The sequence below is a fragment of the Trachemys scripta genome, chromosome 10 (genome assembly GCF_013100865.1).
Source record: "Trachemys scripta elegans isolate TJP31775 chromosome 10, CAS_Tse_1.0, whole genome shotgun sequence".
NCBI classification, from domain to species: Eukaryota; Metazoa; Chordata; order Testudines; family Emydidae; genus Trachemys; species Trachemys scripta.
In genome coordinates this window covers 70,451,296-70,589,037 of record NC_048307.1, presented here as the reverse complement: position 1 = coordinate 70,589,037, position 137,742 = coordinate 70,451,296, and the positions used below count along the sequence as shown (strand labels likewise).

Here is a 137,742-nt window from a genome sequence, read left to right as displayed (position 1 = left end):
ATGAGCAGAGATCAGCAGTTCCAGAACAACAGACCCATTGGCAATGCTCAGATCTGGATCCAAACTTCCCAGCTGGCCCTTATCTCTCTAAGGGGCTGACTCAGAACTCCAGGTGTAAACACCCCAGAACTTCGGGGGAAGGGAGTAATGAGGATCTGGCCACCGTGAACAATGAAGCCCAGTCATCTCTGTCCTTAGCTCTTACTTGGGCTTTCCTCCTTTCCTCCCCTCTTCCCTTCACTACTGCTGCCTCCCAGCCTTGTGCTTGTTGTTTTCCCTCCTCTTCTTTGGCCTCAACACAAACACACAGCTGCTGAGATGAACTCTCCTGGAAGGGAGCTTTCCAAAGGCATTCTCCTGAGCTAAGTTCACCTAGAGCATTGGTGTCAGGAGGAACGACTATGCCGATGGAAATAATGGGCAGTTCCCCAAAATGAAAAGGATTGAACATTCATCCCCACGCCCAAGCTCCAGTCTGACCCCACCTGCACTTAGGATCGAGGTGAATGGGTTCCCCTTTCAGAACAAAGCTCTTTTCCTCCACCAGAGCAAAAAATCTCTCGTATGCTGTCAGAGGCCCTGTGCTCCTTTACCAGACAGCTCTTCACTTTATGGCGTGCTCTGATTTTCTTCAACCAAAGGAATATTACAGCAGGGGAAGGAGCCAAGAGGGAAATACTGTGCAGCCGTAAAGGGTCTGGCTACCCCGCGGCAGCGAGTCTCAGAGTCCAGGTCAACGGACCCGGGCTTGCACTACAGGGCTCAAAATAACAATGTAGATGTTCCCGATGTGGCAGGAGCCCGGGCTCTGAGACGCTCCCAGCTTTGTTGGGTTTCGGAGCCCAGGTTCCAGCCTGAATGGGAATGTCTACACTGTTACTTTTAGTCAGTTGGCCCAGGCTCCGAGTCCTGCTGCTGCTGGGGTTTTCTGTGGGGTAGACGTACCCAAAGAGAGCGTCAGGCCCTTTGTGTGGAGATGCCCTGGCTGTCTGAGTCTTAGTGCTCTCAAGTCACTGCCGCTGCTTGTGGAACCCGGGGAGATTTCCCGTTCCCAGACTAAGGTAGGAGAGAAGCCAAAGGGCGGGGGAAGTAGCCCCAGCTGTTTGCTCATTGATGCGTATGGAATCTTTTTACATTTCTGCTTAAATTGTTGTGGCTGGAATTAACCCCTTGTGTTAAGGGAGCCTGGAGCCAGGCACTGTACGATAGCCTACAGACAGCTCTGCTGCTGCACCTCACTCCTGACCTGCATCCCCCTCCGCACCCGGCAGTGACACCCCGTTTGCACTGCCAGAGAGGAAGGGCAAGAGGCTGCCGATTTTGCTGACTCAAGGGGAGCCTTACGTGGAGCAGGCTGATGAGGATGTACTCATTCACAGCAAAGAGCGTGACTTGAAACAACGTCAGGATGAGCAGCTGCACGGGGCTGGTTTTGCCCAGGATGGCCCCAAAGGCGATGCAGACAGAACCCACGCAGAAATCTGCATTGATCAGGCTGGGGAGCGGGGGATGGGAGAGAAAACAACCTGCAAGTTAGTAATGGAGATTCTCCCTCTCCACCACTCCCAAATCTAGAGAGCCTCACCCTTGCCCGGACACGAACCTCATCCTGGCTTCCTCACCAGCACCCCACTTGCTGGCTGTGACTAGAATACTGTCCCTTTAAGAGACAGTACCACTTTTGCATCCCCCTCCTGGTGGGCTAGATTCATAGATGGAAGGCCAGAAGCGACCATTGTGATCATCTGGTCTGATCTTCTGTCTAACACAGGCCACAGAACTTCCTCACAATAACTCCTAGAGCAGATCTGTTAGGAAAACATCCAGTCTTGATTTAAAAATGGCCAGTGATGGAGAATCCCCCACAACCCTGGGTAAACTGTTCCTCTGGTTAATTGCCATCATTGTACTCGGTATATGCATGGCTAAGGGTGAGATGAGTTATGGGTCTCTCTTCACTGGGCTCCCCAGAGGAGCTCCCAGTGGGAAGTTAGGAGCCCCTTTGTAAGGATAAAGTCTTTTTTCTGTAGCCATATTGTAAGGTCTGAGGCCTTTGTCTGCAGCCATATTAGAAGAGCAGCAGCCAGGAGCTAAGCAGCAGAAAGTCACATCTTCACATTCTATCTAAATTACATTAAAAGAACGTAATATCGGGCTGTTAAGAAGGCGCTCCTGTCCTAATAGTAACCATCATCACCAGATAAAGAACCAGGTCTTAAGATGGTTAAAGAAAACTTTGTTTGGTAGCATTCTGTCTGGCAACGTATCAACAAGTTGTGGTTGTGAAATCTCTACTTCTTTATTGTTTTATCTTTATGGTCCCCGCTTCTCTATTGTTTATCTGTATGATCTCTGTCCGGTTCTTGGATGGTTTGTCTGTTGCATAACAAATTTTACTAGGTGTAAATCAATGAAGGTGGTGGGGTACGATTGGTTAAAGGATTGTTTTACAATATGTTAGGATTGGCTAGAAAATTGTTTTGTAACATTTTAGTTAAATGATTGGTTAAGGTATAGCTAAGCAGGACTCAAGTTTCACTATTTAAACTGGATCCAAAAGGAAGTTCTTGGGAACCAACTCCAGGACACAGCCCCAAGATCAGAGCTGCCAGACCAAAACACCCTGCCAATTACACCGTGCAGAAACTGGAGTCCCCTAGATAACCTGATCCTGACTGGCCAGCTGGAAAAGTTTGTCTGCCTTATTGGGAGTGGTATGCCTAGCGTGTGCATTCTGTTTTGGTGATTGTTAATAAATAGAGGTTAAGTAGGATATTACTGTGTAAGGCTCTTTCCCTGGTGGAAGACCCTATAAACCCTCAAAAGATTAAGCCCTGAGTCCACAGGGAATGGGTGTTTGCTCTCAGTCCACAGGGAATGGGTGTTTACCCAGAGCCCACGAAGGAGTAGAGCCTGGAGCCCATGGGGGGTAAAGTTAGGTGCCTTTCGCCTGGAGCCCTAGGAACTGGGAAAGGGTGGGGGTGCCTAAATCAACTGGGTTATGCCTTGAGCCCTAGGAACTAGATAGAGGTGGGATGTCCCAGAATGTGCAGGCAACAAATTTAGGGTAAAGTTGGGTGCCTTATATCCGGAGCCCTAAGAACTGGGAAAGGGTGGAGGTGCCTAAGTTAACAGGGTTACACCTTGAGCCCATAGAAGGGTAAAGGTGGGTGCCCTAGAGTGTGTGTAACAGAGAATTTTGTGCGGGTAACACCCTAGCCCTCAGCATGTGAAGAATGGCATAATGAAGTTTCATCAGATATGAGGCTGTTTGTCCAAAAGGACCTGAGCAATGAAAGTCCCAAGACTGAGGGCAAACAATGGACCGGACACTTGGAGCTTGGCCTGGGGTCTGTGAGAATTCGTCTCATGTGGCTGGTTTCACCTGGCTCCTTCCTCACCATCCACCAGAGCCAGCCACCCCTGGAGTGGAGGGTGGAACCCAGCCAGAAGTACACAGCACCTTGCGCAGCTGAGGAGGGGAGGGGGAATTGAGACCAAAGACCTTTTCTTATGAAACAGGCTCCATGGGGTCTTTAACAGCAGGCAGGGCAGAAGATGTAATATGATCTGGAGCGCCCTTTCTCCACATAGAGCAGGGGCAGAAGCTCCAGGCTGCTTGGTCCCCTCCCTGCATCTCCACTGTCCAGCAGGAGATGGCTTCCATCAGTCCAAAACCCTCTTACTTTTCCACTCCAATGAGTATCTTTCCATTCTCGAAAGAATGGAACCAGCCCTGCATCAGGAGAGCCCACTGGATCCCGAAGGCGGCAAGGAGGAAGTTGAAGCCAACAGCTCCAAAGCCATAGCGCTGGAGGAATGTCATCAGGAAGCCAAAACCCACGAAGATCATCACGTGGACATCCTGGAAAGCTGTGTCGGGGAGGAGAATTCACCATTAGCGTTGGGGGTGGGGGGGGAATCCTCCAGCCTAGGAACTCGGCACTAGCTCTAGTTCAGAAATACCAATGATTTTTCAGGAGAAATGTTGAAAAAAAAATTCATTTTAAATTTTGCACAAACATTTTAAAAACAAACTGAAAAATGAAAAAACGTCAGTTTTTGGAAATGCTTTTTGGTAAAATATTTTGGCTTTGAGGGAAAACCATCAGTCTTTGGAAAGCCCTTTCAGTAAACATCGTTGGTTTTCATTTCACTAAAAATATTCAGTTTTGAAAACAAAACACTTATCAAAATAACCTAAGCTGTAAAGCACAGACATCTACCAACACATTTTTTTTCTTTTCAATCTCCATTTTTTTAACCAAAAAAGAGACTTTGAATCAGAATTAACATTTTCCGTGCACACTTTTGCTTTACTAACAAACCCTTTTTCATTTAAAAAAACATATGTTTTGATAATTTTTTACCTAACAACCTGTCTATGCTGGGTCAGAACTCAGTGTCACTGATTGCTCTCTGCCTTCCTGCTCTGGGAACTATTATTATTAGCAGCCATTATTTGTATTATCAGAGCACATACAAATGAGCCCCAGTCATGGACCCAGGTCCCCATTGTGCTAGGCGCTGTACAAACACAGAACAAAAAGACAGTCCCTGCCCCCAGGGGCTTACAATCTAAGTACAGGACAAGAGAGAACAGATGGACAGAGGCACACACTCTGCTCACTTCAATGGAGGGTGAAATCCGATCCCAATGAAGTCAATAGCAAAACTCCCATTTACTTCAGCGGAGTCAGGATTTCACCCAGAGACTTTCATTCTTTGTTTCATTGTTTTCTTAATCTAAAGTGAACCTTCGTCTGACTGGAGGTGCACAGCCGCTTTACTGGACACGTGTACTAAGTAAGCCTGGCACTCAGGGCATGGCAGCTCAGACACCGCTCCATACGATCTGGCACTGATGAGCCTCTAGAGAGGAATTCTTGATGTGATAAACCTGGAGTGGATGTCAGCGCTGCTGGTTTCTTTCCGATAACGATCAGCCTCAACAATGTAAAGTGAAACTTGGCACAGTTATAAATTAAACTATAAAAACCATGTGTGCAAAAGCCTCCTGAGCCCCGGAGTAAGAGGAGGACGACGAGGGCCGGTTCCCTCCGCCAGTTCCCAGGGGGATCCCACAAGCAAACCAGCATACGCTGCACTCTGCCACTGTGGAATGGAATGGGTAAACATGCCATATTGCTCAGGTACGTCAATGTCTGTACTACACAGTGTGCAGAATATTGCACAACAGCACAGCATATTTGTTGTTTAAGTGCTTGGGCACTGTCAGCTTGGCTTAGAGAATGGCTAGCTCAGAGAAAGGAAAACACCGTACAGCTAAATCATGTGGAGTCCGGTCTAGACTCTGACACTTACAATGGATTTTCCAGCCCTTTTCCCAGCATTCAGAGGGAAGGCTGGCTGCGTTTTTGAGGCTAGTTTGCCATCTAGTGAAAGCGCACGTCTTGAGAGGTGTGCGACGAGAGTCTGATCCAGCTCCCACAGAGGCCAATGGGATTCTTTCCATTGACTTCAGTGGGAGTCGGATCAGGCCTTGAATGAAGCATGGGTCTGCAGGAGTCCTGGTTTCAGTTACTGTGCACTTTACAAGCTCTCCCAAGGTGTGGGGGGAAGCACATGTGGATGGGATCCAGTCACACTGTGCCAGACTCTGGCTTTTATTTGTTCTTTCGGCAAAACCTAGGAAAATCCATACAGACGAGCTACAGGGCCAGATCCGCAGCTGGGGTAAGTCAGCATAGTTCCACTCACTCTAATGCAGCCGTGCTGATTGATCCCAGCCGAGGATCCAGCCCATATAGGTCTCAAATGCCAATCTGCATCCGAAGAAGTGGGCTGTAGTCCACGAAAGCTTATGCTCTAATAAATTTGTTAGTCTCTAAGGTGCCACAAGTACTCCTGTTCTTTTTGCACTCTCCCCTATTAGACTACCTATCCAACACCATTCTCAAAAAAAAAAGGAAGCAATAAATACGCCTATTGCCAATTAAATAATATTAACTGACATTTCTCACTTTAACGAAAATATTTAGGCAAAAATCAAGATTATGAGAAATAACACAAAAATAAGGCCCAAAAGTCATAGTTCAGGTGTTGAGATGTTAATTATATTATTTTATTATTATTTATCTGTATTGTGGTAGCACGAAGGAGCCCTACTCATAGGCCAGGACCCTATCGTGCTAGGAGCTGTACAATCTCAGAACAAAAAGACCATCCCCATCCCAAAGAGTTTACAATCTAAGAACTTGGTACTTTGTTTGCCCTTGAGAAGAGTAATGTGTCTGCGTCTCACATGGGCAGAGTAGATGTCACGATGCCCTTAAGTTTTTATTACATAACTTGGGTTTTAGCTTGTTGCCATTTAGTAACCTTCACGGTTTACTGACAGGAAGAGTATGGCCCCTGGAATACTGTCTACACTGAAGAATCTTTCAGCCCTTCTCCCCCACACTCAGAACAGATGATTCATCCTCCAGGGAATTTCACCAGCTGATTTTAAATTCAAGTGAATTTTAGTGCTGCTGCTGAACGTGGCTGAATTGACAGCCCTGGAAATGGGCACCCCAAAACAGTTATACACCCCTTCCTCCCTGCCCACATTTTTCAACCATACCCAGGAGGAACCATGTCTAGGGCCAGAAGAGAGAGTTTCCCAGGCCTGTTCACTCTTTATCTGCTGCTATTTTGTGAGCACCTTCTACCGCTGCACAAACCAGGTCAGTTCCACTGTGGTACCAAGGATGGAAACTCTAATGAAAACCATCCCTCAGGCTTTCAACCACCTAGACTTGTTCTAAGCAGAGGTGACACAGAAAAAATGCCAGTGCCCTATCTACACTAGTGTGGCCCTCATTGCCACTACCCACAGAGCCACACTGGGGCTAATGCCACCATGGGAGATTTTAACAAATAGCTCAGTGTAGACACAGTGGCTACCCCTACACAATGAGCTGGGGTGTCATTCCCAGCTCAGGTGCATATATTTGAACTAGCACCATGAGAGTTAGTGTGCATGACTTGTAGCGTAAACATGGTCAACCTTGGACTAACACTGTTTGGACACATGGTTTTCATAAGTAAATCCTTTTCTGAAAGACATAATCCTTAGAGGCAACTGGGCTGGTCTCTCGTTTCTAGCCTCCTTTGTTTTAACTAGAACACTGTATTTGTAATGGAAATGTTCTAAACCAGGGGTTCTCAACCCTTTTCTTTCTGCGGCCCTCCCAACATGCTATAAAAACTCCATAGCCCAACTGTGTCACAATAATGGGGTTTTTGCATATAAAGAGCCAGGGCCAGCATTAGTGGTAGCAACCAGGGCAATTGCCTGGGGCCTCATGCCACAGGAACCCCTGCAAAGCTACATTGCTCAGGCTTCGGCTTCAGCCTCGGGTGGCAGGGCTCAGGGCCCGGGCTTCAACCCCATGTGGCAGGGCTTCAGCTTTCTACCCTGGGCTCCAGTGAGTCTAATGCTGGCCCTGCTCGCAGTCCCCCAGGGGACCTCGGACCCCTGGTTGAGAACTACTGTTCTAAACAGCTCCATGGCTCAGTCCCTCATTCATCCTTGGAAACAATCTCCCATCTGGGCAGACTCTTCTGAGCTGCCACCCACCAGGGTGACTCCAGCCGGATGGCTTGCACCGGGGCTCAGGCCAGTCGTAAAGGGGTTAGCCAGCTGAGTGATCCCTGTGGCAACATGAGACAATGGCCCGAGTGCACAGGGAAGCTGCTGTGAGCCAGGGAGAACTCAGACACCAGAATGGGATCAGCAATCCAGGACAGTTTCTCTAGGAAGCTAGACCTCCCCATCTGAGAATGGCAGGTATTTTGTGTCCCATTTGCCCTAGCTTTGGACAAGACAAACCTAGAAGGGGTTAATCAGTGGCCTAGCCTTTGGCCTTCAGGGCACATCCAGTTTATTAAACAAGACAAAACGCGTTTGGCGTTTCAGCCTGGTCGTCACTCCCTCCCTGGCAGACATCTGCACGCCTCCCAGCTTGCCTGTGGCATGTCTGCTCCCGTCTCCCTGGGCCTTGTGTCGGTGGCCCTCATAAACTTAACACAAATCTTGCATGCGCTTGGTGATGATAAGGACATGACCTAATGAGGAAGCTGCCAGCCTGAGATGCTTCCTTGGGTTGGGACCTGCAAGCCTCTTTGAGGGATTTGTATCTGAAATCCTCAAGGTCAGCTGCAGTTTGTCACATTTACTGCAGCTGTAATGACAATATTGCAAGGAAGGGGGTGTGTACTACTGCCATCTCCTGGACAGAATCAGAACAGGGCCATGTGGCATAGGTCCCCTAGAGCCAACAGACACGCTTTGTTAGTCCAAGTGGTGGGGCTGGAATTTTAGAGAATGCAGATCTGACTCCTAAAGCAACTATCACTTCGTAGTTCCAAGTGGTCAGCATGTGCAATGCAGGGACCCTCGCAAGCATCTAGGTGCCCACATATTCTGACACACTCCCACCAAGGGGTCCTTTTGTCTCACTGAAATACCCGAGTTGCCCAGGCAGTATGCCTGAAGGCCTTGGATGATCTTACCCTATCCCCTGTGACTTGCTCAAACACCAAAGTAATTTTCATTTGCCTTTCATGTCTCCCTGATCTTATGTCAAACAGTCCTGGCCCTGTATTGTACTCCCCTACCGTGTCCTCTCAGGTGGAATTTCCTGTCAACAGAGCTTGGTGGAGTCGGTTTTTTCTGGTTGCAGATGCTGCTGCTGCCCCCTGTCCTCATGCACCCAGTTCACCCTCCACATACCTGCCTCTGTCCCTTCCCCCACTATACACCACAGCTGGTTTGTTCCAGAGAAATGGCTCATCCCCCAGCTGCCTTGCCTATGGGAGGTGCATGCTCTCCCCTCCTCAAGTGATCCAAAGGTTGGTGTCTGTCACACTGTGTTCAAGGGCATAGTCCCTCCCCCTATCTCTGAAATAGCTGAGTGTCCCACTCCTGGGAGTGCTGCCCGCAGAAGCAGTGCTGGATGGTGGCACTTGGCCCTGCTCCCAGTGCTATACTCAGGTGGGACAGCACAGGAAACTGGCTTTGGTTACCTATTGCTGGGGAGAGGGGGCATCTCACCCGCCCCCACTAATCTTCTGATGCCAGCTAAACCCAGAGCAATTGAAACCCTCCCATCTAAGGAAAAGGGGCCCCCTAGGACACCGCTTGTATTGCCATGTCCACCCCCCACAGGAGTTCAAAATAATACCAACGCCTGAATCTGCTCAAAGGTTTCCACAGAGATCATTTGCACCAGGAACCACCTCACACACGCCCTGAGGTACTGGGGTTCCTTAGGGGACATGCAGAGGAACGGTCTCGGCTCTGCCAGCGGAACAGCCCTCACCTGGTGCTGGTGTGTCAGCTGAGAGTTTGCCCAAAGCGCTCGGGGCTGGATGTGAACGTGACAGTAATGAATGCTCCTTGCCCAGGGAAGACCTTGCCACCTGCCTACGCTGCACCTTTTCCATTGCAGTCCTAATGCAGCTGTGTCTATCCCAGCTGACAGCCCCCTGCTGCAAGTGCCAGGGCGTCTCCTCCAAGCCGTGAGGTGCTGTGCACACAGCACCCATCATCTAGCCATTTTACACACACAATGTTTTAAATCCTCCCTGTGTTGGCTCCAACTTCCATCCCCATCAGTCCCTGCCACCCTCTCTGCTGCCTGCCTCACTCTCTGGCTTTCCACCCCCCATAGCTGGTCAGCCTCCCACCCACCCTCACCTTGCACCTCGGTGCTACCACTGCGTATTTTAAACCGGCTAGTAAGGGGCTAAGGAGTCCCAACCTAGGTGTGCATGAGGGAAATGGAGCTAGTTCCTATTCGCTAGCTGTAAAAGAGGATACATTGTTGCAGCATATGCTAGGCTGCAGCAATTTAATTAGCGGGAGCGAGGCTTTGTCAGAGAGCAGAGCGCTGGTGCTTCGGAGCACGCCGAGCTGTCTGGGAGCTGGTGGGACTGGCCCACTCTCACTGTTAGCTCCTGGTTTAGCAAAGTGAAGCAAGGGTGTTAAGGCAAAGACCCGAGCTCCTCAGATGTCTCTGCCAGCCCTGAGCGACTGGAAAGGGCCCTGATGCAAGGGAAGGGAATGCCACGAAGATACCGGAGGCAGATCAAACTTCTTTGTTACACCCATGAGTCATTATTGGGGCCCCCGTCAGTCATCTCCCAGAATGTGTGCCTCAGTCCTCAGCTGAGCCCAGGGCAAAGCAGCCAGCGTTAAGGACATCAGAGCCCTTCATTCAGCACCTGTTTACTTATTCTGGGTGGCACAGCACTTCCTCATTCTACCCAGCCCAGTGATCTTGGAGCAGCAAAGGTGTTTTTTGCTACTGCTTGCCCAGAATGCTAGCCTCTGCCTTGAGTCAACTTTCCACAGCACTGAACTCCAGGGAAAACAGCCTTCCCTCCTCCACCGCAAGTGACAAGGGCAGGGGCTGCTCCTGGGAGAGGGGAATCTCAGGGCAGCTAGAGGGCAGTGACAGCTAGAGGAAAATGGAGGCAGGGTTCACTGTGCAGCCCGCGGGGGTTGAGTAGGTGGGCTCACTGTGTGGCCCGCGGGGAGGGGAGGGGGTGAGTAGGCAAGCGGCGGGTGAGGGAGCGGGGCTGAGTAGGTGAGCGGTCAGGCAGTGGCGGGGAGTGAGTAGGCTTGCTGCGCATGAAACCGCTGTTTCGCGCAGCAAGGCTGGGAGGGAGGAGAAGCCTAGCGGCGGGGTGCTCAGGGGAGGTGGCAAAGGTGAGCTGGAGCGGGGAGTCGTTCATCTACCCCCCCGTTACTTCCTGTGCAACCCCACCCTAGCTCACCTCCGCTCCACCTGCTCCCCTGAATGCGCTGCCGCTCCGCTTCTCCCCCCTCCCTCCCAGGCTTGCCGCGCGCGCAACCGCAATTTCACGCAGCAAGGCTGGGAGGGAGGAGAAGTCGAGCGGCAGGCGCTCGGGGGAGGGGGAGGCGGCAGTGGTGGAGCAGAGGTGAGCTGGAGTGGGGAGCGGATCCTCTACCCCCCGTTACTTCTTGCACCCTGCCACCCTAGCTCACCTCTGCTCCGCCTGCTCCCCTGAATGCGCTGCTGCTCCGCTTCCTCACCCTCCCTCGCCTGAGAGGGAAGGGGGAGAAGCGGAGTGGCGGCACGCCTGGGTGAGCAGGCAGAGCAGAGGTGAGCTAGGGCGGGAGGTCGCGGGGGGCCCGCAGGAAGCAATGGGGCGGGGGGAAATGCAGCACACCGGGGGAGGAGGCGGGGTTGGGGATTTGGGGAAGGGGTTCGGAAGGGGTGGAGTTGGGGCGGGGCTGGGGGCAGAGGGGCACGAAAAAAATGGGGGGTGGCCAACATTTTTTTTTGCTTGGGGCGGCAAAAATCCTAGAGCCAGCCCTGCCCGCTCCAAGGGTTGCAGCTGTCTGGAGGTGCCTGCCTTCCACGCCTTCCTCATTCACACCTCATTCATTCAACAGGGCAATTGATTACAAAGTGGGGGGAAGATCTTATTCTACTTCTAGCAAAAAGACATTTTTCTTTTACCTTAATTATATTACTTTAAGGGCCTGCTATAACAAATTACTGAGGTTCAATACTGCTGTTTCGGTGGGGCGGCGCTGGGGAAGGAGGGTTTGTTTCCGCAGGGCAGGTAGCGCTGGGGGGGTTGTTTCAGTGGGGCGGGCGGGCGGCGCTGGGGGGGAGGTTGTGTTTTGGGGGAGCTGGGTGGCGCTGGGGGGGGTTGGCGGCACTTGGGGGGTTTCAGCCCTCAGCTGTTTTCTTTGGAGTAATATGGCCCTTGCCACTTTATGAGTTGTGCAGGCCTGCTCTAGGGTCTGGCCTGCTGATCAGTGAGGTGCTGCCACACCCATCCCCACTCAGCTCCATGGGGCAGGGTGGGAACATGACACTGGCATGGCAAAGTGCTCCAGTCATAGGGCCTGAAGAGTTTGTGGGAGGCCACACACCTTTGGTGTAACCAGCCCAGTTTCTGGGCAAAAGCGCTGCCCCTTAGGAAGATGCGATAAGTCCTCTCTGGCAGGAACGATGGGGCTGAGGTCAGAAGGGGTGACTCACCAGAGGCAGGGAATCACCCCAGCCATCCTTTCAATCTGGTGGCAGGATTGTATGAAGCAAGGACTGACGGGCAGCCATGTGCGCTGTCCTGGCCTGGATGTGCTGGGGGGAGGGGAGACGCCACAAGCACCTGTGCTGCTTGGCCAGGTAACAGCCACCAGCACCTTTCCTCCCAAAGGATCTCCAGGCACGTCTGAAACTATATACGTAGAACAGAAGGTGAATGCAGACACCTCTGGGTATGTGCATCTCTGCCTACATGCGTCCTCACAGAGCTGGAACCCAGCAGGGACAGGCTACAGAATATAAACCCTGCTTCCCACATACCACATCCCAACTGCTATGGACTCATACACAGTTTCCTCCTCTTCTCCTTAGTGCAGGAGTCTCAAACTCGCGGCCCGCGGGCCTCCCCACTGTGCCCCGCAGGGCTCCAGCAGTTTTGGGGCCGGGTCTCTCCCTTGGCCCCACCTGCCGCCCCCAGGCGCTCCCCCACCCCCGCAGCACAGCAGAGCTGAGTGGTGTCTGCCTGCGTACTCCCCGTGTCTGCCGGCCCTTCCCTGAGGCCCAGGGGCAGGGCTGTGCCTCCGTTCGCTGCCCCCGCCCCAAGCACCCCTATGGCCAATGGAGCCCAGGTAAGATCCCCACCCTCTCCCACCCCCAAACTGCCTCCCAGAGCCTCCACCCCTCCCCCCACACCCCCAAACTCCCTCCCACAGCCTGCACCTCCTCCCCGTACCCCCCAACCCCCGAACTCCCTCCCAGAGCCTGCACCCCCAGGCCCCCTCCCCCACCCAAACTCCCTCCCAGAGCCCAACCTCTTGCCCCTTCTGCACCCAAACTCCCTCCCAGAGCCTGCACCCCAATCCCTTACCCCAGACCTCCTCCCCCACCCAAGCTCCTTCCCAGAGCCTTAGGCAGGTGGGGGGCAGAGTTTTGGGGGGGCAGGTTCTGGGCAGCATGAGTGACATTGTTGGCCCGCTGGAAGGATTTGAGGACTGGCACTGACCTAAGATAAATTGAGTTTAAGACCCCTGCCTTAGTGTATTTCACTGGACAAGCAGAGAGCTCTTCTGATGTCCTACAGCCTGCTAAGCGGGGGGGCCTAGGCTTAAGCTCAAGGATCCCAGCAGTACATAAAACATTCCCACATTCCTTTAGCCCTGCAGTTGCTCCCCTCCGCCTCCGTGGTTGCAGGTAATGCAGATTCATGTGACTGTGAAATGAGCTCAGTCCTACTTGCGCTCTAGCAGGCATATATCTAAATCCCTAAACCAGCCAGTCTAAGGCCTTGGCTACACTTACCAGCTAGTTCGACGGCTGGAAATCGAAGTTCTGGGTTCGACTTATCGCGTCTAGTCTGGACGCGATAAGTCGAACCCGGAAGTGCTTGCCGTCGACTGCGGTACTCCAGCTCGGCGAGAGGAGTACCGCGGAGTCGACGGGGGAGCCTGCCTGCCGCGTGTGGACCAAGGTAAGTTCGAACTAAGGTACTTCGACTTCAGCTACGTTATTCACGTAGCTGAAGTTGCGTACCTTAGTTCGAATTGGGGGGGGGGTAGTGTAGACCAAGCCTGAGAGTCTCTCCCCACAAGAGGTTCGGTGTTTGCTGCTGGTGAGGGATGGAGTGCATCTGCACAGCTGGAGGAAGGAGGTAGGACTGGGGTGGGGGAGGAGGTGCAGGTCAGGACTGAGGTGCCCTGGCAGAGCTGGGTGAGCAGCACAGGACTGGGATGGGGGGGGAGCTGCAGGTCAGGACTGAGGTGCACTGGCAGAGCTGGGTGAGCAGCACAGGACTGGGATGGGGTGAGGGGGAGCTGCAGTTCAGGACTGAGGTGCTCTGGGAGGGCTTTGCTGGGGAGCCTAATACTGGGATAGAACAGGGAGATGTGGAGCAAGATTGGGCAGAACTGGGGGGGGCAGGGGCAGTGCGGGGGGACTCAGAGCTGCAATAGCCAGGGGTACTGCAGGCTGGGATGGAGGTGCATGAGCAGAGCTGCTGGGGGAAGTTCCCGCAGTGCCTGCCTTCACAATCCTGGGGCTGTTTGTCTTGGACTTTCACGAGCCCTTTCAGAACTTCAGTGACATCGGTCTCATTCGCCTCCCTCCTGGCTAGCCTGTGCGGGGTGTGGCATTTACCAGTGCAGAGGCTGGTGCTTGCCAGCAGTACTCACATGGATACCTGAAGTAGAAATCGTTCTCTATGTCACTGGTGAGATTCTTCTGGCGCTGCTCCTCCTTCCAGTGCGCATCGGCTTCGGGGTCAAAGCGCACAAAGACCCCAAAGAGGACGATCATAGCGACCTCCCAGAGGAGGCAGACGAGCGGCAGCCGCCAGCGCATGTATGTGTTCTTCACCATCCCAGACCAGCTCGCCTGCTCGGGCAGAGGGGGTTCAGGCACCTAGACAGCATGAGCTCCAGTCCTGATGCCTGGGGAGACTCAGTCCATTTATAGAAGTCTGGTGATGTGGGGTGTGGTGCTGGGAGCTGTCAGTCCTCACAGCTGCCTGGGGCAGGCTCACATTTCAGTTCATGGCAAGTTTAATAGATTTGAACTCTCTGCTTCCAGCCAAAAGAAGGGGGGTTGGGAGCACGGAGGCATATCTCCAGCACCTTCTCTCTGAGGAGCTCAAATCCACCTAGGAGAGTTATACTTATACCTGCTTTACAGATGGGGAAACTGAGGCACAAAAAGGGGCAACAGTCACACAGTGAGTCGGCTGCAGAGCTAGGAACAGAACCCAGGACTCTTGACTCCACCCCCTTGCTCTAGCTACTAGACCGCACTGTCCCACAGGAATACAGCCAGGGAGTCCTGAGCCTCATGTCCCTTGCTCTAACCACTAGATCACTCTTCCTTCCTGGAGTCTGGAATAGAACCCAGGAGTCCTGAACCCCTCCCTGCTCTAACCACTAGGCTAGGGGTTCTCACAACAAATTTTTTGGTGGCCTCGCTGACACTTGCTGGTAGCCGCACTGACACTTTTTCCTAAAATTATCTATTTTTCCTAAATTAATAAAGTAATATGCACATATATATACAAATCATTATAATTTATTTATGTAAGGTTTTGGGTTGGGTTTTTTTGCAGACTCAATAATAAAAATAATGCCCAGTTATCTCTATTCTTTACTGGATCTAACAGATTAGAAACACAAATAAGGTGCTTCGCATGTTCTTGTGGTTTTTTTTTATTGTTTCTTTTGCTTTTTTGGTAAAAGTGGATGTACAACAATTCTGAAGTACATTTAAAAATGTTTTGACATAATAGAAGTCCAAATAATAATGAAAAACATATCTGGGTGTCTTGGGTCTGGGGATGGGAGAGGCACGGCTGTGGCTGCAGCTGGCCCCGGGGCTCCTCCGGGCATGTGGTGGGGTGCGGGGTTTTGGCCAGCCCTGAGCATCTCTGGCTGTGGGCGAGGAGCATGCTCCAGGCTTCAGTCAGTTCAGGGCTCCTCCAGGCAGGTGTGTGTGTGTGGGGGGGGGAAGATGCTCGGGGCTTCAGCCAGCCTGGGCTCCTCCAGCCAAAGGGGGGGGGGGGCGTGCACTCGGGGGGCTTGTGGCTCCAGCCGTAAGGAGGGGAAGGGGATCTTGGCACTCTGGCTGCTGGGGGTGGTGGTGGTGGTCAGAAGGGGTGGAGTCAGGAGGCTAGCCTTCCCAAAGACGGGCTCCACCCACTGCCCATGTGCCCGCCGCTCACCTCCTCACCCCCCACCTGCCTCCTGCATCCCTCCTCAGTCTCCCACCCACCACTCACCTCCTCACTCCCCTGCCTGTTGTGAGAATCCCCGCTCACTGGTGGCTCACTGCTCACCTCCTCACTCTCCCGCTCGCTCGCAGCCAGACACCCCTGCCCAGCTCCTTACCCTGCTGCTGGTTTGCCGCTTGCCTCCTTACTCCCCCACCAGGCCCTGCCCCTGCCACTCGCTTTGCTGCTTGCCTCCTCACCCCCCTGCCACTTGCCTCCTGCATTCCTCCTCTCATCCCCACACCCGCCGCTCTCCTCCTCTCACCCCTCCCACCCACCGCTTGCCTCCTCACTTGTCTGCCATAGACATTCCCCTGCCTGCCACGAGAACCCTCACTCACTGGTGGCTCACGATGCTCTCAATGAACTCACACAGGAAAATGACAAAAGACAAAAACACCACATCAGCTGTGTGTGAACACTTTTCACAAAGCAATCACTCTGTGTCTGAACTATCAGTCCCCATCCTGCACAACACTTTCAAAAGACGAACCTGAGACCTTAAATTCATAACTTTGCTAGACACTAAAAATCATGGACTGAATAGAGACACTGGATTTAAGGCTTATCACACCAATCTAAAACCCACTAACAAACCCCTAAACTGCTTCCCCCTTCCTTTCCACCTTATGATTGGAGTGCTGTTAACAGGCCCCTTCACCTTGAATGGTCCCTTAAAATATGAGTTAACTACTTATGCCAAACAATCTGTTCCACCTTGTATTGAGCTTTGACATTTAAAATTTCCCAGACCTGAAGAAGAACTCTGTGTAACTCAAAAGAGTATCTCTCTCACCAAGAGACACTGATACAATAAATTATATTACCTCACCCAGCTTGTCTCGCTAAAAGAACCCTTTACACTCCCGAGATTGAGCTAATTAGACACAGCTGGACTGGCTGCCAAGTGAGTCAGCATAGAATCATAGAATATCAGGGTTGGAAGGGACCTCAGGAGGTCATCTAGTCCAACCCCCTGCTCAAAGCAGGACCAATTCCCAACTAAATCATCCCAACTAGGGCTTTCTCAAGCCGGGTGGTTTTTAAGGCCAAGGAAGGAGATTCCACCACCTCCCTAGGTAATGCATTCCAGTGCTTCACCACCCTCCTACCGGTAGTGAAATAATGTTTCCTAATATCCAACCTAGATCTCCCCCACTGCAACTTGAGACCATTGCTCCTTGTTCGGTCATCTGCCACCACTGAGAACAGCCGAGCTCCATCCTCTTTGGAACCCCTCTTCAGGTAGTTGAAGGCTGCTATCAAATCCCCCCTCATTCTTCTCTTCTGGAGACTAAACAATCCCAGTTCCCTCAGCCTCTCCTCATAAGTCATGTGCTCCAGCCCCCTAATCATTTTTGTTGCCCTCCGCTGGACTCTTTCCAATTTTTCCACATCCTTCTTGTAGTGTGGGGCCCAAAATTGGACATAGTACTCCAGATGAAAGTGAAGTGACATTTTCTCACAGTCCACCTGTCCTAACCCACCTCTTCAGCCCCATCAGGGTGCTGGGAACAGGGCAGGGATGGGAGGCTCCCGGTGAGGAATGAACAGGCTCTGCAGACTTCTCTAGGGCCTGGCACTTGCCCAGAAAGCCCCAATGCCTCACTTATTCTTCTGGGCAGGGGGTTGAGTGGAGCTTTTATGGAGAGCATTTATTATTGTGTGTATTGCAGTAGTGCCCAGTCACAGACCAGGATCCATTGTGCTAGGCGCTGTACAAAGGGAACAAAAAGGCAGTCCCTGCCTCCAAGAGTGTACAATAAAACTTCAGCTAATTATAGGCAGCTGGGAAGAAAGCATTCAACAGGGCTTGCATGGCAGATCATTTCCATATAAAGGCCCCAAAGGGAGCTGGGTTTCATGGGAGGAAATGGTTCATTCCATTCACTGCCCTTTTCATTTCTGCTTCATTTTGCAGAGCTGGGCTTACATAATTAGAAGCGGCAACAGCTTTTCACACTGATGAAGGTGTGTCACAGGGGCCCATGCCATGATATGCATCAGTCCTATGAGTCTGCAGCGCAGTGTGTGATGGGAGCTAGGGTGCAGGAAGCATAGCCATTTGGACAATTATGGTTGGATTTATCAGAGATCAACGACGTCCTACAGAACTTCCTGACATTTCAGTCTTGGGTTTCCCCCACATACAGCTGGGCTGCTGCTCCTCTGTCCTAACCCCAACACCCCCTTATTCTAGTCCTGGGCTCCCCATGCTGCCATCCCACCTCCTGCACTAAGACCCAACACATTCATTTCAAATGTGCCCAAGTCCACATTTGAACCCAGCTACCCTGAAGCAGAAGGCATGACTCACTACGTCATCTCAGTTCATCTCCAGGGCTTTGAACCAAACATCTTTGGCCAGACACTTTACAGAGGTTTTCAGTTCAGAGCCTGATTGAATAGCAGCATCCTCTGAAAACCACCCCGAGATGCTCTCTATCCCTACTGAGATCATTAGATCCGTGCAAACAGCCAGAGAGACACAGGCATTAGCTCCTTCCCTAGACCCTACAAATACCACACTCTGGAATTCATGGATCATAACAGCTTCGTTTACTGACCCCCTCTCTTTTCACCCTGCCTCCCCCCTTCCTCACCAGCCATTTGAGCACGGAGCTCCCATTATGGGAGAGTGGGGCAAAAGGTAATGGCTTTTCCACTGGCCTGATAGTCTCACCTTGCTGCGCTGCCCAGCATTCCCACCTTATCAGCCTGCAGATCAGTGCTTTGCCACCAGAGTCCAGTCAGGGCCTGCATGCTCCAATGGCTTCTCTGCACACGTGCTCCCGCTCTCACCTGAAAAGCCCCTATGAATGACTGCTAAAGGGACAGTCTCCCTTCAGGCTTCTAGCCATGGGAACAGTGCTGCTGGAGTGGCTGAAACAGGAGCAGCATTGTTAACTGCTTAAGTGCCGCAGAGCTTGAACAGTCCTGAAAGGGAGAGGTTGTGCAGTGTCACATCTGGGAGGGGGTTCACCAGACAGCCTCTTGGAATCCATGGGCCTGATCAGATTCACCCTCTCAGGGTAGAGATTCTGTCCCTGGCTAGGAGTTCACTGTTATTATCCTCTGCTGTCGGTCAGCAGCATGGAAGCTCCTAAATCAGTGGTCCCAAACCTTTTTGTGGCCAGCAGCACATTCATGTTTTCAGAAGAGTGTGGCGGGCGCCAACAATTTTTCAAGGCTTATTTTGTATTTGTACATTAAATAATTCAAAAAATATCATATTTAATATTACATAATATATGAATCCAGAGAGAAGAGAGAAGCCGCGAGGACAGAGAACACCGGCGCCCGCAGCCCTGGAGTTCTCTGTCCCTAGCAGGTGCGGGGCCCCAGCTTCTCCCCCCTGCTGGACACTAGGTAGGCCCCGCGCCTGCCGGGGACACAGAACACCGGCACCCGCAACCTGCGGCCCCAGAGTTCTCTGTCCCCGGCAGGCGCAGGGCTGCGGCTTCTCTCCGGCTTAAGCTGGGGCCCCGTGCCTGCCTGGGACCGAGAACAGTGGAGCCTGCAGCCTGAGTTCTCTGTCCCCGGCAGGCGCAGGGCTGCGGCTTCTCTCCCCCGCTGTGCACTAGGTGGGCCCTGCACCTGCCGGGAACCGAGAACACTGCGCAGCCTGCGTTCTCGGTCCCCGTCAGGCGTGGGGCCGCGGCTTCTCTCCCCTGCTGGGCATTAGGTGGGTGCACATAAATGGCCCGGCGGGCGCCATGGCACCTGTGGGCACCGCCTTGGGGACCACTGTCCTAAACGGCCTCTTTCCCCACAGCAGCCTCCCACCTCTCCAAGACCTAGTTGGCCACATCTGTTGGGACAGCTCCATCTCTGGAGGGGACACTTGTCATGGGCCAGATTCTGGCCCTCACTAGATCCCCTTTTTGCTGCTCCAGGAGCAGGGAAGAGTGAAAGCTCTGGTGATTGTGTGCTGCAGAGCAGCCTGTCGGTCAGGACACAAGGCTGTCATAGGTTAGAGTGTGCCCTGGAGCATCTCTTATTTACACTGGGAGCTGCACCAGCCCCCAAATCAGCCAAGATTAGGAAGGTGCAAAGATGGCATTAAGGTGCCTTTGCCCCATTCCCTGAGTGACATCTCCTGGGAGAAGCAGCCTGGAATCTTGTCCCTGCTGTCCCACTGCTTCTCAACATGGTCTGTGAATTTGTCTTGGAATAAGCTGGCCCAAAGGCCTCACTGACATGAGAGCTGGAGGATCTCTCTGACCATGGATGAATGCAGGACTCGAAACGGCAGAGGAACAGGGGATTCACTAGCGTGGACTAGACCAACAGTCCCCCTTTTCTGAACTCCTGTCTCTAACTGTGGCTTGATCCCATAATGCACCTATGCTGTACCATCCTATGGGATTCAATCTTAAGCCTTAGGTCACTTTGGGTATGTCTACTCTACAATTAGACACCTGCAGCTGGCCCGTGCCAGCAGCTCACATTGGCCTGGAGCAGCGAACTGCGGCCAGTGGGAGCCGCGATCGGCCGGACCTGCAGACACGGCAGGTAAACAAACCGGCCCCGGCCCACCAGGGGCTTTCCCTACACAAGCGGCGTCCCAAGTTTGGGAAACACTGCCTTACAATATGGGATACAGAGGCTATAAATTAGATTAATGCAGGCAGCAAACTCACAAGCATTCAATAAAGTCTAAACACTACACACATTCTTATACTTCTAATTCCTATTTTTACAATACTAACACTCAGGTGAGCCAGACTGATTCCAGCCGTGTATTTGTCAGGGTTCCCTTGAGGCATGGGGACCTTGGAATGAGCTGGCACCTGGTGTGCCGGTGTCACAATACGGTATTAGGCTTTTTATGGCAGCATAGCAGCTAGGATTGGGGAGGTTACTGAGGTGGTAATAAGGCGCTAAAAGGTGTGGGTTCCTGCTGCAGGCTATCACCATGCTCTCTGCTCAGGCCTGAGCCAGTGCCCTAGCATCTTAGCACACATTCCTCTGTGACAGCCTAGGGATAAATCAATCCACCAGGAGGCAGTTTGCTGACTCCAGGGAGTACAGTAATCCCTTGAGGGGAAAGATCTGGTATTTATTTATGGTTCCAGGGCAGGACGGAAGGGCTGAGACAGTTGGAGGACTCTTCAGGTCAGAATTTGCCATAGATCTCATGGGGAAATCAGCTGGGTGACTGTGACGTTGTGCAGTCTATATGGTTTTATAAAAACTTGCTAATAAGTCAATATAATGTAACTGAGATAGTTTTAGAGAAAATACGGTAATAAGTGAATGTAACGAAGTGATGCATCCGAAGAAGTGAGGTTTTTACTCACGAAAGCTTATGCCCAAATAAATCTGTTAGTCTTTAAGGTGCCACCAGACTCTTTGTTGTTTAAGTGAATGTAACGTAACTGGGATATGCTTCATGCAAAAGGTCTCTTGTAAGGTATCATTACAAAGCTTATAAGCTACTGAGTATGATCATCTGATTTGTATAAATGTACCACTCTTGTATCTAAAACTAGAAATATAAAATGTAACTCTGAGGGCCTATTGTAATTGTGTAAAGTGTGGACCATTAATGATGGTTTGGAATCTTGATGACTCCCATTGTCTGCAGATGGCTGTATTTACCTGTGAGTCTTCCTGTATATGTGTGTGCTGGCAAGTGAGTAATGAAGTCTTGCAGTGACGTGATCATGTCACCTGAACTGGAATCCATCTTTAACCTGGTGCTTTTCCAGTGAGGGGGGGTGGAAACCCAGAGAGACAAAGAGTTCCCGCCTTATGCAAAAGATATATAAAGGGGGGAAGAGAACAGAGAGGGAGAGGAGCCATCATGAAGAATCCCCTAGCTACCACCTGAGCTGCAACAAGAGCTGTACCAGGGGAAAGAATTGTGCCCAGGCCTGGAAGGTGTCCAGTCTGAGAAAAACTTACTGACGCATCTCTGAGGGTGAGATTATCTGTATTCAGTTTAATTAGGCATAGATTTGTGCATTTTATTTTATTTTGCTTGGTGACTTACTTTGTTCTGTCTGTTACTACTTTGAACCACTTAAATCCTACTGTCTGTATTTAATAAAATCACTTTCTATTTAGTAATTCACTCAGAGTATGTATTAATACCTGGGGGAGCAAACAAATGTGCATATCTCTCTATCAGTGTTATAGAGGGCGAACAATTTATGAGTTTGCCCTGCATAAGCTTTATGCAGGGTAAAACAGATTTATCTGGGTTTAGACCCCATTGGGAGTTGGGCAGCTGAGTGCTAAAGACAAGCACACTACTGTGAGCTGTTTTCAGGTAAACTTGCAGCTTTGGGACAAGTGATTCAGACCCTGGGTCTGTGTCTGGAGCCAGACAGGAGTGTCTGGCTCAGCAAGACAGGGTGCTGGAGTCCTGAGCTGGCAGGGAAAACAGAAGCAGGGGTAGTCTTTGCACATCTGGTGGCAGCTCCCAAGGCGGTTTCTGTGATCCAACCCGTCACAGTGACTCTGGCAGACATTGGTCCAAAGTATGGCCCTACCACACAGTTTAGAAATATTGGTCATTTCTGCTCAGGAGAAACAGGACAGGAACCGCAGAGGGGACTGCAGGTCAGGCCTGAGGTTCACTGGCAGAGCTGAGTAGGGGGGTGTCTGCACCGTGCCTGGCCACAGCTGGATCTCTCAGTCCCTCACTTTTACAAGCATTAAAGTTATTTTAAAAAGAAGATAGAACCCCTCCCCGTTTGCCTGGGGCCAGTGGGTAGAATCCCCATGGAGGCGGGGGAGGAAAGAGGCTCTTCGGTTGGCTGTGAGCTGTCTCAGCACATCTCCTTGCAGTGAATTCCAGGAGACAGAGACTGATAGAGAGAGTGGACCCCAGAAGGTTCATGTGGCAGCAGGCTGCTCTTATTCCAAGGGGACGTGGTGAGCCATGTCCTGATGCAGCTTGCAGGCAGGTGTCAGTTAGGGTTACCACATTTGAACATTCAAAAAAGAGGACACTCCACGCGGGTGTCGGCCCTGCCGACAGCTCACCCCCGCTCCTCCCACGCTCCGCCCCCCCTCTACCCCAGGTCCCACTCCCTCCCCGCTCGGCCCCGCCACCGCACCCCTCCACACCCCCTGGCCCACCGCTGGCTTGCTCCCCTACCCACCGCTCGCCTCCTCCCACCTGCCACTGACCTCCTCACTTCCCTGCCAGAAACCCCCATGCCTGCCCTGAGAACCCCCGCCTGCCGCTGGCTCACCACTTCTTGCCTCCTCACCCCCGACTGCCTGCTGGTGGCTCCCTCGCCACTTGCCTCTTCCACTCCCGCTGCCCGCCACTGGCCTTTTCACACCACCACCCCCCGCCTGCCGCTGGCTCGCCACCCGCACAAGACAGTTTATTTAAGAATGAGGATTTAACTAGAAACAAGAGTGATGGAAACAAATGATTACACTATAAAACAAAATCATAAAACGTGAACCTGGGCCTACACTTATCAAGAGTTCTCTTTCTTACCTCAAAGTAGGTTCCTCCTCTCCCCACAAAGTTCAGTCTGTTTGCAGAGTTGGCTGGTTTCCCAAACACCAGGATCCAAACATTCATGAAAGCAGCCTTGTTTCACAAGGGGTTTCCTCAGTGAAAGCATACTCCCTCCTCTGTGTTGTACTGAAAACAGCCTTTGTTTCTATTTGCACACAGTGTGAACCCCAGTCCTGTTGTAATGTTTCTTTATTACCTTTAAGGCGTTTCAATTGTTTGCCATTGCCTCTGATGGTGTCCCATTCAAAGTCTTACTACTGTGCAAAGCTAAACAATTGAGCCTTGCATTGCATCACCAGCCAGGTTAGGCAGGGTGACAAATTCCCTCGCCCCAAAGGGCCATTATCCCCTGGTGACTAATTTCTACTCCAAGTCTATAAAGCAGACTTTTAAGATAAATACATTATTTCTTCAATATTACCCATGCACACATCTCACAAAGATTCTCACTCTTGACAAGTTACCAGCCTTGTGTAGATCCCTTCCACGTTCCTCTTTGTGGGTAAGTGCCCTGTAAGACACGTGTGGGGTGCAGTGAGTTTGTCAGGCCTGCGGTGACAGCTGTTTGTGAAAATCAGGGGCCCTTTGCCAAGGGGTGCTGGTGTCACAGTGAGATTGGGGTGGCTGACAGTATGGGGCAGGGCATTGAGGCTGGTGGGGCAGGTAACACTCACTGGGCTGGGGGGCAGGTGGTGCCGGGATGGGGCAGGGGCAGGTACCTGTCAATCTCCAGCACTCGGGCCGTGCCAGGGCCAGCAGCCTCTTCACCTCGGAGTCTCCCCCGCTTGTCCAGGGGCCGCTCCTCCTCTCGGGCTCCCCGGCTGCTGCCACCGCAGACGCCGCGGAGGACGCAGAGCAGGGGCGCCGCCGCGGAGGAGACGCAAGGGGCTGGACTCGGCTGGGGCCCTGCACCTGCCAGCCGAGAGCAGCAGGAACCGGGCGCTGCTCGGGGGGAGCAGGGTGGCCCGAGCCCAGGGCGGCAGCAGCTTCCACAGCAGCAGGGGCAGGCGGGGTCGTAACCCGCCATGGGGCAGGACAGGCCACGTTGCTGCTGCTGTTTCCTGGCCCTGCCGGGAGGCGCCTACAACCACTGCCCCCCGCCACCCATGTAGCCGGAGCACAGGGCCCGTGGCCCAGCCCCACCTGCCGCCCGCTGATAAGGGCTGGGCTGTGGCTTCCTGCTCATCGCCGCAACGCCAGGCCAGGAGTGAACCCAGCCCCCGGCCAGCACCCCCTGCTGTCCCTGCCCGGCTCACCCCAGCAGCCTCCGCTCCCCTGCTCAGCCTAGGGTTACCATACGTCCGGATTTTCCCGGATATGTCCGGCTTTTTGGGCCTCAAATCCCTGTCCGGGGGGAAATCCCAAAAAGCCGAACATGTCCGGGAAAATAGGGACATGTGGGGCCGGGGGTGCTGGGCCGGGGGCCGGGCCGGGGGTGCTGGGCCAGGGGCCAGCGGGGCCGGGCTGGGGGACGGCGGGGCCAGGCCGGGAGACAGCACCCCAGGGCCCGAGCCGAGCCAGGCTGGATATGCTGGGGCCGGGGCCGGCTGCCGGAGGGAGCCACTCGGTTTGGGGGGTAGACTGGGCCGCGCCTCCCCCCCCCAGCTTACCTGCTGCCTGCTTCAGGCTTCCCGTGAATCAAATGTTCGCAGGAAGCAGGGGAGGGGGCAGAGTTGGGGCAGGGACTTTGGGGAAGGGGTGGAGTTGGGGCGGGGGCATGGGCGGGGCTGGGGCGGGGGCATGGGCGGGGCTGGGGCGGGGCCAGGGCCCCGTGGAGTGTCCTCTTTTTGGACACTCAAAATATGGTAACCCTAGCTCAGCCCCACATCACTTCCACAGTAGGGTTACCATAGGTCCCTATTTTCCCGGACATTTTTACTTATTTAAAAATTCCTCCCGGACGACAATTTAACAACTAAAAAGCCAGACATGTCCTAGAAAATACGGACCTATGGTAACCCTATGCCAGTGATCTGGGAGGACACAGCCCTGCAGGGCTGCAGGCTCCTGAGAATGAGGCCTGTCTTTTGTTTACCATGTTCGGGTGAATTTGCTTCTCATGCAAGTGGCTGGAACTTCCTGCAGCCGCCAGCAATGCAGACCAGGCTGGGGCCTTGCAAAGCACTTTGGAGAGTGAGAACTGGAAGCACGGTGTCCTAGCGGATGCCTGATGCACCTGGGGGATCCCTGCCTGGGCAGCTGCAGCCTTGGCCGCAAGGCAGCCGGGGCATCTCTGCCTGGGCAGCCACATCCATGGCCCCAAAGCACATCCCTTCCCTGGCAGTCCTGTCTTTCAGGCAGCTGGGGGCATCCCTGTGCAGGCATCCCCGGCCCTGGCAGCACTGGCCTGGCGTCAGCCGGGGGCAGCCCTGGCTCAGGGAGCTGGTGGCATTCCTGCCTGTGCAGCCCTTGCCCTGTTTAGCTCTCACTTCTACTTTCATTAACTTCTGATAGCTCCCTGGGATCTGCTGGAATGAGGAGAATGAGGTAAATGCAGCCAAGATCTGAATCTTCTCTGAGCAAGAACACAAGGGCAGATGAGGAAGAAGATAGGGTCAGCATGGGCAGCGGGGCAGATCCTTCCTAGGCATAACTCCAGGGACATCATTGGATTTACACCAGGGATTAATTTGGCCCAGTGTGTTTTAGTAAGACTTGAGTGTAGGCTGCTCAAATCCCTTCACAGGAAGATGGTGCTGAATGACCCCCTGTGGGAATTCCCCTTCCCAGAACCTGATTGTTGCATCTGCCTGGATCTGGGGGCCAGGGTGTGGACAGGGTGTCAGTGAACCAGGGATGTGGTAACTGAATCTTCACCCGGTCAGGAGAGAGCAATTGCTGGAATCTTAGTGCCAAGGCAGTTTAGTCAATCCCCCCCACTTGCCCAATGCCCCAGTTCTTTTCCTGGAGCTCAGTCACACTCACAAGGGACAGGGTTGATTACTTATTTCCTGCCTCTGAAAACATCGAAGAACCTGTCTATTCTGACCCCACATCCCAAAGCCTGACAAAACCCAGCAGCACCCACTAGAACTGGCCTTTGGGCATCAAGATATGGGATCAGATGTGGCCATGGTATAGGTGGGCACAGCTCCATTCAGTCCAGAACAGCAGGGGTGAATGCTGAATGCTCTCCGTGAGCAGGAGTCAGTATCCCTTCATGCACTCATCTGGGGTCAGGAGCCACCTATGATTATTATTTACTACCAAAAGCGTCACGAGGTGCCTCCTACTATGGATCAAAGGAATGATCCTTACAGATGAATTTGATGACATGATGCCAGCAGGAGGAGATGGGGAGGGGTGATGAAAGCATGGAGTGGTGGGGGAAGAAGCAGGAGGTGACCCCAAGGATGTTATTCAATTGCTCGGTGAGTGATGATTTGATCTTTGCCCTGCCTTCAAAGGTGGCTCATTTCCTGCTGGTTCTGCACAACACAAGGTCAGTGCTTAATTGTAATGAAAGAGGTGCCGGGGCGCAAGCAATTTTTTTACATTCATAACTGATGCAGCAGGTGCTGGGGCTATAACCCGCCAAGCCTAGAGGTGGCGGGGCTCAGCCCTGGCACAAATTAAGCACTGCACCTGGGTCTTGAGGAGCATCTGTAAAGAGGAAAGGGCAGCGTCCTTGCAGACTAGCATGGAAAGGCTGAGCGTCTCCTAGGGGCAGCATGAGAGAGGCATAGACACAGTTGTGGGAGACGCAGACAAGCAGGCAGTCCAGTCTGGCATCACTGGCAGAGCAGGTGCCTCGCCAAGGGCCAGCTCCAACTCCTCTTGAAGTCAATGGGAGTCTTTCAATTGACTTCTTTGGGAGTTGGCTCAGGCTGTAAAATTCAGGCACAGTTAAGCTGGGAGGGCCAGGTGAGGACAAAGAGCTTGAACGTGGAGAGGGAGGATTCAAAGGTGAGTGGCCAATGGAGAGGATCTTGATGGCTGTGCTTTGTGCGGACCAAAGGAGGGGCAATGTCAGTGAGGGAAGCTAGACAGGAGAAGTTAATGTGATCAACATGAGAGGAGTAAAGAGACTTCAGTGACGCGCTCCAGCGGGATAACTGCTCTGCTGGAGCAGCCCCGGCTCTGGAGGCCACATTAGCCGCTGTGGAGGCCACATTAGCCGCTGTGGACTCTGGTAATCAATCCAGGGAGTTTGCAAACAGCATCTTTCAAGGAGACATCCATGAGAAACTCTGTGCTGGGCTCAGCTTGTTTTTCGTCCTCAAGCAATCCCCGATAAGGCAGGTCTTGGTCACACCTCGCTAAGTGCCCTTCTTGAGCTGTTGGGACAGGATTGGCCTGGAGGGAAGCCTGCTAAATGCACACAGGGCACCTTTGCTGGACAGAAGCCATCTGGTGTTCCCATGGGCGAGTGGCGGTTGGTGCAGGGATTCTGCTACCTGCTGTGGGGTCCTAACCCCACCGTGGGTGTGAGGCTTTATTAACAGAAAGTAAGTGCTGGCTTTTGAGAGGCCAAACACAACTTTCCACGGTAGACCAAGCAGGGAAAGGAGGGGTAGTGGAGCCCATAGCTGCTGAGAGTACAAGGAGCTATAGTATGGCCAGTCAATGACACTCAATCTTGGCTCAGCTGAGAGCCCGGGGAGATTCACTGAAAGCTCAGGTTCGAACACAAGTCACTCTAGCCGGGCTGGGTTTATTGCAGAGATTCTGCTTTAGCCCAAACTGATACCCATGCAGCAGAAAACACAAGACACTTAAGCGCCCCCCCCGAAGTACAAATCAGACAGGGCAGCTCCTAGGTTCCCCAGGGCTCACTGGCCCAGTTTCTGGCTAGCTTAAACCCCCCGTCTGCACTAGGAAAACAAGCCATTGCTGACAACAGGGGCCAACAAGTGGCACAGTTGATCTGGTGCTAAACACGGTTCAGCTGCAACTCTAGCCATGGACAAAGCGTTTCAGCTGTACCTGTTAGTGGCCTCTCTGCAGCTAGCAATGGGTCACATTTCTGAGTGAAACACCCCCTTCTTTTAAAGTGCTCAACTGCATCTAACTAGCTCCCAGCTGAGGGCCTGGTTCATCCCCGGGACAACACTCCATGGTGGACAGTCAGTCGTGGGCAGCCTACCGTGCACACCCATTCCACCAAAAAGATGTCATGGGGCTGGGGGCCCTCCTGTGGCCTCCAGCCCATCAAAATGACTGAATATGGGTGGAGTGAAGGGCCCAACAGCCAATAGCCTCTGATAACTTCAAGGGTCTGGTGGGGGGTGAGGAAGCGAACATTTCCAGTGGGGTCTCTCCAGAACTACACATGACATTCATTCTGCCATATCACTTAATTATCTGACCGTTCGATGGAAGGGGGACTGTGAATCAAAGTATCAGCACATTGAGCAAGTTCCAAATCCGGGAATCATCTCACCCCTCATTATTACTGCCGCATTTTTCAGAGCAGGACACTGAGGCACAGAAAGGTTTTGCCCACATACAGACAGTGGGCCTGGCTCTCCATTGCCCTCCACCTTGTACAGTCTTTTCTGCCAGTGCAAAGCAGACGCCAGACAGCAGCCATTTGGACCTGATCGCATTTGATTCCTGCTTTGCATGGATCAGATCACTCCTCTCTGGCTGAACTCAGAAAGCCATGAATACCCAGTTCCATGCCATGTAATATCTGATATATTCCATGGTCTAATACCAGATGTCATATCTCAGGAGGGATTAGCTTCTCTAGGGAGCCACTTTGCTACATACAAAAGGCTAACAGAGACCTGGTATCCTTGAGTTACTTCTGGCTGGTAGTTTCTTCTTAGCCCCTGACTGGACCAGCTCCTGGTTCTGGGCCATTAAAAGCACCTGCTTCCATAGACAATAATAAATCTGATTGGGCAGTTTACTGCACACTTATCTCTGTTGCTCTATAAATACAACTGGTTGCTGGTGACACCGGTTTAAACTGGAGTGTGCAGGCTCTGGAGAGAAGCATGGCATAGACATGCAGGTGGCTCCAGTCTGCACCGTTACCTCCTCTCCGATACACCTCCCAGCCCCTCTGTGTTTCTCTACTGAGAAGAACCATCAGTATCTGGACTGAACCTAAATCTTACTCTCCAGACTGAGGCAGACAGGGTCTGACCTGGGACGCTGAGGAGAGGAGCAATGGAGCTAGAGGACACAGCATACAGTTGGGAGTGGAGTCAGGGGAGGGAGGGTGGACTACAGTGGAAAAAGGGGGAGGGCAGCTGTGATCAGGACACAGTGTATAGATATTACACCGGACTATTCTATTCTACCCTCTCTGGCTCCAACTCACCCATTATCCATTCACCCTTATTTCCTATCCATAAGAACATAAGAATGGCCATACTGGGTCAGACCAAAGGTCCATCCAGCCCAGTATCTTGTCCACCAACAGTGACCAATGCCAGGTGTCCCAGAGGGAGTGAACCTAACAAGTAATGATCAAGTGATCTCTCTCCTGCCATCCATCTCCATGCTCTGACAAACAGAGGCTAGGGACACCATTCCTTACCCATCCTGGCTAATAGCCATTAATGGACTTAACCCCCCAGGAATGTATCTAGCTCTCTTTTAAACCCTGTGATAGTTCTAGCCTTCACAACCTCCTCAGGCAAGGAGTTCCACAGGTTGACTGTGGGAAGAACTTCCTGTTATTTGTTTTAAACCTGCTGCCCATTAATTTCATTTGGTGGCCCCTAGTTCTTATATTATAGGAACAAGTAAATAACTTTTTCCTTATTCACTTTCTCCACACCACTCATGATTTTATATACCTCTATCATATCCCCCCTTAGTCTCCTCTTTTCCAAGATGAAAAGTCCTAGCCTCTTTAATCTCTCCTCACATGGGACCTGTTCCAAACCCCTAATCATTTTAGTTGCCCTTCTCTGAACCTTTTCTAATGCCAGTATATCTTTTTTGAGATGAGGAGACCACATCTGTACGCAGTATTCAAGATGTGGGCGTACCGTAGATTTATATAAGGGCAATAAGATATTCTCCGTCTTATTCTCTATCCCAGTGTTTCCCAAACTTGGAACGCCGATTGTGTAGGGAAAGCCCCTGGCCGGCTGGGCCGGTTTGTTTACCTGCCGCGTCCGCAGGTCCGGCCGATCGTGGCTCCCACTGGCCGTGGTTTGCCACTCCAGGCCAATGGAAGCTGCGGGAAGCGGCGCGGGCCGAGGGACGTACTGGCCGCCGCTTCCAGCAGCTCCCATTGGCCTGGAGCAGCAAACCGCGGCCAGTGGGAGCTGCGATCGGCCGGACCTGTGGACGCAGCAGATAAACAAACTGGCCCGCCAGGGGCTTTCCCTACACAAGCGGCGTCCCAAGTTTGGGAAACACTGCCCTATCCCTGTTTTAATGATTCCTAACATCCTGTTGCCTTTTTTGACTGCCGTTGCACACTGCATGGACATCTTCAGAGAACTATCCATGATGACTCCAAGATCTCTTTCCTGATTAGCTGTAGCTAAATTAGCCTCCCATCATATTGTATGTATAGTTGGGGATATTTTTTCCAATGTGTGTTACTTTACATTTATCCACATTAAATTTCATTTGCCATTTTGTTGCCCAACCACTTAGTTTTGTGAGATCTTTCTGAAGTTCTTCAGTTTGCTTTGGTCTTAACTATCTTGAGCAATTTAGTATCGTCGGCAAACTTTGCCACCTCACTGTTTACTCTTTTCTCCAGATCATTTAGGAATAAGTTGAATAGGATTGGTTCTAGGACTGACCCTTGGGGAACACCACTAGTTACCCCTCTCCATTCTGAGAATTTACCATTTATTCCTACCCTTTGTTCCCTGTCTCTTAACCAGTTCTCAGTCCATGAAAGGATCTTCCTTCTTATCCCGTGACAACTTAATTTACGTAAGAGCCTTTGGTGAGGGACCTTGCCAAAGGCTTTCTGGAAATCTAAGTACACTATGTCCACTGGATCCTCCTTGTCCACATGTTTGTTGACCCCTTCAAAGAACTCTAATAGATTAGTAAGACATGAAACCATGTTGACTTTTGCCCAACAATTTATGTTCTTCTGAGTGTCTGACAATTTTATTCTTTACTATTGTTTCATCTAATTTGCCTGGTACTGACATTAGACTTACCGGTCTGTAATTGCCGGGATCACCTCTAGAGCCCTTTTTAAATATTGGCGTTACATTAGCTATTGTCCAGTCATTGGGTACAGAAGCTGATTTAAAGGGCAGGTTACAAACCATAGTAAATAGTTCCACAATTTCACATTTGAGTTCTTTCAGAACTCTTGGGTGAATGCCATCTGGTCCCAGTGACTTGTCACTGTTCAGTTTATCAATTAATTCCAAAACCTCCTCTAGTGACACTTCAATCTGTGACAATTCCTCAGATTTGTCACCCACAAAGGATGACTCAGGTTTGGGAATCTCCCTAACATCCTCAGCCGTGAAGACTGAAGCAAAGAATTCATTTAGCTTCTCCGCAATGACTTTATCGTCTTTAAGTGCTCCTTTTGTATCTCGATCATTCAGGGGTCCCACTGGTTGTTTAGCAGGCTTCCTGCTTCTGATGTACTTAAAAAACATTTTGTTATTACCTTTGGAGTTTTTGGCTAGCTGTTCTTTTTTCTTATTACATTTTTATACTTAATTTGGCAGTGTATGCTCCTTTCTATTTACCTCACTAGGATTTGACTTCCACATTTTAAAAGATGCCTTTTTATCTCTCACTGCTTCTTGTACATGGTTGTTAAGCCACGGTGGCTCTTTTTTAGTTCTTTTACTGTGTTTTTTAATTTGGGGTATACATTTAAGTTGGGCCTCTATTATGGTGTCTTTGAAAAGTGTCCATGCAGCTTGCAGGGATTTCACTCTAGTCACTGTACCTTTTAATTTCTGTTTAACTAACCTCCTCATTTTTGCATAGTTCCCCTTTCTGAAATTAAATGCCACAGTGTTGGGCTGTTGAGGTGTTCTTCCCACCACAGGGATGTTAAATGTTATTATATTATGGTTACTATTTCCAAGCGGTCCTGTTATAGTTACCTCTTGGGCCAGATTCTGCGCTCCCCACTCAGGACTAAATCGAGAATTGCCTCTCCCCTTGTGGGTTCCTGTACCAAGAAGCAGTCATTTAAAATATCGAGAAATTTTGACTCTGTATTTTGTCCTGAGGTGACATGTACCCAGTTGATAGGGGATAATTGAAATCCCCCACTATTATTGAGTTCTTTATTTTGATAGCCTCTCTAATCTCCCTTAGCATTTCATAGTCACTATCACTGTCCTGGTCATGTGGTCGATAATATAGCTCTACTATTATATTCTTATTAGAGCATGGAATTACTATCCATAGAGATTCTATGGAACATGTGGCCATTCTTGGCCTCATTCCTCCCACCCCCATATCTCAGCCCTTCCAGCTCCTTCCCCCTGCGTCCTGTGAGTCCATTAATTTGCCCCCCTCCCCCTAAACCCACCCCCTCAATTTCTCCAGTATACCGTTTCCTCTGGCTGCATTCGTCCTCCTCACTAACCATCTCACTTACCCTGGAATATTCAGCTAATACTGTATTATGCCTCCTCAAGCTCCGTTCCTCCTTATTCCACAGTAGTCCACGCTCCATCCCCTGACTCCTCTTCCCACTGTACATTGTCCCCTCCAGCTCCATCCCCCTCCCTACTAGCATCCCATGCACTTGGACTCTGCACCCCCACTTGGGTCCCATTTCCTCAGAGCTGCCTGGGGTCAGCACTGTCAGACACTATCCCAGGAGACATGGCCATCCATCAGATATATGAGGGTGAGCTCTAGGGAGTGGCCGCTCTCCCCACCATGCTACCCCCAACAGGTGCCCCCCACTGGACTTGATTCCTCCCCGCTCTGCAGGATCTTTAGAGTAGCTGAGCAGGGCTCCTTTATTCCCAGCCCTTTTCCATCCTCAACGTGTGTCAGTGGAGATGGAGTAGTAGATTATTTCCCAGCTTTGTTCATTAATAACACATGAGCCAGGCCTCCATATGAAACTGTGAGGATTGGAGCGATGGAGAAGGCCACCTCCATGCATAGGACCTGAGCTCTGATTTTTGAGTGTGTAGTGACCTCTAGTGGGGAACACGTGTATGTTTAAAGTAGCCACATATGGTGAAAGGCAAAGGGAGTAGTATAAGGAAAGAAAATGCCAAAGCAGCAAAAAGGGTGCAAGAGTGGGTAGAAAACAGCGTAATGAGAAAAGCAGTAAAATCACATGCCCAGCACAGAGCAATCCAGAATTTTCTGGTGCCTCGCTCTAGAATGTTATAAAAGTCAAATATCTAGCAACTGGAAGAGGGGACTGTGGCTCTTGGGTTCTCATGTCTGTATAGGCTGTTATGATCCCCAAATCTTAGCAGCAAACTGCAAGACGAAAATAAATTCTGCTACTGAGCCCATAAGAATCATGGGAGAGCGAGGGAACATGACTGGACCAGCAGGTGGTTCTACAGATCTAGAGGAAGTACACTGGGAGAAGAGTAGAGGGCCTGGAACTGGATTAGCAGAGGGTTCTGCAGGTCAGGACTGGATTAGTAGAAAAGTCAGTACAAATACCAAAGAATGTGATTCAAACAGCCCAGCGGTTTCAAGGAATACACACTTAGCATTGCTAGAATAGCTCAGCACACCTCAAAATGCTTGATCGTTTAAACAGTCGTGGGCAGAATGACAACATCTAAGAAGCTTCCTGAGCCAAAGACAATTAACCCTGAAGTAGTTACAAAAAAAGCTATATGCCAAGAAACTAGAGTAGAAGAAACACCATGACAAGAATGCCAAGCCTCCATCCCTGCTAGGGGAGAACGTTAGATTCTAAATAGAAGGCTGCTGGCAATCTTCTGCCAAAGTAACAGCTACACCATCCAAACCAAGGTCATTCATCATAGTTACCCTGAGAGTCATGCCTATAGGAACACTGAAGCATCTAAACAAAATCAAGGAGAACACTAGTTCTCTGTTGAGGAAATCCAGAATCCTGCTGACAGAAATAACATACACCCACCGCAGCCACTGACCAGGAATAACATACGGCGCAGCAAACACACATTGCAGGTGGTGGATCCACCTCAGCAGCCAAACAGAGCCCTGCTGAAGGAACTGTTCTGAGAACAAATGACCGTGAGATCACAAAGCCATTGAGAGTAAGAATTGGTGGCTACTGACAGATGTCCACTAAGAGGCAGCATAATCCTCATGCCTCCCCACCCCCACCCCAGTGGGAGTTCAGGTTATCTCAATTTTTCATCTCATTGTACTAGTCTGTGATTATTGTTTCTGGCTGTTATGTTTTGTTTGCCTTTGATTTTTTTTAAAATGGAAAGATCTCCCTCCACCATGACACCAGAGTGTTAGTCTTTGTAACCCTAACCCATGTCACATGAACTGCATCACTGCTGATCCCAAGTGTTCAAAAATCAGGAGTCAGGCTCCCAAATCATGAAATTATTTTAAAAATCACAAGATTTCAAAAATATTAAATGCAGGATTCTTTTAATTTGCCTCCTGGAGTCAGTGCTTCTAGGGGTCACATTTTCAAGCTTTTCTCCACCAAATATGACAAGATTTGAGATAAAAATCATGAAGGTTGGCAACACTTCCAGGTCGCCAATTTTGGCTGGACGTATTGCTGGGGGGGTTTCATCACACGACATAATATTTAAATAAAGATTAATCTTTAATTCCTGGAGACTCCAGGACAATCCTGGAGGGTTGGCAACCGTACAACCAGCTCAGGGGACTCATTCCCAAATGTGACTAGGGTTGCCAACTCTCCTGGTTTTGCCGGGAGTCTCCCAGAATCGGACTCTATTTCCCAGAGGCTACTGAAGCCAAATTTCAGGCACTAAAAGTGTGGTGGCACAGCAGGGCTAAGGCAGGCTCCCTGACTCTGCGTCATTCCCGGAAGCGGCTGGCATATCTCTGTGGCCCCTGGGGGGGGGGGGGGGGGCTAGGAGGTCTCTGCACGCTGCCCCCGCCCCGAGCGCTGACTCCGCAGCTCCTATTGGCTGGGAACTGTGGCCAATGGGAGCTGAGGGGCGGTGCCTGCAGGCAGGGCAGCGTGTAGAACTCCCTGACCCACCCCCACCCCCAGGTGTCGCAGGGACGTGCCAGCTGCTTCCGGGAGCAAGGCGGGGCCAGGGCAGGCAGGGAGCCTGCCTTAGCCCCGCTGCACCACTGACTGGGAGCTGCCCAAGGTAAGCACCGCTCGGCTGGAGTCTGCACCCCTCACCTCCTCCCGCACCCTAACCCCCTGCCCCAGTCCAGAGCCTGCACCCCACACCCAAACTCCCTCCCAGAGCCTGCAGCCCGCACTCCCTCCTGCACGCCAACCCCTGCCGCAGCCCAGAGCTAGGACCCAACACCCAAATTCCCTCCCAGAGCTAGCACCCCATCCTGCACCCAATCTCCCTCCCAGAGCCCGCACCCCCTCCTACCTCTACCCAGAGCCCACCCCACACCCAAACTCCCTCCCAGAGCCCACAACCCAGCCTAGGGTTGCCAGGTGTCCAGTTTTCAACTGAACACCCGGGGCCTCAGAGAAGAGGCGTGGCAGGGGGTGGGGCAAGGGTGTTTGGGTTTGTGCAATTAGACAATTGGCAACCCTAAATGTGAGGTCACTGAGGGCGCTGTAAACGTTCCCCGGGGGCTGGGCAGCAAGAGGGCTGGCCCGAGGGGCAGTGTCACTGGAGACCCAGGAAGGCTCTGACACGCCAGTGATGGAGACCATCATAGTGACATCACAATGACATCAGAGTTTAAGAGACCAATGAGCGCATGGCAGCATTCCTGCTGTCCCGGCAGCTAGGGTGGGAAGGGCGAGGGCAGACACCACGTGGTCGCCGAGCCCGGCCAGGGCGGCAGACGGCATAGAAGACCCTAGCAATTACCTCACCTTTGCCCAGCGATGACGTCATCACACCAGTCTCCGTATTTACCATCCTCGCGCTTCCTCCAATTCCAGCCTTTAAATTTTAAACTCAGGGCAGCAGCCAATCAGTGGTTCTCTCCCGCAGGCTGACCCTGTACGTCGCGGATGACGGCCAATCGCAGCCAGAATCCCTTGCGGTCGGACCTATCAACGTGGAGTGGAATAGGGACTCCTGAGGAGACTGCGCCGCCCGGGTACTTCCGCCCGGAGCCTATTCAGCAGGAGCCAATCAGAAGCCCGAGAGGTGAGGACGGGGTCACACAAACATCGCGAGAGGGCGGGGCTTGAGGGGATTCGGCCCAATGCAGAAGCGGGGTGGGAGTAGCCGGGAGCCAATGGGAGCACGGGGAAGCTGAGCGCGCGAGCAGTTGGAGTGGGGCAGAAAAGGATTGCAATGGCGGTGGTGGCCCCTTGAGAGGGGCCCGGGGCAGCCGCGTGGGGGCGGCGGGAGAGGCAGGGGGGCAGCGAGTACGCGGGGCGGCAAGGGGCCCATGGGGTGGAGTCGAGGAGGCCCCTGGGGGAGTCGTTGGCTCTGGGGCTAGGGAGCCCCTCTAGCCATACGGGGGGGGGGGGGGGGGGGCGGGGGGGGGGGGGGGGAGAGTGCGGGTGGGGGGGGGAGGGGGGGGGGGGGGGGGGGGGGAAGAGCTGGGTGTAAGCGGGGTTGGGGGGTTGCCGCCGGAGGTGCTTTGTGACCGGACAGCTCTTTCAGTGGCAACATGACCTGTTCCCACAATGTGGTTTTTCTACTGGATGTGGCCAGCTCCCTGCAGAAGAACCAGCTCCAGCTGGGCTGCCTGAGGATTCTGAACTACTTGGGCTGCAGGTTTGGCCTGGCCAAGGTCCGATGGGGTTTCAAGTTCTTTGACTCGCTGGGCGCCCGAGGCAGAGCCTCACGGGTGGGTGATTTCCGTGAGCTTGGGCCCCGCAGCTGGGAAGACTTTGAGGAAGAACTGGAGTCCAGGTTTGGGGTGCAAAGCCACAAATCTCACTTACCTGGGCCAGCACCCAGAGCCGCCCTCACCCAGAACGTGCTGAAGGAAACACTACTGGATTACCAATGGGATCGACCTGAGATTACCTCACCAGCCAAACCATTCTTGAGGAGCCAGAAGAGCAGGTTGATTGTGGCCCCCGATGAGCCACTTGAGAGCCACATGCCCTCTGAGGGCTTTGTGAATGCCATCTTTCTTTTCTCTCCTTGCCCTCATTCTCAGAGGGAGCTACTGCAGTTTGTATCTGGAAGTGATGTCCATTCCTGCTGTGATTTGCCCTCTTCTCAAGAGGTGGCAGAGAAACTCTTACCCAAGAGAGTCCAGGAGATGATTGCAGGCCAGAAAATTACCCTGTATTGGGTGGACACTGCTGAATGGTCCAAGGTAATGCGAGAGACTGCAGCAGAGGATTTAAGCCCAGTGATAGCGTACCACCCTCTAGCAAAAAGTAACAGAGGGTCCTGTGGCACCTTTAAGACTAACAGAAGTATAGGGATGATGACTTGCATCTGAAGAAGTGAGGTTCTTACCCACGAAAGCTTATGCTCCCAGTACTTCTGTTAGTCTTAAAGGTGCCACAGGACCCTCTGTTACTTTTTATAGATTCAGACTAACATGGCTACCCCTCTGATACTTGACACCCTCTAGCAGTTATCCAACTGCGCAGGCTGATGTCAGGTGGCTTTATAGTTTAACCTTTTGGTGGGAGGTGACTTTCATTACAAATGAAATGAGTAGAATTAGCTGCTTAATAGTTAATGGGCATCCCTGCTCAGCTGAGGCCCATGACTGGAATGGCAATTACCTTTGTTCAGATTTAGGTACACTGGAAGATGGCGAACCATGTCAAAGTGCTTATCTATTAAAGCACCTGCACTCCCACTTAAGGCAATGGATGAGACATTGACTTAAGTGGGAGTGCAGGTGCTTTAATAAACAGCCTGCAGGTGCTTAAATACGTGGGTGCCTAAATTCAGGCATCCAAGCTTGAAAACTGGCCTTACCTTCTTAAATAGGGATGATAATACCTTCCTTGCAGGGTGGTTGTGTGGATTTGCTAGATAGTGATTGTAAAGCACTTGAAAAACCCTGCTGTACTGAAGTGCCAAGTATAATTAAGCATAAAAGTTAAGGAGGCAGGAAGCTATATTTAAGAAGGAAAAAGACAAATAGGCCATCCCTCGCCCCAGTACCTTCTTAGACATTCTCTTGCAACATTTTCTCTAAAAACATGACGAATATTTCAATTTCCTCATAGTGATCGTCTTATTGACAGTACTAATTTGTTTCCTTGTTTCATTTCAGGTGCTAGACTCTCCAGATCATTCTGGGTACTGGACCATCTTTGAACTGATCCGCCTGGTGGGAGGCACCGTTTTGCCATCTGAGACCTTAATTCAGGGTTTGAGTCACCACAGAACAGAAGCAGCCCCTCTCTTTTGTAGAGAGTCCAGCTCCTCTAAGCCACAATTTGTGCCATGGACCGCAATCCTGCCCTTTGCTTCAACCTTGAACTGCCTGCTCTCTAAGCCTTCTGTATTCCAAGCATCGTTCCCGCAGCAGGAAGGAGCATTATTCCTCAGCAAGCATGGTAATGGAAGGGGTGGCCAGGCTATAATTAATAATGGATTCTGTGTTAAGAGACCAGAGCCATGATGCTTTCCTCTTGCTAAGAGCACATGTAGAGGACTCCAGTTATTTAAGGAGATTTCAAATGATAAAATAGCAAGACAGCACCCTGAATAAACTCCAAAGGGGTCACTCATATGTAAGCCAACAAAACTAGGCTTGGAAGGATTAAGTTTTTACGGGTAAATGTTGGTGAATGTCAGTTTCACCATATACACACAAACCAAAGAAACAATATTTCCATCTATAATAATCAAAATTTACCGATGGATGAAGTATGAAAAATGCTTCTTGAGAACTTCTTAGAGTTTGATTCAAGGGTATTTACGGTGTATATTTTGACATGTGATGTTGATGAATTGTATTATCAGTTATAAAGCTTTAACTTTTTGAATCTGTGTCTGCCATTAAATAATTAGGGTCTGACTTCCTCTATTGCAGGGGTCAGCAACATTCGGCACACAGCTCGCCAGGGTAAGCACCCTGGCGGGCCTGGCCAGTTTTATTTACCTGCTGACGTGGCAAGTTCGGCCGATCATGGCCCCCACTGGCTGCGGTTCGCCGTCCCGGGCCAATGGGGGTGGCGAGAAGCCGCGGCCAGCACATCGCTCGCCCGCGCTGCTTCTCGCTGCTCACATTGGCCCGGGACGGCGAACCGCGGCGAGTGGGGGTCGCGATCGGCCGAACCTGCCACATCAGCAGGTAAATAAACTGGCCCGGCCCGCCAGGGTGCTTACCCTGGTGAGCCGCGTGCCGAACATTGCCGACCCCTGCTCTATTGTTTGACACCCCCCATTGTGAAAATTTAAATAAAAAATTAAAAATGCTTTAAAATAAACGAATATCTGTTGACATTATAAAAAATACAAATTGAATTCTGCCCAGCCTAAATATAACTGTCGGCCTCTGTTGCACTGTTTCTGAATGAATATAGATAAGTAATGGACAGGAGCCTAATTTGGGACCTTCTGAAGTACTTGTACCTATTGCAGAGCCTTGTGCACATGCATGTGTGTGGGTTCCTGTGTGGAGGTCCCCTCTCTTTAATCTGCACCACTTTCCCTTTGCTTTCCTCTGGACAAAGAGAGCTGAATGGGAGACCTCCTTCAAAGCTGATCAGATCAGCTTGCAGGGTGTAGCTTTCCAAGAGATATGCAGTGCTTGTTTTTCCCCAACATGAGCTGAGCTTGCTGTTTCCACAGTGCTCTCAGCCCTTGTGCTCAGGACCACAAAAGCTCAGATCTTCCCTGTGGTCCCATAGCATACTTACCACAGAGCCACTGCCTACCTAATCCATGAGCTTTTTGTACACTTGCTGCTGAGTCTTCTGTTCCTTCGCCCATTGTTTGTTTTTTCACCTTGAATAGGAGTAGAGAAGCAGTGGAGATGTGCAGTGATTTTGGAGCCCATAGCCATGAACCAGAGACACTTCCAGAGTCCAGTCAGCATCTTCCTGAAAGGCACCTTGACAGACTGGAATTTGGTGAAGGCTGACAGCTTCCTCACTGAGAGCTGGATACTGCAGAGCTCCCAGGAAGGACAATCCGAACAAGACACATTGTTTCAACAGCTTGTAAGAAGGCTAATTACTGAAGAACTACACATGGTAAATGTTCCTTCCTGTACTTGGCTGTCTAGAATTTGCCAAAAAATAGCAGACACTTGTATTACAGTGATGAGGGCTATCTTAGTAGTTTGATAAATATTATGATAGTCTGCTCCACAAACTCATTTTTTGTTCTAAATTTAGAAGCTTTTTAAAAAAATTCAGTCTCTAACCTAGTTGTGAGCTGCCCCTTCTGCCTTCCGAAGGCTCGGCTCCCTAGAGCTAAGATCAAAGTGTAGTGTCTGTTCTTATCAGTTTAATGTCTGTGTATTTCTAGATAACCTAGATGTCTTTTCCCTTCATATAGATTGCTGAAGTGTCTCCATCTGAAGTTTGGTGCCCCTGCACTGGAATTTTATCCCCTGTCTCTGACACCGTTGCAGTCCTTACCCTATTCTGCACTGAAAAGGCTGCTGAAGTTCAGAGATGTCTCCTCCAAGGAGCTGTGACCAAGAGTTCTTCCCAGGACTATGCCTTTCATCTTCCAGAAGTTGTGAGCAGTGTGTTGAGTCAAGTTGATACTTCAATCAGAGATGATCTAGCTAGTTCTGGTAAGTGTGTAGAATGCAAAATGAATCTCCTTTTGATAGTCCCTAGTTCTGAATTCTTAGAGATTGAAAATTGGTGTTCCTAGTGGAGTGTCTCTGGGCGGTGGGGCTTGCTCCTGCTGATTATCTGCCACGGTTCAAGTTTGCTGGACCTAGGCTACCGTGGTGGTGGTGGTGAGTGGTGTTGTTGACTGAGCATTTGCTTTATTACGCTTATTGGTAAGGCTCGGTGACATGTGCCAGGTAGTAGAAGGCTTTGGGAGTGCTGAGGCCACTTGAAATTTTCTTAATTTCATTCTAACGTTTGCCTTTCTGTCCAGACGAGACTTCAGTTCCAGAATGGGTCCAGCAAGAACTGTCCTGCACAGATGGCTGGAATCCTGCAGTAGTTGAAGGGTGGTACTCTCTATCGAACATCTGCGGAGCAAGTTCAGATTTAATGGAGTCATTCAGGTAATTCTCTTTCACCTATCCCTGAATATCATTTGGACATTGTTACTTTAGTCCAGGAAATGTCACTTACATTTCTCTAACTAGTCTCTAAAACTCTGCATAATTATCTAATACTTGCAATGCTTGTTAAATAGATGTTACTGTACCGGCTTTACAGAGGGGTAAGAACCAGGGCTAGAATCCAGGAATCCTGACTAGACCAGCAGTTCTCAAACTGGATTGGGAACCCATTTTAATGGGGTCATCAGGGCTGGTTTAGACTTGCTGGGGCCTGAAGCTGAAACTGAATGAAGCCTGAGTGCCACCGCCCAAGGCCAAGGCTGAAGCCTGAGGCCTTCAGCGCTAGGCGGTGGGACTCAGATTACAGGACCCCTGCTTGGGACTGAAGCGCTTTGGCTTTGCCCTGCCCATGCCCAAGATAGCAGGGCTCTGGCAGGCTCAGACTTCAGTTCCCCCTCCTGGGGTGATGTCGTAATTTTTGTTGTCAGAGAGGAGTCACGGTTTAATGAAGTTTGAAAACCCCTGAACTAGACCTATGTCCTTTGATGCTGTGGTGATCGGTATTTCTAGGACACCAAAATGAGACAGAGATACCGCAGACTTCACCCCTTAAGATTTAGTAAAATCCAGGGCAATACAGTGAAGTCAATTGGCTCATTAAGAAGGAACTTTGTTCCTATTTATGCTTACTGGTGCCCTGTGAATGCTGACTGACTATAATGAAATCATCCTAAAGGGCTTGCTGTGTGAAATATGCAAAAATACTTACTGAGGGTCGGGATATGATTAGATTATCTGAAACTGTGTTCTTGGCATTGGTCAGTGACATGTCTGCTTTATGAGAGGAATTCTTATTTTTTTCTGAGCATCACCTCTTTAGCATAAACTAAAAATGTTTTCCTTTTTCTCTGTGCCAGCACACACACTCTAGGTTTTGAGAGCAAGGGGTTTGGAGAAAGTGGGGGTTCTCTAGTAGGTACTGTGCAGGGGATCAGGCTGAACTTTCCTGAGATGAGGGTGGGTGGGCAACCTGCAGTGGGAGTAAGGAATTCCTCTCGTTCCCTGCTTCTGCTGACATCTGTTTTTAATTGCTTTGACTTCTGTACAGGTTGCTGCAGGCTGTTTCTGCTACTGAGAAGGAAGAGGCCTCCCAGCCTGAAATGGAGCTGACACACTGTCTGTCTGAGTTCTACCAGAGAAAATCTAGTGAAGCATCTGCCACAGCTGAGCCAAGGGACCACAAAAAAAGACGTATGTCTAGACTAGGATTGCGTGAGTGCTGAGCATTCCCGTCATCCTATGGTCTTCTGCATTTTGCAGCAACGTTCTTGGTAACATGAAATTTGAACACCTGACCTTCCCTGAGCAAAGGCACAGTTCTGAGCTGCCTCAGATGGTGGCAGTGTAGCGTGTTTATTAAAGGGCAATATTATTTATGCATAAAATGAACCCTGCGCCCCAGTTGGAGCCAAGCGAAGCTGTATGGATATTGGCAAAACCATTTTCAATAACCATGCAATATGCAAATCTTTGCACTTTAGTTGCCTATTGCCTTCTGGACTTCTCATCTATATGCCCACAACTAACATGACCTCACATCTTCTCCATTTTGTTCTAATGTTAAAAAATTAAGAAAACATTTTAACCAACTTTCTTCTCACAATATTTAAGCATTAGACATTTCAGTATAATAATTCAGGGATACTTTATGAATCTCTTGGGCTGCTAATCCCCTACCTTTTCAGGGGAAGTTTACCTAGCTGGGATATAGTGGTGGAGTTATATAAATAAGAAACAGCCTCATATTACAGAAATTGAATTCTTTCTGACATAGGGAAGGATGCTTTAGTCTCTAATGCAGAACTACGGTTTTTACCCAGTTAAGCAGCTCCACTCTGGGAGCATCTGAATCATATAATCCCTGTATAGCTATTTCTCAGTGACATTTCAGTTAATATGCAGATTTCCATACTCTGTATTATAAACCCTCTGCTCTAATTAGACTCTGTACTCAGGATTTTCAAGCTGCTTGCCTGCAACAAATATACCACTTAATCATCATTCTCTCTTCACTGAAGCAGAAAATCCCTAAAATGTACATTAAAAATTAAGAGAAAATGCCCAAAAAGCACTGAAAAATGGGGTTTGCTTTTTAAAATTAAAAAACTGTATCTCACTGTTTACAAGTCAGCTGGGCGCTTGTCCCCACTATAACTCCTATACACCACTACCTCGGTATAACGCGATCCGATATAACACGAATTCGGATACAACGCGGTAAAGCAGTGCTCCGGGCGGGGCTGGGCTGTGCACTCTGGTGGATCAAAGCAAGTTCAATATAACGCGGTTTTACCTACACGGTAAGATTTTTTTGGCTCCTGAGGACAGCGTTATATCAAGGTAGAGGTGTATATGGATTTATATTGTCCATCCGTCACTGTTGGTAAACAAAAATGTATTGAAATTATTCAGAAGACATGAGCCTGACTCTTAAGGAGAGGGAGGCAGGAATGACAGAACCTTTAAAGAATTTTTAATTTTTTAAGCCATTTTCCCCTCTCAATTTGAGAGCCCATTTTGAAACAAGACTGGAGAAGCCTTTTGTTAAGCTGGTAAAAATTATGTTCTGAGCTAGAAACAGTTTAGCTTACAGCCTGGTTTTTAGTCCAGGATACAACTGTTGTCTTGAAAACAGGAAGTTGAGCTTGCTCTAACGTCCCCCCCCCCACACCTTGTGTAACATGATACTCTCATCCTTACTCTAAGATGAAGCTACTTACCCTTGGCTCCTTTTTGAATCACTAGTGGGGTTGCCCCTCTAGTACCATTTCTCTTGTAGAAAGCACTGAGCACAGTCCAAAGGCCAGGTGCCCGGAATAATTGTTTGAGAGCAGTGTACCTATACGTTACGATTACGTTGGGTATGTGTATTGCATACGTTTCAAGATCATAATGTGGCAAGCTAACTGAAAACAGTTAGCAGTCTCTGTTCCTTCCTAGGTGAACTGGAGATCCACTCTTCAAAAAGGAGGCTGAGCCTAGTGAAACAGGCAGAACCACCTGCCTGAGTCTTTCCCTCACGTTCTGAATTCTTATTGCCCCATCACTGTGCTGAAGGAAGCTAACGTTGCTGTACTGAAATTTACATTTTAAACAGCCAAAAATGTATTTTAACAATGCAGCATCTGGCCTGTCTTGTGGTGCCAGTGTTCTGCTGGATGGTGTCTTGTCTGAATTCCAACTCCTCTGTGCCCGATGAGAATTTAACCTTTTGTGATCCTGCAGGGGGGGTTCCCCGGACTCCCGTCAGGCAGAAGATGAAGACCATGTCCCGCTCCCTGCAGATGTTGAATGTAGCAAGGCTGAATGTAAAGGCTCAAAAGTTTCAGCCAGATGGAGTGCCACCAGCAGCTGGTGAGAAGGTACCCCAGAAGCTGTTAAGGAGATCAGATGATAAGCTGGAAGAAAATCGAAGAGTGCTGAAAATCTCCATAGGTACATGTCAGACAGGTTTATCAGCTCTGGTGTTTGTGACGGAGCAGAGCAATTCGGTAAAGTGCACAGCTAGGCAACAGATTCAGGTTTGGGGCACTCTCTTGAGATTCCATCTCTTCACACCAGTGGGGGTGAAGCTCTTTCCCTCTTGAGGTTTGCTTTGTAGACCTTTATACTGACCTATTGGACTGCATAGTTGTAGCATAGGATGTGGTTAGTTACTCCTCCAATTGCAAAATAATTGAAAACAATGTGAGACTGCATATGGGAGGAAATAAAGATGTCCAAGCATCTAGGTGTAGGTGGAAATATACCCATATTCCTTAGTTATGCCCATGATATGTGAGGCTTTCTTGTCTTAAGCTTTATTCTAAGGCAAAGAAAGGCCCTGTGACGCTACCTCTAGTGTTGATCTATTCCTGTCCTCCCTCTTGGGATTTTGAGGAGGGATGTGACTGGGTGGCACTGAGGCTAAAGCCCCAGGAGCCCAGGCAGGATTTCATTTGAATCTGATGTGTTGGCTTTTGTTTTCATAATTTGGAAGTGAAGGCTGTGCCAGCTGTAGTACTATAGCTTTTTACTGCTATTATGTATAGCAGAGGTGGGCAAACTACGGCCCGCGGGATGCTCCTGGCCCAGGAGGCTAGCCCCCGGCCCCTCCCCCACTGTTCCAGTGCAGTAAGGGGGCGGGGAGCGGGGGGGGTTGGATAGACGGCAGGGGAGTTCAGGGTGGTGGTCAGGGGGCGGGGTGGTCAGAGGGCGGGGAACGGGTTGAATGGGGGCAGGGGTCCAGGGGGGCCGTCAGGAAGGAGGGGGGAGTTGGATTGGAGGGCGGGGGGGCAGTCGGGCAGGGGTTCTGGGGGCTGTTGGGACAGGGTGTGTGTGGATGGGGCAGGAGTCTGGGGGGGGGCTGTCAGAGGGTGAGAAGCAGGGGAGCTTGAATAGGGGGCAGGGCCGCGCCATGCCTCGCTGTTTGGGGAGGCACAGTCTACCCTAACCGGCCCTCCATACAATTTCCGAAACTCGATGTGGCTCTCAGGCCAAAAAGTTTGCCCGCCCTGATGTATAGTAATAGTCCTGTGCACATGTGGGGAGGCTAGCAAAGCGCCTGCCACTCCAGACAGTAGGTCTTTCAGGGCCTTGCTGCCCCCAGGGCTTGTTGTCTGTCACTGGCATATTAGAGGTAGTCTGGAAGCCTGTTTTGGTCTGAGAAGGACTAAGAGCTTTATCAGTTCACCTGCCTTGGGCCTGAGTTGAGGATTCCTGAGGGACTTCTTTTGTAAATCTTCTGTTGGCCTGGCCATCATGTTGCAAGAGAACTGCTGTTACAACCCCACTCTGTTACATGGGCCTGGTTACTGGAGAGGACAGCTATATCTGCCCATTCGTTACCTCTTGCTTACAGTTAGTTTGCTCTGCTTAACTTGCAGATTTCAAAACTGAGGAGGAGATGCTTTCCAATTTAACTGCCAATTACCAAGAGGCTGTGGTTAATGGAGAATTTCTGATGTTTGTGTGTGCACGGAATATGGTCACAGCCATTAAAAGCTTTCTGAAACTAAAAGATGCCAAAGAAAGAGAGGTAGGCGAATCTGTCGACAAATGCATATGCTGAGGCTGTGCTTTCAGTGAACAGGGCTCTCCAGTTATTTCCACATGTGGGGATAAAGATCTATGTCTCCAGGCTCTTAAACTCTAGAAATGTGAGTGTTTGGTTAAAATTACATGCCGGGATCACTGCTGAAGTACGAGATTAAAGAAAAACTCACTAAATTCTAGAACAGGGGTCGGCAACCTTTCAGAAGTGGTGTGCCGAGTCTTCATTTATTCATTCTCATTTAAGGTTTTGCGTGCCAGTAATACATTTTAACGTTTTTAGGTCTCTTTCTATAAGTCTATAATATATAACTAAACTATTGTTGTATGTAAAGTAAATAAGGTTTTAAAAATGTTTAAGAAGCTTAATTTAAAATTAAATTAAAATGCAGAAGCCCCTGGACCAGTGGCCAGGACCCAGGCAGTGTGAGTGCCGCCTTTGGCATGGCTGCCATAGGTTGTCTATCCCTGTTCTAGAAGTGTGTGTGTGTGTGTGTGTGTGTGTGTGTGTGTGTGTGTGTGTGTGTAAATGAGCCAGTGCGCACACAAAAACCTGAGCTCTTCTGCCTGAACTGGCTCATTTATACAAGAATCAGACAGTTATAAGAAATGTACAGGGGAGTCGCATCTTACGCGGGGGTTAGGTTCTAAAGGCAGCACGTAAGGCGAAAATCGCGTATAGTCAAACGCTCATTGAGTGGAATGGCGGGCGGAATCGCTCGCACTACAGGTACAGTATTTAAATTGTTATTTTTCTCTTTTTTGTTTTGCCGAGCTCGTGTAGTTAAAATCGCGTAAGTTAAATGCGCCTATGATGCAACTCCACTGTACTGCCATGGAGTTCTCTGGAAAATTGTTTGTAAACTAAAAACTGATTTGGTACTGGTTCAAAGGAAAATGTATTTAAGTTCATATTTGAAGCAACAACTAGAGAGTTGTGGATTCATAAGGTTATTTAGAAACAAAAAATTGGTCAGTTCACAAATAATTGAAGGGGGGGAATACTGTGTGGCAGATACAAAATTCCAAAGTTCTTTTGAGGGTCCTCCAGTCAAAACCAGATCTATGTCTGCATACTTTCCTGCCTCCTAATGCTTACATTAGCTACATTTTAGTACAGATAAGCCCACATGTGTGGATGAACTGCAATAATATTGAATTGGTTTCCTTTCAGACACACCAGATTATTCATAGACATTAGAGATGGAAAAGGCCTATCGTGTCACATTTAGTTCTTCCTCTGCCAGAGGCCAGTGCAGGATTGTTTGCCACAAGTGGTTTGGGTTTTTTTAATCTCTTCCCACTAAAATGTCTGCCACTTCTGTTGGGAATTATTCTGTCTGCTGTTCTCAGCCCGTGGCCCAATCAGCACATAGCCGTGGCCCATGTGACTTCCTCAGGGCTATACAGGTTGTGTATATATTTTGCGGCTGAGGCCCACATAACACAGAGAGAGCTGCATATGTGGCCCACAATGGTAAATAGGATGAGAACCACTGGTCTAACTGATCTGAGTCTCAGGCAGGTTTTCCTGGTAGTCTAAATTTTCCTTGCTTATTTTCATCCCATTACTCCTTATTGTACATTCTTGTACTACTTTACTAGCTTCAAGACCTGGATTTTTTTTATTGAGTTGTTTTCCATAATACTGAACAAGTTAGAATGAGAACTTGCTGCATGATGAGAGAAAAAGTACCTTGGAGCCCCTGTGCTATGTTTCTGTGTATTTGCAGGTGGCCTGTCTGGACGGAGTCCGAAGTCATCTCCTGAAGACCAGCAAAACCCTCCGACAACAGTATGATGTCAATCCTGACAAGGAAACCAAAGTCAGAGAGTAAGAGGCACAATATTCTATTTACTGCAACTTAAACCACTGCCGTTTTGATTAGCTATTTTAGAGGTCATTTTGCAGTACAACTAGAGATGTGTTTCTATGGGCAGATCTTCTGGGATAATTTCTGTATCAAAGTGCGTGAATATCCACTGCAGTGAAAGCTTTACTACAGCAAGATACTACAGTGTTTGAGAGCATGTCACTCCTTTCAAGGAAAACTAACCAAATGAATTTTGTATTAATAATCCCCCTCCTCCCCCCGCAACCTTTGAAAGGTCTAGTCAGTGAGCAGTAACTTGAATGTGACTGTTTGACTAGAAAGAGGGGTAATAATTACTTACTTTTTCTGTGTAGGTGTCAGCTTCAGGTATTTCTGCGCCTTGAGATGTGTCTGCAGTGTCCCTCGCTACAGAGCAGCACAGATGAAATGGAGCAACTGGTGGAGGAGGCAAGTAAATAGGGCTGGGCTGGGCTTCTAGATGGGAATGGAAATGTTGACCTGGATCACGTAGCTTTCCCAGCCCAATTTTCTTTGCTCACACCATAAGGCTGGTCTTGGAGTGTTTGATCTGTGACACTTCTCCCCATCTGATCTTCTCTTACAGATGACCGATATGCTGCGCATTTTGTCTCTCACTGAAGACCCAGGGTATCTTACAAAGTTTCTTGAGGAAGTCTTAGTATCGTAAGTGCTTTATGGTGATGATTAAATATTAAATGTTATCCCTGAAATATAGGCTTGGTTAGGTACCTGTCATAGGTAAATGGCAAACTTTTGAGCACGGATTTCAGGTAGCTTTGTAAAGCTGTCATGAAAATGTACTAGCTCAGATGCAATCCACTTGCCATACTTTATCCTGATTGTTAAAGAATAGACGTGATATTTTACTTGCCCATCAAAAACGGCTACTTGCCTAGGGCGAGTAGAATTTTAAGTCATGGTAAAGGCACAGGTACAAAAGTTGGAAGTGAAATCTCACAGGGATGGATTTTGTGGCTTTTGCTACCTATTGTGTGTTTGACATGTATTTAGGCTTGGAAGGGTTAGATTATTTTTTTTCCCCAGTAAATGCTGATTTCACCATAGGCACACAAATAGATGAGAAATATTTACATGGATGCTAACTGAAATTTACAGATAGACAAAGCAATAAACAGGCTGCTTGAGAATTTATTAAAATTTGATTTAAGACTATTTTGACAAGCTGCAGTCCAGCAGTTATAAAGCTTTAACATTTTGAATCATAGTATTGGTTGTTAAATAATTGTCTGACCCATCCCATAACTTCCCCCATTGTGAAAATTTAAATAGATTAAAATAAAATGCTTAAAAATAAACATTGATATCTGTCAAAAGTAAAAGTAAAAATTGAATTCTGCCAAGCTTACCTATATTGTATATCTGGTGGTACCTTCTAGATATATGGACTCCATACCGAAGACCCTTGGGGGTCTTTACTACAGTCTGGGTACGCAGATTCCTCCGAAGTTGGCATCTGTTCTGCCTGCAGACTTCTTCAGTGATGACTCTATGACTCTGGATAGCAGATCGCCAACTCTTCCTCCATCTGTGACATCAGTCCCAGCTCACAGCACAGCCTCCCTAAGCACTGAGACGGATCAGTTGGAGGAGCTGCGCACTAGATCTGCCAAAAAGAGGAGGTGATATTTCCTAAGGGAGAGGGTTTTATTTTGTTCACAGCCCTGTGATTGAGTAGCTATCTAATCTGTAGTCCCCATCCTGGTGAGCTCAGTTGCTGGATAACTAACCAGGGCTGATCTTGGTAAGTATCTAATGGATTAGTTCATGCTATTTAGGCCCTCCGTTAAATTACATTAAAAGCTGTGCCATGCTTCTGGGAATATGGTTGTTTTGTCCATGGAAATGGAACTGTGCTGTGATGGGCTTGTAAGAGAGAATTGTGGCTTGGGCCTTTGACCTAAATTAAACCCAGAAGACACATTAGTTAAAAATTTGTCAAACTACTTTCTTTAAAACTAGCATTAGTCATTAATCCAGATATAAACAACATAATCATGCTCCATGGGAACAATCATGGCCTACTGTGTAAATTGATTAGCCAGGTAAATGAGTTGGAATCCTGCCTTTGTGATCTGTTGCCCAATTTCTCTTCTGGGAGGGGTTCCATACCCCAGGTTGGTGTGTGTGTTTATTTTTTATAAGAAATCAAATCACCACCAGATTTCTTAGTCAGACTACAATGGAGTTGAATGAAACCCACACAAACAAAGAATTTGCAGTCTAACTCCATGTGTGCTGAATGTTTTGCACACTCTGGGATATCCTGCAGTTTTAATAGTGTCACTGATCTGTACAAATACCAAGTCCATAAGTGCGTTCTGTGGCGGAATCACACTGTGCAATATATTTCTTTGGGAACCTGAGGCGTTAAAGACGAGACTGGATTACTCGTTGCAGTGGCTGAGCCTAGGTGATACGTTTTTTTTTTATCAAAACACCTAAAGGCTCCTTGCTGTATAGATAGGGTCCCTGTCCCAAAGAGCTTGCAGTCCTAATACAGATGGAGTCCGTAATATGACCTGCCTGCCTCACTAGAAACAAACTCAAGTTATGTTCCATATAAGAACCGATATCAGTAGAGCTGATACTTATATTTGTCTGTCTTTATTGTATCTTTGTTTCTTGTATCCTTTCTAAAGGAATAATGCATTAGCCAGACACAGGAGCATGACAGAAGCATCGCAGAATTTACGCCAGATTGAAATTCCCCATATACCCAAGAATCCCATCAGAAAGGTAAAGCTTTCCTAGAGGATTGGGTGTAGGTATCTGCTGCAAGGGTGCAGCAGCATTGTGATACCACACGTGGGTGCATGTGTTCTTTGCCTGTTAAGTGCCCTGTATCAGCTGCACAAGGCCAAAATCATTCTGAGGCAGAATTTTTTGAGAACTGAAACGCTTGTCTAAATGTTTCACACTTATGATTTTGAGTATAAACGAGCAGTGTAACACTTATTACATCTTCATTTCAGGAAAACTCTCACTGTTACTTGGCCACTGAGAAAGCCCAACAGCTGCTTCCCCTGCAGAAGGAGGCAGTGCAAGGTATGACAACTAGCTTCTCCATAGAAAGCTAATTGGTTCCCCGCACAGCTGATTTCATTGTACATTGTAGTGAGCCAGGAGTGTTCCACAAATAGAGAGACGGGAAATCTGCAGGAAATGTTCCCGCAGTCTGTGGAAACTTCGGGGAAAACTATCGGCGTTCATGAGTGAATTCACTCAACACGCTGATAGGCCGTTGGGTAAGTTACTGAATAATTTTATAAAAAGTGACTAATTTCATTCAGTTTAGTCTCAAAAAACATACAAAATGTCAGTCTCCCTTGATCTGCCAATTTCCTTAGATCTTCTGTCCTTCTGCGTCACTCCTGCACAGAGGATCACAAAGATATTTGATAGAACAACCATTGGGCTTCAGTCACCACCCCACTGAGATGAAGGGGGCAGTTCATACTCCGTTCTTCTCAAAGCTCTCATATGTGTCATGTTCGGGAGGATATCTTTGTAACTAGAAACTTGTTAATGTCTGTTTCAAACTTCAAGTGTTCTATCAAATGTAAGGTAACAAACCTCACAACCACCTGTGCTGCAGCTCAGATTCTCTATGGTGGATATTTCCCATGGTCCTAATCGTGATCCTTTTGGTGCTTTGAATTCAGCCTTCCTTCTTAGGGTTCCCTTGACTGTAACCTACAGAAAGAGGCTAAGTAGCTGACAAGTGTAAATTAAAAAGGAACCCTCATAAGAGAACTCCAGGGTGGGTTTGGGGAAGGGCATGGATAGTGACTGTTTTCACCAGTACAAACTACCTCTTCAGTTATTGGGCTTTTTCACACCTTTGAAAAGTTATTTGCTTTCATCAGTGTTGGGTCTGTTTACATTCTTCTTACCTCCAGTGCCCCATGAGAGAATTACCTTTGTGGTATAGCTACTCACTTTTTGCCCTTTCTCGTGCTTTCAGAGGTGACAAAGGTGCGACGGAACCTCTTCAATGAAGAGATGCTTTCTCCATCAAAAAGGTCCCTGAAGAAGATGCCTCGAAGCCAGTCAGTATCGGCTGTGGAAGGCCTGAGACACAAACGCAGCTGCTCTGATGAGGATGGTAGAGGTGGATATGAGCTTACGCAATTGCCTATGTCTGGGATCTGCAAGAGAAACTTGCATTTACTTCCGCCCCGATCCCCTAACCCCCTCCCCCCCCCAATTCTGGCATCTCTTGTTACTAGTAAAATGAATTTGCTTCCTGTTATGAAGGAGATGGTGTTTTTAGCTCAATGCTGCAGTGTTTGGGTTGCAAATGGTGCAGGGTAATATTTAAATCCAAACCTGTTTTCATCTGTAAGTTAAATATCTTCTCACAAAGAAAGAAACTGTTAATCAGTTAAGATTGCTTGAAGTGAACACCTACCCACACAAACCCTTACATGCAGTGTTTCCCAAACTTGGGACGCCACTTGTGTAGGGAAAGCCCCTGGTGGGCCGGTTTGTTTACCTGCCATGTCCTCATGTTCGGCCGATCGCGGCTCCAGGCCAATGGGAGCTGCTGGAAGTGGCGCGGGCCGAGGGACGTACTGGCCACCGCTTACCGCAGCTCCCATTGGCCTGGAGCAGCGAACCACAGCCAGTGGGAGCCGCGATTGGCCGAACCTGCAGACGCGGCAGGTAAACAAACTGGCCCGCCAGGGGCTTTCCCTACACAAGCGGCGTCCCAAGTTTGGGAAACACTGCTTACATGGATGCTTCCTTTAAGAGATGCTTTAGCGTACCTTAACTCTCAGACATCACATTCAACTTTCACTGACTTCACGCCTCTATAAAAGGGATGGAATCTGTGCAAATAACTGACAGTCCTGTCTTGAAGGCAGATTTGATCTTTTAATCCTTTTTCATGTGTCTGGCTGCTTTGGCACAAGAAAAATGAGAGATGGTCAAATCCTTATATAGACAGTTAAAATGTGGATGTCTGTGAGGGTACTGTGCATGCATCTGTCCCTAAACTCAATTCAATAGATAGCAGGGTTAGCCCCTGAAGTCCAATGTGTCTGTATTTCTATACTATTAAGTCCCATAATTATACAACTAAAGTTAAGCACAAACCAGACTCCTTTTACATTAATGCTACCTATTATTTCTATAGCACTATAGGTGTACTGGTGCATTACAGATCTATGGGAAGACAAGGTTCCTTCCCCAAACAGCTAACAACTTAAGTAGTTATTGGGGCTATTTGCAAGATAAGGACTTAAATTAGGTCTAATAAATGAGGGAACAAAGGGATATAACATAAAAGTTATGTGAATGGACTGTGTGCCCTGCTAGTTGCAAGATTTTATATATAAAACTCACCTTTAACTGTAAAATTTATATTGTATGTGAGGTGAACCATGAGAGTAGAGTGGCTGTTGTTTTGATGGTTCAAACTGAAGTGTACAATTGCCCACCTGCCCTGAATAGAGACTAAATGATATGTAGATGTGATCTGTAAGTCTCTAAAATCTTCACACTGCTGGCTCAATCCTATCCAAGCCACCTCACAGGCTTGGTTTAAATGTCTGATTGCGGCTTCATCAGTTTCAGATCATCGCAAGCTACTGACCAAGAGAGTCTCAGAGACGCCGCTGCACAAACAGATCTCCAGGAGGCTGCTTCATAAACAAATCAAAGGCCGGTGAGTGAATGGTATTTGGTAGTTCTGAAATGTTTTTAACCTAGTGCTGGGTGGCCAGGATGTGGACTGCAGACCAAACAAGTACTATGGAATTTAGCAGTGTGGATACAGCAAGACAACTTGTGGAGACTACAGGTCCCAGCATTTAAGTGAGGACAACCACCACTTGCTTCATTGTGCATATTAAGTGCATCTCTCATGCTTGCATCAAGTTGCCATTGTGCTCCTCAGGCAAAGTTGGGTGCCACTTCTTAGGGTTCCCCTACAAAGGTTGGTTTGGTGGTGTTTTATACAGAGTGTTATTAATGAGAACCAGGGGAAATCTCAGCTGAAGTTGGGCCTGTTCTCCTGTCTGTTACGTGTTTGTGCCACAGCTGGAAGGACATCCTGTGGCCAGATTGATCTCTTGATGGGAGGCAATGCCTACTAATCATACATTAAGATTACCCTGCAACTTGTTGATGTGGCCTTGTTAGCAAATGGTGCTCTCTGCAGCTCTGAAAAACAAATGTTTAGTTTACTCACAAACCAGGCATGGTGTTATGGGGAGTCTGAAACATTTTCACTGTTTCTCCAAGGTGTTCTGATCCTGGCTCTGACATCAGTATTGTGGAAGAATCTCCAGAGAAAGCCATGAGTGGTAGGTATTAATTTAATACATACTGATCACTTTCCTTTTTTTAACCTTGCTGCAGTTCATACTAAGATAGCACACTTCAGTCTGGATGATCCCCAAGGACCCTAAACTACAATATATAGAGAACATTGCAACCACCCCTGGAGTGGAAGGCAACAGTGAACTATACAGAGCTTTTAAGAAAAATGAGAACTTTAGGGAGACAGAACATAATTCTCCAAACTGGCCATATCACAACTATGAACATCTCAACTTTTGCCAGGAGTGCTTTGGGACCTCTGAAGCGGTATTTAAAAGACAGTACCTCCTAGCCTTGTGCTGGGACTTCCTCGTTTCTCTCCTCTAATATACTACAGCATAGTGTTTGAGGTTCTACAGAGTGTTAAGTGACCATGTGGTACCTGCTGCAGTGTCTTGCCCCCAGCTAAGGAACAGAACAGCACGGTGGTTTTGGGGTGAGATGAAATGAAGAGCAAAAACCAACAGTGGGATTAACTAGTCAAAAAACAAAACTATTATCCAAAGAAGCCCAAAACACTTTTTCCTAATATTACTTTTCTGTATAAACAACTGTTGTAGTTGCCACAGAATATTGAATGATTATGAATGGGAGGAGACGTGGCCAAGAGGCACCTGTTTAGATGGGGTGGGTGGGGTCTTTGCTATGAAGAAGTTTGGACTGGAAGGAAGCACATGTTGTCGTATTAGAAGTTCCCACTGAAGTTGGGGAGTTGGGTTTCCTTTTAACCCTTTTCATCTTCTGATTTTTCTCGAATGTTCCACAAACTAGCCCCTTCCCTGCCTGAGACAGTGTTAGTGAACAAATCATTGTTGGACAGCTGCAGAGAGATCCCTTCCAGAGACACTTGTCTGCCAGCTGTAGCTTCCTTTGGGAAGTGGTGTGTGTTTTGAGAGAGAAGGCCCTGATAGTATTACTCTTGACTTCCAGAAGTGGGTTTAAGAAGAAGTCCACGCATCAAACAGCTGTCGCTGAATAGGACACACTCAGGCTCTTTCTACTCCACTGCACAGCCCAGCTCACGGAATATGCAACGAGTACACTTGGTACAGCGAGAAGTGACATGTGTTAAGCAGGACATAACAGGTACTGGGGTTGGCGATCACACTTACTTACCTGGCATTAACTGCCATAGGTAATCTAGCTGCCAGATTCTGGTGCAGAAGCATTTGCTGATTGGCACTACAGACAGAACTCTTAAGGGTTCTGAGGCATCTGTTGTGGTGAGACCTGCCAGATAGCATCCATTATAGCCAGCAGAATATAGCATTTTTGTAATGGGAATCTCTGTGTTAGGAACCACTGTAGTTCCATTCTCCTATGAGAAAAGGAAGGTCTTATTACTCAGCCAGCCAAGAAACAATCAGACCCAAACCAATAAACCGCCTTACCCATTAAATGTAACATAACCCTGTCAGCAGCAGGCGTCCTAAAGCTGCTGCCAAACCCAGGTCTTCTATGTGGGAGCATAATGCAGTGCTTGATGGACTCTTCCAGATTTCCTTCTTCAGAAGGATTATAAACTGATTCCATGGAGAAGTTCAGGACTTAATTGTGCTATTCATCCGAACAGCTTTGTCCTTGAGGACTTTTTCCACATGTGTGTGTTCATCTATTAGTAACAGCTGTTTAGTGTTAGTTATTTTCCTGGGATAGTACAGAAAACAGTAATACTTAGCTCAGGATGTGAAACTTTGGGTAGCCAGCAAAGAGCAAATGGTGCCAATACTGTAGCCCTTTAATTGTCTCTGACCATCTGAGTGCTAGGAACAACTGTGCCCATCACATGTCAATGCTTGGTGCCCATCTAACTGCACTATGCTTTTTGAAGGCATTCCACAGTATCCTGATAACCCAACTATCCAGTCTCCCAAGAGGCTTCTCTTTGGAGCAGTTCTTGAAGGGAGCAGCCCTAAAGTGAAGGAGTCACTTGGAACAAGGAAAACAAGAAACAGCTCAGACTTGGAGGAACCAATTGCCTATCAGGTAAAACATCTTCCCACACTCTCCCCCTCTGCTTGTATGTACTTAGAGAGACAAGGTGGGTGAGGAAATAGCTTTTACTGGGCCAGCTTCTCTTTGGTGAGAGAGACAAGACAGTGTGGCTTGAAAGCTTGTCTCACCAACAGAAGTTGGTCCAATAAGAGAGTGCTTCACGCATTTTGTCTCTCTAATAGCCTGGGACCGACATGGCTACAGCTACACTGCATACACGTACTTAGTCAGACTTGTGCATCTTTAAATAGCTACTTCTATTTGTGTGAGACTTAAATTGTGCGTCTCTAGTCAAACAGCTTCTATGTTTTTATCGCCAGAAATGAGTGTTAAGATGCCATTACATACTAGTATTAAGCATGTTCTGTTCTTACCCTTTCCTCAGACTCCCCAGAAGCCCCTGAGCTCTGCCCGTAGAATGCCAAGGAAATCCCCTCGTACTCCACACAGAACACCAAAAACATTGGAGAAGACCCCTGGCAAAACTCCAGCTGCTAAGCAGACTGCAGCTAAATGCTTGGGAAGGTACTTCTCTCCTTCCAGACAGGAGAAGCCACCACCTGAGCCTAATGAAAAGAAGAGGGATCATTTAGCACAAGTAACTCCTCAGAAAGACTCTTCTCCGATGAGATTTCCCTCCCCTTACAAGGAGGTGGGGTTACAGACTCCAGAAAAGCAGGCTGGGAATGAAGTGCTTGATGATGTTTTTGGGTCACCTCTAAAAGATTCCAGTCCAGCAACTGCTTCATATATAGCAGCACAATTACTTTGTACTACCAAGGAAAAATCTATCACAGACCCACAAACTCAAAGACGCTCCTTGAGATCCTCCCAGAAAACAGCATCTCCAGCTTCTATTCGTAGGCAGACTCTTCACGTGGAGATTCAGAGAAATCCACAGCCAAATTTCCATTTAGAGTCCATGTCACAGCCAATGGAAGCAACTCCCAGGAAGGTCAGATGTGCAGCTCCAAAATCTTTGAGTCCAGTGGGTGTAGTGGCTGCTGCTTTATCTCCAGAAGCCCAAGCCACTTTGAGAACAGTGTCTTCATTTAATTCTCCTTTTGAATCTTCCATAAAGACTCCGTCCATAGATTCGCCTCCTCACTGTAAAACCAGAGAACTTGACGCGGAGTCTAATACACCTAAAAACCCTCCTTTGAAATCTCAAAACATTGCAGGCACATCCCCAAGGAAAGCCCTAGGGTCTCCTATCTGTGCACCTGAGCACACCAAACCTGGAGAAGAAAATTCTGCTCTTCCGCTCTCGAAGTCTGCTAGAAATAAGCAGAAACATCATAGTAATGGTAACACTAGGTTTCCTGCACAAAGCTCTCTGATCCATGAGCCCAGGGCTTCTGAAAGTGTCCACATGTTAGAGAGAAATGAACTGGTGGGTACAGATGCTCAGGGCTCTTCCCCAAGAAAGGATCAGAGTCTGGAAAAGCAACTGTCTCCTGAGCTTTCTGCTAAAGGACATGTGCAGATCTCAGATGCTGTGAGTGAGTGTGAGCCCTTAGATTCCTCTTCCTTAGGCAGCAGAAAGAGTGATGCCTCAGAAGCTAGAGTTTTGCCATCAGAAGAGCCTAAAGAGTCAAAGACTCTTACTGTTAAGAAACCCTCCAGATCTGATGTTCTGAATGCTTTGCCTGCTACCTCAAAGTCTGCCTCTCCGGCCTATTCATTGCGCTGCACCCCAGACAGAATGCAGCGGGAGGCTGCAGCCCGCCTAGGGAATCCTGAACTTCCAGCAAAGTTTTCTACTCCTAAAAGTCATTACAAGTTGGCCTCTGCTAGTCCACCTACTTATGAGGTTGAACTTGAGATGCAAGCTTCTGGCCTACCTAAGCTTCGCATTAAGAGGGTTGGTTCTGGCTCAGCCATGGAAGTACAGTCACAGCTGAAAACCGGCAAACCCAGTGGAGAGGAAAGTCCCTTTAGTGAACTTGCCGTGGCCTGGTGTGCTAGACACCCAGGAAAACTAGCAGCTGCCTGTGTTTCACCGTCCTGCTTTCGCTCTTCCAATAGCACGCCTGGGAAGGGTGGAGGGCAGACCTACATTTGCCAGTCATACACTCCAACTAGCTGTGCTTCTAACACCACCTCCCCATCTCATGTGGATGCTGGAGTTCCCTGGACACCGTCTCCAAAGCACAAAGGGAAGACTACCCCCGATGCCATCAAGGACTGGCCCCGAAGAAAAAAAGCAGCAAACAGCAATGCCAATGGTGGGTGTGGTCGATGTGAGAAGCATGTAGAATGTACAGGGAATGTGTCAGCAAGTGAAGAGGGAGGAACAATTTCTGACCAGTTCAGCAGCAGCAGTAAAGCTCTGCTGCTGGCTGACTTTGAACTGGAAGGGGTTTACAGGCTTCAGGACCAGTCACCTCCCAGCGACACTGAGCCCAGAGCTGATGACGGTGCTTCCACAGGGACTTTTGGCCTGAAATCCAGAAAGCGGACCTTTGACCTCCTGTCTCCAGAGGAGGAAACCAAATGGGAGGCTAAGAGGTCTTGCACAGCTAGAGACTACGTGGATCTGGTCAGCTCTTCCACAGATGAGAATAGCACAAGCAAAAGGAGGATATCCACAATGCCTCCTGGTAGAACCACCGCGTCTTCAAACAGAACTCCTGGGCAACAAAGTTCCATAGGGGATGACGATGTCTTCGGTGTTTCAGGTAATCAATTGTCAAGTATTACCCTACTGAAATTCAGAGATGCTAAATTTGGAGGCGCTGTAAGAACAGAATACAGGGGACTAGGAACATAGGCAGGAAACAAAGTGAGATGCAGCTGGGAACATGCAGCTAATACATCAGAAGAAATTTGAAAGGCAGATCCATTGGAATGAGATGGAAGGGTGATAATGGATAGCAAATTACATGAGTCATAATGCCATATTGCAGCTAAAAAGGCCAGTGCTGATTGGGGTGTATATGCAGTCACGTTGTGGACTGGGTAGTTAGCGCTGCAGCATCAGCATATTTGCCTCTGTTGTGGGAAACTCTAACAGAATATTGACAAATTGGAGAGAGATCAGAGAAAAGGATAAACTGACTGGCAGCTGGAGGCTCTTACAGGGAGGGAGGGATTAAGGGCTAAAATGATTGTGGAGTCACATCCCTGTCCCTATTCTTAACATAGTGAAAGGGTATTAAAACCCATGATAGGAGAGTCGTAATTTGGGGTGGTAGCAATGTGGTGTAACTAGGAGTAACGGAGTGGGGAGGAATGTAAGCTGCATATGACTGGGGAATCTCCCTGACATACGTATTAGGCTGGGGTGTAATAGCCTCAGGCCTTGGACATTTTAAATTAAATTGAGCAATATATTAGCCATCTGGAAGAATGCTGCGTTGGTTCATGGGATACAGAGTATGATTCTATGCTTCTCACCCCTAGGCTTGCCTGCTCTGGTACCAATAGCTTTCTTTATTACCGCTCACCCTTTTTCAGCATTATGCATTTCGCTCTTTAAACTCTTTTTAAGAGTGTTTTTTTTTCCTGAAGTAGGCACATGCAAGAATGTATTAATTGTACATGCAAGCATCACAACTGTATGCAGATGGCCATGTCAACAACTGGCCCTGAGCACCTGCAGTTTCTTATTTTCAGATGCAGTCATGGCAACTGCACACTGAAATAAGATGTGCAATTATATGCACATGTCCTTAACAGACTTGGAAATTACAACTAATTTTATTACGGGGGTTGTAGTCAGTATTGTAAGCAAGGCCCCAGGGATTTCATATCCTTGGAATCCATCCCTTGTTCTACAACTTAAGATGTTTTTTTAAGAATTGTTTCTATTCCTTATGGTTGCAAAGAGCCCCTTAACAGTGATGCTACTGTAAGTGATGCAGTGTCTGAGTCTGCAAACAGCCTGAAACAATAAGCACTAAAAGTTACAAACTGACCATTCTTCCTGGGTATTCTGTTACCTCGAAAGCTTAGTTATGTGCTTAAGGGAAAAGGGAAGTGTTGCTTACTCCTTCACACAAGAACCAGGGGTCACCCAGTGAAATTAATAGGCAGCAGTTTTAAAACAAACCCAAGGAAGTACTTTTTCACACAATGCACAGAGCTCCTGTGGAACTCGTTGGCAGGGATATGGTGAAAGCCAAAAGTATAACTGGGTTCAAAAGAAAAATAGATAAGTCCATGGAGTGTAGGTCCATCATTGGCCATTAGCCAAGATGGCCAAGGACACAACCACATGCTCTGGGTGTCCCTAAACCTCTGACTACCAGAAGCTGGGACTGGATGATGGGGATAGATCACTTGATAATTGCCCTGTTCTGTTCAATCCCTCTGAAGCATCTGGCACTGGCCTGACCGAAGACAGGATACTGGATTAGATGAGCTAATGGTCTGACCCATTATGGTGGTTCTTACATTCTCTGCTGATCACTTCAGTAAAATCATTCACATGTGCATATCCCAAATTGTCTCCTCCTCCTTCCTAGACTTCTCAATTTCCCCTGACAACCTCAGAACAGCAGTTGTTGAACACCTAGGGCAGAGTAAAAGCCAGCTCTTGACTGACTTGAAAATTTCCATTGTGCCACACCAGTGTGCTGCAGTAACCAGGGGCCTTGGCTACTGCCCAGAGGGCAGGACTTGGTGGGAATGCTGCAGTTTCACGTCTCATTGTGCTTCTCCAGGTTCAACTCCACCAGTGAAGGGCTCCCTCTCCGCTAGTGGTCTTCGAGCACTGACGCAGTCCCCCCTGCTCTACCAGGGACAAACACCGTCTCGGAAGAAGTGTGCCAAAGGTAACCACCTGTCATTTCATAAAGCCTTGCACTCAAATAGATTGTAGACCTGTGACCTGCCTGTGGTTAAGTGAGGTGGAAAGAGCACAGGCTCTGTACCTAGAAAAGGGGGTGTGGGGAAAGGGTGGAGGATTTGCTGTCTGTGCCCAGCAGGCTCCTGTTGCCAAGGAGTTTGGCCTTAGAACCCGAAGGTAAAACTGAGCTACATTTGCTTGGGATGGTGGGGAAGTAGCTTGGGGCTAACATGATTTAAAGGGAAATGGAGTTTACTGGTAGTGGGTTTCCTGGGACAGGTGCCGAGCTGTAACCCTGAAAGGGTAGATTTTCACTAACCCTTTGTGCCCTCTCCAGAAGATGAGTTGGACGTCTTTCACAGCATTACAGACCAAGAAGTGTCTCTATTCTCCAACGCAGGCTCCCGGAGGCGGCCCCTTAGCAGGACTTATTCACGGAAGAAGCTACTCAGCTGAATTCTGCAGCCAGAGAAAGAGTACTTGAATAATGATACACAGGTTCTCTCGCCCACTGTGTAGTACATGCTGCTGTCCCTGAGAGAGCGAGCTTGTTTTTGAACAAATGGGGGGCTCATTGCTATTGGGAGTTGGCTGTAGCCAGTGTGTGGGAATCCCCATCTCCACACCTGTGGGGTTTAATGAGGAATCAAGTGTTTGAATCAGCCCTATAAGCTCCTCCTCCTTCCATGGAGCTGGGAAAGAGGCAGTGGGAACCGGGAAGGCTGCTTAGGGTACACCAGAAATTCTGCTGGGGTTTGTGTGCCACAGATTGTCGGACCAGGTGAAGAGAATGGTCACTATTCTAGCGTTCTTTTGTAAAAATAAACTAATCTGAACTGCTGCTTTGTGCTGTGTTAGGAATTGTGGACCTGGCTCTGGGAGCTTGAAGGGCTGTTGGAGGAGCTAGTGCAGTCTTCTAAGCCTGAGCAGCAGGGGGGGAATATACTGTGTATTGCTCTTACATCACATGCACTTCCTCACCGCGAATCTAGTCTAATACAAGGCTGACAGCTTTCTCCTCTCCCAAATTTACAATGGGTGCGCTGGCCATAATCATCCAACAGCTGTATTCTCTGAGCAACTATCCCTTTGAGAGGGATACTGCAGGGGAACACTTGAGATTACAGTTCAGACAATGCTACTTCTGTCTACTAAATGACAGGGTGTGTAAATCTCCCCGCCCTGAAAAGCAAGGTGGCTAAGTGCTATGTGGATTGTACTTGTTGTGTGTAACTTCTCTCTCCTGTAAAATCTCATTGTATGGGTTGGGGACGATGAAGTGCACTTCCATAGCATGATAGGCTCCTTCCAAGCTCCAGCCTCACTGATTCTCATTTCAGTTTCCCCTGGGTAAGGAAGATCAGATGGCACTTAACAAATGCTATTAGTGGCCAGTCCCATGACTACTTGGGGATGCTGCACCTCCCTCCCTTGGGACTATGTACAAGTAGGGCGTTTGTAGCAACTACTCCTGAAGCAGAATGCAATGGATTCTCCTCGGCGGGAGGCTATTCCATACAGAAGGAGAAAAATCAACTGAGGTAAAAGCTTAGGGAAAGAAACAGCTGTGAAGCCTGGACTGTCCTAACCCAGCCTCTGAAATGAATATCCAAGCCCCTTGGAGCTGTGTTTAACATGCTGCTATCAAATGGCAATACAAGAAAAAAAGTTTCAGTCAAGTCTGGTCATAAGGGTCAGGTTATGGATAAGACATAGCAGACAGAAGTGTTGCCCTACCATAACTCTTTGAGAGGCTCCATCTTCCCAAGCCAGTGCCTCATCCTCAGGGGTTAAGTAAGTGCAGGAGGCTATGTGACAAGTGATTTCATAAAACTCTGCTTTATTAGAAAGTTACAGCAGAAATGTAAAAAAGTTACTACAAAGAGATTTACAAGTCCCCCACACTGGCTGCTAGTGTCAGAAAGCAGCTCCCCCTGCTGCAGCCAATAGAGGCTTTCCCTGGGGGAGACACCCACCTAGGAGCAGGCAGGCTCCAGAACTGTAAACCTAAGTCCATAGTGGTAGAGGCCCTGATCAGAGCTCTGTCCCTCACTCTGCCATGGGAGGCTGTTGTGGACTGGGGGCAGGGAAGATTGCCCAGCTAACACTACTGTGCTGGGAACACCAAAGTGGAACTGCCTACACCTCCCCGCAGCTGCCTTTTTAGCAGTTTTTCCTGGTGGTGAAAATGTCTTAACTCCCACTCCAGTCCTCAGTGAAATGCAGTGTGTTTGTAGCCAAGCTGCCTGGGGAGAGCAGGAAGGTATTTACTAGCTACACAGGGCAGTGCTTGCTTCTTCCAGCGCTGTGCAGTTAGTGTTCAAAGCTTAAGTCTAGACTGGGTTTCTCCTGACATCAATCATTCCTGGATGGGAGGGCACTGGAGCAACATTGAGGCTGGCTCTGCGCGGCTCCCTCCAGGGTTTGGGCAGAGGAGCCAAGTTCCATGGCAGGGCCATGTCATGGGGCTGCCCCAGTCTCAGCAGGTACTCTGCCTCTCTCTGCTGCATCCCCTCTGCGCCCAAGGGGTTGTCACTGGGCAGTGAAGAGCGCCTCCATGTGGATGGTAGAGGTACATGCACCAAGTCCCTATTCTCATCCCGGCACTTATGGCTTCCTTCAGTGACAGCCAGCTGCACCTGCTGTTCCACAATACCAGTGCCTGATTCTTCACAGGTCCCAGGTACAGCAGGTGGTCTGTCCCCAGCTCCAAGCATGCTTCTCTCCACTCCTGCTGGAGAAGACAGGTGGTTAGAGAAGTGGCTCTCAGGAGAGTTACTGCTGACCCTTAGATAAGTCAGGGAAACTCAAGTGCGTGCCAGTTACAGCAAGAGATTGCTGAAGGGCACCCTCCCCTCTGCACTGAAAGAGTGAGCATGGATAATAATCCAGAGGCAACTGCCCCGGCATAGGCTCTGCCCCGCCCCTCAACCTCTTGCTGCTACAGGAATGGGAGTTTCTCCCTGGTCCCGTGCAGGCAAATGAAAGCAGGTCTGGGGGGTAAAGCTGCACTCCCTGTCCCACCCAGCAGGGGGTTTCCTCACCTTTGCTCTGTCCTGGGTGGCTCAGATTACTCAGCCTCTGGTTCAGCACCTGGTTTGCCCACATGTAGCGGCTCAATTCTTTTTCCAGCACTTGGATTCTTCCCTCAAACTGGAGCTTGCTGCTGGCCAGCCCCTCACCCATGTGCTCTACCAAGAGAAGGAGCGTTATTACAGGCTGGGGGGCTCGGAAACCGCGCTGCAGCTGCCCTGCAAAGGGTCCATGACGTGGAGGAGCCATTGGGCCACAGGACTCCATCATGGAAGGGTTAACTAAGGCAGGGGTATCAATGAGCCCACTTGGCTTGAGGGAAGAACAGGGTCCATCTCCAGGGGTGTTACCTTGGCTCTGCTGGAGCAGGAACTGGATGTTCTGCTCGTGCTCCTTCTGCTGCAGGGTGAGCTGGCGGTCCATCTCCAGGCGCTGGCGCTCCACCGCTACCTCCAGCCAGTACACCAGCTGCTGTTGCTCCTCCAGCTGCATTTCCAGCTCAGAGAAAGCAATGTGCTGCCTGTGCTGCTCTTCTCGCAGGGTCACCACCTGCCCCGGGCCCAAGAGCAGGCCACATGTCAAACTCTTACTGAAACCTGGAAGCTTCACTCTTCCCCACTGATCAGGTCAGTTTCTTGCTAAGGAGCAAAAAGGGGCTTGGTCTTCAATAGAGCCCAGCACTTACAAAGGGCAACAGCTGCCTCACTGCCACCAGGGGGAGCCATGCAGCAGCTGAGAGCAACATCAGGTGGCCAGCTAGAGCAGAGTCAAGCTGGGGTACCCAGCACTTCTGCCCCAGTCCGAGTGCTTGCAACACTGGGGGCTTTTGTGTCATAGGGAAACCAGGCTACAAAAGGAACAGAGGGGGGCTGCCCCCCTCACAGTAGAAAGCCAGCAAAGGACCAGGACTCCTGGGCAAAGGTACAGCAGAGAGCAGGAAGGAAGTACCCTTTGATTAGACACCACGGTCCCAAGCTGAGCGGAGGGCTGGGGCAGGGCCCCTCTCTGGCTCCTACCTTATCGAAGTACTTGCAGAGCAGAGCTCGGGTCTCGGAGGAGGAGAGGTAGCTGAGCTTGGCCATGAGGTTCATCTCGCACTGGGAGAGCAGGCTGGCCGAGGCCTGCAGGACCCGCTGCCTGCATGTGATTGACTCATTCTTGTACTCGATCGCCGCATCCAGAGCCTCAATAGCCTCGTCCAGCTGGAACAGGATCCGCTCTTCCTGCCGCCCGGGGGAGGGGAAGGGAGTTGCAGTTACTCCGGGGTTAGAATGAGGGGGAGCGGAACCCACCCAGAACAGTCAGGTAGGTGATCTGCAAGCTACACCCGGCCTTCAGCCCTACCAGGGCTCCCATTCCATATCCAACACAGAGTTCTGCCAATGCCCCTTACTACAGACGCAGGCCTCCCACCACAGATCTGTCCAGCCTCAGGCCTCTTCCCAGGTGACAATTGTACTCAACTGTGCTAGATTTGGAGCGACTGTGATGTGCAAAAATCAGGCCCATCACAGTCTTCTTCCATGTGACCAATGTTGCTGAGGCTAGGCGCACAGCCCTTTGCTAGACACCCTCTCACTATCTACACAAGCTGTGGGGTGGGCCCAAAAGGCAGCTGGTTACCTCCGGGGATAGCAGGGTGCCCTGGCGCAGCTTGTTGTCTATCTCCAGCCTTTGTTTGAGCAGCTGGTCCTTCTCCTGGCGCAAGCTGTTGATCTCCTGCCGGATCTGCTGCTGATCGTGGGCGCTGCCATGACGGAGCTGCCCGTTTTTCTCCGTCAGCTCCTTTTCCAGGAGTTCCAAGCGGCTGGACACCCGCACGATGTCATCTGTCAAGGCCTGGAGGAGTAGGAGGAACAAGGCCTCACCTGAGCATTTCCCCAAGGGAAACCAGCCCCGCAACTGCCCTCCACGACACCCAGACAAGCCCCCAAGCCACAGTGAGAGGAGATTCCAAGGCAGGAGATTAATGGAGAGGCTGATGTGGCTCAGATTAAAGGTCAGGACATAGCAGAGTCAGCAGAAGTCACAGTGTAGGCACTATTCTCTACCCCAAACTCTGCTGATGCTGCCTCAGGCCAGACCACAGCCCTGACCTGGGGGTCCTATCTCCAGCCCTGCCAAGGCACCTCACTCCTGCAAGCGTAGAGCTAACGCTCTCCCGCTCCCCATTCCCCAGCAGGTGCAGCTGTGTCCGAGGGACCTCCCGCATCCCACCTGGCTGGAGCGGCGTCTCTTGTTCTCCAGGCCATTCTTCTCCTGCAGCAGCGCTTCCTTTTTGGCCACTATGGCTTCCCGTTTCCTCAGCTCGTCCTCCAGCTCGTCCAGGGCGCGATGCTGCTCAAGGACTTTGTCCATTTCCAGATCCAGCCACTTCTTCTGCTCCTCGATTTTCTGATGGAAAGAAAGGGAGAGGATGGGGGAAGGATGTGGTCACTGACAGGAGGGAAGTTAGGTCTGGGGGGGCAGAAGCTTCTACTAGCTGCTACTCTGGTCCCATCACTGCAGATCTGAATGCTTCACCCCTTAATGGAATTATCCTCACACCCCCCTCTGAGCTAGGGCAGTGCCTTTAACCCCAGTGTACCGAGGAGGAACTGAGGCACGCAGAGGCTAAGTGACTTGCCAAAAGGCACACAGGAAGTCTGTGGCAGAATAGAGACTAGAACCCAGGTTTATGTCCTAAGCGCCTCTCATCCGTCTGCCAGACAAGGCTTCATCACAGGTGCTCCATGCCCCAGCCATTTGGGATTACTGGGGCTCAGGAGGGCCTGGCTAGGACAGGTCAGTGCACTTCAAGTCCCAGGAATATGTGGGGCTCAGAGCAGAGGCTGCATGTGAGCTTTGCCCCATAGGGAAGGAGGATACAGTGAATGTTAGGGGATGTGGGTCAAGCTCAGTCTGTCCTTCCTGGGGGGCGATTCCAGGGACAGCTGCCAATCAGGGCATGGGGCCCAGACACCTTTGCTGACATTACCAATCTGGTGCAGGACTCCCCACCCCATTTGAACAGGCGGGTCACCACTAGGTACCTGCTGCTGTTCCAGACTGACCACAGAGCCATTGCTGCCGCTCCTCCGTTTCCTCTGGAAAGCTGCAATCTCCTCCGTCTTGATGCGCAGGATCTTCTGATGCTGCTCGTGCTTCAGTTCCAGCTCCTGCACAGCGGGGGAGCAGCCGTTAGTTTGGGGGTGAAGTGGGGGGAGAACAGGTTGATCCCGAGCCCAGGAGCTCAGACTGACAGATGGGGCTGGAGCCCTCACAGCCTCAGACTCAACTCATTGGGCCAAGCTGTTACTCCAGAAAATGCAGTACAGGCTCCCCTCGGCAACCTGCTGCTGGTGAGGACACACGGACACACACCAGCGCTACCCTCTGCCCTTGGCTGGCCCCCTGGGGTCGAGCCCTTACCTTGACTCGGTGCTGCCGCTTGTGCATCTCCGTCTCCAGGCGGCGTTTCTGCTCCGTCTCCTCACGCAGGCGTCTCTGCAGCTGCCCCTGCTGCCGCCGCATCAGCTGGACGTTCCTTTCCAGCTCCCGCACCCGCTTCTCGCTCTGGGCAGACAGTGACACCAGCCTCTCCGTCACTTGCTTCTTCTCTCGCAGCACCTGCCACGGGACAGCTGCCCTTAGACTCGAGGCCAGGAAATCGGATCCCACCCGGCCCTTCGGAGAACCCGATAGCCTTGAGAGAGAGAGACAGAGAGCGCCCCCAACCCTGCTCCTTCGACAACCCCACAGCCCCGGGGCAAGCAAGCTGTGCTCAGCCTGCAAGTGCTTCAACTCCTCCCAGCTGGGGCAGAGAGGCGAGGACCCCGCGCTCACACTGACCCGGGCCTTGCTCTGGGCTGCTGCAACCCTCGTGCGATATTCCTGCAGTTTGCATTTCTCTCCGGCGTCCTGGGGCTCCTTCCCCTCCAGTTCCTGCAGCTGCTTCTGGCCGCTGCTCAGCTCCGCTCGCACCTGCTCCGCCTCCTGCTCCAGCTCAAAGATCTTCTGGCAGTACTGTCTGTTCATGGCCTGGGCATCCTTGCCTGAAACCACCAGGGAATCCACAGTCACCAACTGCTCTGCCCCCTTCCAGGCGGCACAGCAACGCCAAGGGCCTGTATGGACCTGCAGCTTCAGGCATTCGCCAGCCCCTCAGGAGCAGCAGTTGTTGCATTGGGACACTGGGCTGTGCTAGAATAGCCTCCGCAGGGCACGAGCTGGTGCTGTCCCAGGCCTGTTGCCCAGGTGCGCAGACAAAGAGTCACTTCCCTTTCCTGGGGATCAGATTTCCCACCTCGCCCCACCCTTCTCTTGGCTCATCCTGCAGGAAGCCCCACTGCAGCATACCCTGCTGGTCTGATCCCCAGCAATCCCAGCTCTAGCTTTTGTGACAGCTGGTCAGAGTAGATGGGGCTGGATCCTGTGACTCCTCCCCTTCTTCCAGTCAGCCCCCTTCCTTACCTCAGCTCCTCCAATGAGAGACCCTGAGGGAGCTGGAGGAGAAGCCAAGAGGAAGGATCTCAACCGGCAGGTGGTGGCAGAAGCAGCACTAGCGTGGACAGAGGGGAGCGAGACGGCTGAGGGGGGACTGGCTTATACGGCATGCAAGGGTTCAGTCAGTATTTGCTGAAGCCAGGCAAGCAGCTGGGCACAGGGCCCCCTTCCCTGCTGAGGAGAGAGAGTCCCCTTGCTAGCAGTAAGAGCAAACCCCACAAGATGCAAGCGAGCATGGCCCAGATCCAGGGAGTGGGGCTATGCTCATGGTAACAAGTATGGCAGGAAAGGTCACTCAGCACACTGTGAACCTGGCCTAATGGGGAAGGCGCACAGGGAGGGAAGCAGAGTTGGAGGAACAGAAGGAACAAGGTCCCTCCAGGGGAGAAGACAGGCAGAGATTCAGCACCTCCTCCCATAGGTGTAATCCCAAGAGCCCCCAAGCCTCCCTGACAGGAACATCACCACACCAGCAGCTCTGCACCTGTCTTGATGAGCTCTGCGATCAGCTCCTCCTTCATGCGAATGTTTATTGCAAGCTCCCGGATCTTCTGCTGGGCTTGCACCAGCCGCCGCTCCGAGTCCTTCCCTGAAAGGCCTTCCCTGGGACCAGCCAGCTCCCTCCTCCTGCAGGCCTCTGCAACACAGAGCGAGCCTGCTTCAGGACCTCGCCCAGGAAGCTGCCGGCCCAAAAGCAAGGTGGAGAGGGGACATCAAGCCAATAATGCTGTGGCTCAGATTTGGCGGAACGCTGTCCATGGTTGCCCTCATCTTTAATACATCGCTACAACCCTCAGAGACTACAGATCCCAGCATGCAATGCTCCATCTTGAGAAAAGCGGCTGGGCCACAATCTGCTCTGTTCTGCACTAGTCATGGTAGCCCTCAGGCTCTGGACTAGGTTGGGCAGTCTGGATGCCCCTGCACCACCTTTCTTTTCCAGAGCAGAGCACATGGCAACGGTGAGGAGCCCAGCCAACAGGGGCTGAGGGCATCACCAGCCTTCAGAAAATTCTCCCCCCCGCCGAATACAGTCTCCACTTACCTTTGGGCAGCTCTGGGGGCTCCTCCTGCATGGGCAACGAGTTGCCTCTGTTCTGCTCCTCACACCCCTTGCTGGAAACGTCCTTCTTGCTCCAGCTTCGGATCCCATTTCTAGAATAGCAGCAAATCAGTTTAGCTGGGTGCTGGCTCAGCTACAACTGAAGGAAGAAGGAACCCGCTCCAAGCCTGCCACATGGCACTAGCCCAGCAGAGAGGGACGAGGCTGCCCTTGTGCTCCGTGGGAACGGGTTTCAGGGGGGCTGGGATCAGAAATGAAGCAACAGACTCAAATCCATCTCCGTCCACTTCCCAGTGAACAGATGCTCACATTCCCCAAGCCAGCAGTTGGCCCAGGGCTGAATGGCCCCAGAGATGGAGCTCACCTCTCAACTCTAAAAATGGCCCCTCCAAATCAGGGCCGAGATACAGAAGGAGGAAGCTTGGACTGCCCCGGCCTGTGCTGTGCAGGGTGGGCTAAGTCTCCAGGGCCTTCAGGCCAGCACCTCTGCCCTCTGCCAGCACCAGCCTCGCCGAGCAGTTAGACGCTAATCTGCGTTTGGCCATTACAAACACACGCGCTTTTCCTGACTCTGTAGTTCTACAAGTGCCTCTCGGGCTTAGGGGACATGGCACCCGCCTGGCTAAGGGCTCCGAGGGGGCTCATTTAGAGCCAGCCCAATTCCTGGTGCAGGAGTCTCTGGCTGGCGGTGGGACAAGTCAATAATCAGGGGAAGCAGACATGGTGTTCAGTGAGCGGCCCTGGCCGACGTTCCGTGCGTGCAGCCTCCGCTCACCTGCGCTGGTGCAGGGACCGTTTCTGCTCCCCCTCTTCCTCCCAGGATGGCTCAGAGTCCTCACTGCTCTCCCTCATCTGCATCACGTCTTTGGCCTCCAGGCTGCAGGCACGGCTTTGGTCCTCCCCCGGGTGGGCTGGGCTGCTGCCGAGCTGCTCGGGACAGAGGAGGGGGGTCATGCACGGAAAGATGGACACACTGCGCAAGGGCCAGGGCTCAGGAACGGGAGGGGAGACAATGTGGAGCTCAGTGGCTTTGTGAGCAGGGCTGGTGAGTTCCTGGACCCAGCCAGCTGCTCCCAGCTGTGCAGCACACAAGGCTTTACCTGCAGCCTGCGCTCGGGATGCGATTTGTAAGTGCTCAGACTTGGTTGAGACCAGTTTTTCCCCAAACTGAGCAAAGGCTCCACAGCAGGGAGGACAACACCCACGCCTAGGGCCGAGATAGAGACTGACCGTGGCAAAGGCCAGCTGCTCTGGTCAGGGGAGCCAGACCAGAAACCAGCCCTTCCCAAGAGCAAGCACCCGTGGAAATGACTTCCACACCCACCTTTCCACAATGGACTCTCCTGCTCTGGCTGGTGAGGGGCAGCCTCGACTGGACCAGGCTGAGGCCATGGGACCGCGCGGTATCCAGCGGGGCCGTGTGAGGTCTCTGGGCGAGCTCCACCAGGTGAACGTTTTGCAGCAGCTCGGGCACCTGCAGGTTTGGCATCGCCATCTCCAGGCGCACGTGGAGCTCTGAGATGGCATCCTGCTGCTCCTGCAACTTGTCGCTCTGAAAAACAACGGAAGATGGGGTTTCCCCCACGCGTCTCTCAGGCCTGCTGCTAGCACAGTAGCAAACAGGACATGCTGCACTCTCCCTGATTGCCCGCCCCCGCTGTCTGTGCCATTCAGAAGAGGGGTGGCAGATTAATAGGAGAGATGAGATAGGCAGGGAGATTTGGCTGGGTTTGGGGAGTGTGTGGGGGGCACTAAAAACCCAACAGGAAAATCCCACCCCAGAAGGGAGAATCTACAGCACAGGCCAGGCAGCATTTGAAATTAAAGGCTCCCTAGCTGGGCCCATTCTCTGAGGAATAAAGGTGCGTGAAGGTTGAAAAGGGAGCAAGTGTCCCCAGGAGTGTGCAGGGAGGGTTTGCCCATCAGGCCAGAGAGGTGCAGGTTGCAGGCAACAGGAAGGGGAGGGGACGGCTGGGTCAGAGACTCCCCTGGGTATGGGCGGAGGCCAACAGTACCTGCAGTTTGTACTGCTCCATGGCGTCCTCCAGGGCAGCTAGGAAGTCCCGGTTCTCCTCCTCCAGACGCTCCACCTGTCTCTGCAGCTGGGCCAGGTGCTCGTCTCTGGCTGCCTCACGCGCTTGCTCTGGGCTCACCTGCCCCCAGGGAAGGGAAGAGAGACGACATCAGTAACCCCCCAAATGTCACTGTGCTCCTCTCCCCGCCCCGCACGCAGCACAAACAGGTATGTCTGCTGTACGGTGTCTCACCAGTCAGACACAAAGACCGGTTCACTCCTCCCCGAGCGATTGGGGTGACAGGCCCGAGGGGAAAGGTGTTATTTAGACAATTACTAAGTCAGGCTGCACTGGGGGACGTTCTGGGAGGAAAGAGTTGCAGTGCTGGCCATTCCCTCAGCAGGATGTGCTCCCCCAACACACACACTCCTGCCCCGACTCATTGAAATAACTTCTCTAGCTCTACGGCCGCTTTCCTCACCAGAGGAGTAGGTACGTTCCAAACGACATTTGAAGCTAGTTTAATTTCACATTTAAAAAAATCCCACCGGTACCCAGCCACCGTTCTGCCTCGCTACCATCTGCCAGCAGGATCCAGGCTTCTCCCTCACTCCCCGGCCACACTCCCTGTGTGGATGCTGCTTTCCACTCCAACAGCAGCTGCCTTTCAGTGGGAAGGCAGGCAGGAGGGACCTCAGAGGGATTGGGAAGCTCTCCTAGTTGATGTCTGAGAAGCACTTTGTCCTCTGTGGAGGACAGGGACTGCTGAGTTATTCAGAGGGAACCGAAACTGAACCTACGTCTCCCAAGTCCCAGGCTAGCCCTAACCATTGGCCCATCCTTCCTCTCTCATAGGGAGTACTACTTCCCTCTACCCCAGGAGGCTGCGCCCGCCCACAGATGGGCTCTAATGAGGGCCTAATACGGAGACAACCTCATCTCATTCTCTTCTTTCCCTCTGTCAGTGCAGCTTTTCCTTTACTGTCCTCCCCAGGGGCTTCCTAGCACTCTGCTCTAGCACCAAGCATCACCGCCTGTGTAGCTGGCCTGGGGCAGGCGATACCATACTGACACTTCTCACTGCCCAAACAAGGGTGACACCCCAATACCTGAGTCCGTGGCAACTTTGAGCCTTGTGCCTTGGGGCGCCGATCCTCTGCCGAGGTGCTCTCAATGCCACTATCCAGTCCAGAGGCAGAGGTCAGCTCGCTCCTCTCGCTCTCCACCGCACACAACCACTCCTTCACCCGCAGGATCTGCTCCACGGTCAGGTTGCTCTCCCCCTGCAGTTCCATCAGGAGCTGGTAGGCAGCGTCCGTGCAAGTCCTGTAGTGAGCGCACTCTGCCAGCAAGCGTGCCGGGTGCTCTTGTGGGCACCGCTTGGCTGTGTTGGAGCGGTTTATGATACGGGTCTCCGAGCGGTGCCGCTGCTCCAGCGCCCTCTGCAGGTTCTTTATTTGAATCTGCAGCTCCTCTACGTGCTCCGTCTCCCTGCGGCAGTTGATCATGGCCTTGTTCTTGATGTTCTGAGCTCGGCTGGCATAGTTCAGCGTGTTGAGACTCTCATCGAAGTCAGAGGAGGAAGGGCTGACACAGGCGATCATGACAGTCTGGGCATTCCCCCCAAGGGAATCTTTCAGGATCCTAAGGAGAAGAGCGGAGACATCAGATCAGAGCTAGAGGCTGCAGCCCACACTACAGCAGACATTTCAGGGGCTGACAGGGTATTCATAGCACCACCCCTCCGACAGGGTAAACCCAGGGGTACAAAACGCTTTATCATCAGCTCAGTGCTGGGGAAAGGGGCCAGGACAACAGCCCTGAGTTGCTGTATGTTCCTACGGGAGAGGGAGAGCACAGCCTGAAGCACTGCAAGCATCCCTCATACTGGTGAAAATGCCTCCAGAGCAGCAGCCACTTCTGGGGGTAAGAGGGGTTCCAATAACCTCTGCTGGGCATGCCAACAAGGGGGCCGGTTATGTGATCCTGTCCGGGCTAGGAACTAGACTGAGACCACCTTACAGGCCCGAACCGCCATCTGATGGGAGCATCTGCTAGTCACTGCTAGGCAGGAACGGATAGGAGCCTCCATACCTCACTCCCAGTGCCCTGAGCCACAGCAGCGCAGGCCACCCAGCCTAATGTTTTACAGAGAAGCAGCATTGGAACAAGCTGGACTTTCACACTTATCCTTGGCTCCCTGCTTCTCAGCGACCCCTCCAGCCAAACAGGATGGACTGACAGGCCTGGATACCTGTGGCCTTTTAGAGAGATGGCCAGCTGACCCCTTCAGAACCAGTCAGAGAGCCTCCAAGTGAGAGCAGCAGGGACAAGAGACCTGGCAAATTCAACTGGGGCAGCCACCAACCCTGACTGGGCAAGGGTGGCCAAGATCCAGCCAAACCCCTCGGCATGCTGGGAAGGAGTAAACAAGGCTGGTGTCCTTGCTACGGGGCTAAGAGAGCACCAGCCAGATGAGCAGAGTGATGAGGGTGGCCAGGCCCCATGGGGTACCTGGTGATTTTGGAATCCCTGTAGGGAATGTGGCTGCATTTCCTGCGGGGGTCTCCCAAGGCGCTGATCACGTTGCCCAGAGCCAGCAGACCACTGTTGATCTGGATACTCTCCTTCAGGCGCTCCCCTGTGTTTCCAGTCTTCACCACCCGCTCCGAGCCCGCTAGATCCACAAAGTGGAATTTGGAAGCCAGGACTTGGCCGGAGGCCGGAACTGAGGCCCTGTCGTGGAGGGTGAGGTGGGTGAGCCGGCCGGCACCGCGCCGCTGCTCCATGGTTACTGTGAAGATGGTGTGCGAACGGCTCGACTGTGTGTTGATGTGGGTGGCTCCCGTGTGCTTGACCGTGTTGCCCATTTCCAGCAGGCTCAGGACCTCATCCAGCCCCTCCACTTCTGTTTCCTTCACCCCATACAACACTGCAACGAGACAAACACGGCAGTGACGGCGCTGGAACGGATACTCACACACTGCCAGGGAAAGCCACACAAAGACAGCTAGGATGTTCAGCGGGGGTGGAAGGGCAGTTGGGACTCTCAGAAGGGAAATCTGTTTCCTACCCAAAGGGTTTTCCTCCAGTCAGCAGGGTACACCGGTTTGTTATTGTAGGGTTGCTTGAAAGGGCCAGACTGTACACCCAGCTAATTCATCATGGGCCACGCCCCCGCATTCAGCCATAGGCATCTATTTTAAGCAACCAATGCTGGCTCATTTGTTTGGGGGACAAACCCTTCCACCCCAGCCTCACCAAATAAATAATGAGCGTAGCACAGCTGTAGCGAAGCAGAAAAATGAGGTTGCTTAGCTACCCTTGGGAACAGCCCCAGGACTGAAATGTTGGTCCCTTTGGAGGCCTCCACAGCACACCCCGGCTGAGCTTCTCAGAGCCAACGGTGCCTGAGAAAGGCGAGGGGCCACAAATCTCAAGTGTTGCTGAAAATGGAGACCTGCACCCTGAGGGCGTCCCTTTAGACCCCTTCCATGCCGACTGCTGCCCTCACCATCACACGGTGCCGCTGGAACCCAGGAATTTCAGAGGGAACGGACCAGAGACACCAGGCAGCAGAGCAGCACTGAACTAAGGCTGGTGTCTCATCCAATATTGTCCTAGCAATGCCAAATGCCCTTCAAATATTCCACTAGCCTAAGAGAATATGTAATCTGGAGCTGCCCCTAGAAGACAGGGAACCCACCCCAAGGCTAGTGTGGGTTTGTTTGGCCACAATTACTTTCTGTGCATAAGGTAACTACTGGGCACGTGGCTAGTGTTCAAAGGTGAGAGCCCAGTGCCGATGGGGCTATAGGAAAGCTCTCCTTGCACTGTTCAGCAGAGCCTGCTAGCCAAGGTCAGCTGCATGGACAGCGAGTGAGATATCAGGCGCCAGGAGACTTCCTTTTGCCCCCACGTTAAATGGCCACCTGTGAAATGCATTTCCAGCCCCAGGGGACCTGCACAGCGGAGTTACTGAAGATGTTGGAAGGGATGTTGCTCCACCCACATTTGGAAAAAAGGCCCTTAGATAAAGCCTCACAGCTGGGACCCCCCAGTCAGAGCACATGTTATGCCCCGTATTCAGTAACTGCATGTTATAGTAGCCAAAAACCTGAGTCCCAGCCGTGGTCACCATTCATAAGTTTCAGAGTAAGGGCTGGGGGAGAGTAATGGAGGCAATCGCTTCTTTGTCAGGGCAGAAGCACGGTGCACTGCTTTGCAGGAACATGCGTCCAGCCCTGGCCATGGAGTCAGTCCAGGAGGGGAGTCTAAGAGCAGTCACATGTACCAATATTGCCCTTGTCGTCCTCACGGATCTGGATGTCCTTGCTGGCCGTTTCCACTTGCAGCAGGTCCTGGAACTCCTCCTTATACACCTCCAGGTAGGAGACTCTGACCGTGTAGTCAATCAAGTCATTCTCATCAATGAGTTTGAAGGTCTCCGCCATGGCACGTGGGATGATGCCCTGCTCATCCTCATTGATAGAAGCTGGCAGGGAGAGACAGACACAATATCAGAAGCAGTGGATGCCCAGAGAGCCAACTCCAGTGTGGTGTGCAGCAGGGGGCAATCAAAGCAGAGCACATCTCATGCCGCAAGGACAGTATGCCACAGGGACCAGCCTCACACCATCCCATGTGCTCAGCAGTGAGAATCCATATTAAAGGCCCCAAGGAGCACTTCTCATAGGAGGTCCTAGGGTCCTTGTCCAAAATTCCCCTCAACCCACTGTTGCATTCCTGCTGCCCTTCACCCAGAGCTAGTGCATCTTAGGGTATGTCTTCACAGTACAGTTAATCTAACCTGGGTGTGAGTGTTCCCACAGCCAAACTATGCCCATGTCCTCACTGTTTCTGCACTCGCCCTTGTGTCTGGAGGCATATCCCACAGTTCTTTGTACGGAAATGTTCTAGGACTCTTTCCCAGCCAGTTGTGTCAATTGCAGGAAAATTTGTCTGTCTTTTGGGGGGAATTGTGGGAAGGCACTGGAGGATTATCAACACTCAAGTGATTTAGCCTGAATCCTCTCTGCAAAATGGACAGGCTGCGGCCTAAGTGAAAGCAAGGTCTGGGCTCTAACCCACACCCCTAGCCATGTAAACTAGTCCAGGTTTAACCTGGGTCAGAGATTTTTCTGTGTGGAAAGTCCTGTGGGGGTTGGACTAAAACATGGTGAAGAACCCAGGTTAACTATGCAGTGAAGACATATCCTTAGTAGTACTGCATGTATGGAGTTGTAAAGTGCTCTCTTAAGGAGAGAAAAGTAAATTATAATATCTGTAGGTCGCAACCATTATGGCTGAGGCTGAAATGTGATTGCCTTTGAATCTAGCACCGCTCAGAACTTTCTCCAATAAAAAAAAAAAAAGTTTCTCTGGGGATGAGAATTTCTTTAAATTAAATTAGGTTTTACATTGATTTGGGGGGGGGGGGGAGGCACGGAGGATATCCTCCATCTCCCCAAACCATCTGAAGTTATAAGCCTCAAACTTGGCATGAAGACTCCTAACTGCAAAAGAAGAAGTCAAGCCAAACTTGAACACATAAAAGCAATTTGGTATTTTTATAGCTATCTTTCTGCACATGCGCAGTAAATATTTTAAGGAGCCTTAGGTACCAAAACAGCCAACCCTTCAGTGTAAAAGCATTTATGGGAACTGAACAGCGGAAGCTCCAGAAAAGGGGAAAAAGGAAATTGCAACAACAAAAACCTACAATGAAATTAAATGCAAAACTCCTTCTGTTAAGGCTGAGTTAGGGTATGTTACACTTAAACAGCTATAGCAGTACTGCTGTAGCACTTCAGCATAGACACGTGCTACAGCGGCGGGAGGGTTTCTCCCATCGGTCTAGTTAATCCACCTCCCTGAGAGGCAGTAGCTAGATTGATGGAAGAATTCTTCCATTGACCTAACACTGTCCAAACTGTGGGTTAGGTCGGCATCTCTGAGGGGTGTGGATGTTTCACACTCCGAGAGATGTAGCTATGCTGATGTAAGTTTTTAGTGTAGAACAGCTCTGAGAAATAAAGGAAGCAAGGCTCAGGGAAGTCAAAGGTGAAGACACCCTTAGAAAAATCACAAAACAATCTCCTTGCTTGACCTTCCCAAGATAACCAAGTGGCAACCATACTTCATGGGCTGCTCAAACACAGTTATTGATCTCAAGCCAGTGGATGAATAGTTTTGCAAAAGTTACATCAGGTTCCTATGGGAATATTACATCAGACACAGAAAAATACTATGTATGTGCAGTGTCTAGTTTTGCAGCTAAACATAAAAGCTTACTATCAACTGGGCACCAGAAAGAGATGTGTCCTCTCTTGGTACAGGTGCAGGACAAGCTGAGGAGCCTTCGAATTTCCTCAACTTTTTGCCTGCTTCATTTCTCAGCCTTGAGGTTGCACTATCACCAGCTTTTCATGCTATTATTACTAAACTAGCCCAAGAAGTGCCATCTGCCCTGCTCACAACCAGGCCCTGGGCAGTGGATGGAGGAGGGAACCATTGCTACACATGCATCAAGGGGGGACAAGACTAGGAAGGTGCTACTTCTCCAGATACTCACAGACACTTGCTTCCCCAATGGTGTAGGTTTTGCCCGAGCCTGTCTGGCCATAAGCAAACACAGTAACATTGAAGCCTTCAAAGAAGGCCTCGACCAGCGGCTGCACGCAGGCGCCATACACCGATTCCTGGTTTGAGGATTCAGTGAAGACAGCATCAAAGTGGAAATGGCGGTTACGCCCCAGGGTCACCTCGTTGGTCTCTGGGTCTCCATGCAGGCAGGCCTCGTGCCCGTGCAACAGCTCCTTGGGCAGCAGGGGTCGAATGCGCACAGCCACTCTGACGGGAGTCTCCTCAGCTCGAGGCTGGGCCTCAGGTTTCAGACCCATGGTCAGCAATCGCAGCAAAGTCAGGAGAGCCCAAAGTCAGGTGCCGGCACCAGCTCTCTGCCCACATGCTGGAAGGAGAGAATCTGGGTTAATGTAGATTCATGCCAGCAATTGCCTCTGAGCACCCATCGAGAAAGGTTCCTGATGATCTGATTGAGGGATGCAGAGTGAAGCTGGAAAAATACCCGGATCCAGCTACCCGGTGTCGGTGCAGGGCTAGGACCTACTGTACATTTACTAGAGCTTTATCCAGTCTTGTTTCACACATGCATTAGTTTTGGAGCTCCCACACATTTCTTGGGGGGCCATTCCCCAGCCAGCTCAACCCCAGAGCCAGGACTTTATCCCCATAGTCAGTCTGCATTTCCCCATTGTGAATCTCCTCCAGCTCCCCATGCACAGCCTGAACGATGCCTCCCATCCCTGGAGTTCATCCACTTCACCTTGACTCTGCCCTGATGACATGTGGGTCACTCCCTTCCCCCACTCATCTGATTAAAATGGGGATAGGCTGGGGACATGGGCACAACTGGTAATCTGTCCCTTTGGGCACCACCACTAACCGGGAGGGCAGCACGCTCCATAACTACCCGGGGCCCTAGCAAATCCCCACCCCCACAGGTACACACAGACCCTTAAGTCTCCCCAAGGGCTTCGGGAGGGTGGGGGGGAAGTGCTGCCCCACTGAGCCAGCTGGAGACAGGAGGGGTGCCCTGAGTCCCTCCAGATGGGAGAAGAGGGTACCACACTGATCCCAGGGCAGTGGCGTGGGGTGGGGTGATGCCAAGGGACCCTGGGGTGGTGGGTGTACCACGCTGGGCCTGTACCCCCATCGCAGGGCACTGAGCCCCCTAGGGTGCTGGGCATGACGGGAGTACCGGGCTGAGCCCCAGGGAAGTCCCGCCCCGCCCCGCGGCGCTGAGCCCAGACAGCCCCCGCACTCACCCCGCGAGCCGGCCGGACAATAACAAGCCCCAGGCCGGGCGGAGGGGCCTGGCGCACGGGGATGGCGTCAGGCGCGCGTCCCGGGATGGGGGGTCTCGAGTCCCGTCCCGCCCCGCTAGCGCCGCCCCCACTAGGGGCGTCAACTCCGCCAGCCCGGCCCGTGCTAGGGCCGGTGTCCCCGTCCTGCCTCCCGGCCGGGGCATTGACATGATCCCCCCGCAGAGTCCGACTCCAGCGTCATCAGCCTCCCAACCCTGCCACCCACCCCCTGCCCTGCTACCCCCGCCCCCAGGGTCATCCCCGCCAGGGGCCTGCCCCCGCGAGCCCTGCCATCCCTATCCCTCTCCAGGGTCATCAGCCTCCCCCATCCTGCCAGGGAGTATGTCCCTGCATGTCATAACAGATGTATCAGCAGAGTGGGGGCGGGGAGCACTGGAATTGCAGGGAGTGCTGCAGGTCAAGATCAAGGTGGCTTAGTGGAGTTATGGGGGGGAACATACCTGCCTTCCTCATCAGAAACCCCATAATTCATCCTGTAAGAGCAAAGTGGGAAGAATGCAGCCCTGTGATGCCTGCTGGGTGAGGTCCCATGGATGGATTGTCCTTCCAAGTGACATGCCCAATGCCTGGAAGGAGCTGGCAGCCTGCTCAGCTGAGGATCCACTATAGGACATGGTTTGGAGAACAGCTGCTGAAGTCAGACACTCTTTAGCCCCATCAGGCTCCCCCCAGCCCTGCGTTACTGCAGGGTCGGGTTTGGGGTCTTTCTTTTAGGATGATTTGATTGGTATCAAAGTTGATTTTTTAATCTTGGGAATCTTACAATGAATGGTTAGGGCTGTCGCTCTTGGTGTGTCACCCCCTGCAACCGTTGAGAATGGTATGGCCCATGCAGATTACTCCCTCAGTGAGGGCTAGAATAGGAAGAGACGGGAGTCATTCTACCTCTAACAGTGGAGAGGACTGGCAGACAGACAGACAGACTGACTCTGCTGAGAGAGAGAGATCTACAAATGGTTCTCCGAATCCCTCTGCGCAGAAGTGCCAGCTTCACCCCAGACCACCAGCCCTTGATGGAGATGTCCAATCCCACCACGCTGAAAATGGAAGCGAATGTGCTAGTTCTGGGAGCAGACAGCGTGGGGAAATCAGGTGAGAACTTTAATCACCAAAGGAAGAGCAGGGAGAACATGGAAAACTTCCTAGCTGGGAGATCCCTGGAGCTGGGGAAAGCTCCCCCAGGGGAAGGATATGACTGGGAGCTAGATCTTAGGGACTTTTAAAATCGAACTGGACAACGCTTGGAGAATAACGCTGTAGGGAACAATCCTGCCATAGCCAAAAGACAGCTGAGATGGGACCTGTTTGGTCTATTCCATCTCAAACAGCTGTGATTCCAGGTGGGAAAGCAGAGCGCATCCTCTGAGACAACAAGAGAGTTTCATGATGGGTATGTTCTGTAAGTGAAAATGCTTCCTAGTCGGTTGCAGTCCATTGAAATGCTGGTTTGGGAGAGTTCCTGATCTATTCATCCTTTCTTAGCAAACTTGCTGGTTGGACAATGTGTGAAATAAAATACAGAGATTGTTCACCCACAGCTCAGTGAGAGTTTAATGGATACAGAAATGAAGAGATGGCTCCATTGCAGAGCAGGCTGTCCACACCAGGCTGCGGCTGGTGCTGAGTTGGGCTCAGGGTAGTAATCGCTCCGCTGGGGTTTGCAAGGGAACAAAAAAATGTCATTTTAAATCCTTAGGTTCCCCCCCCCCCACACCCCCTGTTCTCTTCTTTGTAGCCTTGACGGTGCGTTTCCTTACCAGGCGATTCATCGGGGAATATGGAGACATGGGTGAGTGCCATGCTGGGGGCTTGCGTGTTAACTTCCCCTTGTTCTTGTGGGGTGTGAATTGACCAATTTGGAAAAGTCCTGATTTGCGTGACTGGTTCTCTGTGTGGGATTTGGCTGTTTCCTGAGCCCCCGCTTTTCCTCTCCAGAGCTCTTGCCTGCTACCTGCAGGCTTAAGGGTTAAATCTACTCATTGGAACCAGTTTGTGCATTTAGAAGCGTTTCTTGTAGAGATGTGAGGGGCTCCTGTGTGACCCACGTGGGGCGGCTAGTGGGGACGCAGGTGCAAGTGCACTGACTGAAGGACAGGAGGGAGATCGACACCCTGGCAGGCTGGGTTACCGGATGGCAGACTCTGGCTGAATGCCAACATGCTAGGTGTGGCTCGTGCCTTACATACAGCACAAAGGCCGTGGTCCTAGCGCCCTGGAGGCTGATGTCCCACCTGGAGGGGAGGCTGTGTGTGCAGCAGGGAGGCAGTGGGTGGCAGGGTTGTCATCGAGAGGACACGGCTCTCTGGTTGTCTGTGATCGATACATGCAGTGATCTTTGTGCCTTTTGGCCTTTTGGCAGAATTCATCTACAGCCACAGCCTGGCAATGGAGGGCAGAGAGATCCACATCCACATATGGGACGTCCCCTGTTCACAGGTGAGGGGCCTCTGCTGCTGCTGTCTCACATTCTTGCCCCAAGGGAAAACTATTCCCCTAGCTAAGAAAACCCAAAGACAAACCATGGACTTGAAGCATCAGCCAGACTGTAACCCCTGCTTCCGACTCTCCCCAACCATGACTAACCTTTGGGCCAACCCGCTGGCTAGTGGGCAGCTTGCAGGGATGGGGCCTCTCTCATGCTTCCAGCTGGAGGGTAAAGGCCTTGGGACAGCAAAGACTGTATTCCCAGGCTAGCACCCGTGCAGGACTTGCCACCCTGCTCCACTAGTCCCCAGTGGGAAAGAAAAGGGAGGAAGCGGCAGCTAGCTCAGTATAGGACCGCACTAAGTCCGCCCCCCCCCCTCCCCCCCGTACTGGTTCAGTGGACGTGGCAGGGAGTTCCAAGTGAGGTCCTAAGTTGAGAACGCCAAACTCGTATAACCTGCAGCTAAAAGCCCTCTTTGCTCCATGCGATGCGAGGTGAGGATAGTAAGCCTGACTCTAGTCTCTTCCAAAGGGTTCTGGCCTAGCCTTGGTGGGCTTTGCCAGGTATCGCTCCTCCCCTTCCCTTTACTCGGAGGTTGTTGCTCTTCTCATTTCCCCCCCACCTTCCCTGTTCTCTTCTGCCCACTCGAGTGTTCCTCCCTGGGGAGGATGGGACTGCCTGTCCAAAGACGGGGTGTGCTGCATCTCTGCCAGCATGGAGTCAGAAGCCTCCAGCTGCTCTTGAGCCTGGATGCTTTGCACAGAAGGGCAGGAAGTTGCTGCTAGGTGCAAGCACAGCCTCCTTGAACCAAACTGGTGAAAGGGCCCCTCCCCACCCCTCCTGGGAGTTGGAGGTGGCTGGGTTTCGGTGTAGGTTAGGCGATAAAATCTTTACCTTTGGGTTATGGGTGCCAGTCTAGTTTGTGGCCCTGTGCTGGCCAAGACCAGAACCAGTCTCTCTCCTCTTGCAGCTGGTGTTTCCAGATCGGGGTTGATGTGACTGGCAGGGTTACTACCCAGCTGCAGTTGACCTGTATGTTGTTTAAAGGGGAGCGTAGGAGCTTCAGTTTCCAGCCCAGCCAGATGATTGTGTGACCTTTGTCAGCACTAACATCCTCCCCAGAGACTCCCTCATTTATCAAACTCCACCCCATCTTCCTGTCCCATCTCGCTTTCCCTAGGACCGGGTGGATGAGAGCTCTGCCAAGGAAAAGCGAGTCCAGTGGGCAGATGGCTTCATCCTGGTCTACAGCATCTGCGACCGTGCCAGCTTCAACGTGCTGCGCCCCAAAGTCCAGGTCATCAAGGCAGCCAAGGAGGCTCTAAGCCAGGAGAAGGTGCCCATCGTCATCGTGGGCAACAAGCGGGACCTGCACCACCGGCGGGCGGTCTCCAGTGAGGAGGGCCGGCTCCTGGCGCTCTCCATGGACTGCGAGTTCTATGAGGTCTCTGCGGCTGAGGCCTATCATGGGGCACTCATGGTCTTCCAGGGGCTGGCGGAGCGCATCTGCGAGGCCAAGCTGGCACTGAAGAAGGGCACTGGGATCCGCAGCATTGTCAAAAGCATGTCGGCTGTGTTTGCTCGGAAGAGGACGGACTCACTCTGAACTGGAACCTGTGTGTTACTTCCCCATGTGCTTCCAGCTGGAAACACCAGAGTGCCCAGCCTCCTTCACTAGACTAACCCCTCCTATCCCAGTGACTGTGAAAAGAGCTGTGTAGTCTATCTGGGGAGTCAAATGGATTCCCCCAATCTCACACCTGAGAGCCTCAGGAAAATGGCTGAATCTGCCCCTGCTAACATATATACCAGTGCAACCTGGGGCCTTTATAATTCAACACGTAGGAGTCCATACTGTCCAACCCCACGGGGTTGGGCCCTATTATACAGTTACTAGCATGGTGTCCAATCTAGCTATAAATGCGCCACCCCTTCCCTTTAGGAGAGGGTTCCTCAGCCAGGTAGTCTGAATTTTATGTATATTACAATATCATCTAGACACTCCAGTCAGCATTGGGGCCCCATTGTGCTGAGCTCACAGTCGCTCTTAGTTTTCACTCTGCTAAAGAAGTCCCCTCCCTTCCCTAATATTGGAAAACACCAGAGCATCTTTCTGCTGCTTCTGGGAGTATCTTACCTCCCCCAGTTCCTTTGGTGGGGAGCTGCCACTTCCTCTCAGTAAAGATGAGTGGGAAGGACCAGCTGTCCCCTAGCCCTCCGTTCCAATCTCAGCTGGGAATCTAGGAGCAATAACCTGGGCATGTGGCTGTTTGTGTCTGTCTTAGGTACTTATGGTCTCTATCACCATAATATCTGAGCACCTCACAAGACTGCTGTGATGTGGGGCAGTGCTGTTAATCCTATTTTACAGAGGGGGAACTGAGGCACAGACACATTAAGTGACTTGTCCAAGGTCACACACAGTCTGGTAGATAAGGGAATTGACCCCTGGTTTCCAGAGTCCCAAGCTATTGCCCTGACCCATAGACCCTCCTTCCTTCCCCTTCACAGGGAGGTGGTACTGGGTAATGTTCCTTGTAAGCCTCTCTGATACTGATGTGCTTTTGGAGTGGCTAGTGGGTGCAGTCTCCATGTACAGAGGATGGCATCTATATCTGCCCCTTGGTGTTTCTCAGCATCTCAGATGTCTGTATCTTCAGCTGACACCAAAGCCCCTGGGATTCAGGGAACATTGTCAGCCTCTGGTTCTGTTCCTCTTCTCTGTGCAATCTCGACCAGTTACTGAGCTGGCGTTGTCTGTGCCGAGCAGCTTCTCCCCCCGGTTCTTTTGCTGACAGCAGAGGTTTCTGTTGCTTAAACAATGCATTGTCCATGCATATAAGATTGGAGACTTGGCTGGTTTCCAGGACTCCAGACTCTAGCGTAGGATCCAGTGTATGGTAACCCGGTCCCTGCTGGGAGACACAGTTTGTCTGCCCCTGGATGGTCACTGGGCAGGGCCTGTGAGTTGAAGGAAGGGCTAGGTTCTCCCCACAGATGGGCTGAAAACCAGTAAAATTCCTCTCTGAATGTGAAGAGTGTCTGCTCCTTCTACCACAGCCCCTCCCCAGCACCAGGGCTGTAAAGGTTGAGTGTAAATAACAGGGTGCATCTGTGTAAACAGTGATTTCTACTGCAATAAACCCCCTTTGTATAGGAAGCTCCTGGCTCATCACGTCTGTGGTTTCTGTGCAGGGGAAGGGAGAACTCACCTCTGGAGGAGGTGGCTGAGGAGAACTGCCTTTTGGCCTAGCCGGCCCTAGAGTGTGACAGACCAAGGGCAGAAATCTGGGCACCTGCTGCAATTTGGCTAAATCTCCCTCTTGCTGTAGTCCCAGGCCCTTCACTATTAATCCAGCACACAGTCAGCTCAAAGTGTCTGGGTGAATATGTGCCTTTTGCTGGCAGCCCAGCTCATGCAGCCGGTTTGATAGCTGCACAAACTGTTCTTTTCTCCCTTGGCTTTTGTACGCGGCTCCTGGTTTGGATCAGAGTGCTACGGAGCAGCATGTATATGATGAGCTGTGTGTGATTATTATTGAATTGGCATTGCAACGTGAGGGGCTCAGCCCTTAGGACCGTGCCCCCCAACCTTGTGCTGCTGCGTGGCACTAACGTGTCAGATTTGAACTAGTTTTGGGTTTCAAATCAAACCTGTGAGAGCGCTGACAGAAGGCAGAGCCTGGCTCGGGCTAGTTGTTGCAGCGCTGGAGGATGAGTTGGACTGTCCCTCTGTTCACACTTACAGAGTGGGGCCCATTGCCTGGATTTGCAGAATCCCCAAATGTCTTGGTCCTTCAGCTCTCTGGGTCTGGCACTGGGAGCCAGGGCTCGGGAAAGCCCAGCTGTAGGAGCGGTTGCTGCCTGAGCTTTTCCCCATACAGAGTAGTGAAGAAACACTACAGCAGCTGTGCTGCATGACTGTGGAGTGCACGCTAGGGCAGACAAGGCAGGAATCTCGTGTCCCTGCTCTACAGCAGCTCAGCAGAGAGCTCCAGGGGGAGCATATTTGCCTGCCTATGGCTGGAAGGTGGCCACAGCAGCTCCCAGCAGTGAGGACAGGACTGGACAGCTACGTCTGGCACTGCCCTCTTGTTCCAGGTCTGAGTAGGTTAGTCACACCAATCGGGGCAGCCCCAACCCTCCTGAAAATAGTCACCCCTTCATAAAGACAGAGAGCTGGAGGGGAGGAGCATCTCCAGCTAGGCCCGTTCCCTCCCATCACCTAGTGAGTGGGCTGGGGATAAGGTTGAGGGTGTGGGCGAGGGGCATCCCATCTGATAAATGAAAGGGCCCAGCCTCCAGCCCACTGGCGGTTCAGACCCTTCTCTCCCCTCACTGACACCCTGGCGCAAACTCCCCTTTGCCTAAGGCCAGGAAGTGTAGGGCACTAGCCAGCCTGACACAAGGCACTGACAGGTTGGGGGGAGCTGGCATGGACTAGTCACGATACTGCAGAACACGCAGCCCTTCCCCAGCTGCTGGAGAGAACAGCTGGCCCCAAAGGCCCAGATGCTGCCTCCCCTGCCAGGACCATACACAGCACCATCCCGCCCTGTTTACAGGCTCATGGAGAAGCCAGCACAGCAGCAGCTCTGCCCCAGCTCATGTCATGCTCTTTGGGCTGCAGCAGCCCCCAGCCCCTGGCTGTGGCTGTGCTGTTGGGATCAGGTCTTTGGACCTGTGCCGCCCCCACTCAGGGATGCAGGGACCAAGACAGCTGCAGTTTGATCCATTTTACTGGGGACGGCCTCCGTGGCACAATCTCACTCACCCGGAGGAAACGAGCATACCAGGCACTAGACAAGTGGGGAACGTTTATTATTGCAGTAAATAGAAGAGCCGGTTGCTCTGATTGGGGGATGGGGAAACACACAGCTGGGAGGGGGATGCAGCTCACCTTCCTGCAGGGAACCTACCCAGATACTGAGCTGCTCCTACAGGACAGGAAGAAAGGGGCTCCAAGAGCTTCCCAATGCCATAGACTGCATAGCACATGCCTTGTTACTGACTCCACAAAGCCCTACCACCAACCACATGGAGGGCCAAGGAGATGGCCTGGCTTCTGGGGAGCTCCCATCCATGGATCCTGCCCCTGGGTCTCAAGTGACTTCTGCAGAGGAAGACTAGGCCAGAGGAAGGATTGGCCTGCGTGGGAAGGAATGAGGATGGGAAGCCACGTTCCCCCCTCAGACATTTATAAAGCTGCTGTCTGATGGCCCTGGAAGGAGAGGGGCTGGTCTGCAGCAGAACTCAGCTCCCCCAGCCTACAGTGCAAAGACAAGTCTCCACCTCAGCTGCTGCCCACACAGGGTACATGCCCGATAAGCCCTATTGAGCAAGGCCCAGCCATAAGCAACATGGCCTTCCAGCTCCTGCCCTTTCCTGCTCTCCTTTCCCTCTCCTCTCTGCTCCCTCTTCCCCCTCCTCCTCTCTGCTCCCTCTCCCATCTCTGCTCCATCACATTAGAGCCTGCTTCTTCCTTCATTTTCCTGCTTCCTGTCCTCACATTCCCATTCAGGAAATGCTCTCTTACTGTGTCGCTGCCATTCAACCCATCACAGGCAAGAGGGGACCAGAAATTGCCTCCTGCCCCACACTAGGGCTTGCTTATTCCATCTACCTCACAAGGCAGTTTGGGGGAAAAAAGCAACCCAGAATGACATATTGCAAGCCATGTAACTACAAGGACCAGTGAACCTGGTGGAGAAAGGCCATCTTTGCTAAGGATTCAGCACTTTGTCCCTTCAACTGAGGGCTGAGAAGACGCCCAGGATAATACAAAAACCCCAGCGGCTCCCCCGGTAAAACCAGCACAGACCAGCCCTGACATTCCTGATACAGCAGCCGTATCATACCAGCAGAATTAGGGATTGAGGGCCCTCTCTGACCTCTCTTCAGAAAGAAGCCAACAGGGCACAACCCCATTTCTTTCTCTGTGGGGTCACTTTGGAGGGATGGACATGACACAAACTGCAACCCTGCCCTCGCTTTCCCCTCCATGGCCATAGTAATACTGCACGGCAGGCCTCCCCACTAAGCAGGGCCTCAAGTCAGTCTCGGTCTCCGTGCCAGCTCCCCTCCGGGCAGACACACAGAAACAGGCCTGAACGCCCCCGACCTGCTGGGAAAGGGAATGAGCTGGGACCATCAAACTCATTTCACTCCTGGCCTCAAGCTGCACTTGACCCTGGTGCCAGAGGTGAAGGTAAGTCCCCGTCCCTGTCCCCTTGTCTGTGCTGGGGCTGTGCAGAAGGAGCACTGCTTTGAGATTAACTCCTGAGGGTCCTAATACTGAAACCAACAGCATGATGCTCGACGAGGTGCTAAGCGCAGCAGGTGCAGGCTGGCATGTGTGAAGCAGGGAGAGAGTGAGCTCCAGCCCCCGCCCCCGCTCAGTCCTTCTTGAAGGCCATGGTGTAGAGGTTGCTATAGTTAGCCCTGGTGTACACAGGCTCCGGGCTGTAGCGGTATGAATTTTTGCTCACCCTCCTGGTGCTGAGCCCCTCCCTGTAGGGGGAGAAGGCGGATTTGCGGGACAGGGGGTAGTCGGGCTCGAAGGTTGGACTCCGCTGTGGAGCCTGGCGCTGGATGGAGATGGGCTGCAGGAAGAAGGGATCCTCCAGCCCCAGGAAGGAGAGGGGATGGTGAGCTCGGTTGGCGCGCCAGTCTCCTCGCAACTGGGATTTCTCCGGGGACGGGGGAGCCACAGGCCTGGAGCCCTCCCGACTTCGTTGTGGCTCAGGAGGGGGCTTGTTCTCATGCGCCGGCTCCTCTTTCTTTGCCAGCAGCCTGGGGAGCTGAACAGCGAGAGAACACATGTTAACACCCCTCCTGCCTATGGGTGGCCTGAAGCACCACCCTGCCCCTTGGCCAATGGCTGCCAGAGGGACATCTGAGTACTGAGGAAACTGCACTTAGCTCCTGTCTGCTCTGCACCGTAACTAAAGGAGCCCCCGACACTTATCAAAAGAGTTGCCGTTTGCCCCCACGTCTGGACAGAATCCACTGCCGCACTGTCCCCACCCCAGAGGTGGCTGCATTTCAATGGTGCGGCATGTGCAGGAAGATGCTATGGAAATAAACAGAGGAAGGGCATGACTGGCCCTCCATCCTCTGCCTTCCTTCCCCACTGTTCATTCCCAGAGAGGGGGAGGAAACCCACCCCGCAGCCCTGCTCTGTGAGGCCCAGCCTCCCTGTCCCCTTGGTGGGTGCAGAGTGTGAGGGGGCTGCATGAGCCTCAGGCCAAAGAGGCCTCCATTTGGACCATGCTGCCCTGAGGGAATTAATCCCTTTAGCTAAATCCCCACGCGCTGGGCAGGGATGAGGAGGCTTCACTGCAGCTCTTACACACCGAGTTCAACCCAACCTGGCAGGAATAAAAGGGCTAGGAGGGGGCTGGGGAGCTGGCGCAGTGGCCTTGGGGGGTAAGGAATGCCAAGACTGCAAAGCATGGCCCCCGCAGACGCCCTCCCTGGCCTTCAGCATCCTCCCTGCTTCCCCTGCAGGAGACGGGGCACCAGGACCAGCCGCACCAAACTCATTCTTTGCTCAGTGGGGGGGACCCTGTGGGGTTAGCTCCCCCTCCTCATCCCACACATTCCTGCTTCAGATTGGAGCCAAGCAGCCTCCCTGCCCCCTCCCCACAAGTGACTGCTCCCAGCCTAGGAGGTCACTCTGCTCGTCCTGGGACAGCATACCAAAGGGAGAGCGGCGCACTGGCCAAAGGGCCCACGGTGGCCCTCAAGACCAACTCAGGTCTGGAGATACTGCAGTGCTGCTGGGCCCAGACCTGCCGCCAGGTTCTGCTCAGGCTCCAAGGGACCTGCAGCTAACCCACCCCTCCCTCTCAGGCTCCAGGGGACTCTTCCCTCCTCAGGCCTGAGGCTCCAGGGGACCAGCCCTGCTCCCCTCCAGCCCTGCTCAGTAGCCAGGGGACAGGCTGCTGCAGCAGCTGGGAGATGCTAGAGGAGCACAGCTAGCTTCTCTAAATGGTTGATTCTGACTTGTCTCTCCAGCCATGTGGGCACCGGAGCCCAGGTTCAGGCCCCTTAGCTCGGGTTGTCTCTCCCTGTCCAGATGAAGGATGTATTAGGTCTGGTTGTTCTGGTCTCGGCTGCTTCTGGGATTTTCACTCCAAGGCTTTTCCAAAGGCCCCCTGGCCTCAGGGGTGGAGACCCAAGGGGGCTGAGGGTTCCCCACCTCGCTCATGTGCTCAAAGACAGAGGGCCAAGGCTGCTTGGGGATGGGGAAGTGCACAAGTAAAGCCTCCCAAAGACAGGACCAGGTTGGCCACTAGACCCAGCCCTACTCCATCCCCAGCCAGGACCTGCCCTGTAACGTGCAGGGAGGATGGCTGCTGCCTGGACTCCCAAGTGGAGTCTGGCCCAGGCACCAGACACAGCAGGGTGACTGGTTCAATGCTGGGGCTGGTTCCCTTTGCCATGTTGGCTGCTCCGCCCCAAGCCAGGCTGTCGAGCTGTCCGGAAGGGTATGAGGAGTTGGGTCTGTGACCGGTCCCAGGACAGCAAGTGCTGCAGCCGTGGGAACAGGGACCCAGAGCCAGGTACAGGAAGAGTCAGGGTGAGACGCCCTGGAGAGCAGTGCTCGGGGGCGGGGATGACATCAAGTCACTGAGGCTTTTCCTAACTGCTGAGCCAGCCCAAGGGGTCTGTCGACAAGGAGGCAGTTCTGGCTGGATTCCCAGGAGCTACTGGGACCAACGTAAGGAGGTGTCTGTGCTCTCGCTGGGCTGGTGTTTGCAAGAACCCACCTCCCCACACCACCACTCTGCAGAGGTGGCCCCTCCCTGCCAGGCACCTGCTCCCTTCACTCTGCAGAAAGAGCGCCAGGAGGAGACTGCAGAGCATCCCCTGCCACCAGGTGAGGGCACCTCCCCTGATCCTCCTCCCTCCCACCCAGTGGCATTTTGAGTCCTAAGTATAGTGCACACTGGAGAAAGATGGGACCCCAGGCCCCCACTGGACAGCAACCCATTCTGGGGGACCCCTGCATGCAGGGGACCGCCTTGTCCATGGACTATTACTGACACAGTCACAAACACTGACCAGGTAAGTAGGTGCCAGACACCAGCCCTCCCAGTGGGGCTCTGCACCGGGAGCTGCTCAGGGGGCCTTGGGTCGTTATTCCCCAGCACACTGATCTGACAATACTGCCTGCTCCTTAAGGGGCCCCTTTCCCTGCCCCTCCCAATCTCTCTCTTCTACCCCTCACAAAGCCCTGTATCCTTGAGGCTACTCAGACCTTACACCCACCACAGAGCTGGGGCTCCCGGCCACTCCTGCCCCACAAAGCAGAAAAGCCTGCAGCTGAGAACTCGACTCCAGACAGGTCCCCAGGGGGTTGTCAGTGGAGCCCAGTGGGTTCAGGGGGCAGTCTAGGTCTCCATGGACACATGACTAATGGGCTGAGAGCCCTGGGTCAGGCGGAGGGGAGGGGCAGGAGGGGAGGAGGGAGGAAGGAATCAGCTGGAGGGGAGGTGGGTCACTCCCTGAACTTTCACCTTGCCAGGAATTTCTGGTCACAGACCCAGACTCTCTCAGCTGGGATTTCTTAGGACAGTCCACGTGAGCAGCACTCCGGGGGGCCTGGCTGCAGTCGTCTGGGAAGGACAGACCTCACATGCAGTACATGGCTTTTGGGCCAGCCAAGCTGAGAGGCCCACATTAGCTAATGGGTGTGCCTGAGCACGTGGCTGTGCCCCTCACAGCTGACTGGAGTAGCCCCTGCTTTGTGGCTCCAGACAACGCTCTCCAGTGACCCTCAATCATGACTTTGGCTTCACAGGTGGAAGGGGGCAAAGGACTGGACTAGCAGGGAGGCTTCAGGTCAGGACTGAAGGGCACTGGCACAGCTGGGTGTGAGGCGGCCAAGACTGGGGTGCATCAGCAGGGCACCCCTCTGCACCATGGCCCGTGTAAGCAAAGCCAAGAGTCCATCACTTCCCCAAGCCCAGGGAGGGCCCCTGCTCCATTCTGAGCTGAAGGAGCCATCTCTCACATAGCCCAAAGGAGCCCCAGACTGGCAGCGAGTCTGCTGCTGTAGGAGCCCTTGGTAGGATTCCCAGCAGGGAGGGGCTCCAGCCAGAGGTGGGGGAAGATACAGACCCCAGGCCAGAAGGGGCTGATCCTGGCCAAGAATGTCCTGCCCTCACACATCCCCCTCTCTCCTGCAGTGCAAGAGGGGAGCTCTCAGCAGAAGGGATAAACTCACCGGCACGTAGTGAGAAAGGGTCTCCACCATGCTCCCAGTGACGCTGCGTAGGGCATCCCCCAGAGTGCCCACCTTCTCTCTGGCTATGGAAGCTGCCTTGTGGGGGGTGAGTTGGAGCAGCTCCCCAGCTGTCCGCCAAGCAGCAGAGGGGACCCTCTTCACGTTGGAGATGGTGGAGAGATAGGCAGTTTGTAGGCTCTGGGCCATGCTGCCCAGGAGGCTTGGAGTCTTGGCACCCTCAGCCATCTGCAAAGAGAAACATGCCCAGACGCTCTGGTAAGTGCCAGGCACAGCCCATGCTGGGGAATAGCAGGCCCCAGGCACCATCTCTGTCCTGCAGCCCTGTCCTTCCCTTTGAGTGCCCCAGCCCCCAGCAGCCCAAAGACTGAACAGATGATTCGGAGCCAGTGCCATTGGCCTTGGGTTGAGCAGCTTGCACTGGGGCTTTATCCTGTCCTCTCTCGCCCAAGCCCCCAGGTCTCCAGAGACAAGACAAGCCTGCTCTCCCCTCCGTCTCCCCCGTCCCCAGCTACTTGGTTCCAGGCTGTGTTTCCGGTGGATGTTTTTCCAACTCCCCTAGTTGTACTGAGAGTGGGGAGGGCAAAGGTGCAGGGCTCTCACTTCCCTTCTTCCTTGTCCCAGCAGACCTCCTACTAGGGGAAAGCTTCCACTCAGCCATTTCCACAGCTTGAACTCCGGGCCAGGTTCTTGGCCCTGGTCTGGCAGCACAAAGCAGCTGTGAAGCTGGTGGATCTAGCCTCCCAAGGATTCCCCTGCAGAGGTGAACCCATCCCTAGGTGTCAGCGCTTCACCAGTAGTGGGTCTATGCCATCCCCTCTGTGCCCAGTGCAAGGCCCTGTGCCCTCTAGGGCAAAGAGGGGTGTAGCAGGGCATCCCTACTCACCAGCCAGCCCTGGCTGCCTAAACTGCCCCCTAGGACTGTGGGCCGAAAACTGGACGTTTGAGCAGCTTCCCCTGCTCCCCACCCCTCACTGCAACAAACAGAGCTCAGCCAGGCCAGAGATTCCAGGCCTCTGCATCTGATCAGCCTGGAGGCTGCCAACTCCCTTTTCAAGGGTAGTGGCTGAGGACAGGGGCCTCTCCAGAGCCTCCACCAAGTGAGGGAGGCTAAAGACCCTCACTTCCTGCCCCTCTGCCAGGGCTTCCAAACCCTCAGCTTGCAAGAGCCATCTCCACACCTCCACCTGGGAGGGCACAAGCAGAGGGGACCCTTGAGAGCTGCCCAAGGTCACCAAGCCTGTTTCTTGGGAATAAAGACCAAGTGGCAGAGGGGCACGGGGGGCATGGCCCATGGGATCACAGTGGCTACTAAATAGAACTGTTTCCCTTTATGTGGCAGTGTTATCTAGCAGTTATTGCAGGGGGCTGGGAGCCAGGACTCATGGGTTCTGTACCCAGCTCTGCTACCGATTCCCTCTACAGCAGGGGTCAGCAACCTTTGGCACACGGCTTGCCAGGGTAAGCACCCTGGCGGGCCGGGCCGGTTTGTTTATCTGCCGCGTCCGCAGGTTCGGCCGATCACAGCTCCCACTGGCCGTGGTTCGCTGCTCCAGGCCAATGGGAGCTGCTGGANCTCCAATTAATGTATATGCCTTTCTACATATCTAAACTGAAAATGAAAGGAAAATTGCTGGTTTTTGAAAACGTGTTAATTTTTTTTTTTTTATGAGAAAATAGAAAACTTCTATGCTGCTATGGAAAGATAAGGGAATAGGACTGTTTCAGGGGATATAGGTAAGAATAGATGTCTTTTAAAAATACATTGCTCCCTTGTAAATTGCTCAATATTAATTTTCCCTTTTCTGGGCACAACACAATTAAAATGTAAGATGGCCTACAACAGGGGTCGGCAACCTTTGGCACACGGCTTGCCAGGGTAAGCACCCTGGTGGGCCGGGCCGGTTTGTTTATCTGCCGCCTCCGCAGGTTCGGCCGATCGTGGCTCCCACTGGCCGCGGTTCGCTGCTCCAGGCCAATGGGAGCTGCTGGAAGCGGCGCGGGCCAAGGGACGTACTGGCCGCCCTTCCCGCAGCTACCATTGGCCTGGAGCAGCGAACCGCGGCCAGTGGGAGCCACGATCGGCCGAACCTGCGGAGGCGGCAGATAAACAAACCGGCCCGGCCCACCAGGGTGCTTACCCTGGCAAGCCGTGTGCCAAAGGTTGCCGACCCCTGTTCTACAGCCTTGGGAGAATCACACACCCTTCCCTCCCCCACCTCCCTGAGCCTCAGCTTTCCCTCTGTACCTGATTCCTGACCGTACCAAGGGCCACAACTGCTGCCTTGGCCCCTGGACAGGGCCTGCAGGGGGCTTTGTAAAGATTCCCTCGCGGACCCATCAGAGCAGGTGTGCCCCTCTCTGTACCTCACTTGCTTTGGTTTCTTCTTTCTTCAGCTCCTCCTTCTCTTGCTCCTGTTCTGACTCCTTACTTTGCTCCTTGCTCAGCCAACCAGCTGCTGCATTCTGCACATCATGCAAGACCTGCTGGGCCTTGGTCGTGCTCTGCCTGGCCACGGCACCCTGCAGCGAGAGAGAGCAGAGAGCCCCGGCTCACAGCTGGGATCTCGCCAGGGCCACCATGGAGCGGGGCGGCTGCTGCATTTCATGACTGCATCCCTTGTGCTTGAAACTGGCTCCCGAATCCAGGTGTTCCTGCAGCCCACCCTGGCAGTGCATGATGGCCAGCACAAGGCTGATGAGTCAGAGTTCACTGCCCCTCGCCAGGGCTCCAGATTCCCACAGGAAAGCACTCAGCTAGCCTGCAGGCCAGCATCAAGGGAGGGGGAGCTGCACTAACACACGGCATAACACAGGACCTTTCCATGCGAGGGCCTAGCTGTGCTTCATGCTGGGCAAGCCACCCCCGAGCCACGCCTGTTCCCACCTGCGCATGGGGGACAGCGCTGATGGAGCTGCGAGGCTAGGCCCGGTGCTGCTTTGCAGGCTCAGGTACTACAGTGAGGAGATGAACGCTAAGGGGAAAGCCTAGCAATAAATACGTTAAAATGCCAACATTTCCCCTGTCGGCCTCCTGCGATAGAGCTGAGGGACTCACAGGGAACACTCACCCACCACTGACATGCTGCCTTGGCTGGGTGCAAAGCAGCAGCTGTTTGACTGATCCATAACAAAGCTGCACACCAGTTTAGGACAGAAAGTAAAAAGAATTCCAGAGCCATTAAAAACCACAGGAGGGATTTGTCGAGTCGAGATGCAATTACCCTGGATGGAATTTGGCCGGAACATAGGGGTCAAAACCCTAACTCTTTCCAAAAGTGACTTTAGATCTTTAATCACCACAAGTGGCCCAGTCCTTGGAGTTAGGTACCATCCGATTCTCTCCCCTAACACCGCTCCCTGCAGCACAGCACCCCTCGTGTCGCGCTGGGGCACTGTGGTCAAGAGAGTCCTCTAACGAGTTACTCAGACCCCATCCCTTGCAGCAGCTCCATGTTCCTTGGAGGTCTCCCAGCCAACCCAGGCCAGCCCTGCTTAGCTTGTGAGCTCTAATCAGAATGAGTGGCTCGCAGGATCCATTCTGGGTCAGGGCTCTAATTGTGATGGGATGTCCAAGGGTCAGAGGACATAGAGACACACATGGGAAGAAATCCCAAAAAGGCAGGGGGCTGTGGGGTTCTGGCGGGGGTGGTTTCCAACCCCAGGGGAGCAGAGTGGTGAGACGGTGGGTTGGAGGGGGGCTTTTTACTCCTGATTTTATCTGTGCTTCCGCTGGGGCCTTTTGCTTTGGGAAGGATGTTATGTCAAGACTATTAATTAACATTCTAAATTTAGAGCCAGTTAAAAATAATCCATCCTGCTAGCTTGGTGGGGGCCTTGTGTGCGCTGATGCCACAGAGATTATAAGGGGCCAGGACCCTGCCTGCTTTGGAGGGAGAGTGAGCAAGTAGCAGCAAAGCATGAGGCAAAGAGCCACTTGGCTCTTCCCATGGAGCAAGCAAAGAGAAATATATTCACAGCTGCAATGCCCAGTATCCTGTTCTCCACCAACCATGAGACCCTGAAATGTACTGACCTGGCTCCTAGACAGGGCAGTAGTGGATGGGTCTCAGCAGTTAGAATAGGATGTTGGGTGGAGGACACCTGGGTTCTGTTCCTGACCTGAACTTGCTGTGACCTTGGTGACTTGGGCAACTGTGTCTCAGTTTCTCCTCAGTGAAATGAGGATAAAACCCCATCCTACCCTGCTGAGAGGCTTAACTGATTAGGGGGTGTAAAGCACTCAGAGAGCCTTAGAGACAGAAATAGACAGATGCAAAGATGAGAAGGGCTTTTAGTATAATTTAGTATTACTTATATTTATTTCCCTGTCTCTGTGCCAGCATCCTTCAGTATAGTTCAGGAGATGGGGATTGTGCAGTAACGGCTGCTAAACCAGCAGGGGGCCCCAAAGCACTGTTTTTGTCTAGGTCCTCCATTAAACATTGGTTGTCGTTTGTGTGGCTTGGGATCCAGCAGCGAGCCGGACTTTTTATAGATCCAAGGGGCTATGTTTTACGCCCATGTTTTACGGCAGATCAGTCCCGGCACTAAGCTGCTGCCAGGTTCCCCAGGAGTCACAGCATCAGGTTCCCCTTAGCTATGCAGTGCAGGGCGGGGGCACTCACCAAGCCTGGAATCCATGTGGTCAGCTCCTGCCCTCTGGCTCTAGTGCGCTGGATGGCTCTGGCTGTCTGCTGGTAGGCGCGGTGGGAGATGGTGCTGGCCAAAGCACCGATCCTGGTGAAGGTGCCAGGATCTGGCTGGGAGGGCGTCACTTCAGATCCATGCATCCTTGTGGGCTTATGACCTACGGGCAGAGAGGCAGAGCCAACTGGGAATGGGCATGAAACCAGTATGGGAAGAGGTGGGAACAACACACATGGCCTGGGATTCACCTGACCAGCTCTGCACCCTCGGTCCATGGGAGACTTGGCATGGAACTGCTCTCCTGGGATCTCTGGGGGCAGAATTCTAGTGGTGCACAGGAGCAGGTCTTTGCGTCGGAACTGCCCCGCTACACCAGCTGTACCGCAAAGCCCCATACAGCTCTGTACAGTGCCTGGCACCCTAGGACTTTCATTTCTGAAGCCCCTTTTTCAGTCCTCCAGGCCTCCCCCTCAGCCCCAACCACCCAGCCAAGTGCAGTACCTTGCTGAGGAATAATCAGCCCCCCCCCCCCAACCTTTTCTCTTCTTTCAGGCTCCATCTGCAGGAGGCATCTGACTAGGGTGACAGCACCACCTTGTGGAAAGCTCAGCAGCTGGCGCCCTGAGAACTGGTTGGTTGCAGGAGGCAGATCGTACCTGCGTTGGAAGGGCCCATCATGTGGGCCCCCTCGCACAGGTAGAATAACTGGGCCATTTACTGTGTCCGAGGACATAACAAGGAAGAAGGAACAATAACCTGGGTATTCACAGGGCCACCCCTCCCTCCCTATTGCTACTCAGGACACCACCAGGGGATCTCCCGAGCAGGCTAGGTGAGAGAGAGGAGGCTCTACCCTACCCCAGTGCACATAAATCCTCACACGTTCCCACGGAGGCATCCGCCAGGTGTGCGGGGAAGACAGCACAAAAGGGACATTCTCCCTCGGTCCTGGCCAGAACCAGCCGTAGTGCAGACAGGCTGGAAAAGCTGCCCGTGCACTTCAGTCTTGAATGGCAGCAAACTCTGCTAACCTGACCTGGAACTCCCACCCCCTCCACACTACCCCAGGCCTGCGCGTCTCCTGAGCAGAGGCCTGACAAACCCACTGAACTGGGCAATCTTCACTGTGCTGTGACCCAGGCAAAGGCCATCCGAGCCATTTTCATGTGAATCCGATTTGAGGCCAAGTCTCCCCAAAGGGAAAGGCTTCTGCATTAGCACCCAGTGCCCCCCTCCCACTCGTGACACCATCCATTGATGATTGAGGAGGCAGAGTCACCTGGCTCATGCTCCTCTTCTGGCAGGAGAAACTCCACCAGCTTCTCCAGCTGTCCCAGGGCTCCATCTACCCCAGCTGCTGCCATCTGGCTAACCCGGCTGCTCCAGGTGTATTCTGCTGTGCGTCTTGCTGTGCTCTTGCTCAGCTCATAACCCTCAGCAGTCAGCCCCAAGACCCTGTCCAAGGTGCCAGCTATGGAGTTGCCAATGGTGCTCCTGGCACTTTGAATGGGGGTGGAGATGGAGCCCTTCAGTTCAGATGCAATCTGCACGAGGCGAGATGGAGAAGAGACATGCAACATGTGACAGTCACCCAGGTCTTGCTGCGGGAAGATACAGTGACCAATGGAACCCAAAGCATGGTTGTGTGTAGATGGTTCAGAGGCAGCTCCACAGGAGAGGAGCATCCGCGTCTAGATGGTCTCACTCTGGGTTGAAGGATGCTGAAGGGAAGGGGCACGGGGAGCAGCATGCTCAGGTGTGACATGAGCAGGTGTGACATGGCCCCACTGGTCTGCATGGCTTTAGCAATGACCCTAGGCCCCCCATACACTCACCCCTAGCTGTGGATGACTCTCTGGGGGCCCAGAGGAGACCAGTGGCTCCTAGCATGTTGCCCTATTAGCCTCAGAAGAGCCCATTAACAGCCAGTTATCACCCACATGGAATCAGGGAATGAAGCCAATGCCCCCACTGTCCCAGGAAAACAGAGCTCTCCCCTGGGAGATCTGTGGGGTGGGCAACATCCAGAAATGGATGGGTCCCATGGGGTGGGGGGGACAGCAAGAATGGATGGGTCCCACGGTGGGTGGGGGGCAGGAATGGATGGGTCCCATAGGCTGATGGGGGAGAGGGGTTGGGTCCGTTACTTACTTTCTCCACTGGGTACTGGAGGGCAGGGATCTTCTCCTCCAGGTGATCCAAGCCCCTACAGGCCAGGATGTTGGCAGCTGTGACTGAACCAGACAAAGCCTGGATATTAGCATGGTGGTATGTGCTGCATGGAGGGGGGTGGATGACTCAGTAGGGGGTTCCCTTTTCTGTGTCAGTGCAAATCCTGATACCCCACCAGAAAGCTGGCAGACACTGTGCTGCAGGGAGGGGTGCAGGTGGCACAGTAGAGGGCACCTTTGCTCTCTGAGTCAGTACTAAACGCAATGCCCTGGAGCAGTGCTGAGGCTGGGGGCGGTGGGAAGGGGGAAGTGCAATGCTTCAGAAGAAGACTTAAGTGCAGTGCTGAATGAGTTCATACTGTTTGGAAAGTGCTTGGATGGTGCAGGCAGGCAATATAGTAGAGCTAGTGCTGACGGATTCTACCCTCCCTCTGCCCCGTCCCCTGGCGGCTGCATCAGCACCCTCCCGCTCCACACCTAACCTGCTGTGTCCTGGGGAAGTGCAGGACACACATGGGTCAGAGGGGACAATCAAAGGGGTGTGGCCAAGTCCACAACAGACTACAGCTCCTGCAGGCCTGTGTCATGTTCCCTGCTTAGCGCCGCAAGGGCGGGCATTGAGTAGCTGAGCTCCGGCTGGAGGCTGGGTGCATCTGGGGCTTTGCTGCTCCCGGGCCCTGGCTTTGGCAGGCCGCAGCCAGTCAGGGAGTTAGCATTGGGAAAGAGCTGGGAAGGGGCCAGCTGGACAGAGCACTCCGGCCTCGTGCTGAGCTGCTGACTTTGCACTTTCTTTTCCTCCCCCCTCCCCACCATGGGATGGAATCGGGATGATCTGGGAGCTGCAGACAGACCTGGACTTGACCCTCCACTGATTTTCCCACAATTCATTTCTGGAGATGCTGCAGGGGCTTTTTCTTTGGGAAGGGAGGCTGGGCTAGAGGGATGGCCAGGCCCTACTAGCAGGTCTGCCCGGGGGAATCCACAGCTGCCAGGCCCAGACACACTGCTCTGAGGGCCAGGGTAGGTCCTGATGTTCCAGATGTGTCCTAGAGAGAGGAGGGGCTCTGACTCGGAGACCTGTGTCTATAACACAGCAACAAAGGGCTTAAACCAGCCCAGGCAAAGCTTGAAGCCCAACCGCCTACCTAAGCCTATGTGGGAAATGTTTAGCACATGTACGGGCACTGTTCATCCTTCATTAACCCAGCACAGGGAGGGCTGACAGAGTCACATGCGCAAACTGAGGCAGGATAGTTACGAAACTTGCCCCAGGCCATGGAGTGAGTTGGTGGCAGGGCCAGGCACAGAACAAGGTGTTCTCAACTCCCAATCCTGTGCTTTGGCCGCTAGAATCTCTCCACTGCAGCCTTCTTTTCACAGGCAGGGGATTCTCTGTGGCCGCTCCCATGTGCTGACAGTCCCTGGTTCCCACATGCTCCCCGTGCCCCACTCCCCTGCAGCTGGGAAGAATCCAGACTCACACTGAGGCTCCAGTCTGCGCACCACAGGCTCCATGCTCCACACAGCCAGCGAGCTGGCCCCCTTGACTCCTCTCTCATAGGCCTCACACACCGACGCCACGAGTGGGTGTACCTCTTTGGTGCTGGTGTACGTCCTCTGAAGGCTTTCGCAGGTTGCGTTCACCACCGGCAGCTGCAAGACCCTTTGCAGCACGTTCTCCTGGGCTCAGCAAGAAGGGGACAAGTTAGGGGACCGTGCACAGGAGAGAGCCCTGCAGGAAACACTTGCTAATATGGGAGCAGGAATCTCAGTGGCACCATTTATGTAGCAACGGCCATACAGGTCTCCCCCATCAACTACAACAGTGTCTCAGCTCCTGCTGCAGCTGTGAGAAGGGACCCCGGGGGCTTGTCTTTTGTTTCTTTGCAGCAATCAGGGTTGGGGGTGGGGGGTAGAGACGTGTTTATTTAACCCTCATCTCCATGCATCCACTGGGACCTTCCCCTTAGGTTCTAGCACATCCTGTCACCATAGTGGTGGGTGAGGTATAAGACCCCAAATAGAACAGAAAGGAGGTGAGTGGGACAATCTGTAAAGACACAGGACAGCCCCGTTTAAGAGACAGTACTCTCTGCGGAAGGCCGGTGACTTGGAAGGTTGGGCACTGCGTGCCTCTGCCCATGACCTTGTTTGCATGGGCTCTGCAGTGTGGGGTAATAATGCTAACTCCCAGACAACAGTCAGTAAGACATTACAGCTGGACAGAGTTCTCTGAACTGAAAGCACTGTTAGAACATTGTGCTCATACAAAGCAAGCCCTAAAAAAAAAGAGACATTCCTAGTTAAGTGAAAACACCTTGGCTCTGCCCCTTTATCCCTGGCCCCCATCACCCAGTGCAGTACATGAGTCTGATCAGGACATTACGAAGTGGAGCGGTTCTCCAAGTCACCTCAGTGTGGGAGGAGGAATGGGGTAGATTGGGCTAATCAACACTTGGCGAATGGTGGCTATGAGGCAAGTGCTGTTTCTGGAATGCATGTTGCAGAGTAAGAGGAGATATTGGGGTTTCCAGTGATTTCCAGGGTGGGTGGGGGTGGGGAGGCGGGGAGAGTGTCTGTGTTTGGATTGGTGCCCATATATGTCCTGAGCTGATTATAGGTCTGTTCATACAATAAATATTGTAGTCGATAGCATTTCCAGGGCTAGCAATCACATAACTCCTACACTGAGGCCATCTCAATGGCTCTGGTTCTTTACATTTGTACTGTATTCTTAGCACGGTAGCAGGTTTGTGGTCCGTACTGCAAAAGTGGGTAAGGTCAGTCACTGGGCATAGGGATTGTTGATATATAGGCAGTTAAAGGGTCAGAGTTAAGGTTGCTTCTGGACTCTGAACGACTGAGTTTCTAGACTTTAATTTTTTGGGCTTCTTTGGTTTTTGGGGGGACGAGGAAGCTGGGGTTTTTAGTAACTACAATTTTCTAACCATGTTGTTTAATTTAATTGATATTTACAATATTGATTGAATCAAAGATTTTGTCAGAATTTTTTAGATTTTTTTTTTTAAAGAGAAAGCATTTAAAAACACAGCTCTTGCTAAAGATGATCATTGTTTTCTTCCAGCAGACACTATCTATTGCTCTAATTACAGATCTGTTGCATAGACAATGCAGACTTGTTCAACGGAACACAATACAGCATAATATTTGAATCAAATACTCCACTGGCAGCATTAGCAACCTCCTACTCCTAAGCCAGTCTGATGTTGCTCATACACAGCTGTCTTTGCCTCTCCACCTCGTGCCCACACTCACCTCTGTGCTTCCATTCTGCATTTTCTGGCTCTTGTTTGCTGCCATCACGATACATCAGTCTGCAAAGCAAAGTTCAGAGCCTCGTCAAGGAGCTCCCTGGAAAAACAATGCTGGAAATGGTCTCAGTGCCCGTCTCTAGTCAGCCAAGTGGCTCTGATGGAGTCTCAAGCTGTATGGTACATTATGACCTCTTGCATCCTATACTGGCAGGGGCAGAGAGCTACGCTGAGGCAGCACATGCCTCGGGTGGGTGAGACCTGGTATTGCTTAACAGCAACCCATCTATCCAATGAAGCATCAGAACTGGTGGTTCAAAGAAGAGTCCCAAATGATCCTCCCTCAGCTAAAGAAAGCATCTGCAACGCAGGGACTCAAAGAAGAGGTGGAGAGGCATCAGCAAAGTTGGGGAACCCAAAATTGGAGTAACAGTCCTGTGAGCCAGGGCCCCTGGATTGCAGAGCTGGGGGGTGGGAATTCGGGATATGAATAGCAGGGGTGCTGAGAGTCATGATTGAGGTGCAGCAGTACAGCTGTGTAGGGTGGAGGTGGAGGGCTGGGGTGGGGACTGCAGGGGCATTAGCAGGACTGTGCAAAGAACCCAGGAGAAGAGTAGCAAGAGATGCAGCAGGTCAGGATTGAGGCACACTGGCAAAGGTGAGGATAATGGTCAGGGCTGGATTAGATGGTGCCGTGGTGGGTCAGGATGAAGCAGCATTGGCAGGGCTCAAGAGTGAAAGAGCACAATCCACTCACGCCGTGCCAGCTCTGGAGCGCGCAGGTGGCAGACACACTCCACCTACTCAGGAGCACAGCTCAGTGCTAGTTCAGATACAGATTCCAAGACACCTCATTGTCATGTCCAACGCATTGCAACAGCACAATGCCTGCTCCATCCACTGTGGCCAATGCATCTCAAAGCCATCTCAGGAAGGAGCCTATTTCAACCTCCAAAACCCTAATGCCACCTCAGGGGCATCCCTTCTGACATCCCCTATTGCCACTTTCAGCACAGATTCCTTCTTTCCCAGCTGATTAAATGCAGAACCATTAAGCAGAACTGCTTTACCAGCTGTCCCCTGCCCCTTCCCTCCCTAGCATTACGGAGACTGTACACTAGGCATTTGCCTGCTGTTGGGTACTCACGGAGCAGCAGTCGGACGCTGTCATCAGCAGGGTGCCAGGAGCTGAGAGCGTCCGGTTGTGCTAGCCACAGAGCAGATACTCTGACAAAGATGCATCTTACCCCAGACAGTACCGCCGCAAAGCCCCACCTCCCAGCTGCACGGGTCAAGGAGTCTGCAAGTTGCTGTGGTAACATGATGAATGGCTCCCTCGGCCATATCAAATTCAAAACAGATGATTGCATGACCAGTCTGGAAAATGCTCCCCGCCCCCCTTCTCATTGCAGATCCTAGGAACTGAGACACAGGACCTGCATCTAACCCGACCCTACCAAAACAACGTAACAAACGGGGAGAGAAAAATCCCTCGACATTAACATCTAGAATGGAACCATGAGCAATAGGCAGCCTGGAGGCAGTAAGGAAGAATAAGAAAGCTCTCACTGGCAGGGTGACCATGTTGGTGGATGGATTGAGTGCAGTAGGGCTCACATATTTGGGACTGAAACCATAGCTCACAAAATCTTACTTGAAAACTTAGTTCATTGGACAAAGACACTGCTGTGTGGATTGAAAACAGGCTACAAAGGAGAAAGATAAACAGGATGTATTGAGTTGGGAGAGGGGGTTAGTGGGGAGCACAGAGATCACGGTTATGATTGGATTTATTTATGATTGGATTTCAGTTGGAAGTGGCACATCAGTACAATTCAGAGAGACTGAGTCGGAAGGAGTGGTGAATGCCAGAGGACAGAGAAATAATGCAAAGGGCCCTAGTGAGGTGAGAAGCCCAGAGGTACTTAATGGGAGGGAGGAATCCAGGGGTCAGCAAGGGCTGAAAGATACTGGTTGTTTGCAGACATGATGCTGGGGTGTCTTGAAACAGCCAGCAGCAGATGGGCAGGGGAGGCCCCTTGCCACCATAGTAGAAAGCCCTCTATTTGCTGAGTGGCTGCTTCATGCTTCCATCTCCCCCAGCACAGCAGATGGGGCATGACGGTGCAGGTCCTTGAATACTCAGAGTTTCACAGCCTCCCTCAAGCTGGAGAATGAGGGAGGTGGGAATCAGACACATACACAGACCCTGCTGACCCACCCACTCACCCTGGTTTGGGGGTATGGGGAGCAAGTTTCTAGCAAAGATATTCCCAGGCAGACAGGGGTATGGGGGTAATCAGAGGCCGAGCCTTCGGGAAGACATATTCCCCATGCTAAAGGTGATAGAGCGCACAGGGAGCAACCTGCCCCCACACGCACACCTCAAGCTGCATGAGGCTGGCACTTTTACCTTCCTGGCTGAGCTCCGCACCCCATGGAGGTGAAAAGGGAAAGGCAGCATAACCCTGTGTAAACTTTCCAGGCCATCCCCGTGATGAGTCATGGCTCTCCAGACAGCAGGGCAAAGGGCAGCAGCTGCTCCAGAGCTGCAGCTCATGGATTTGGCAATGGGCTTCCTGCTGGATCTTGCTAGTCTTAAGTAAAAGAACAACTGACCTGAACAGGAGGGGGAAGCATGTGGCTGAGCCGCCCTCCCTGTTGGCCTTAGCGGGAATTGAGACACAACACAACCTCTGCCCTGCTAAATGTCTTCATTTCATATCCCTCTCCACCCTACTGCAGGGAAAAGGCCACCCCAGCACTGTCCTGGCCCTCTGTCCATCCCAGCTCCGCTGCAGCACAAAGCCCTCATCAAAACATCCCCATCCACGTATCTGTTCTCAGACCACTGCCCCTCTCCAGCTAGCCAGGCATGCTCTGTCCATGGCCCAGGAAACATCTCTACTTCTGCTGACTATGGCTAAAGCTCACATAGCCAACTAGGATCCGAGAGCGGGAGCCTTTAGGAGCTTAGCATCTCTAAGTCTGATATTACAGAGGAAAGGGGTTGAGCCAGATCTCAGGAGACACAGGGATCATGGATATTGTAAAATTTCTCAAGGAGCACGTGGCTGCTGGTGATGCAGTCGTGGAAGAAACTTTCTTTCTAAATCAGCACTGAACTCAATGCCTTGGCCGTTGTTCAAGGGCACCATGCTGCTGGAGGTGCCATTTTCAAGCTGTTTGTCACTCTTGTGTTAGCACCAAGGGCCCACTTAAGGCACTGTGCCCCATCTCCCGTTTCAATTGGCAAAGTTATTCTTCATTCCCAGTCCTAAATGGTTATGCGTTATTAAACAGCTGCTGCAGTTCATCCTAGAACTCTGGGACCCGTCTGGGAGAAGGGTAGCGTATACACAGAAGATACTAAGCACCCATTGATGACAGTAGTGCTGCCTGTGTTGGACAGAAGGCCTCCGGCCCTGCTCAGTGGCAGTAGGTCAGATCTATTTCCATTTCACATAGACCCTCTCACAGAATTTGCCTTGGTGCATTTCGATACCCAAGATGTCAAGCACCTGGAGGCATATTTGCTCCCCCACCTCCTTTCTAAATGAAATCGTGCTCATTTCAACCGTGAGGAGGGTGGCTGGGCTTCCCCCTTCCCTCTGCTCCTAAGAGGAAATGTCTGTAATCCAGCTGCACACATAGGCAGAGCATCTCTGCTGATTCCACCTTCAGCCACCTCCTCTGCCCATAACCCTGAAAGACGCAGATTCAAACTCAGCTTCAGTTTATTAGTTGTGTTTCCCTAGACAATGTACAACAGCAGCAGCCCTTATTCCAGGAGCCTGAGGAGGTTGACCTAAAGAATTCTCTCCTTTTGGTTGATTCTCCAGCTTTAGTTAGATTAAGCTAAATTAAATAAATTAAACCCATAGCTTCCAGCTCCCAGGGGGAATCGCAAGTATTAGCTTCTAAAATCCAGTGACCTGCCTAAGCAAAGGACTAAGACAGGCCTGTTGGAATCCCATAGCAGTGAGCCTGAAAGCCTAAGCATCCTTGTCAGACCCAGGTGGTGGTGTTACAGGTCAGCCCCTGGTGGGGGAAGGCTTTGAAGAGGCCAGCCAGCCTGAAATCCTTTCCTCACTTATCCCCCTTCTCCGCACAGGAGAGTTTTTTTCCCCACTCTTAGGCTGTCTCTCCTGGAGTCAGTGTGACTACGCTGGCCCTTCCACAGTCCCTCTGTACCAGAAAACTACTGGGAAAGTTTGTAAACTCACCACCCTGCCCTCCCAGCTGTGGGACGGGGTGAAGTCTCTGCATTGGTGGTGAGCAGAGATCATAGATCAGGCTCAGATCCAGAGAAGGGATTGTTTTGGCTCTTGCATCACAAGTAGATTCATTAGCATCTGTGGCTCAGCTCCTGTAGAAAGGTGGCATGTCTGTAAAGTCAGTCCCCCTCACCCAAAAGGATGTCAAACAACACACATCATACACATTAGAAAATTAGACAGTATTTTCTCCCATAACCTGTGTAATAATTCAAAGCAACATTCTACCTAGATGGCTGGGAGAATGAAAGGGACATTAGAGTGGTAGAACCCACCCAAACAGAGAGGTGACATATGAGAAAACCACATGTCCTTATCCAAGCAGGTGGCCATGATGGGGTGGACTCTAGAGAGGGTCAGATAAAAGGATTCTCTTCTTGCAGGTGCTTATCAAAGGAATTTGGCATCAGCAAGCTCATCCCAGTCCAAGAGTGTAAGTTCCCTTTTCTGACAACACTCCCGGCAGTGTCATTCCAGCTCACTCACCAGGAGCCTTGGGGCAGGTTTCTCTCAATAGCAGGAGGATTTAAAACTGATATTTGAAAACTTTCAGCAAAACTAAAGCACTATCAGTGCAAAAGCTGCTTCAGAGAGTACAGAAATTATCACCCTCCTGGAATTGCCAGGGTTTGGTGTGTGTATTTGGCGGAAGACTAGTGCTGGTGAATGGTGTCAGATCAGCAATCATGGAGACTGAAATCCTTTGCTTATCCCCAGCGTGAGCAGCACTGCAGTAAGCTACCCCCATACACTGGAAAAAGACAGTGTACCTAACCATGACCTGGAAGGACCCTTCTAGAGAGGAATTCAGATTCCATGGCCCAAGCAATCCTTGGCCTTGTATTGTCAACAAGGAGGGCAGATGGGGTGGTGGTTTCTGGGATATAGACATCTATTCACTAGGAACTGGATCTAGTCCCACCAATACATAGTCAATGGTGGCCACCATATCACCAAACAGTAGCACTCTTCAGTTACTACCAGCCTGGGCTGGATTTGAACCACTGTCTAGAGATGAAAAGCTCCGTATAACCAATTACCAGTCCCCTGGCATCATACATCCCCTCACAAAACTCACGTTTTAATCCAGGCCATTTGAACTACAGTTCCCAAAGCCTTCCTGGTACCAACATGCTTGAATGTATTCAAGAAAGACAAATGATTGTATGAACCCTCATTGGTGAATTCTGCCTTTCCAATGTCAGCACCACTACTTATGGCTTTTTATACAATTTTAGTTGTCTATGCAGCTATTCCACATGTCTATATTCAAATACAGGAGACAGCAACATGTCCTTAACTAGCAGCAATTTGTAAAGTCTTGATTTCCATGTTTCACAATATTCTTCAGGGATGTTTTGCTCAGTCCTTGCTCAGCCTCTTCACCGTTCTTCTCCATCATGTAGTATGTCACAGCACACAGCAGCTCCTCACCTGGGAGGATATCAGGAAGGAGGAGGAGGAGGAAGTAAAGCTGACTCCTCCAGAGAACAAACCACATATGAAGAGTGATTGTCAAATGTGTTCATTTTTAAAATACCATCCTGGGAATGGAAACTGTCAGGGAAGCAAACCTGCCAGTTCACCGTATGTGATGCTCTCAGATCAGTACTTCAGCTTCATATGTGGCCTTGCCACTGTGAGGATCCCCACCAGGGATGAGAGGAGGCCACAGAGCCCAATAACTCCTGGGTTGGTTTTGTAGATTCCCAGCTGGTCAAAAGGACTAGAGAGATCGCAAAGGTTCTTCACTGTGTCTAGCAACAAGGGAGGGTGTTTCCTCAGGGTGTGGTACAGCAGGAGGAGAAAAGGCTGCAACCCACCTGCATGGAAACTGAACAGATCCTGATCTTGTTCATCACAATGAGAAGAGTTCTCCTTCCTTGCCTTCTCCCTTTGAGCCTCCTGTTCCATCCGCCAGGAGATCTCATACAAATCCCTGGTCAAATTCATCAGCAGTGAATAGTAATAGCATTTGGTAGCCCAGTTCCGCCACGTCTGCTTGTCAATGTCAGGGATGAGTCCAACACTCTTCACCCACAGGACCGTGTCACAGATGAAATACAGAACACGGTTGAGGTTGGAGGCTGTCAGGCAGACACGGGGCACCAGGTCTGGTAGCTGGGTAGTTCGCCTGGCTGCTACCATGGCATGCACCATGTTGCCCAGTCTGAACACTGCAAGAGAACCCAGAGAAGTTAGCATGGCTCACTCCCTGTAGGCTGCCATCCAGTTCTGCTTTTCGTCAACTAATTGCTCTTCTGGGCCTTGTATATTTAAATATTGTCTTTTCATTTGAGGATAACTTTATATTTGCAGAAGTGAGAGGCTGGCAATAGTAGAGCCATGTATAGTAGACAGATACAATGCAAGCTTCACCCATATAGTTTCGTTGATGCACCCAGTATTCGCCAGCATCCCCTGCCATTCCAGTCCTGGGACATCCACACAGCTCTGCCAATGCCCGCCTGTCTGTCGTGACCTAGAACACCCTCCACTACTCCAGTCCCATTCTGGGGTCTCTTCTGAACGGGAACTACCGATCATGCTAAGTTCTAAGGTGTAAGTGAGAGAGCGATACAGGCAGACACTCTGCTGTAACCTGAAGAGGATTTAACCCAGTTTTCTGGAAGGAAGGTGCTAGTGTACCAGTCCCATTGCACCTCTGAGCTACACCCTTTCTAAATTATTCTCGAGGGCTAATGATTCAGTCTGACCAACTCAGAGCAACGCCTTTTCTCAGCTGCATATTTTTAGGGGAATTATGCTACAGCTAGTTCCCTGCCTGCAGGTGTCATATTTCAGTTCACAGCACCGATTACAAGTCTGCTTTCACTTACTCCACAGCACTGACTCCACCATGTGTATTTTCAGCAATACTAACCATACAACACAGCAGGTAATAAAGTGAGTGTAATTCTGGGGGGAGAAGGGTGTATCTACAATTCCATGACTACGCAAAATGAGGTCCTGTGATCCAAGGCTGCATGGTAATTTAACTACTTAAGAGCTGGCATAACTGGCATCTGCTTAGCTGGAATAAGCAATACGAACAGGGACCATCCCTCCGGATATGGGGTACTTACATTTACGGCCAGAGCGCATGCTAGATTCCAACTTCTTGAGCTTCATTATCATCATCTCTTTGTCAGCCTTACGCTCTAATAAATAGCTAAGCAACATGCATGTGTGTTGAATGGCTCTGGAATGGAAAAAATGAGGAAAATGGTTGACAGGAGACACAAGGACCATTCGGAGGGGAGAGGGGGGGAAGGGGGAGAAAGGAACAATTTCTTCCCAAGTTAGGGACTCCCTATGGACCATACCCATGCGACAGCACCGAGAGGTATAGAGATCACACGATATTACTTGTTAGGGTCAGCACTTTATGACATGAAGTGTAAGAAGCAATGCAAATGCAGCATGAACATGACCATGGGAGACCATGCATCTGAGCAGCAAGCAGCCAATAGCGGGTTTTGTTGGGCACATTTGGCAATGCAATTGAATACTGCCTAAAACATCCACAGGCAAATACTGCAAAAATGCTAGCTTGCAGCAAGGCTCTGGGTCTATGAAGGGACAAAGCCAGTTTCCCTGACGGATCAAGATGCAGATCATTAGAATTTTTTGTTTTTCCAGAGTCTGTTATTTGTATTGTGTCCTCAGCAATCACTAAGCAGCAATACATACCTACTGGAATGGGTAGAATATGGAGATACCCCATAAAAGGGGTAAAGCTTCATAAATCACCTAACCCACTGCTGAAACCCAGCCAGCTCTGGGGTGGATCACAGGAGCTGTGTGAGCACACACTAACATTGCACAATTTAGAAGTGGAAGTGAAAATCAATGTCTCCAATTGAATCTAGTAGCTTACAAATGAGTAAAGGAATTGAATTGAAACTGGAGGGAGGTTATACAGGAACAATCAATTAACTTGAGATAGACGGTGGCCGGCCATTGGGACAAACACCCCGCCACCTGGGGAAAGTGCTCAGAGATCACTAATAGCCACAGGAATCACGGACCTGACTTCTACTTTTCATCCAAAGGCTGGTAGCTCCCTACAGCACAGCACCCCAGCACCGCACTGGGGTCAGCACTGACTGGGGGAGCATTCCCGCTACTGAGCCCCACAGCACAGCACCCCCAGCACCGCACTGGGGTCAGCACTGATTGAGGGAGCATGCTCCCTACTGAACCCGCACCCCACAGCACTCCCAGCACCACACTGGGGTCAGCACTGACTGGGGGAGCATGCCCCCTACTGAGCCCCACAGCACAGCACCCCCAGCACCACACTGGGGTCAGCACTGACTGTGGGAGCATGCCCCCTACTGAGCCCCACAGCACAGCACCCCCAGCACCGCACTGAGGGACCATGCCCCCTACTGAGCCCCACACACCATAACACCCCGTGGCACCGGGCTGGGGTCAGCACTGACTGGAGGAGTGTGCCCCATACTGAGCTCGCACCCCACAGCACCCTAGCACCGCGCTGGGGTCTCGAGTCAGCACTGACTGGGGGAGCGAGCCCCACCCGGCACCGCGCTGGGGTACTGAGGTCAGGCGCCGAGTCAGGGCTGGCTGCGCGGAGGCCCCGGCAGTGGCTCCCAGCGCTCTCAAGGGAGGCTCAGGTAAACCGGCCGCCCGGCTCGCGGCTGCAGGCGGGACCGGGCAGAGCTGCCGACAGCCCCCGACCGCGGCAGGGGCAGAGCTCAGCCCGAGCCCCCGGCCCCGCTCACCGGAAGAGCCGGTCCCGGCCCTGGGTCTGGTTGGTGAAGTTCACAAACGCCTCCATGCTGCTGCGGGGGGGAGGGGGAGACCCCCTCAGTCTCCTGCCGTGCTCGGGCTCGGGACGCCGCCCGGGACACACAGACAGGCTCCGCCCCGTGGAGCTGGGCCCGGAACCCTCCGCCCTGGGGCTTGTCTCCACCCGGACCGAGATCAGACTGGACCTAGCGCAGCAGTTACCATAGCAACCGATCAACGTTCGATTACAGGTGAGTGAGGGGGAGGGGACTAATCGCGGGGACGTGTCCTCAGCAACTCCCCCCCCCCCCCCCCGGGAATGGGGATCCCCTCAGCAGCACCTCCCAGGGAATGGTTATCCCCTAACAGGGGAATGGGGATCCCCTCAGCAACACCCTCCCCAGAAGTGGGGATCTCCTCAGCAATAACCCATCCCCATGAATAGGGATAATTAATTCCAGGAGACCCCCTGGAAATCCAGTGGCTGGGCCTCCCAGCTTTGAAAATTAAACCTTGTCGTAAGACTCAGCACTTACCCCAGAATCACTTAGTCTTCAGGATCACATCAAAGCCTGCCTCTCATTTATCTATCTCCCCCACTCTCTGTCCCTTGGCATGCCCTTCATTGTAGAAGGTAGCATGGATCCTGATTTGTACCTAAGCAGTTCTAGTTGTTTTGTCTAGGACCTACTATCTGCTCCCAGGCTTGTTTGTGGGGTGGTAAATGGCACCCCTGCAGTTGCCAGCTCACACACACCGGCGGTTCACCCCATTTTCTCTGTATGAGTGGTTGAGTCAAGATGGCCTGCGGTCCCGAGCCAAATAAACCTGTACGGCAAGTGTTTAACTGGTGACATTTTAGAGCTCCTCCAGCAGAGTGGAGGAGAGTGGAAAAGCTTGTATAACTTGGGGTGTGGGTACAGCTCCCTGTAACTTTTCAGGAAAATGACTCTTTTGTGCTGGATTTTTTTACGCTTGTTTTCAGCCCAAAGGGGAATTTTTGGTACAGTTCCATTTGGCCCTTTCTGAGTTGTGTCAGTAGGAAATGTTTTGTTTTCCAAGTGTTTGTAAATGATATTTCTGTGCTCTGATCATTGAGGTAAAGCCCCAAGGCCACCCAACGGGTCTGGAGCATCATTGTGCTAGGCAATGTACAAACATCTAGGAAGTCAGAGGCCCTGTCAGTTAATTTAAGAGCTACTAACTTTCCATAAGCTTAGTTCACAGTGACACAGGCCTTTGATTAGTGCAAAGAAACGTGGTTTAGAAATAAGCAAAGTTTTAAGCAGTTTGAAAAATGTTCCTTTGAAACAAATCATATCTGTGACTTTCTCCAGGCTGGATAAGCAGGGAGACAGGCAAAAACCTGCCTACGTGTATCTTAATCTATGTGTAACACCAAACCCAAAACGTGTATAACTAGCTGTGCATTTTAGATGTCTAATCACTTGTGTACTTAATCTGCATATATCCACATGGATGGTACACGCATGGCACAGCACTGAGCTGTGCAGGAGACCATGGGGAGACAATGGGGAAAGCAGAAGTGAGTCCTACAAAATAGATATAGTCATTTCTCCATATAAAGATAGGAAGCTTCCTTCTTTGTTATAGCTAGATCCTAAGTATTTATCATCGTTTCCTCCCATTATCTCCAGGATCTATTTACGGTAGGATTTCCTGGGTCTCTCCATCTACTGTGACTACTGTGTAGGGCACCTGTGTTGTCATCACACCAGGGAAGGCAGAAAGATGCCAGTATATATCCGGAAACATCCCCTGGAGATCCCTCCACCTTCTGAAAAGGACTGGATTAAGAAGGATGAGGAAGAAAATTTCTTCCTGCAGGATCCCGATCAAATCTTTGATTCATTGCCTCAGCCTTTCCGGATGATCAATAAACTGGTGACCTTAGTATTCGAGCAGGCCTGGGAAATCATTGAGAAGAGGGAGGCACTCCAAGAGGCACAGACACTGAAGGTCAAGCCCACGTTGTACCTGCCCACAGCTGAATTCCAGGTACCGAGACCCTTCACAGCACAGCTGCCACCTGTCATTACAACAGTTTGTCGAGGAAGTGTCAGTTCAGTTCCTTTTGCTTTCTTCTTCCATTGTCACCCCTCTGCCCATTTAAATTCCCGAGACTCCATTAGCATTTCCCTCACTTTCAGTTTTATTCCACAAGGCTACAGCTCTAAGCTTGCTCATCTGAGAAGTACAGGACATAGTCCATTTCAGAGTCCATCACACCTTCCTGAAAGAGGAAAGGTGGCATTAAATCATGTCAGGCTCACCTCTGCTTCTCTGAGCCAGACTGACCCTAGCACCTGCTTATTGTGGAGAAGTTGATGAGTCTATTGCTATCGTATGGACAAACTCAACTGTGTTTTAAAAATAATACTTTAGAAATGGTGCAGAGCAACATCGAATGCAGCTGCACGGTGCCCAGGCACTGCACGGGCTTCCTGAGCAGAATGTCTGCATTTGCGCCGCTCTCCCTGTGGGGGTAGCTGGGTGTGGTGAAGCTCTAGTGCTGCTGAATGGTGCCTGGAGATTGAAGGCTTCTGTTTATCGTTAGCACTGGCGGTGGCAGGGCGAGCTTCCCTGGAAGATGTGCCTCACCCTTGATATTGGTGGGATCTTTCTGAGATTGGAGCTAGACTTCATGACCTAGTGAGATCATGGGATTTTGCTGGCAAATGGCTGGTGCAGCTGATCAATCCCCCTGTCAGGGGTGGGAGGGCAGGGTCATGTTCTCTTCTGCTTTGTTTTTCATCTCTGCAGGTGATGGGAAGAGCCAACTGCCTTGCAGCCTCTGGACAGCATGTCTTTGTTGGGCTCTCCACAGGGCTTGCAGTTTTCAACATGCCCAGCTGTAAGCGGGTCTGTGCTTGGGAGTCAGCCAAGCTAGAGATTTGTGCCATCCGTGCCTCCAACCTTGGCAATGAGACCCACCTTCTCGTTACTGTTGATGAGATGGGTAGGTGCCCCATGAGCTTCCTCAAGTCCCACATGGGGAGAACTTTGAGGACAAGCTTGTGCACTATGATGGAATGGAGGTGGTGGGTGGCGGTGGGGAAAGTGGCATCTACTCAGTAGAAAAGAGCTAAAGCAGGATGGAAATAAGCATGACTAACACATTTCTGAGAGGGTCCTGCAAAAAATGGGGACTAGTCAACAGATTTCAGAGTGGGAGGTGGCCCCATGGCAAGTGCCCTCCCCTGTGGCGCAACAGAGGTTGGTCACATGGGGGAAGCAGCACACTCAGCACCTCTCACATTCTGTAGCAATACCCTGGGCCAGTCAAGGAGTAATGTTGCTGGGCTTCAAGGCGGGGGCTTTCATCCAGCCCTTCCACTTCAGGGACAGTCAGTGTGCTGCAGTGTGGAGGTTCGGATGAGAAGAAAAGATCTGTCAGCTCCATATTGAGTCCAATAGCCCCACCATGATACTAGTGTGTGCAGCAGTCCCCGAAGGGTCCATTGGCTTCTGGTTGAGTCCAACACTAATGAAATGGGCTTTAGTTCTCTTTCCATTAGAGAGAAGAAAGTTGGATCTGAGCAAATCCCCTTGGAGCACAGGCCATCTCCATCCTGGACTTGGCTAATGTGGCCATCCCAGGATGTTCGTGGGGGAGGACGTGTGAAATCCCACGTCCTGGGTGCTGCTGTAACACCCCTAGCAAGACAGATGCATAGATGCTTTCCAAGTTCTGAGCATCGCTGCACTGACCCCAATAGCTGAAAAGTGCATGAAAATGCCTGGGGCTCCCACCCATCTTCCCCTTTCCCATTTGAAGCTCTGTTTCCTTGGGGAGGAGGGCTGGATGCAGGTCTCTCTGCTTATGTCTACACTGCAGCTAGCAGCAAGCCTCCCAGTAAGCAGACAGACCTCACACTAGTGGGGCTCAAGCTAACACTGTGAAAATAGCAGTGTGGATGGGGCAGCAAGAGCAGCAGCTCAGACTAGCCACCCGTGCTCAGCACCAAGGGGTCGGGTGGGCTTGAACTCGGCCAATAGCCTGAGTTCCCATCTGTGCCACGACGTCCACACCGCTATTTTTAGCATGCTAGCTGAAGTGGAGCGAGCATAAGTCTGTCTGCCCAGTCTGGGGAGCACACTCCCGCCGCAGTGTGGGTATTCCCTCTGGCTGGGGCCATCAGCACTGCTCTGTGTGTCACTAGACAGCACGCTGTGGCCGAGTCTTCTGAGAGCCACAGAAGGCACCTAGTCCTAGTGCTGTTACTGCATCCTCCAAAGGAGCTGAGCTGCACCCCTCACTCTCTTCCCACCCACCTCTCGCCTCTGTTTTTCTCTTCCAGGACTTGCCCGACTCTTTTATTTTTACAGGGACAGCCTGCTGCTCATTAAAGTCCTAAATGAAGTGGTAAGTCCTCTGTGTGTGCCATGGGCACTGAGGCGAAAGCCTCTGTGTAGTAAACAAACAAACAATTACTAACAGCACTCAGGAAACACACTCCTAAGGGCAACAGCTGGAAGGGAGATCAGAGGTCTTGTTAACTGGGTCAATGGTGCATAACTCACCTGCAATCCTCTTTGAACCCATATTATCCCTGGTACAGACCCCAGGTTATGCCCAGAATCTTCTCTGAGATGTCAAAATCCCAGGGGTGCATCAGCATTCAGCAACAAACTAGCTCAACACCAAAGAAGCCTGTCTTCAAATAATGTGGAGTCTGACTCTGGCAGACTGAGCCAGAACGACTCAGAGACAGGGATAGGAGTGCTGGGCTGGAGGGGCTCGGGAGGGGGGCTCTGGGCTGGAGGGGCTCAGGCAGAGGGTGGAGGGGCTCTGGGTTGGAAGAGCTCAGGTGGAGGGGGGGGGTGCTCTGGGCTGGGGGGATAATTTGTACTTGTTTCCCCTCTTTAGCATTTTGAAAAGCACTTAGCCCTCCCAAGCCACTCACAGGGGGCTGGGCCTTGGGCTATGGCTGCATATCAAGGCTTTGGGGACTCTGGCCACCCAACAGGTTCCTGGCCCCCCTCCCCCTCTGTGCGCTGCACATCTCCTTTGTGACAAACCCCACAGGGCAGCAGGACGTCCCATTGCTGCCATCCCTGGCTTCAGAGCATCCCTCAGGCTGGGCAGCAGGCACACGGACCCTGCAGGCCTGCTCTCTGCAAACACCCCACTGCCCAAGGCCAGCCTTACAGGGATTACAGACACCCTGGGCAGCCCACGGCCAAAGGAACGAGCCTTTGCTCAGGCTTCAGGAAGAATGTCTCAGGGCTGAAGACTCCCCACTGAGGACCCAAACCATAGGTGGCTGTAGAGATTCCTGTCCCAGTCTACCCCCTGCGAGTCTGTGCTCTCAGCTCTTTCTGACTTTATCACCTTTGCTCTGCCCATGCCACTGCTTCCTTCTTGCCTTTCTCCCATGCGCCTCTACCTGCTGGTGCTTGTGGGTGGCTTTCAAGGGTAGCCCAATGCAGAACCCGCTGCACGAAGCCAGTGGCGGCATGACTGATGAGGAGTGGAGCTGAAGGAAATGGACACAGCAGTTTAGCCCAATGCGCACAGAAAAAGGCACCTCTGGCCACCAGCCCCACCTAAAAACCCTGGGGCACTGTGGGGTGCTGGAGCAACCCCCCAAGAACAAGGGCATCTTCTCCTCTTCCCCTCCTGCTCCCACACCAACCCTCTGCACATGGAACGTTCTTCCCGGACCTGTTCCCAGGGCGCCTGCCTCTTTTCAGTCAAATTCCCAGGTGCATTAGCAATAAGGGCGCACCACAGCAAGCATCACTGTTCCAGCCTTTTCTGATGCCGGCATACCTTTCTTTGGCAGGAAGAGATCAGCAAGAGAAACACCTGTGTGGAGGCAGAGCTCTCCCAGGGGGGCGATTATGCAGGCATCCTGCTGCAAGGCAAGTGCCAGGGGTTTGCAGTGTATCTAATGCTGGCTGCCCTGCTTCAATGGGTGGGGCCTGCAGCTCATGTAGCTTTGTAAAACTTACTCACCAGTCTAGGGAGCGTCCTCTGGATTCCCCAGTGCTCTCCTGAGTCAACCCAACCTGTCCTTCCAGCCAAGGAGAGCTGACACTGCTCCTGCCTTTCATCTGCCAAAGGCCCAGCAGGGACCCAGCCCCTGCGGCCAGCTAATGGAAGGCAGCTCGCTCTGGGGCTGGTCAGTGGTGCCTCTGGGTCTGCCAGACAGGCCATTCAAAGCAAAGCAGACTCCCTCCTCCTGCTCTAATCACCGACCCCAGCTCCTCAACCCTGTCCCCAGGCCCCACATTTACACTAGGAGCATATGGGCCTGTATACTGAGAGGCTCTCTGCTCTGACACAGGCTGGAGAACTGCACAGAGATGCCCTCCCCAAACCTGCTGCAGCAAACAACCCTCGCCAAAGCACAGGAGTTTCTAGTCACAATTCTAGTCTCAGAGAAGTGAGGGCCACGTGAATCCCCCTTCTGACCCAGCAGGGTCTCTATGCCCCACAAAGGGGCTCTGCTGGAACCTTGAGGGCTAGAAAAGCAGGACATGTGACACCCCACAGGCAGCCAATAGAAGACCACTTTGCAGCATGACCCAGTGAGTATAGCTCCACTCCCTAGATTAGCATCCGTGACATGGGGCTTGGTGGGGATATGAGCTGGGGGATCCTATATTTGAAAGGCAACCCTAATCCCATTCTTGAGGGTACATAACAGCAGAGTCCTCTTGCCTGAGAAACCTTTTCGCCTCCTTTCCGATTGCTCAATGCAGTTTCCCAATGCAGGCAGCACAGAAGCTTGGCTGGAGATCTACCGATTGCCTAAGGATTCCTGGCTGAAGGAGACAGACCATTCCCAGGCAGCTGCAGCAGTGTCATCTTTCAGGGAGAGGCGGTTCAGCCAGGCGTCGGCGGTACAAAATGTTTTTCTTTTCTATGGAGATATCTTCTGTCTTGTCCTTTCACCTCCATCTCTTTCCATAGCCCTTGTTCTCACAGCTCCACTGGTTGCACCGACCAGGCTGAGTGGGTTTGTCAGCACATTGATGGGGAAGGAAGCGGGGACGTTGTCACCCAGCCCACATTTCACAAGCCCCTTATATTGTTGGGCCACTATTGTCACTCACAAGACAAGTTTTCTAAGGAGGTTCCTCTTGATCAGAGGCCATGATTCAACGTGCTCCCCTCCCGATAAGTGTTGCCCCCAACTGGGAAGGGGTCCAGTGCAGGGTGGTTTCTCAGGGAGCCATTTCTACTCCCTAAAATGCCCTTCATACTGGCAGAATGGCCCAAAAGGGCCGTAGTATAACTGAGAATTGGGTGCGGTATCTCCAAGTGTGAGTCAGGGAAGCTGATTCTCCAGTCTGGGCTTCTTTGAATTGGCTTCATTTTTCAGTCCCAGGCCAAAAAGAAGACCTGGCTGTGTGTCAGAGCCCCACTTGCTCAGGTGGAGAAGGGGATGCTCTGGATTACCATGACCAGCTTGTGTGAACTAACCACAGCCTCCTTCTATTTCCTTGGCAGAAAAGTCTGGAACTGCCGGGAGAGGGCTCTGCAGAAACGGTAACCAAGGCCTGAGTGAGAATTTAGCAAGCTCTCCAGGCAGATTATAGATGTTGACTTGGTGGCTGCACCTTGAACCCCCTGCATCCCAGCTCTTGGGGAAGAGCGCCAGGAATCTGGGACACATTCTTTGTTCTAAGCATCCAGTGGATCCATTCCAGTGTTCACCTGGGCTAGTCCCCTCCAGACCCCAGATCAGCAGAGGCTGGCCTTGCCATTTAACAGGAGCTGCTGTTCAGCACTGATAGACCAGCTCCCCACCCCCAGTGGCTCAGACCCAAGGCAAATGAACACCTAACATTCCCCTCTCTACTGCGCCAAGTACTCATATCAAGAACTTCCCTTCCCCCTTGCATACACCTAGGTATTCAGTCTCACTAATCCACATGCAGGTACCTAGCCACGTCTCTGTGCAAGGACCAGTGCTGAGGGCAGGAAGCTAATCATAGAATATCAGGGTTGGAAGGGACCTCATCTAGTCCAACCCCCTGGTCAAAGCAGTACCCTGATGCTGTCCTCCTGCTTGTGGAAAGTGGAAAATCTTGTGGAAAATCTCCTCCTGAGCCCCGCTGCTGGAGCCCTGGGGTAGCAGCTGCAGGGCTCTGGCAGTGATTTAAAGGGCCCAGGGCTCCGGCCACTACAGGGAGCCCTGGCCCTTTAAAGTGCCGCCCGAGCCCTGCCGCTGCTACCCCGGGGCTCTGGCAGCGGGGCTCGGGCAGCGATTTAAAGGGCCCGGGGCTCCCCGCCACCAGAGCCCCAGGCCCTTTAAATCGCCGCAGTAGCCTGGCTGCCGGAGCCTCGGGGTAGTGGCGGCAGGGCTCCGTTGGCAATTTAAAGGGCCTGGAACTCCGAAGCGGTAGCGGTGGCCAGAGCCCCGGGCCCTTTAAATTGCCCCTGAGCACCGGGGTCCCAGCCGCCTCTGCAGCTGGTAGCTCGGGGGTGATTTAAAGGCCCCAGGGCTCCCAGCCGCAATCAGAGCCCCAGGGCCTTTAAATCTTGATTTAAAGGCCCGGCCTCTTCTGGTTGAGGCCACGCCCCTGCTCAGGACTCCAGCGTACCGGTAAGTCCTTTAACTTACTTTCACCTCTGTAGTTAGGGTACCCTAAAGGGTAAGGTATTTGGAACACTGGGTGATGGGGCATCTGGGGAAGAGCTGAGGGTGGAGCGCTAATGAAAGCAGGATTCCATAGGGCAGTGCGTGTTTCCCTTTTGATGGAAGCCATGCTCTGGCTCCATCCCTCAGGCCGGTGGGGCATGGCCTTCATCGTGCACACAGTGATAGGGGAGCAGCATGCTGGAAGGGGAGTGTTGCGAACCCTTCCCGGGAGGAAGGTTTGAGATTCCAGGGAACAATTCTGCAGTTTTCAGCTGTGACAACTTTGTTGTTGGTAGCATGAGACAGCACAGGCCACAGAGCAGCTCCTGGACATGCCGGTGCTCAGGGTGGCTGTCTCTTCCGTTGTAGGAATCACCCATGTCTGCAAACAGAGTTGAAACTAAGCTGAGTCCTCCAGTGCTGCTGCTGAAGGTCAGATCGCCCAAACCTCTGACAGGTCAGGCTCCTTCTCTTGGGACCTTTGTTTTTGGTGGGGAAGTAGGAATTTACTCAAGTCTGGTTAAGTGCCAAGGGTTGTGCCTCTCTGCATATCGGTCTCTCTCTTTGGGTGCTTGCATGTGTCTGTCTCTGTGTGTTTGTGTTTCTCTCTGAGTGAGTGGCTGGATAGCAACATAATGATAAAAAATTATAGTAAAATGCCACTGGCCCCACGTTGCCTGTGGCTCATCTCTGATCCTGGAGTGGGACTTGCTGCTTACTCCGCTATTAGTATCCCAGCTGCATTAGTGATGCATCACCTCTATTAATGATTATTATGTATATTACACTGGTACCCAAAGGCCCCACCCGTGACCAAGGCTCTATGGCAATGGGGTGCAGCGCACACACATGCAGATACGATCCCCCTACGATCTCTTCCTCACTGCCTGCTCTTAGTGGCCTTTCCTCTCCTCCACCCTTATTCTTACCAACAGCAGTGCCAGACCCAGCCTGGCTGTCTGAGCCCACATGATTCCTATCCAATACCAGCTATACAGGGGTAGAGCAGCTGATCAGAGAGAAGAGCACAGAGGGAGGCAGCCTGGAATTTGGGGCCCTTCCCCAGAGATAAGTGAGGCAGAAAGCAGCTACCATTGCTATTGTAAAAGGAGCTGGCTCCTGGCCAGAGACCTGGGCCTTATGCTAGGTCAAAGGCCTGGGAGAGGTGGTTCCATCCAAAGGAGGAGAATGGTATGACCCTACATGAAAGGGGAAGGGTTACCCCTTCCCCAAGAGCTTTCCTAGATCTCACTGGATTCTGCTTCTTCTGGGGTTCTCTCTCCCCCCCCCCTTGGTGTTCACGATCCAGGAAGCACTTTTAAAAGCCCTTTGGAGGCCCTGATGAAGATTGATGATGGCAGTGTGATCGGCTTGGGACAGAATCACGTGATCAAAGACTACCAATGGGAACAGCAGGACGCAATCTTTCGCCGCACCTTCCAAAAGCATCTGGAGAGAAAAAGTGAGCCTGACAGCAAGGAGGAGAAACCCAGGTGAGAGGGATGCAGGAGTGCAGTTCCACCCTTTGCATGCTGGCATTTCAGCCCAGGGATTCATAGGAGTTGCCATCACACACCACCATCTCCAGGGCATTTCCCAACTGTTACTCTGAACCGTGGCCCAAGAAGTTGGCTCCTTGGTCCCAAGCCATGAGGGTATGGCCATAGCCACTCCCGATCATGTTGAATTGCTCTGTTTATCAAGGTATTTCCATAGCATGTATTTATTATCCCTTCCTTTCTCAGCCATGCTGTGTTTCATTTTCTCCTGCCTGGCCGGATACTGCAGATCGGACCTGAAATCAAAGCACAGCCAGGTAATATAAAGCGGATAGACAAATGCATAATTAACCAGTGGAACTCACTGCTGCAGGATATTGAATTTCAAACTAGATCAGGCATTGTTATGACAAAGAATAGCATCTACAAAGACATAAGCTAGGATGAAAATGATAAGGGCTATCAATCCTCATGCACTAGGCATATGCAAAATGCCAGTTGGATTTGTAAGAACTTGCCCTGTAGTATATTACTGCACAAGTGAAGATTTATATCCTCCTCTGCAGCATCTGACATTGGTCACCTTGGGAGGGATGATGCGGGACTAGATGGATGACTGGCTACTTTCCTACTTTCTAACCAAAGCAGGGTAAAGTGGGCACTCTCATAGCCCAGGAAGTGCTGTGAGTGGGCCAGGGCAACAAGTGTCATTGCTTACTGCCTTCCGCCAGTTCATGATTCAGCAGTGAAGCTCTCTGTCCGTGTCCAGCCATCTTTGTTTATAATTCAGCAGCCACAGAAACTGCTGCAACAGATGTTCCCAGTCAGTGATGTATGGAGAGCTGGCTCCATTTCTTCTTCCCAGAAGAGAGAAGAAGGGTGGGGGGTCAGAGGAAGAGAAGAGCAGAAGGTGCCCATGAAGTTAATTGTCCCTCATGAAGAAAAGTTCTTATTGCACTAGAGAAGCCTAGTAACAGGTTGACGACTCATCTTGCGACACCTCCTGCTGGTCATCCAAGGAATTGGCACTCCAGACTTTGGAGTGCCCTCTGCAGGCCCGAGTCTTGCCTATTACTGGCCCTGTGTCCCTCCCAGACCCTGGTGCCCCTTTCCCTTGGGTGCTCACTGGGGCAGACTGCAGTGTACATACCATTCATTACTGGCAAAGGGAGGTTTGGACCTGCTGCCTTTGTCTACCTCAGGCTACCCCTCTGTAGCCCTAGTACCTGTTCTGGCCTTTACCAAGGCCTGGGGGTTCCCCAGGCTGGAGTGCCCCAGCTCCTCTCACCTTTCCTCAGCTTCTAGGCAGTGAGGCCCTTCTCCCTCAAGAGCTAGAGAGAGAGTCCTCTCAGCTTCTGGCTTCACTGGCCTTTATAGGGCCAGCTATGGTCTGATTGGGGCGTGGCCACAGCTGTGGCTGTTTCCCCAATCAGCCAAGGCTTGCTGCTCTCCCTAGCAGCAGCCCTCACGCAGCCTCCACCCTGTCCCCGGGGCTGATTTCAAGCCCTTCAGGGCAGGAGCAGGTGACCACCCCGCTACAAGCCCCAAATCCATAAATGCTTTCCCCTGGTACTCTATCAGATGGATGCTCTAGGTTTGCGAATGACAGAGAGGCAGGGCCAGGCGATGGGAAATGGGAGGGGAGGTCTCCTGAGTCGATCTCCTTGTTAATATGTGGCTCCCACTGTGAACACATTTGAGAACACCCCGTGCTATTGACTGGTTGAGTCACTGTAGCAGCTTGGCTACTGTGGAATTCTGGGATGCAGTGAAAGAAACAGCCTTCCTCTCGCTGAACCAACTGGTGTCACCAGCATTTTAACTAGCAGCTCCCGTCCTCAGGCAGGTCAGCAAGTGGCACCAACGCATTAGCCTACCATCTTTGTGCCAACGTCTCATCACTCAAGCCAGCTGTGTGGCCCAGGCCCCAAGGAAGTTGTCATAGGTCAGGTGCCTGCTGCTCCCAATATATGCTGGCACTGGGAACATGGCTGTTGAAGGCAGAGTGACATAGTTCTCACACCATTGCACAGCAAATTTCTCTCTCCAAACACTTCTATGGGCTTTGATTGGGCTTCCTGCTGCCTGGACCACCTCTTGTAATGGGGACTGTCAGGTGTGGGGAAGAAGCTAATCGGGGAGGGGCTGACATAGGCAGTCAGAATAGACAGGCAGGGAAAAAATATCACCAGGAATAAGAACTTTTGTTCTATTTCTGGCTCTGAATGAGCAACTCCAAGGGATGCGGAGCCCAGACAAGTTTCTCCAGTGGGCTGATGCAGCTGGCACAGGAGACTTCTCTGTGTAGCTCGGATTCCCTCAACCCAGGCTTTCGAGCTGCCCACTCCCCTCTCCTTTCTCTGATCTCCTCCTCCAGACGTGCCCACTGGCATCAGTGTGCATTGGAATGGAAGCCACAATCTCTGCCTGTATTTACTCACTCGGCCATCAAAGGAGAAAATGGGTAAGAAGCGAAATGATGGGGGGCAGGAGGGTACTTATTTTCAGACTGCTGCTGTAGATTTAAAAAGAAAGTGTTTTTTACTAATAGGCTTTTCCCTTTAACCCTGCACTGGCAGGAGATCTTCTGACCTTTCTCAATAGGGCCCCCCTAGGATCTTCCTGATCCGAGAAGGGCCCCCACTGTCAGGCTGACATTTCCCAGAGGGCATGGCCGCTGACCTTTGCCATACCTTTTGCCCTGGTAGGGTACTGTGTGTTTGTCCCCATGGAGCTCAGTCTCCCACAGCCTCAGCATTTCTGAGTCAGTAATTCACAGCAACCAGCAGTGAGCTCACAGCAGGGAGGGAAACTGGGGCTGACCCGAGAGTGCTTCCACCCTGCCCAGGTATGAGGAAGAAGCTTAAGGGCTAACAGTCTAATGTCACCAGGCAGGGGATTGTTCTCCCAGACAAGCTGGGATGGGAACCCTGTAAAGGCAGCATCCTTAGCCCCATGGCTGGGGGGCAGGGAGTACTTTATTTCACTCTTCGTTGGCCAATGCTGAGAGGGGGCTGAGCCAGCTTTCCTTAGCTAGAAGAAGTAAGACATAGGAGAGGAGAGGAACTGGCCCCAGGGCTCACATTTCTCCATTAGGCCAGGGTGGCAGCTGGATGGGGAGGATTTCCAGATGGACAGTGTCCCAAGTGAGGCTACTACAGCAGGCGGCTCGTGACCTGCACCCATTGTACTCAGCCCAAGAAGGCTAACACACACCAGAGGCTGATGTGGGGGGGGGGGGGGGGGACCTCCCCATCTCCCTGAAGATGAGGCTCAGCTGTTCAGAGGCCATGCTTCTCCCTCCAGATGCTGAGCTAAAACCTGACACTGTCTGGCCATGTGCTGCTCCAATCACCTGCTCAGCTGTCACCTCCTGCTCCTCTTACATGGCTCTGGCATGTGAAGATGGGACGATAACGGTGTGGGACAGATGTCTAGGTGAGCTCTCCCATTGCTGGAATTGATGGGTACCTGTGGGAGGCTGACAGGGGGATTTTCTCCCTAGGACTTGGGGGTCTGGATGTGCCAGCTGGGGATCACAAAGGGGTTTTCAAGAACATTTTCCAAAAAACCCTGCAGGCTTACTGGTTCCCTAGCAACAGGTGGCCAAACATCCCAGGTGCCTTAGCTGAGAAGCAGAGTCTCTCATGTCACATGGCCTGAGTTTTCAGGGGCCAGTTCCAGTTCTGACAGAACTATCCCCTGTTCTGCAAGAGAACAGTGAAATCAAAATGTCTTTGGGGTTGGCCGACAGTTATGTTTGCAGCAGCTAAGGCTATAAGTGCCCTGCCTGAATGTTTTTGGGACATTCCCCCCTTCGGACAACATAGCCTCAGGCTATTTGTGGGACTGAAGCAGTGTCACCACATCATGACCTTACGATTCACCATGACAGGTTCACAGCATCACTGGGCTGTGATGCAATGACTGTCCCAGAGCAAAATTCAAGAGCGTGCCCTACTCTGTACTTGGGCCGGTCCTGTGACTGCACCGGGGCAGGCCACAGTCCCACCCAAATCCATTGGTGATGCAGTGTCAGCACGCTGTGATACTGCACCGCCACATGGCAACATAAAGATTGGGTCCCTCAGGCCAAGCTGAGAAGGTGGCAACCCTGCCATGCTGTGCCATAGCCAGGAGGACTGCAGGCAAAATGAGCCCAAAACAGAACCTGGCCCAGTTCCTAGCCAAGCCAGTAAGATGGAGCTATGCTCGACTTCCCTCCCATACAAGTCACTATCTCCCTATGGTACTAACAGAGGTGCCCATTAGTTCAGCATGGGTGGGGTGGAACCATGCTGAGCTTCTCTCACATGGAGGTCACCTCCTTGGTGCCAGGCTGTCTCTCTCTCAGGTGGAGGCCAGATTCAGTGCTGGCTCCTGTATCTCCAAACTGCTGTTTGTTTCTGACTGTTGGGTGCTTGTGCCTTTCCCAGGATTCCCACTAGCTGTGACTGCCCTTCCAGAGGGATGTCTCAGCCGCACCATCCACTTCCTGCAGACATCTACAGCCCCAAGGGACCAGCTGCCTAGGCCCAAAGTGCAGCTTCTGGTGCTGTGTACGGATGGGTCTCTCCACCTGCTTACAGTATCAGGGCCCAGAGAGTCCAGGACTGTGCTCCTGGCAGACAGGTGAGGTGGGTTCTGCTAGGCCATAGGGAGGTTGGTCAAGGCCAGATCAGTTGTCTCAGTGGCATGGTGGGGGTTCCCCTTCGCTAGAAGGGAGTTGCGAACACTTCCCCTCCCCTTGCGAGACCCCACCACTGTCTAGGGAGGCGGGAATCCACCCAGCAAACTCTCCAACCCCATTATCAGTACCAAACACTCAACCTTAGCAGCAACACTTTGCAGTCACTTTGTTTAGCAATACACAATCACAGTCCTTCAGGCATGGATCGGGGCATCTCCTTCCCTCTGAGCTCTGGCTGATGCACAGTGCGACACGGGCTCATGAGCCCACAGGCTCAGGCTGCCCTTTGGCTTGTCCTTACAGCCCTGCCTGGAGCCATATCTCAGCCAGCATTGTCCCTGCAGTAGCCACCACAAGGTGTTGCTGGTGGCTGCTCGGTCTTCTCCAGGAGAGCTTGGAACAGAAGTTGGGGTGGAATTCCCTGCCTTGTGCCTGCCCAACTCCTGTTTGCTTGTGCTCCTGCCAATCAGAGCTTCGAGGGTAGGGCCAGCTCCCAGTTTGCTGATCTCAGTAGGGCAGCATTTGGCCTAATTCCCCCATGAACCCCTGCGTCATGCACTGCAGCTCTTGTTCTCCTGGCTCCTCAAAGCGCTAGGTCTGCTCCCAAGCAGCATCCTAAGGGTGGGTTTATTTTACAGGTCCGAGGACCCAGATCAGACCATCAGCGCAGTAGCACCGATTCCAGCCTTACCTGGTGCAGTGAGTGTTGCAAGTCACCCCCTCTAGGGCCCTGTGTCCTCTGAAGAGCATGACAGTGCAGTAGGGCCTGGGGGGCACAACACTAGCAGCTGGCCTGAGTCACCAAGTGCTGAGGTGAGGGCTGAGTGGCAGGAAATCCCAGACCTTGGAGGTGTGGAGAGGTCACAAGGCAAGTCCAGCCCACCCAGTTATAAACTCCAGGGGGAAAGTGGAGCCCTGTGACCAGTAGAGATGGACAGCCATTTCAAAACAAGCACAAGGACCTTGTGGAAAATAAAGAGTTAAAAGCATCTGGCTGGAGCCACCCCTAGTGCAGCAAGCGCTGAGCAAACTGCGCTCTGTTGTTCACCTCAATCCTGACCCACAGCATTTCTGCTATTGCAGCCCTGGGTTCTCCACACAGCTCTGGCCCATGCACCTCATTTCCAGTCTGCAGGGTTCCTGCATCCTGCTAAGGCTTTCAGGGCTTTCTCCTGCCCCAGTCCCAGCCAAGGGAAATGGGAATGGCCCTGCAAGTGCTCTCCCTGCAGTTTCTGTGCCCTGTTGCTCTTTTAGGTGCTGGTGTTCTCCTGGGATGGCACAGTGTGCCTCACGGACACTGCCACGCCACAGACTGTTTGCCACTTCATCACCCCACCCTCTCACACAGTAGCATCCCCCTGGCAACCGGTGTTTACCGTGGATACCACTAACCAATGCCTGCTCCTCCGAGGTAGGGAGTCTGACACAGAAGGGAACGGGTGGAGGGAACTACCTGCTACCATGCACTCCTGTCACAGGTGGGAGGGGGAAGGGGGCCCTGGGTCTCCAGCTCCTGCCAAGGAGTTTCAAGTTAGCAAGTCCCAGGAGATAGAAGGGTCAACTCACAATATGAAATGGGGGTAGGGTTTCCCCTTGTGGCTGCCAGATCTGCACAACCTGCCCCAGACACTAGGCCGATTAGCATTGCTGTGCGGCATCTGTGCACTGGTATCTGCACGCTGGCCCCACTGAAAGCTGCTCACAGGTCGTACACTGGCCTTTCAATGCCTCCTACTGGTGAGAGGCAGCAGGACTTGTATGGGGAAGCAGGGACTGAAAGCTTTAAACATCATTGCTTGGGCCATGGGGACTGCAGTGTGCGTCCCATGCTGCAATTGCTGTACAGGCTGAATTGGGCCAAGGTAACAGGCTTAGTAGACTGGCTGCCTCCCCTTTCCCTGAAGCTGGTCTCCTGGAGAAGAGGGCACTGGAAATGCTGGTGCTGCTAGGATGAAACAGCAGCCCTGGGGCTGAATTTCTGGTTGACTTTGAGTGCTTGTATCGTTCCCCATCAGCTGGTGCAGGGGTCCTCAGCCTTACTCATAGGGTGGGTAACATGCTAGTTGAGGGAATGTTTTCTAGACATCTCCCATTCTACTTGCCCTCAGTTGGTTTCTGTTAGCCATCGCCTGGCCCCTCCCATTTGTGATCCTAGAACATCCCTTCTGGTAGTTTCTCAGGTAGCCCACTGCTGCAAGTAACACTGGGAAAGTATTGATGTATTAGTAGCTTCTCCAGGGTGATGTAGCAGCTGGGAACATGGGGCAGGAGGAGCCAGCACCACGTGCACAGCCAGCTCTCTGCAAGCCCAGCAGGTGCTGTGCAGGTCATGATGCAAGAACATCCATGCTGGTGGATTTCTAACAGAGCCCACGCCAGATCTTGGCCTGTGTGGCCAGCTGGTGGCTCAGGACTGTTTGGTCATTCATGGTGATCGCCGCTCTAAATGAGGCCAATCGCTTCTTCCCCAGCTGAGTAGCTTGACATCAGAGCAGCCTTGAGAACCGTGTATGCAGATTGGTGCAGCGAGCTCTATGGTGGCCTTGGGTCACTCTTGGCCCCTTATGATGGTTCTGCAGAATGTGCATCCTACTGAGATACCCTGTCCTCTCTTCTTTGGCACACAGGTGATGAACAGCAGCAGCAGGCTGGTCCCCCGACACAGACCAAAGACAATCAAAGCTCCATCTTCCTTTTTTATTTTGATTCCTACCAGTCCATGGAGGTTTTCGCAGCAGTACCGGAGCCTCCTCCTGACTCCTTGCAGCACCTGCCATGGGACGAGAGATGTGACATTTTCCTCCGTGACAGGTAAGCTTTTCCCACCAGGAAGTCTGGAGCGTTGGAAGCTGGGACTTGGCTCACCCTCCTGGTAGGGCAGGTCCCACCCTAGAGCACAAAGGGCCCAGTGAGGTTCCAGAATGGCCTGAGGCAGGATTGTCACTTCAGGCAGCTGGTATGATTTGTTCTTGTGTATCACTGGGGTGAGACTGGAGTAAACTCGGGGCTATACAGGGGGAGCTGGGTCTGTGCCAAAGAGCAGACAGACTCCACCTCAAGCAGCCAGCTCTGCCCCTGGGGACACTGCTCCGGCCACAGCAAGGGAGAGATTGTGGATCTCTCCAGATGATTCTGTTTCCCCATGCACACAATTGCAGGGCAGACTCCTCCTTCATTGAACATACACGGTCGGTTTCTCTGCTTGAATAGGAACTATTGCATCTTTGATGCAGGAATTCCACCTGCGAGGCAGAGACTTTGCTCTCTCATATTGTCACTAGATGGCAGTGTTGCATCGCTTACTGGATGACCTGTGTCTTGAGCTGTTACTTTTGAGAGCCTGTCTGATCCCAGTCAATGGGAATCCTTCCATTGACTTCAGTGGGCTTTGGATCAGGCCTTAAGTTTGAGAGGCTGAAGCCTAGCGGGGGGGGGGCAAAATGGCCTAGCAGGTTTCTGTTACCTAGCACCTTTCTCTCTTCTCCTTCTAGGCCTAAGCCAGGGGAGTGGCAGGTAGCTCAGGGCACAGAGAGCCTTTCATCCCTATAGCACCAGCTCAGGAATGCCTTCCCTCCCCATAGATCTGTCCCGAGGAAAAGCCTTTCCAGCTTGCAGCTTTCTACTATGAAAATTGGGGACCCCCCTTAGCCCATTGCTCTGACAGTCAGAGCTCAAATCACCAACTCATAGAAGTTCAGGTCTGTAGCAGACCTTAGCTTAGTCCACGGCAGGTACACATGCAGCACCCTGATTTGTGCTCACAGGCTATCAGATGAGAGCACAGATGTGGGGGGGGGAGCAGGTTGGCTGCTGACACTCTGGCCCATAGCAGCCCATCTCCGTGTCCTGAATGGCATGTGAAGAGGTGTCTGGCTGTTCTAGATCTCGATCTGCGCTGGAGGGTGGTGGTGAATTTGCACGGATTTATTTTTAATTGGTTCGGTAGAGCCCAGAGGGCTCAAGGATGGGGAAAAACCAAAGTCTGAGCCCCTGCATTCTCTTTGTTAGGCTGCAGCGCCTGCCAGGAGTCAGCCAGCAGGTACCCAAGTGCTGGAGCCAGCTGCGGAAGCATGCAGCCGCGCTGCAGAGGGAGAGCCGGAAGAAGTGATGGGGGCAGGAGGAGCTATAGTTCAGATCAACCTCGCAGCCCTGCGTTGGCACTAGGCCCACAAGCCTGGCCCAGCATTGGCATTTTAACTGCAGACTATTTATTTTAACTGACTCATCTCCACCTCAAGACAGCTCATCCCACTGACTGACTTCCCCCACTCTAACCCAAGCCCACCAATCAGCCCATGCCAGCAGGGAGCAGCTCCTCCTCTCCTCATTCACCAAGGATACTTGCACCATGTTGGGGGGGCATTCTGATAGCAGTGTCTGCTCATCACAGGGAGGGACCCAGCAGCCCAAGCAGTTGAGCTAGAGAACGTGCAGCGCAGCTTTGAGTCCCCCACGGACGTGGAAAGTCCGAGCCTAAGCAGAAGCTTGGTGAATGCAGTTGGGTCCGTGTCTCTCCCTTTCAGTAAAGGCCTTCACACTGTTTGTATGTCTGTCTGTGGTGCTTCAGAGCATTGGCACTGAAGTGGGATTGCTCTTCTACCCCATCAGCTTTGGGGCTCCCCACAGGCTCATCCCCTTGCAATTTAACCAGCGTGGTGCCTGGGGATGGGAGAGAATAGGACAGTGAATGCAGATGGACAAAGGCACCATTGTCCCATACGGTATTGGTGGCCTTTAGCAGCAACAGGGAATCCAGATGTTCTCCTGAATCTCAAACTTTATTGACTAAGGATGGGCCAACACAGCATTAGAGGCCTATGCTGGCACTGGCTATGCCTCTAGATGCTTCTTCCGGCCAGCATCACTTCTCTACCCAAACCCCACCTGAGGAAAGTGTTGCTTTCCATCAGGATCTTCAGTCAGCCCAATGAGATCTACCCATTTATCTAGGTTCTTGGCACTGTGGTATCTGGACCCATGCCATGGGGAAGGGATGAGGAGAACAGAAGAGAGGGGAAGGCCTGAGAGAGATGGGAGGGAGGAGCAGAACAGTGCTGGGGGTTGGTTTGATTTCTAGTCTCGCCTCCTTGCAACCACACTAATCCTGCCATCAAAGCTGGGAATTATACAGAGCAAAGTCATTATTCCTGGACTCTGTCACTTGTCATGTCAGGGAAAGGGGGTGCCTGCAGCCAACAGAGCTGCCTCTGTGACACTCCTGGGACTGACAGGCTGTAAGAGTAGGACTCTGGACTTGAGTCCCATATGATAATGGAGAAATACTGACCACCTTTGGCCAGGAAATTCAGACTCCATTCCCAGCAGTCCATGGAGGTGCTAGTTATTGTTAGGACATATGGGGGGGTTGGGCATTGCCCTCACAAACTACCTCTGCTGTTACAATCCCGAGAAAGTAACTTCTACACTGGGCCTTGCTGGATACCCAGAGCCAGGCACACCTGACTGTGCTTAGGATTTGTTCCTGTTTGATCACCAATTCTGCCTGGACCCAGCAGCTGTTCCTTGGGGAATCAATAAGAAGACTGGATCACTCTGGACTAGAGAGGCTGCTAAAGGATTCTTGGGGGCTGCATGGGTCGGGGAGAGCTAGAACCACACTCATCCACACTGCGGGTTGCTTAGAACAGTGGTTCTCAGAGCTGGTCTGCCGCTTGTGTAGGGAGAGCCCCTGGCGGGCTGGGCCGGTTTGTTTACCTGCCCCATCCGCAGGTCCGGCCGATCGCGTCTCCCACTGGCCGCGGTTCACTGCTCCAGGCCAATGGGGGCTGCGGGAAGCGGCGGCCAGTACGTCCCTTGGCCTGCACTGCTTCCCACAGCTCCCATTGGCCTGGAATGGCAAACCATGGCCAGTGGGAGCGGCGATCGGCCGGACCTGCGGACGCGGCAGGTAAACAAACCGGCCCGGCCCACCACGGGCTTTCCCTGAACAAGCGGTGGACCGGCTTTGAGAAGCACTGGCTTAGAAGACATTGAGAAGAGCAGCATCAAGTCCAGTGTTTGTTAGATGACTCCATTGAGCAGCAGAGGGAGCTCAGAGAATGTGTTTTGGTTTGAGCTGATCTATGGCCCAGGTCTGCATTCCTTGTGTACCTGCAACTCCAACTGACTTCAGCAGGCTTTGAATCAATCAATCAATCAATCAATCAGTCCTTAGTTCTGGGGGTAAGTTTTCCAAAAGGCTGAGGCCCGGCCTACGTAAGTTGGAGGCACAATTCCATCACTGGGGCACATGGAACAAGCACAAACTGCCGCTGTGAAAGGGAGGTTGCCCCTTGGGATAGTCAGCCCTTAAAGATTTAACACTAGACAGTGCCACTGCTGCCTCCTGGTGGTCAGCGTTGTCACTAGAGCAGTGGGCTGCAGACTGCTGCGTGCTTTGACTTTCAATAAGCAATCTTCCCCTTTGGAGGCAGGTGATAGATCCGGGGAGAAGAGACCAACATCCTGCAGGGATATGCGACAGCACAGCAGGCAGGGCAGCAGTCACAGTGCGTTGCAGTCAGGTTCCAATCCCACAGGCTTTCCTCAGGCAGTTCTCCCTCGGACTTCACACTGGGGCGTTTTGCCAAGTGAGGACCAAACCATTTTGGTTTGAATGTTTGTGGCCTTCGTGACCTAGGGGAGTAACATGCAATGGCTGGTGGGGCCCATTTCATCTATGGGGAATTCCCCAGGAAGGTGGCAATAAAGCAGCACACTAACCATTGACTTTTTAAGTGCAGTATTGTCATAAATTACCTCTGTGGCTAGTTCCTGGACTCTGCACAGAGATTGTGACTCAACAGCAGACATCCTTCTGTTCCTAGTGCTACTCAGTTTGCATATGCTTCTAGTTACAATGCATCTTAAGCGTATGTGGCTCTTTACCGAAGACTTGAGCTCAGACCCTCAAGGGCATTTAGGCACCCAGCTCCAATTGACATCAAAAGTTTGTGCCTAAAAGCCTTTAAAATGTGGCCTTTGGGTCTGATCTTTTAACCACTACCACAATGTGATTCTCACGACTATGGTAGTCCTGTGACCAGATGTCCCGATTTTATAGGGACAGTCCTGATTTTTGGGTCTTTTTCTTATATAGGATCTTATTACCCCCCACCCCCTGTCCTGATTTTTCACAGTTGCTGTCTGGTCACCTTGGCTTCCAGGAGTAAGCAGCAAAAGGGTGGGGCCTCAGATCATTATACAGAAGCTGGGAGAGAAGCCCAGCCTCTACAGAACCAAGACTCCAGAATGCTCTTGCAAATGCAGGAAGTCAATATAAAACCTAGATCTGTATAGAACTCTTCCCTGTGAATCTCCCCTATGTTAGCAGCTTGTAACTGTTTGCTCCCTCTAGTAGCTAATTTAACCCCTCCAGATATTAGTTTTCCAAAACTCAAAGGCTCAGCATAGAATTATTGTGGCTCTCCAGTAACACCAGCCCCGTTTGGGAGATGCCCATTTTCACTGCAAGCCGCCCCCACAGCCTCCCCCTGGTGTTCAGTCACTTATCACTTGCCCAACAGGACTCTCTTTTGGCCTAAGTTTTCATGGGTGGTTTCAGCAATTTTGGGGGGGAAAGTGTAAAGAAAACCCATTCAGCTAGCAAAGCATAGGGCACGAGTAGGAAAGAAAACGATCCTTTACACACTTAGAGAGAGGTTCAGATGTTTGTTTTGCCTTTCAAAACTCATTTAGATTTAACCATTCAAAGCTGCCACCCTCACTGAGAGGTGTATGTTACTAAGTGTTGGAAATAATAATGTTATTTGAAATTAATATTGCTATGGGAAACCAAACACTAATTTAACCATACATTCCTTTATTAAATCCAAAGGCCAAAGGGTATTTATACAATTGCTCGAAATGTGCCTACAAAGCCTAAATAATCCACAATTTACCCCCCACCCAATACAGTAACAAAAAGTATTCATAAGCATGTGATCAGTATACTTACAAATAGGCCAGACCTAGGGATGACAGTCTCATCCTGGCATACTCCCGCATGATAGTAGGGTCTGACAAAGAACCTTCAAATTCATAACTTTCATACCCTGCAACAAACATCAGAGCCAATTACTGCATTCAAAACACTTGTTAGCTAGACAACTCATCCTAATTTTGATCCAAATAAGATTTACAAGCCCCCCCCCTCTGCCCAGGGTCTTTCCTCCTTAATCTCTTCCCCTCCTTCCTGCTGGCCAACAGCTTTTTCATTGCACCTGGGTTCACATAGGATGGAGATAACACTGGTCTGTGGGGTGGGAAGGTCCACGGCAGCTCCTTTTATGAGAAATTCTTATTGAAAACCATCTGCAGTCACCCCGATCAGTCAGAGGCCTTCTTAGAAGCTTCCCCTTATTCCATTAGTTATGCTTTGAACCAGACATCCTCCCTACTGCATTCCCTTCGGGCCTTATAACTCATTTTCGAGGCCATCCTTCTACCTCCTACGAGGGCCTCTCTTTACAACACACAGATATTTCCTTAATCCAAACTTAAACCAACTCGAATTATTTTTTTTTAATCCTACACTAAGTTAGAGTAAGGGTGGGGGTGGGAGGGTAAGAAATAAAGAGCCTGACTCTGCAGCTAAACATTGTGTTTCCTTTGTGCAAGATTCCCCATCCCCGCCTTGCTTCCTGGGCTGCGGAATGGCAGCAGAGAGGATATGTGGCCACTACAACAGCACTAAGGCTAGATCAACCCTCCTACCGTAAACACACACTGACAAGGATCCGTGGCTGGGAAGTCCACATGCCCTGACGCTGTCCCCCAAAGAGCAATTGTGGCTTCACGGCAGTCATCCCTGGAAGAGGGGGTATGATATGGGGGCAGATGTATTCACCTTTTCAATAGGTGGTCAGTTTGTTTGAATGTATTTATTCCTAGGCGTACTTATTAACAAACACAGAACTGTCATGAATAAAGCCCCACTAACGTGTCTGACCAAGATAACTAGGGGCGGGGAGACCCCATGCAGAACAGAAAGGAATAACCAGTTGCAGGATGCTGATGAAGTGTCTTAATTTTTAGTCATGACTTTAATGCAGGCCAATTGTCTCCCCTTTCCCCTAAGGCCTACAGAATTGTTGGCATGATCAGCTATTTAAAATGTACATTGTGCTTTGGAGCACAGTAAACAGCTCTATAAACATTCTGGAGAGGATCGTAGGTAGTCAATCTTCCACGATTAAGGGGCACGCCTTCCACTCCCACTGCCTCAAAGTACTTGAGCCAAGCAGCTAGGGTGACTGCAGAGCTGGGGACATGATCCTGCTGCCACCCCTGGGAGCTAATGAAAAGCCTTGTAAATACCAATATAAAGTAGAGATATAAATCCATCAGGGTTTTGATTGCTCTTTTGGAGGGGCTGAAATCTGTCCTCAGTGAGGTCAAAGGAGCTTCATGGGTTTAACTGAGTGCGGAACTTGGCCATCTATGATTTTTTAAAGAAAAAAAAAAAAGTATAGTGAACTCAAAGGATTATGCAAACAAGCAAACTAACAATGGCACCAAGATCCACATGGGGGAGCTCAAGCAACACCATTTGGAGAAAGCAGATTGTTACAAGCTTTTATTCCATGGGGTGATTGTTTTTATGGGAGATGGTTTTCTGCTTTCATGACACTAAATTGTCTGCTACACCTTCTCAGAAGCCAAACACACATCCTGTCTGTTTCCTCACTCAGCTTTGCTGCAGTGAGGGGGAATCTGAGACTGATCCAGTTCGGATTACGTTCACATCTGAACACAAAGGGCAGGTCCATCTAAATATTTACCAGCCAAGGGAAAGGTGGGTTCCCCATGACCTCTGTGGTGAGTGTTGCAAACACAGGTGAAGAGGGAGAACTAATGCAGAGAGCTGGATGGGGTGGCACTCCTCATATCCTGGGGGCCAGGAGGAGGCCAGGACCATTAAACTGGAGACCTCCACATTCTGGCCCCCAATGGTGCTCCTGTTGTCCCTGGCAGCATTTCTCCACTGGAAATATTCATGGATTCCAAGGCCAGAAGAGACCATTGTGATCATCTAGTCTGACCTCCTGTCTAACCCAGGCAACAGAATTTAAGAACATAAGAATAGCCATACTGGGTCAGACCAATGGTCCACCTAGCCCGGTATCTTATCTTTGGACAGCGGCCAATACCAGGTGCTTCACTGGTAATTAACAGACCAGAGCAATCAAAGTTATTGCTGTCATCCAGTCTCAGCATCTGGCAGTCAGAGGCCTAGGGACACTAAGAGCATGGGGTGCATCCCTGACCATCTTGGCTACTAGTCATTGATGGACCTAACGTCCATGAACTTATCTAATTCTTTTTTAAATCCAGTTATAGTTTTGACCTTCACAACATCCCCTGGCAACGAGTTCCACAGGTTGACTGTGCATTGTATGAAGAAGTACTTCCTTTTGTTTGTTTTAAACCTGCTGCCTGTTAATTTTGTTGGATGACCCCTGGGTCTTGTGTTATGTGAAGGGTAAACAACACATCCTTAGTCACTTTCTCCACACCATTTATGATTGTATAGACCTCTATCATATCCCCCCTTTGTCATCTCTTTTCCAAGCTGACCAGTCCCAGTCTTTTTAATCTTTCTTCCTATGGAAGCTGTTCCAAACCATTAATCATTTTTTTGGTGCCTTTCTCCGTACCTTTTCCAATTCTAATATATCTTCTTTGAGATGGGTTACCAGAACTGCATGCAGTATTCAAGGTGTAGGTGTATATAAATCCATGGTAGAGGCATGATATTTGCTGTCCTTTTAGCTATCTATCTATCCATCCCTTTCCTAATGGGTCCTATCATTCTGTTAGCTTTTTCGACTGCCACTGCATATTGAGTGGATGTTTTTAGAGAACTAGCCACACTGACTCTAAGATCTCTTTCTTGAGTGGTAACAGATAATTTAGACCCCATCATTTCATATGTATAGTTGGGATGTTTTCCAATATGCATTACTTTGCATTTATCAACACTGAATTTCATCTGCCATTTTGTTGCCCAGTCACCCAGTTTTGGGAGATCCCTTTGTAATTTTTTGCAGTCTGCTTTGGGCTTAACTATCTTGAGTAATTTTGTATCCTCTGCAAACTTTGCCACCTCGCTCTTTATCCGT

The 137,742-nt window shown here is 51.6% G+C and overlaps 7 protein-coding genes and 1 long non-coding RNA gene across 15 annotated transcripts in view; 3 read left to right on the top strand and 5 right to left on the bottom strand.

Moving 5' to 3' along the window:
- Positions 1–14,417, bottom strand: part of RHCG (Rh family C glycoprotein) — a 22,509-nt gene extending 8,092 nt beyond the window's left edge. The window contains exons 1-3 of the mRNA XM_034783985.1: positions 14,204–14,417; positions 3,687–3,873; positions 1,345–1,495 (exon numbers count right to left, since the gene is read on the bottom strand). Of these exons, the coding sequence (XP_034639876.1) occupies positions 1,345–1,495; positions 3,687–3,873; positions 14,204–14,390 (525 nt within the window). The 5' untranslated portion in view covers positions 14,391–14,417. The remainder of the gene's footprint in view (positions 1–1,344; positions 1,496–3,686; positions 3,874–14,203) is intronic.
- Positions 14,418–36,841: 22,424 nt separating this feature from the next.
- Positions 36,842–62,384, top strand: TICRR (TOPBP1 interacting checkpoint and replication regulator). Of its 2 annotated transcripts, none has more exons than XM_034784162.1 (22): positions 36,842–37,573; positions 38,495–38,780; positions 40,186–40,424; positions 40,732–40,975; positions 41,293–41,425; positions 42,534–42,697; positions 44,711–44,920; positions 46,351–46,502; positions 48,250–48,350; positions 48,705–48,798; positions 48,956–49,035; positions 49,770–50,012; positions 51,033–51,129; positions 51,366–51,438; positions 52,358–52,504; positions 53,968–54,064; positions 54,643–54,704; positions 55,651–55,806; positions 56,552–56,706; positions 57,101–59,396; positions 61,383–61,493; positions 61,845–62,384. In XM_034784162.1, the coding sequence occupies exons 1-22, from the start codon at positions 36,914–36,916 to the stop codon at positions 61,961–61,963; spliced, it is 5,919 nt and encodes a 1,972-aa protein (XP_034640053.1). In that variant the 5' UTR covers positions 36,842–36,913; the 3' UTR covers positions 61,964–62,384. The 2 variants fall into 2 exon arrangements, with proteins under 2 accessions (XP_034640053.1, XP_034640054.1); XM_034784163.1 differs by having other exon boundaries at positions 42,534–42,676; positions 61,845–62,381.
- Positions 41,303–56,568, bottom strand: LOC117884071. Its single transcript, XR_004647477.1, has 7 exons — positions 55,837–56,568; positions 52,333–52,464; positions 49,740–49,996; positions 48,692–49,076; positions 48,213–48,325; positions 44,206–44,883; positions 41,303–41,389 (listed from the first exon to the last, which is right to left on the bottom strand). It is a non-coding gene; the product is annotated as an uncharacterized LOC117884071 (long non-coding RNA).
- A 946-nt stretch (positions 62,385–63,330) lies between the features above and the next one.
- On the bottom strand, positions 63,331–80,088 carry KIF7 (kinesin family member 7). 4 transcript variants are annotated; one of them, XM_034784314.1, is made up of 19 exons: positions 79,951–80,088; positions 78,678–79,062; positions 76,398–76,598; positions 74,618–75,035; positions 73,213–73,747; positions 72,104–72,241; positions 71,413–71,640; positions 70,864–71,015; positions 70,071–70,180; positions 69,510–69,662; positions 68,372–68,574; positions 67,952–68,149; positions 67,573–67,698; positions 66,758–66,934; positions 66,164–66,379; positions 65,557–65,763; positions 64,891–65,089; positions 64,552–64,698; positions 63,331–64,241 (listed from the first exon to the last, which is right to left on the bottom strand). In XM_034784314.1, exons 2-19 carry the CDS (start codon positions 79,003–79,005, stop codon positions 63,841–63,843), a joined length of 4,137 nt encoding a protein of 1,378 aa, XP_034640205.1. In that variant the 5' UTR covers positions 79,006–79,062; positions 79,951–80,088; the 3' UTR covers positions 63,331–63,840. The 4 variants fall into 4 exon arrangements, with proteins under 4 accessions (XP_034640205.1, XP_034640204.1, XP_034640206.1 ...); XM_034784313.1 differs by having other exon boundaries at positions 78,678–79,073; positions 79,951–80,077; XM_034784315.1 differs by having other exon boundaries at positions 63,331–64,238; positions 78,678–79,073; positions 79,951–80,077.
- Positions 80,089–80,721: 633 nt separating this feature from the next.
- Positions 80,722–85,466, top strand: LOC117883971 (ras-related and estrogen-regulated growth inhibitor-like protein). Its single transcript, XM_034783944.1, has 4 exons — positions 80,722–81,102; positions 81,746–81,799; positions 82,370–82,446; positions 83,616–85,466. Exons 1-4 carry the CDS (start codon positions 80,964–80,966, stop codon positions 84,039–84,041), a joined length of 696 nt encoding a protein of 231 aa, XP_034639835.1. The 5' UTR covers positions 80,722–80,963; the 3' UTR covers positions 84,042–85,466.
- Positions 85,467–87,232: 1,766 nt separating this feature from the next.
- On the bottom strand, positions 87,233–104,035 carry PLIN1 (perilipin 1). Of its 3 annotated transcripts, none has more exons than XM_034783779.1 (9): positions 103,928–104,035; positions 102,785–102,843; positions 100,990–101,188; positions 99,489–99,571; positions 98,617–98,881; positions 97,316–97,521; positions 95,055–95,210; positions 92,670–92,915; positions 87,233–89,235 (listed from the first exon to the last, which is right to left on the bottom strand). In XM_034783779.1, exons 2-9 carry the CDS (start codon positions 102,827–102,829, stop codon positions 88,831–88,833), a joined length of 1,605 nt encoding a protein of 534 aa, XP_034639670.1. In that variant the 5' UTR covers positions 102,830–102,843; positions 103,928–104,035; the 3' UTR covers positions 87,233–88,830. The 3 variants fall into 3 exon arrangements, with proteins under 3 accessions (XP_034639670.1, XP_034639672.1, XP_034639673.1); XM_034783781.1 differs by having other exon boundaries at positions 97,316–97,497; XM_034783782.1 differs by having other exon boundaries at positions 101,102–101,188.
- Positions 104,036–106,499: 2,464 nt separating this feature from the next.
- On the bottom strand, positions 106,500–111,964 carry PEX11A (peroxisomal biogenesis factor 11 alpha). 2 transcript variants are annotated; one of them, XM_034783784.1, is made up of 3 exons: positions 111,806–111,964; positions 110,144–110,259; positions 106,500–109,234 (listed from the first exon to the last, which is right to left on the bottom strand). In XM_034783784.1, exons 1-3 carry the CDS (start codon positions 111,859–111,861, stop codon positions 108,663–108,665), a joined length of 744 nt encoding a protein of 247 aa, XP_034639675.1. In that variant the 5' UTR covers positions 111,862–111,964; the 3' UTR covers positions 106,500–108,662. The 2 variants fall into 2 exon arrangements, with proteins under 2 accessions (XP_034639675.1, XP_034639674.1); XM_034783783.1 differs by lacking the exon at positions 111,806–111,964 and having other exon boundaries at positions 110,144–111,318.
- Positions 111,754–131,151, top strand: WDR93 (WD repeat domain 93). The gene is made up of 17 exons (XM_034783785.1): positions 111,754–112,063; positions 113,471–113,831; positions 114,597–114,792; positions 116,135–116,199; positions 117,623–117,705; positions 118,562–118,685; positions 119,296–119,334; positions 120,800–120,887; positions 121,740–121,923; positions 122,176–122,246; positions 124,307–124,393; positions 125,236–125,367; positions 126,366–126,561; positions 127,258–127,318; positions 127,874–128,030; positions 129,247–129,430; positions 130,628–131,151. Exons 2-17 carry the CDS (start codon positions 113,565–113,567, stop codon positions 130,725–130,727), a joined length of 2,034 nt encoding a protein of 677 aa, XP_034639676.1. The 5' UTR covers positions 111,754–112,063; positions 113,471–113,564; the 3' UTR covers positions 130,728–131,151.
- Positions 131,152–137,742: the final 6,591 nt, after the last annotated feature.

What these genes read in the sequence shown, in the direction of transcription:
- LOC117883971 (XM_034783944.1), top strand. Translation starts at nt 80,964, where the DNA reads ATGGTTCTCCGAATCCCTCTGCGCAGAAGTGCCAGCTTCACCCCAGAC. An exon ending in AGACAGCGTGGGGAAATCAG is followed by an intron (nt 81,103 to 81,745) that starts GTGAGAACTTTA and finishes TCTTCTTTGTAG; the next exon opens with CCTTGACGGTGCGTTTCCTT. An exon ending in GGGACGTCCCCTGTTCACAG is followed by an intron (nt 82,447 to 83,615) that starts GTGAGGGGCCTC and finishes CGCTTTCCCTAG; the next exon opens with GACCGGGTGGATGAGAGCTC.
- TICRR (XM_034784162.1), top strand. Translation starts at nt 36,914, where the DNA reads ATGACCTGTTCCCACAATGTGGTTTTTCTACTGGATGTGGCCAGCTCC. An exon ending in CTCTGATGAGGATGGTAGAG is followed by an intron (nt 52,505 to 53,967) that starts GTGGATATGAGC and finishes CGGCTTCATCAG; the next exon opens with TTTCAGATCATCGCAAGCTA. An exon ending in TGTTAAGCAGGACATAACAG is followed by an intron (nt 55,807 to 56,551) that starts GTACTGGGGTTG and finishes TGCTTTTTGAAG; the next exon opens with GCATTCCACAGTATCCTGAT.
- PLIN1 (XM_034783779.1), bottom strand. Translation starts at nt 102,829, where the DNA reads ATGGCAGCAAACAAGAGCCAGAAAATGCAGAATGGAAGCACAGAG. An exon ending in TGCAGAATGGAAGCACAGAG is followed by an intron (nt 101,189 to 102,784) that starts GTGAGTGTGGGC and finishes TGCTGAGCCCAG; the next exon opens with GAGAACGTGCTGCAAAGGGT. An exon ending in AGAAGAGGAGCATGAGCCAG is followed by an intron (nt 97,522 to 98,616) that starts GTGACTCTGCCT and finishes GCCCATTCCCAG; the next exon opens with TTGGCTCTGCCTCTCTGCCC.
- PEX11A (XM_034783783.1), bottom strand. Translation starts at nt 110,387, where the DNA reads ATGGGTATGGTCCATAGGGAGTCCCTAACTTGGGAAGAAATTGTTCCT. An exon ending in CATGCGCTCTGGCCGTAAAT is followed by an intron (nt 109,235 to 110,143) that starts GTAAGTACCCCA and finishes GTTCTCTTGCAG; the next exon opens with TGTTCAGACTGGGCAACATG.
- KIF7 (XM_034784314.1), bottom strand. Translation starts at nt 79,005, where the DNA reads ATGGGTCTGAAACCTGAGGCCCAGCCTCGAGCTGAGGAGACTCCCGTC. An exon ending in CGCAGAGCTCATCAAGACAG is followed by an intron (nt 68,575 to 69,509) that starts GTGCAGAGCTGC and finishes TGGTGGTTTCAG; the next exon opens with GCAAGGATGCCCAGGCCATG. An exon ending in CCTGCTCCAGCAGAGCCAAG is followed by an intron (nt 64,699 to 64,890) that starts GTAACACCCCTG and finishes TTCTCTTGGTAG; the next exon opens with AGCACATGGGTGAGGGGCTG.
- WDR93 (XM_034783785.1), top strand. Translation starts at nt 113,565, where the DNA reads ATGCCAGTATATATCCGGAAACATCCCCTGGAGATCCCTCCACCTTCT. An exon ending in AGCAAGGAGGAGAAACCCAG is followed by an intron (nt 121,924 to 122,175) that starts GTGAGAGGGATG and finishes TTCCTTTCTCAG; the next exon opens with CCATGCTGTGTTTCATTTTC. An exon ending in GCCATCAAAGGAGAAAATGG is followed by an intron (nt 124,394 to 125,235) that starts GTAAGAAGCGAA and finishes TTCTCCCTCCAG; the next exon opens with ATGCTGAGCTAAAACCTGAC.